This window comes from Strix uralensis, chromosome 3, assembly GCF_047716275.1.
Source record: "Strix uralensis isolate ZFMK-TIS-50842 chromosome 3, bStrUra1, whole genome shotgun sequence".
In the NCBI taxonomy this organism is placed as follows: domain Eukaryota; kingdom Metazoa; phylum Chordata; class Aves; order Strigiformes; family Strigidae; genus Strix; species Strix uralensis.
The window spans coordinates 50,401,132-50,523,027 of NC_133974.1; the positions used below are offsets into that span (position 1 = coordinate 50,401,132).

General features: G+C 43.2%; 1 protein-coding gene across 5 annotated transcripts; it reads left to right on the forward strand.

Annotated features, from left to right (window-relative positions):
- Positions 1 to 54,627: 54,627 nt before the first annotated feature.
- Positions 54,628 to 119,765, forward strand: PRDM1 (PR/SET domain 1). 5 transcript variants are annotated; one of them, XM_074862203.1, is made up of 7 exons: positions 54,628 to 54,819; positions 96,344 to 96,592; positions 103,320 to 103,439; positions 106,630 to 106,882; positions 114,667 to 115,775; positions 116,083 to 116,211; positions 116,626 to 119,765. In XM_074862203.1, the coding sequence occupies exons 2-7, from the start codon at positions 96,410 to 96,412 to the stop codon at positions 117,199 to 117,201; spliced, it is 2,370 nt and encodes a 789-aa protein (XP_074718304.1). In that variant the 5' UTR covers positions 54,628 to 54,819; positions 96,344 to 96,409; the 3' UTR covers positions 117,202 to 119,765. The 5 variants fall into 5 exon arrangements, with proteins under 5 accessions (XP_074718304.1, XP_074718306.1, XP_074718303.1 ...); XM_074862205.1 differs by lacking the exon at positions 54,628 to 54,819 and adding an exon at positions 55,344 to 55,515; XM_074862202.1 differs by lacking the exon at positions 54,628 to 54,819 and adding an exon at positions 86,009 to 86,087.
- The last annotated feature ends 2,131 nt before the right edge of the window (positions 119,766 to 121,896 follow it).

Consider the following 121,896-nt stretch of genomic DNA (forward strand, 5'->3'; position numbering starts at 1 on the left):
CAGTTCTTACTCTGGCAAAACTGCCCCTGACTTTAACTGCAGTTCACTCAGTTGGATCAGACTGCTAATCAACTAAGCACTTTTCATTTCATGGCAATAAGAAAGTGTGCTGAAAATGCCATCATATCTCTAACCATCTTCAAAGCCTAGAATGTCTTCACACCATTTCATGGGTTTCCCCTTTCCAGTACTAAAAAAGGATGCTATAAAAGTCATGATTTAAATGATATATTGCAATTTTATGGACTTGGAAGCTAATTTTGCTTAGAAGCATTTTTATGGACTTTGGAAGCTGAGAGTGGGGGGAAGCAGAGCTCCTAAGATCAAAAACTTTCCTTCTGTAGAAAAAGGTTTCAGAGGGGAGCAGTTTCTGCTTCCTCTGGATAGGACTCAATTGCTTCTTGAGTCTCCAATATTGAAAGGTTTTTGCTGAAAAATACACGTAAATAGAGAATTCATTTTATGTGCCTTGCAAACAAAAGAGATTATTTTCAGTTTCTGTCATGGGGGTGGAGGGGAGGGGGGGATGTCTTTCCAGGGAAAAGCTGTAAGATGTTTTCCTTAATTAGTTTAATTACAAAATGTACTAAGACTATTAGATAAACATTAGGCTGTTTTCGGGTTCAAAACAGGCAGATGTTAGCAGGATTAAATCAAAATGCTTTATACGCCTTTGAAGATTTTTTTTTCTACTCAAAGACCTCAGCTCTTTTTTTTTTTTTCTTTTTAGGCTCTGTAACAGCTGATATTATTAGATATTTTTTTTCTTTTGATTAAAATTATGTCCATCTAACTCTTGCAAGTCAGCTTTCATTAGCAAAGCAAGCAGGATTTGGTCTATGGTATCACATTTCTGGAATCTGATGATTACTTTTGTATTCATCCATTCTCCCTGCTCTGATCAGATTCTAATTATAGCCAAATTACAGCTATTGTCTCAAAGGCTGAGTAACATATTTGTGGTATTTGGGGGGGGAACAGAAGATGGCTGATTTAAAAATAGGAATTATACAAAGTAATAAGAGTTGCTTATAATAATTTTTTTATGGAAGACAGCAATAGCGGGGAGGGGGAAGGCATCTTTATATCCAAGTAGGAGAGAGTGTACAGTTTGCTGAATTGAAGCTGTCTTTCTACAGCTTCCCCCAATATTAACACTCTATCAGCTGTTATGAGGCACTGAAGAACTAGGTAACTTCAGGGTAAGAAATACAAAACATGCTGCTTTGGGACCTAACAAAGAGTTCATGGAATGTAGCAGCAGATAAAGTATCACTGGATGAATAAATGTAGAACACACAGAGAAATATTCATAGTCATGAGCAAATCTGCTATAAACTTAAAATTATGTCACAGTTACATGCGTACTAAGAGAAGAAATAACACTATGTGAAGCAAATGTGTGAAGAACTGAACTCCATGCTCATGTATACTCATGAGCAATAACAACGCTTCTCTGAAACCATCAAAATTATTTCCAAACTGAATATAGGCCAATGGCATTTCAGGCACAAACGTCCTTAACTATAATCATTTTATCATCTGAAAGTGACAACCTGACATAACTGCTTTTAAAGGTATGAATGTCATCAACCATAAATTAAAACATAACTCAAAGTAAAAAGGGCAATAAAGTATTTTGGTCAGAAAGGCAGTTTCCAGAGCTAACATATTTATATAGCATTTTTACTTCGTCACTTTTAAAATCTATTGCTAAAGACTACCTCTCAGATTGCTTATTACCTGCCTGCAAATTACTCCAAGATACATGCAAAGCCAAATGAAAGACTTCTCAAACATTCTTGCATATCAATAGAAGTTGTTTTACAAGAACAAGGCTAAATGCAGTATACTTTATTGCATTACCCTGCTGGTTACCTCAGTAAGATGAAAATGTAAAAAGCTTTTTTACATTTGGTTTTCAAAAGGAACTTTAGGTACTTGGCAGTCTTTCACCTCCACAACTGGTCTAAAAACGTGAGTTCATTATTTTCCCTGAGACTATCTTCACCAGCATCCACCGAGTAGACAATAACAACAAAACCCACCAAGATAGCTGATGATGAACTGATAGGTTCACAAAAAAAATCCATGAAATGCAGCAAACCAGTATATGGATAATGCCACAAAGACAGCTATATGTCACAATGCGTTCAGTAAAATTGTGCATTGTGAATATGTGCTCCTGCATGTGCACGCACAGCCCAGTGGCCCACCTTTCACACACGGTAATCACTTTAAAAGCCTTTGATGCAAAAATACAGGCTAAAATCCCTGAAATGTTCTTCCTGGACAGAAACTGAGATGTGCAGTTCCTCCCCAGAAGGAACTGTATAAATATCATTAGGTGTTAGTGTAATGCAATGACCATCAGATTTCATTAAATGACTAAATCTATTAAATGATTAAATCCTTGGGCACACCAATTCACATCAAGTGTAAACATACGGTGAAACACTTTTAAATCAATTACCTGATGATAAAGTAATAATCTTCTTACTTAAATGAAAGCAATTAATGTATGTCAGGGCTATACATTTAAGAGGTTTCCAGTATCAGAACCATCCATTTGATAGTACCTAAATTCACACTTTCAGAAGTTAGATTAAATATCGCTAGCAGATGTCGAGTAGTACTAAAGCACAGGGAAAACTAAAGAGTGTTTAATATATTTTCTTTCAACTCATTTCATTCCACAGGATCTCACAACATTGTACTTTACACAACACTGAAACGCAGCCACTGATTTTCATTTGTCATTTGTTTCAACATTAGTAAGCGCAACACCGGGAGGGAAGCAGAAGTGCGGTGCTGCTCCACTCATACTTACAAGGGGTGGCATTGTGGATTCTTACTAGCACGGGCAACATAAAGAGCACATGAAAGAGAAAAAGAGATGTGACAGGGCCAGATGATGTGCCCTGTGACAGTGTTTCAGCTGCTCGAGGTAATTATGGCCCTGTGCTGGACTGGGCACATAATCTGCTTGTTCTGAGACCCCTAGACCACAAAAACTGAGACTTTGAAGTGGCCCAAACATACACCAGGCCAGCTGACAAAGAAGAAATACAGTCACTAGTTTAACCAAGAGAATTTACAAAAATTGCATATAGGACCTGTCACGTTTTCTTTGACTCTGACTTGCCAGCTGAGCCTGTCTCCTGTTGTTGGCAGGAACTGTGGCCCTTGGTCTTGCTCTTGGCAATGTCAACCTAAGGATAAATGAAGAATTGCAGCCACCTCCCTTTCCATGCTCCCTCTCAGTCTCCTTTACTCCTTTCAGCCTTTTAGTTCCCACTTCTACAGATGAACTTTTTTAAAAATTATTTTTGCAGTATCGTGGCATGGTGGCATTGACAGAGAGATGGGTGTTACCCCCTCAGATCCACACACACTTTCTCCCTCAACCTGTGATTCATTCACCTCAACATGGGCCTCACCAACACCAGAGGTACTAAGCACCACCATGGTGGCAGAACTAGGAGTCACCCTGTACACGTAACCACTAAGAGGGCACATCCTGAGCAGAAGAATGATAGTGAACAGCAAGCATGAGCTCAGGGGGTCTGGCCACAGGCCCTAGCTGAAGAGCAGTCTTCAGTGTGCATTATGGTGGATACTTCAAACAAGCTGGAAGGGTCTCATAGCGTTGCACTGTCGGTACCCTGAATGACGTGCAGTGTTAAGTGATACTCATGTGCAGTGTGACCATGCCCGTGTCACGCACAGTGAAACTGCATTACACATGGCTTGTGTGAGAAGTCTAGTCTTGATGAATATGCAATATACAGTCATTCTGCAGCAGACTGGCAGCGACAACCGTGGGCTTTGGTGGAGCACACTGATACCCATTCTGCTGAGAAATAGTAGCATGTTTTTGGAGCAGACATAGCAGTTCATCCAGCATGAGCTCAGTGTTCTCCAACATTGCAGGGCATTGTGTGGGTTGGATGCAGCAGAATGGCTACCTCTCCCTTCTCAGTGCCCCCCTCCAGCTTTCACCTTCATTCTGTAAAGGAGTAGTTGTTCTTCCCAGCATGTGGAGAAGGGAGAAATTCCAGCCTCCTGCCAGTCCAGGGCTCAGAAATTAAGGTGTCAGATGCAGAGTCACATAGTTGCTGATAGAGTGCAGACAGACATGGAGACATGTCATGAGTCTTGGGACTTTCTTTTCCGGTGGTTGACTGGCCTTTGTCACCAGACCTTTCCAAAAGTTTCACTAGTTGCACCCTTAATTCAGTCAGTTCATCTACTGTGTAGGGTCCTAGTGATTTTCTCCTGCCTGCCCTTTCCTTTGTGCCCTCCTCCCACACCTGTATTTTTGGGTCTTTTAGCTAGGGTTTCACTGTATCCTGCCATTCAATGTATCTAATACGTATGTCTATATGGCAAACATAAAATCACAGGGGGGAAAAACAGTCACACTCAGAAACACTTCCAGGATCACTAAGACCAGCTGTAACATCTTCGGACCTGCATGTCTTTGCTCTGCTCCCATTATAAGACCCACTTCCAGAAGTGATGCACAAGACCCTTAGATGTAGAGAGGTCCTTGGCCTACAGAGTCCCAGCCTTGACCGACTGCATCATGAATGATGACAAAATTCATTTCCCTCCATAACCTATTACATAGCTTGGCTGTGTTTGTTACCACATCCTGCATCCTAGGTTTCACTGGCAAGTTTAAAAGAGTCCCTATCCATACAAGATGATACAGAACCAGATTCTCAGAGATATCGTATGCAGTATAAATGCATCACACTGAAATATTTGACTCATAGTAACTTTTCACTCTCACTGCTCTTACATCCCCAAATTGATTTCTGGAACTTCAGCTATGGTTTACCTCCAGTGTACGTTCTACATACGATATCTTACTGTCAGGAAAAACTACGAGCTCTCTCCCGTTTCTGCTGAACTTCATCACAAATTCCCCTTAACCTTTAATGCATAGATTCAAGTTCATTCTCTAATGATTGAAGATCACTTTTAAAAACAGATCACTTCTAAGTATTAAAACCTGGGAAATAAGTTTAAAATACTCTCTTCTACTGTTTCCAAACCCTAATAATTGACCGAATTGCTTAATTTCAAAATATTTCAGAGTGGAAAAACATGTCCTGTCTGAGATTCTCCACACCAAAACTAAGCCACAAATACATTTTTACCGTGACCATTTACAACTGGAAAATGTGTGGTTTATAATGGAATGATTATACAGCTTTAGCTTGGGATGTCATAGGCCTTCTGGTAAGGTGAGTAAGGAGCCAGTTCTGATCCTTCACGCATACATTAGGCACAACTGCTGTAGTAAAGCAGCTCCCTGGCCCTTCACACACAGTGTTGCCAGTTCTGGGTTTTGTGGAATTCTTTTTTTAATAAAGTATATGGTCTAAGGCCCAGCTTGAAACAAAAAAGCTCGTTGCTTGCTGAGTTGCATGAACTTTGGAAATATGGCAATAAAATGGACACATATGTTCTATTATTATTATGCTTAAGGGCTACAAAAATAAATCATTCTCCAAGCTCACATGGACAAAATGAGCACTGCCTTCTGTGAACGTCTGTACTTAGATGTATCTGTTTACTTAGATGCATCTGTTCTTGATATCTCGTGGAAAAATCAAATATTGTATCTTATGAAAAACCATTGCTGAAGCATTGTTCAGAAAATCAATCCTAAACCAGAAGTCCATTAAAAAAAACCTGAATACCTGGGTCTCTCTGTTCGGAACTCTCTTTTATTGTTATTAATAGATCATTTATCTTCAATACGGTTGGAGATAAAAATTCCTTTTTAAAGTGATGAAATGAAGAGATTTGCAAGTGCTGAAACACCCTGATCTCCCCCTTTCTCTCATCACCTGATACAGGCTTAAGGTTTCACAGTTTGTAAAAGTCAATGGGAAGTTCTCCCCTTGCCAGCGGCCCAGTACCTGAACAGAGAGGCAGCCTGCCAAAGGGGCAGTCACCTTTCGCCTGGCAGGAGGAACTGCGAGGGCAGGGACACTGGAGCGCATTGTGTCTCCGTGCAAAGGCCTTCATATCGGCAGTGGTGAGATTTCTTCTCCGAGTCCAGCTTCCCCCCCAGCCTGACTGTAACCCGGAGGGGAACCTGCAAGGGGATGGCCAACTTCTGCCACAGGATGCAGTTACCGGGGGTGAGAGGACTTCACGTTTCCCGTAAAGGGCTTTCTCCTCTCTCACTAGCACGAGCACTTCGCAGGGAAACTCCAAGCAGCTGCTGGGCAATTTCCTTTCAACTCTGTCCCAGCATTGCTGTTTACAGTTTTATGAAGGCAGCTCTGACTGCCCCTTCTCCTCCTCTCCCTCCCACTTGTTCAAGTTTGTCGATACCTGATCCATGAACATTTGTTTCCTCCTTCCCTGGAGGAGTTTTGTGCTCCACTGACCTCAAGTTCAGCCCCGGCGAGGCTGGCAGGAGGGCTCAGCTGGCTCTCGTTTCCCCACTTGCTGCAGTCCCTTGTGTTGGACAAGCAAAAGCAGTGTAAATCAAGAGGGGGGAACCCTTCCCTTGCCAGCTCCTCACACCACTCCGGGCTCTGCTGCTGGGGAAAAGTTCACCCTCCCCAGTCCCAGCCCAAGGAGGTGAACCCCCCTCCATGGCTCTGTCCAGGGAGGCCACTGGTGCTGGGGGTGTACAGGCAGGTCCGGCCCCTTGCCCCCACTCCAGCTGCCCTTAGCTCTCCTCACTGGTCTGCATCGCTCCACGCTGCTCCTCACCGTGCACCACACTGTGCACCCCATCGCACACCTGCAGCCTTGCCGCACCCTCCCCAGGTGGGTCCCAACCTCGCGGCCACCAGGGTGAAGAACTGGGGGATGGCAGGGGGATGGATGGATGGAGGGAGGGATGAAGGGATGAAGGGATGGAGGAATGGCTGCATGTTTAACTCCCCTCGCAGCTTGATCTCCAGGTGGTTCCCCTCCCACCCTGTATCAATACCGTTCAGCATCAGACCTCTCTTGCCTCCCCCCACCCCCGCCCGCCTCTCCGCTTCTTCTCCCCCTTTTCAGCAGTGAGAAAGCCTTTTTCTTTAACCCGTTCGGGCTGTCCGCTGCGATCTCCCGAAGATGGATTGAGGAGGGGTTGGGAGGTCGGGGCTTTCTGTCTGTCACCAGCTGCGTGGCCCCCGCCTAGTGCGCGCCGCGGCGCGGCGCGGGGAGCCGCGGGGGTGCGCGGAGCTGCCGTCGGCCACTCACGGCGGGGACGGGATCCTCGGGTGGAAAGAAAGAGTGCGCGGACGGGCGGGCAGCCGTGCGGACCCCCGCGAAACCCCGAGCAGGAGGAGAGGAGGGACACCTCCCCCCCCGCGGATAAATCAGCCCGTTTCTCCCGCTAACTTCCGCGGCGCCCGGCGGAGGCTGCGCGCAGGCAGGGAGCGAGCGGCGGGCAGGGCTCGCTGCCCGCCCCGCGGCTCAGCGCTCGGCTCCGCAGCCCGGCGCGGAGAATGGCGCTAACTGCTCCCGCGCGGAGCCGTTTCGGCGCTCGCCCCACGGCACTCGGAAACCGCTGCCCCTCCGGTGGCTCCTTCTGCGCCACCGGCCACCCAAATGTTTATTAAATGCCGGCATTCGTTGCTTTCTAATTAGCGGCGCCCGAATCCGTCTGCTTTGTCTTGCTCTTCAAGACGTTGCTGCTACGCAGCAGATTAAACAAGGAAAAAAATACCTATATTTTAATTAAATTCCCTCGCCCCGCTCGCGGGGAAAAAAAAAAAAAAACAAACAAACCACACACTCTGGGAGATAATCTCTACTTTGTGCTCTCCTCTGCCCGCTTTGCCCAGGGTTATTCATTCCCGTTGCCGCGGTTATTTATTTGCGTGTATTTATGTTTCCCGATCGTTACATAGTAAAGCTGTTTACGCAAACTGCAGCAAGGAAACCGAGGCAAAAAGATTTTAGGAAGGATGTGAAAATGAATGTGGTTTGATAGTGCCAGGACTACGGCAGGGCTCGCATTTAAATAGCGCTCTTCGTCCTACCGGTTTGGGTGTACGGGAAAAAAAAAAAAAAAAAAAAAAAAAAAAAAAAGAGGGGGAAAAAAAAGGAAAAAAAACACACCCTCGGAATAATGTACTTTTTTTTTCTCGGTGCTGCCGAGGGGCGGGTGGTGGAAACCCACCCGGGTTTGCTCCGCGCCGGCCCGGTGAAAGCAGGGGCGGCCGCGGCGGAGAGGCAGCGCCGGCTCCCGCTCGCCGCTGCCCGGTGCGAGCGGCTCCGGGCCCCACCGGCGGCTCCCGCCGAGGCCGCTCAGGTGCGCGGGGCGGCGCGGAGCGGGGCGGCAGGTGATGCCGGGCCGGTCCCCCGCGGATTGTGGCCGCGGCGAGGAGTGCTTCAAGGAGAGCGGTGCGAAGGCAGAGATCATTAACGCGGCGCTAATTGACCCTCTCCTCCGCGCCCGGCCCCCGGCTCCGCCGCTGCGGGGCGGCAGCATGGGGGCATAGCTGGCAGGTGGGCGCGGGGCCTCGGGGAGCCCCCTCGGCGTCCCCCGCAGCCGCGGGGCTGGCGGCGCGGCGCGGCTGCCGTGGAGCCCTCGCCGGGAGCTGCAACGAGCGGAGCGGTGGCTGGCGCCGTTCTGCCACCGCGCAGCCCGACCCGGGGCTGTTTTTCTTTTCCCTCGCACCAGGTGGAATCACGCACGGCCCCCGCCGGCGCAGCCGTGTGCTCGGGTCGCCCCGCAGCGCCCACCGCAAACCGAGGGCTTCTCGGTGGTTCCTGCGGCGAGGGCTGAATCAGCCACCGGCGGGGCGAGTCCTGATGCTCAGGAAACGCACCCGGCCCGGTGTCGGGAAGGAGAGTGGGCATCTTTTTTTTTTCCCTTGTTCTTCCCGGAGGTTTATGTGAAAAAAAAAAAAAAAAAAAAAAAAAACCAAAACAAAAACCTTTAAAGCGGGTTTTAAAGACCACGATTTTATGATAAAACAAAGTCCCTCGGCAAAGGGTTTAGGTTCAGTCCGAGGAAGTTACCTCGTTCCTCCGCGCCGTGATGCCGGGGGCGGGAGGAGGTGACCGAGCCGAGCCAAGCCTAGCCGAGCCGAGCCAAGCCTAGCCGAGCCGAGCTTGGTCGAGTCAAGCCTGGCCGAGCCCGGCCGAGCCCTGCCCAGCCCTGCCCTGCCCTACCCTGCCGCTCCTTACTGGCTCCGCCGCGCTGGGAGCCACTCGCCGGGGCTACTTCAAATGTGTCCCTTCATACAGGGTTTATAAAAACCGATTCCCACCGGCAAGCAGCTCCTCGGAAGCTAAATGACCCGTTGTTATTACCGGCTGCCTGAGTTTACCACTCGCCCTGGGGGTAAAGCAACGGTAACCTTCTAACAATGATTTTACCCCGGAGGTGGAAATAAGATTCTGAGAGACTGCTGAGGTCTTCCTTGGATTGTCCTAAATGTAACATTTTGCACAGTCTCTAGTGGCTTCCTGGTCATTAAAACACCGCAGAATTATTGGGGGTGGGGGGTGTTCAAAGACAAGGGGCCCTGTGCTTGCATGGAGAGAGACAGACATTCCGAATTTTGGGAGTGGGGAACAGCCATCTTCCTTCCAGCAAGCCCTTACTTTCCTTCTAAATCACCCCCTTCAAACGCAGTTCACCTAATCCAGTGAGGACCTGAGCCTCTGTCTCACTAGTACAAAAAAGATTGGGTGGTTGGGGCTCTGGGATGGTTGGCAAGCTACTGATTTCCCAGCTATCGGGAAGACAGAATGCAATTCAGCAGATGCAAACAGACAGAGTCTGGCTGAGAGATTGTTTTCCTCCAGAAAGTAACCTTGCAAGATGCTGAGGTTATTGCCTTTGGAGTGGGGAAGGAGGTGTCTGATAATCAGCTCACTCTCTATCTCCCTTAGATTTATAGATCAGGGCCTCCCTGTCACTCCTGAAAATATAATCACTCTGGCAATAAACCCTGAGGGAAGAATGAGACAGCAAGTGTTTTTTCTCAGACCTAAGGCAGTGATCTTTGAGGTACGTACTTAAACGAGCCATGATGTTATAGCAAGCCCAGCGCTGGTCCGTGTGGTCTCCCTGTCTTGGTTAAGCTGCCCGAGGAGGTGCTGTAGCTGTTGGGGCGCAGGCAGGGCTGAGAGCGCTTCCCACACCCCTGTGGGGTGCAGGGGGACCCAGGGCACAGTGCCTTCCCCCGGGTCTGACACTGCTGCCACAGGGTGCAGTGCTGAGTTTGAAATACGTAGTTTGGTGAGGGGGAGATGTCTGTCTTACTCTGTTTCACCAGATGGGAAACTGCACCAGAGGGACTGCTTTTTTTTTCTGCCCTTTTTTTTTTTTTTTTTTTTTTGGACAGAAACATTTCCTGTCGTCTTTGCAAAAATGTATTTTATGACCATTTTGCCGTGCAGACTTCTCCCTCTCTGGACATTGCACAGGGTAATGCAACACCTTCAATCTGTGGAGCAGATACCTCTTGATTTCTTTATCTCAGAACATGCCTTTGTTTCTCTTCGACCTGTTCTTGCTCTTCAGTGAAAACTCACCTTTTTACAAGCTGTCAAACGTAACACTAACAGCTGAGCATTCCTTTGGAAAAAACCCATATTTACTTAAAAATCACTTAGTATTTATGGCTCCTTGATTTTTTATTAGCCTTTTAACAATGTCTCTCACTCTAACACTAATCCAGAGGGAAGAGGCTCTCTCCTGTGCCTGTAGCAAATATATCCAAACAGGGAAAAAGAGTTGTTTAATCGCTTCTAGTATTTCTGTTATTTAGGGCCATTTTGGAACAAGTAAAAGACCCCACTTCAGTATGCCCTCTGCTAAAAAAAATACTGTTTCCAAATTCCATAGTCCAGCTGGTGATAAGCAGGATTCAAACAAACATCACAAAAGGCTGCAGATGCAACAGCTTCTACAATCCCATTCTGCAGAGAAGGCACCATTTCCCAAGGGACCTCAGTTTAACGAGGAAGACCATAATCAGGAGATGAAAGTTTGGCCCTTTGACACAAAGATGGCCCAGGCTTCAAGCTCTCCTTCACTTTCTTTCCTAAACTCAGCTGAGTAACCCCAGCCCGCCCACAGTCTGGCAGACGAAAGGAGGATAAGTGCAACTAAGTGGTATCCATTTTAAATGGTGCAAGTGGTTACTTTGGCCAAATGCTTGACAGACTGAGAGGAATTTCAGAGGCCCAAGGCAGCCACGAGAATGGGTAACAACAGCTTGGCAAATGTTAAACAGCAGACACAAGATTTGAAAAACACATTCACTGATTTGCCTCTCAATTTGCTGTAGTGACTCAGGATGGAAATCTGGACATCACTGTGGATAACACAGTGAAAACCTCTGGTCAAAGGGCAGCAACAGTAAAGGAAGCTAATTAAATATTGGATAGCAAAGGAAAGGGGAGGCAGGCGTGGGAGAAAGATTTACATAAGCTTTGTCATCATGTAGATCAGCGGGAAGCCCCTGCCAGGAACACGATCTCAAAAAGAAATGAGCAGAAATAAAATGGCTCACGGGAAAGCACCACAAATTGTCAGTGATACAGACAACACTGATATTTGAAAAGACCATGGCTGCTTTGGGGAGTATGGGATAATCAAACGGTAAAATGAATAACTCAGATGTGTAAAATATAATGGGTGCAATATAAGGTAGATCAGGAACTTCTTGGCCACCCTTATGACGTGTATGAGTAATACATAAACAAGAGGAAATGGAAAAGAGATCTTAGGAATTTTCTGTTCAAGGCATAGTTAACTTGCGGAACGCACTGTCATCAGATGACATTAAATGCAAGGCCTTGATGGAATTCAAAGAAAAAATACATATGGATAAAGAGAGTTATGTTCCTAATGAAGATATTATTTTTCTATTATCACATTTAGAAGCAATGCAAATCTTCATCTCTAAGTGACAGAATGTGGGAAGAAACATGATTAATCTAGAAACGCTTTTTTTGGAAGTTTTTGCAGCTTCCTCTGAAGTAGCCACTAGCAGCCATAATTTGAGGTTGAATACTGGATACACCTTGGACTGAGCCAGTATGACCATTCCCATGGTTTTACATCTCTCCTGGAGCAGCTTTCTTTCCCGGACAGCTTTTAGCCCTGCTTGCTAGCAGCAAGTCAGGAACTGAATTCACAGAAGTACCGAATACAACACTGAAGCATTAGAGTAGAACAAATCAAATAATGTTCCTTCTTTTTCTCCACATTCTTACGACACCTATGTGAATTAGGATGTCTCATTGACTGTCAGAAAAATATTAAGTCTCCAGATTTGTGAAGATGGCACTTGGGAGCTTTTGAAAATATTACCCACTGCCTAAATAACAATGTGTAATGTATGAACTGTTTCCTCCTCGACTTATTCAAAACAAGAATCATGACCATTTGTCTGGTTCTTCACATGTGGCAGAGTCAATTTGACTTTCCCTTCCAATTCAAGTAATTGCTACAGGAAATCTTTATATTTGTGTTCTAATTTGGGGACTTAGATTTTATTTTAGTGGAACTAGAAAAGAGTACAAGCACGCAACATAACATTTCTTTAAAACTACAAAGAGAAAATTTCCACTCTTATTTTTGTTCCTTAACTTTTAATAAGAATAACTTTAATTTAACACATCTGGGCAGCTTGCAGACTATCAGATAGTGCCGGCATATCCAGTGTTCTAAGTACCCTGGACAAATACAGTGATTTAACAAATTAAAAAATAAAATAAAATCTCAAATTAAATAAACCCAAGAACAACCACTGACACTCATCTACTACCCTTACAGACCTGCAACATTATTTCTTTGCCCTTCCAAACACCCATCTATTCTAGGCAAGAGAAAAAGCGTAGGGGGGTTGTACCCTGAAAGAAAATACCTTCAGTAAAGTCAAGCTGTTTGAAACTTAGAAAGAAAATAAGCAGCAAATTTCCAGGACTCTAATATGGTAATTTGTCCTTCAGAACAGACTGAGCTTCAATACCAGTAACTGAAATTTCAGAGGGAAGGAAATTTCTTAACTAGACTCCTTGCCACTTCGGATCCAGAACCTTCCTTGTGGGATTGCTGAAGCAGGTACAAACCTGAAAGCAACAATACTTAGGATTGCTGAGACATGGACTGCTTTACAGAGAAATATTATTTACCTTGTACAGAAAAAGTAAGGCACAATGTCCTGACCAAGGTTATCGGAAGTCTGTCTAGTTCAGGAACAGAAAGCTCTTCTCCAATTCCCATAGGAAGACCACCTTTCCACGCTGTATTTAATCTAGAGCCAGCCCACCTCACACAGCACCACACTTTTGTCACATTTTGTCCATATCAGTTGTCTTTATGGCCGAAGGACAAAAAGGGGTGTAGACTGCCCCAAAGCACTTTTCCGTCAGCTCTTTTGTTCAGAACGGGATGCCATTTAGACTCATGCATACCATTATCATAAATAACCACAGAACTACTTAAATCACAGAGTTTGCAAGCATTTGGAAACAAAAATATGTGCCAGGTATACATTTTAATTTATCCTTCCTTCTCGTTTTTTGGTTATAACGTTGGTAAATTAGAATATTGTGAAAACTACATCAAGGGACAGCTTTGAGTTTGCTCACCCCTTCCTTCACTGCTCAGCACCCTGGTGTGTGTTCTCTGTGTACCTTGACATGCAAACGTAGGCTTGGTTGCCTCGGATTATTCTGCTATTGATCATTTAAATATTTTCCTGCTAGGTAGCACTCGTCACTGTAACTTTGAGGAGGGAAAGCCTTTTAGTCAGTTGATTTGAAAATGTGCTTCACTTGTTTGAGACCACTTTTTCTGATGTTAAAAGCCAACAAACAAACAAAGCCCTCCAATTTACTTAAAACATGATGGACACTTGATGGACACTTAACCTGATATTCCTTTAATTCTAGCCTTTTGTAAGTAAAACTGATGTTCTTTTAATTGCAAATATTTAAATTAAAATGCACTGTGATGAAAGTGTGATAAGAAATAAATAGATTCGTGCCTCTTTTTAAACTAAAAGAGAAAAAGTAAAGTTGCTTCCTCTCACTTTCTGTATTTTCCGCCCTTTCCTTTTGTTTTCTGAGCATCCGAAGGTAATAGAGCTTGATAAAAATGCAGCAGGGTGAGGGAGCAGGGGGAGGAGAGGGAAGATGATAACATTATTCCAGGCCCTTGCTCTGTTTTGTTAGGACAGATTTAATCTTTGGGCAGCATCAGAAGATAGGCCTGAATGACTACCTGATCATCTCTTCACTCTCTCTTCTTTTATCTGGATTACTCTGGACTCTTTTCAGGAATGATATCTCACTATTCTCATTTGGTAAATTAGGCTATTGTTTCCCTGTACTTCACTTATTGTAAAATGTTTTCTTTCTTAACTTCAGGCCATTGTTCCTGGGTAGTAGCATGCTGTCACTGGAGAGGAGATGCAAGGAGGGAACTATGTATTTGGGGACAGATTCTGCTCTATCTTGCCAGTTAGTGGTAGCTTGCTGTCTAGCACTCTTGATTTCATGGGGGTTTCTGGGAGAAAAAACATGGATGAAAGGGGTCAAATTCGGCCTTGAAGGGAAAATTAAGGAAAGATAATGAAAATTATGGAATACTCTCAAACGGCAATTTAATTTTCAAGTTAGCAAATACTTAGAATAACAGGCCATGCACTGGATGGTTTTTGAGAGAGCATTTGTTCACAGTCTGATTTATCAGTGTTTCTCTTTGCCTCATGATAAACATTAGACAAAGGAAGTAACACAAACACAAATATCACGGTCATTTTTGTTCCATTTAAAAGCAAATCTCAAGACTAATGATTGTAGTTCAGAAACAGAAACCTCAGGACAGAATACTAAAATGTGTGGTGCTGCGACTTCGTTTGTTGTCACTGGAATGTATATTCTGGGTGGTAATCTTTTATCTAACTGCACTTTGAAAATAAAAACCCCAAAACAAAACCCATTGTAATTATATTTTGCTTGTTCATGCTGAGTAAAACATGCCAGAGATTTGCGGAGAGCAGGCTGAGGTGTGGAGGAGCCAAGCGTGAGCATGCTCTTCAACAAAACCCAAGGGATTGCTGCTGTGCTTGTGACGAGGGCTTGAGTGGAGGTGGTTACAGGCCAGCTCATTAAAGACGATGAACGTGTGTTGTGCCATGTTTCATGACTGTTGAGAGAAGGCCAGAGTGAAAGAGCTTGCTTAAAAGCATTAACAAGGACATAATGCCAGTTGACTCACTTGGCACAACGTTGTCTCTACACAGAGCACGTGAAGCCATAATTAGTGAAGTAAGTGCTGCCATGTCTTCTGGGAACTGTTGGGAGCCACCAGCACCGTTACGTGGTTAATGACCACCTGCCCACAAGTGCCATGCAGGTGATGGGCAGAGGAGGCACAGGAGCCTCTCTGGAGAAGGCTACTGACCTTTTCTGGCTCCTTCCTCTCCGTTTTGGATGCTACCAACGTTAGACCAGAGGTGTTCATGGAAAATCTCATTCTTCATACAGGACCACGTCCACGAGAACGGCTTGCCTACAGTAAAAGAGGGGAGCAAGACAGAAGTCATAACTCCTTTTTCCTATTTAATTCTCTTTCAAAATGAAGCAGGGAGGCAACAGCATTTGACATACTTGTACTGAGTGCGCCTCCCACCCTGGAAGTGTTTATTCCGAGCTCAAAAAACCACAAGGTTGGGCCAGATCCATCCCTGGCATAAATGTGGGATGCTGGACTTGCTGTTGGTGGGGTATCAAGCAGTCCCTGCCCGTAGGTGTGGGTGCAGAGCTTTTTGGTGTGAAGCGGGGAGAGGCCCCACAAAGGCACCGCCGTGTCCTGTGCCAGACACTGGAGATGGCCTGAGGTGACCGGCCCTGTGCAGGGCATGGCGCCGGCTCTCCAGGGGGATTTTCACCAAACTCTTTTCGATAAACTGACGGAAGGGGTCAAGCAGGTTGTGGGGGGACGGGACGTACACGAGATCAGTCCCACCAAAAGCCAGGGACAGCGTCCCTGCCTGAGGCTCTGAAACGCCCCACTCCTACCAGTCCCCCACCGCACCCCTCTGCTGCTGCGTTACATGCCCCTCCCCAGCCCGCGCCTCCCACGGACCCCGTTATCTTGTTCTTACTCTCCTTTTTTTCTTACTTAAAACGCGAGAGGAGGGCTGGCGGCGCTGGGCGAGTACAGCCGCCGCTGCCACCGCCCCCCCAGCGGGCCCGGGGGCGTCCCCGCACCCCGCCGGGCCTGAGGGGAGGCCGCTGTCCCTGCGCGGCCCCGCGCCCCGAGGAGGGGGCGGGGGGGGGCTCAACTCTGCCCCTCAGCCCCCTCTGGAGCGGGGGAAGGAGCGGGGCAGCGGGTGGGCCCCTCACCGCGGGGCTCCTGCCAGGCGCCGCGGCCCCCCGGGAGCCCCTTGGAGGGACCAAAGCGAAAGTGAAGCGACTCCCGAAACCCTTTGGGGGTGGCGGCAGGAGCCATGTGACAGCCGGGAAGCAGCGAGGCCGCGGAGGGCGATTAACGGGAGGCGGCGGGGGGGGGGGGGGTGGTTTCTAACGGGTGCGGTGCCCCCTCCCCGCCCGCCGCGGCAGGAGCGCCGAGCCGCCCCGCGCCGCCTCTCCCTCCCCCCCTCCCCTCCCCTCCCCGCGGTCCCGCACCGCCGGCGTCTCCCTCCGCGGCCGCACTCGGCGCCCGTCCGTGGCGGCGGCGCGGGAGGCCGGGCCGGGCCGGGCAAGGCGGCGGGGCCGGGCAGGGCAGGGCAGGGCAGGGCAGGGCCGGGCAGCTCCCCCTTCCTCCCCTCCCCTCCGCCGCGTCCCCCTCAGGCAGGGCAGGAGCGCGCCCCGCAGCGCTGCCCCCGGGAGGAGGGACTCGCCTCCCCGGCATAGTCACGGCGGCTTATTAGGGTGGTCGTCTCCCTCTCTCTCTTTTTTTTTTTTTTTTCCCCTTTTAATTATTATTTTTAATTTTCCTCCTCCTCGCCGCCGCGGCTGTCACTGCTCTCACCGTTACTCTTACCACCGCTCTTCTCGGGGCGGCCCGGCCCCGCCGCCCCTTTGTGCCCGGCGCGATGAGGCGAGGGGTCGGCGGCCGGCGGGCGCGGCCGGCCCGCGGCGCCTGGGGGCAGTGGCAGGTAAGCGGGGCGGTAGGGGGGCGGGGGGCAGGCAGGGCGGCCGCTGCCGACACCGGGTGCGGGCAGGCGGGCGAGGTGCCGGTGCGGCGGCAGCCTTCCCCTGCGGCGGGGAGGGCGCGGAGCTGTGGGCAATGACACCCGATGCCGCCCCCCCCCCGCCCCGCCGCCGCCCGCCCCCGGAGCAGCCCGCTCCTCACCCGCGCCGCCGTGGCCGGCCGGGTTTGTTCCTTCCTTTGTTTTATTTAGGCTGTGTGTAAAAACTTGTTATCGCCGCCACCCGAAAGGACACCCCCTCCCTTCCCCCCCATCCCCAGTTGAGACCTCTGGGGTCTCTGCCCCTTCCCGGATTGCCTTTTGCTTTAACTCTCCCCGTCCCTTCCGATATTAAACCTGTCTCCTGCTGCGTATCTTCCCTCTCTCCAGCCTGCCCACGCTGCTGCTCTCCCCAGTCCCCCCCTCCAACCTCTGTGCTTATTTTATTTTTTTCTCCCACCCCCTCGTCCCTTTTGGTTTCTAAGGGAGTCCCCTCCAACCTGTCTGTAGGTATGTTTGTGTAACCAGACACTGAGAGTAGCTGTCTGCCGAGGAATTAACTCGGCAACCCCCAAAGCTTAGTTTGCATTCAATAGAGGTGTTTGTTTTTCAGGTTTAAACCTCCAGACGGGTTGAAGAAATCGCCCGAAAGGAACCACTTGGCAGATTTTGTTTCCTCCCTTGAAATCCCACTGGACGTGGAGCAGGTGGGGGATCGGGAGGGGAGAGATTTTTGGGGGGTGGGAAAGGGTGGTGGGATGGAGAGTGACCAGGGGCTGAGTGGAGTGGGAAGGAGGGGAAAAGGGCTTTAAAGTTGGGAGAGTGGAGACGCGCTTTCACCCTTTCTCTCCTCTGAGGGCAGAGAGGATAGCTCAAGGCTCTCGCTCTCGTTCGTTAAAAATAAATACTACAGAAGTTGGCAAATTTTGTAGTTTTAGAGAAGTGGATTCTCTCCAGGATTAACGTAAAAAATGTTGATGTTTGAGGAACTGCTCTTGCTCAACCCGTAAATAAAGTGGAGATGTTGACAGTTTGTCTAGCCTCTGGTAAACGAGAACAAAAAACATTTCATTTCTTGAAGGGCATCAATAATTGTGAGGGTGGGAGGGAGAGGAATGAGTTTAACTATTAACCTTTATCTGGGATCGTAAATGAATTGAAACTCGTGTTTCTGAAGCTTCTTTTATGCATTTGCTTTTCTGTTTTCCCCCCTCCGCTTTCCTTCCCTGGAGATGGTGAAAGGTAAATGAAAACGATGATGCTCGCATTAATTGGACAAGCAGGCGATTTTATGGCTCACCAGTAAAAAATAAATGCCACGGGAAAGTTGCTGTTTGTAGCGCAAGCGGTGGGAAAGTGGTCGGGGGGTGGGGTGGGGTGGGGGCAACGGCAAAGCAGCGGGGCTGGCTGTGGGTTATGCTGTTACTTTAGGGGGTTTTGGTTTTGTGTTTCCAGATCATTCACTTGAAGACGCCGGAGGACGATTTGTGGAAGGTAAGAGAGCCTTTTCCCCAACAATTATATCCTCTGGGACCACGTACTGTGCATACCTGAGTATTTGCCTGCCGCTCAGGCCCGCAGTGCCAGCACGCTCCTGCTGGGAAGTGATAAATAGGAGAATGCCGAGCTGTTGCTGGCCACGTTGTGGATATTGGGAAGTACAGCATTTTTTAACAAACAGATAAGCAGCTTTTATGTACCGAGATGCTTGTTAAGATGATGACTTCCTCCCTTACAAAAAAGGGATACCCTTTCTTTTCTGAATCAGGACATAGCTTAGGAAAATGAGAGATGAAGAGTACGATGAAAAGGTTTCTGTTCCGACTGTTTTCTACACGTGGAAGTAATATGCCTAACTTAACATATAGGTTGTTTCCAACAAAGATGTTAGTATTTATTTTGATATGAATTGGGGAATAAAAAATCTTTATATCTGCTTAATTGCAGTCTTCCCAAATGTGTTAATGTTATTTTGTGGCACAATTCTTGTCTGAAGTGAAATAAATTTACTGCTTCTGAAAATGAGCTGTGTCCAGCCACCAGAACTTTTCTCCTTCCTACAGGCTTAATGAAGTGAAAGCAGGAGATCTTGGGGAGGAGATACGGGATCATAAAATTTGGCAGAGCAAGCGATTGGGGGGGTGTCTTTGTTAGTTTGTCAGCATTGCAGTTACAAGCAAAATATGCTGTTCCAGTAAATGCAAATTCAAGTAGTTTCAAATGAAAATTGTAAAAATGCTTTCCCATTATTTTCTTAGGAAGAACGGTGTCTTTCAATTGATTGTCATTATTTTGTCATTCTCTTGTCTAGGATCAAAAATACAAAGACAGAGTAATACTGCTTATTCTCATGAGTTACTGTAGAAATCTGTACAGCACACTCAGTTCTGAGGGAGTTCCTCTTCCCCCCCCCTTTAAGTGAGTCTCTGCCAGCAACAAGTGTGTTGATATACCGATCTGAAGGACTTGGGCACGATGCCAACTCAAGCAATTTAAATGACATGGTTAATAGTGTCTCTGCTGTCCTTATCACACAGTAGTTGTCTTTAATAAACTCAGTGAACTTCCAAGTGATAATCGTGGATGACAAATTAACTCAAGTCCTAGCTTTCCTGTTCAGATGAACTGCATTTTGCTCTGGTTGATAATTATTAAATGCTAATTCCACATGAACTATAAGAATTTGCAAAATATACCTCTCTCCTCTAAATATGTGATTTCTTTCAGGCAAATAAGAGCCAATTAAATTATTGGAAAGAATTTCTAATGCTGAAGTGTTCACATGGAATCTACTGCTAGCAGTGTCATTTTCTCAAGTTTTTCTGTAGTAATAAATTTATGTGGGACATTGTATCCTTCAAATCAATGCTTATCAAACACTTTAAAAGAGGAAATAATTTTACATTAAGTAGGTAAGCCAGTATAATATGTCTAACAAATTAAAATACTCTGTAATTCCTGTAAAGCATTTTGGATGGAAGTGAAAATGATTATTCCATCAATTTCAATTTGAAATAGGTAACTTTTAAAAAGCAGCTAATATAATTTCAGAAGTATGCACACCGGCAAAGAGTTAGCTGCTTCACAGTGTGAGTTTTAAAGTTTTTTGAGTACCTCTAGTATTCATACTGACTTCTCCCGTTGTAGAATTAAAAGATTACGACATAATATGAAACTACAGAAAAAGAGGCAGAGTAGTACAGTTGACAGTTTAACTGCAAATTGCATGTATGATTGCTCAGATTACGATTTTTATTTTTTGAGAGATTTGATCCTAAAAATATCTTTGTTAGATCTCATCTTCCTGATTTCCAAAACTGCTAAATCTTGCCAAAAGCTGTAGAAATGCTCATGTTCTCAGCAGCTGTTAAGAGCTTGCTGAAGTGCTTAATAATAATCTGTTTTGTGTCTTGTGGCTGTGATTGAAATAATAGTGCTGTGTGCTTAACTGATAAGTTTGGAAATGCTCTTCTTAAGGGCCAAGATTGTATTTTTAAAAATTAATACATGAATGCAGATTGTCTGATGTCACAGGTTTGATTTCTTGTGGCTTTGTTTGCAAGATTAATTCCTTTGAGGCTAGTGAAAACTAACTAGATTCCACATATGTCTTAAAGGTAACAATAAATAACTAATAAAAATCGTCAATTACTTTCCTAAAAACTTTGAACAAATGACGAAGTCTGACAGATTTTATTTTTCTACTTTATGTGTCGCCAATCATATTACAACCACAATGAAAGTTATTTTAGTGTTAGCTTTTGCGAAAGTGAAAGACCCAAACTGAGATAGTACTGAAATCTTATCATGAAACTCCTATGGCCCAGCAAATGGGGCAAAGAAGGGAACATGCCTTAATATATGTATTCCCTATATAATAGATACGTTAATTTCGGTCATTCCTTGACAGTATGGATCTGCCCTATTCATTAAACTAAATATTTGTTGGTTCCAAGTAACATTTAGAGACGTACTCGATAATGTGAAGGCACGCTATTTCTAGAAACGTGTTTTGATAGTTGATAGGTCACTTCTCCTTTTTGGATGCTCTGAAACTATGATAGTGGCTTTCCAATACTCAGGACGTGAAGTTAAAAGTGATCTTTGTTGTTAAGCCTTCTAATTTATGATTTTTTTTTCCCTGCAGCCCTCCTCAAATCTGATAGCTCTTTCAGTTTCACAGTTGGCCTCATGTTCCACTTTTCTTTTTGTTTTGAAGGCTGGGCGGAAGGCTTGTCAGAGTTTGCAGTTGTACTGCTCCGTGCAGGGCTGGGTGTCTGTGCTTGAAACCATATGGGTGTTACTCTTCAAGAATTGTTGCCACCGTTCCCAATTCCTTTTATTAAAACCAATGCTAAGGATCTCTTCATTAGCAATGTATCACATTAGAAACCACACGCTAAGCATCATATACTTGCATGATGACAATTTGAAAGATAAGGCCCTGAAGACTTTTAGGGGCGTTGGTGAAAACTGGTCATGTTAAATGCACAGAAAAAGTGTTCAGGTTCAGAAAGGTTTACAGATACAGTGCGTCTGAACCACTTCTCTCTAAAATAATTTTATCTTTTATCCTTCTTTTTTTGCCATGTTTGTCACTTAAGACCTGAAATTGCTAGCATGTGTAATAAGCACAATCTTACTACTGTGAGGAATGCCACTGAAGTAATTGGAATAATTTTCGGTAAAGCGGTGCCCTGTGTTTGCAGAACGGACTAGCCCTTGTCTTTTAAGCTCTGCAGGGCAGGGAATTGTCTTCGAAGTATTTTCTGTAAAGTCCCTGGCATGTCTGTGTGTGCCAAAAAATGATAAATAATAACAAACAGTAGTTGACAATTTATGTAGACTTTTTTTTTTATTATTATTTTGGAATTTGCCTACAGGGTACTTTCTAGCAAAAAGAAAAATGCCAGAGTGGCTTCCAGCTGGGGCAAGATGTGCTCTGATGGTGAGAGAAGCTTTTAATCGAAATAGAGCACATATTTAATTGATAGTATCTTCTGTGAAGCTGTTGGGCCAAAACATGAACTGGTGTAAATCAGTGTATCTGCACTGAAGTCTGTAGAGTCACAGCTGACTTACACCAGATGATGTGAGTGTCCTTTTTGGCTTTAACAGTTTTCCTTTAATCTTCTTGCCACTTAAACTTTTACTATGATCTGCCCACATTCCAGAAGTGTGGAATGAAGATGGGATAAGGTTTCCTTACTTTCCTCCTCCTTTAAGCCTTTGGTGGCTTTTCTTTTGTGTGATGATGTATGCTTTATTAATTATGTATGCTCTAGTCTCCCCTTGAAGCCTGTGAAGGTAGCTGTCCTCTAAAATCACACCTGAAAAGGAGTGTCATTGTATTCAGAGACACTCTAGTCTTGTCTAGCTTGCTAGATGCAGGTGTATCGTAAATAGCTTCCTGATCATACTGTATTTGTGATTAAAGGTTCATAAATACTGTTGTTAGTAACCCTCTTATTAGCAATTTCTGTCACGTGAAGAAGTTTAGAAACATTACCCCCAACATCTATTCCCAGAATAATTTATTATGTTTGCCAAGAGTCTTAATGTTTTAGTTACTAAACTGCATCATCCATATGAAATAATTGAAAATGCTGAGTGTGTACATCTTGTGTGGTGGGAAGACTCAAATGATATTTGGGCAGGAAGGAGGAGAAATAGATGATTTTTTTTGTCATCTTCCAAGCCTCTAATAAACATTTTTGAAGACAGTGTTGCTAAACTAGTTCTTGTTAGACATGGGAAAACTGTGTTTGATTAGAGAGCCACTAACTTTAAAATGTTCAAGCTAAATCGTGTTCTTTCCTATTGAAGTATAATGCTATTTTTAGAATTTCAGCATAAATATTTTTAATAAAACTTGTTCTGTTAAGTAATGCAGAAAAGTAATCAAGTTTGTTAGATGATTGCCCAAAATTGATGTTTTTTAAGAAAGATGGGATACTTGTGTGTGTGTGTGTGTTCAGATTTGGAAGCAACAGAGAAATCATAAATCCTAACGCGTACAAACACCCACAGCAGCTATGAGGAGAATGTGATTAACTGTCTAATTCTACATTTTTGCTCAAAAGTCTTCTCACCCTATGCCTAGTTTTTCCTGAGCTTTATAAACTAATAATATCTTCAGTAAAAAAAAAAAAGTAATAAGATGAAAATATTGTGCCCAGATGCTGCACTGCAGAAGGTCACATAGAAATGTCTGTAGAGCCTGATAAAGAGTGGATTCTGCAAGTGGAAATGAGCATACTCCATTTCCTTTGAACTGACTGGAAAGTTACTTTCCTCTTTTCAGCTTGCCAGCTCTCCCAGAACTATAAAGGACCGTAGTAACTAAACCTTTCACCAACATTTTATTAAAGCAGGAAATATATGTAATTACAACATTTCAAGTGACTCAATAAAGATACATAGAAAACCAATAATATATGCAATAATTTTAGTTCTTACAGGTACTCAGATGTCAATTTCCTTTTCGTTTGTAGGTAGGAAAAACTTTGGATGGAAATGGGGCTGCAAAAGGGCAAGAGTTGATGCCAAAAAAGTAAAGCACATTTCAGAGCCTGTCTTGATTTTATTTTCTATCGGTGATACAGTCTTTGCAGAAACTGAAAATATCCTAACAAAACTCTAAACTTAGCTGTAAGAGTTAGCCATTTTCAAAAATGTGTGTCTCTTTAATATACTTCCGCTTGTTCAAGAAGACATGTTTTCAGTCCTTTTTTGTATCTATTTCATTGTCAGAAACACTTTGCACGTCTTAAATTAGTCCTAGTGGGACATCAGCTCCTGTTGAGTTATGACAGTTTATAGTGTCTGAGGATCTGATAGAATACTGACTTGAGAGCCTGGTCCTGCTAATGTAATATTCAGTGAAGGCAGATTTCATAGATAGCATGTTGTGGTAAGGAAAATTGAACTTCTAGATTTTTATCCAAGAATTTCCTAAAAATACAAATTCATAAGATGCTTTCATAGGAGAGGGAAGTCCTGTTATTTCACTGCTTCTAATAGTTTTCTTAAACTTCTGTATGGTATTTACAAACTCTAGCTAATGATGAAGAATCAAATGCCATAAACTTGCATTGTAGATTGTTATGTCTGATGGTGGTTTTAGGGTTGCAAATACTTCACTGGCATTCAATTTATAGCTAAGATAGAACCATTTCTCTGTTCAGTTCCTTAAGATTCTAACAACAGCTTATGAACTGGAGAATGATTTCGCTTAAATATTTTCAAGTTTTGGTTTGTTTTTTTACCTTTTAAATGAAATTACAGAAGCATACAAGAGGTGGATGTTGGGAAGTGATTTAGAGAAAGTAAAAAAAAATAATTTTTAAGTAAAGATTAATAAAGTTAGAAATTATTGCTTTTGTGTGAACTTTGTTCCTAAAGAGAAAAACACCCCCAAAATATTTTTTTTCTTGTAAAGTTTTATAAATATTGTAAAACAGTGGAAGAAATTGGATGTTGTGAATTGCTTTTGTCTGTAGTGAGAATTTTTTAAGGCTAGCTCTCAGAGGATTTTATATATTAACTACAGAACATTCCCAACCAGTCACAAAAACTCTGCATGACGCCTACTCATGTAAGGTTTTTGTTTTGAAATCAAACTTTTTTTTGCTTCTGCATTATAAGCAATTTGAGTAATATATGGGACACGCTGCACTGAATAGCAGAACACTAAAAGTGTGGCAGATCGGAAGTTTTATCCTTCCACCCTTGCTCTGCAGTCCTGTTTGTCCAAGTTAAGTGTCCAGTTATATGAATGTGATTGCAGCGGGAGGGGAAGACATGGACGGTGCAAACAGCAAGTTGTTCGCGTGGGAGTGTTTGCGAAATCAGAGCCTTGTACTGTAAGTTGGCCCTCATGATTTCAAAATGAAAGCATATTAACCTATAAGCTTAAAAATAGTTACCCTTAATTTAAATATGCATTGACAGAATCCTGAATTCCTCTAAGTGCTCTTCTGCTGTGACTTCATATGCTGTTACCTATTACAGAACTTACTGACGAAATTAAAAAAAAAATTCTGATCAAAGCGATTGTTAGAAATGACAGTATTTGATAAGATCATCTACTGAAAATAAAGGGGGAAATGAGATCTGACTGAGGTAAAACCAGGTAAATAGCTTTCAGCTCTGCTTTTGTTATTCAAGAAGAAAGAGAAACAATAGGTGCTGTTTAGAGTCAGGAGCTGCCCTTCTAACCTCTGCTGCTCTTAAAATGCCTGAAGGTTATTGCATGGTTCGTGGTGGCTTTTATGCTTGCAGTTCAACTTTTAATTTTCTAACAAAAGGAGATGCAGTACCAGCCTGCTGATAAACACCACGCAGAACAATCAGAGACACTTTTTTCCTCCTTTCCAGTTACTGAAGTATACTGGCATATTTTAACAGAAGGGCACTGCCTTCTGTGTTAAACTGCCAAAGCTGGAGACTGATTTTTAAAAAGTAGGAACATTATTTCTACGAGGACGGGATGTGTTTTTGCATTCAATAGCCCCAGTCCAAACAAATGATTTGTTGCATGCTGTTATGGGGAGTGATCTGAACGTCCACAGGGGCTGTATCTGTTTCAACAAGATTTCTAATTCTTGCTACACTGGCAAAATCGAGTCGAGTTAGCCTTAAACCCAGCCTTCTCGGCATCCAAACTCCATCTGCCTGGGCCAGGAGTGTTCCTGCTGAGCAGGAGAAGCACCCTTTCTCCACGAGTTAGAAGCGGTGCACAGTGTAAGTAGTACAGATGAACCTCGGCCAGCACTTTGGCCCTGTCTTTACATGTGCTGCTTGAATTTGCTGGCGTGATCGTTGCCGGTGTTTAGAATACTGTGCTTGCTGTGATGCTTTGTACTTGGATATGGACCGGTGTGATCAGAGAAGGGGTCAACTTCTGAAGGTATTGTTTTCCAGCACAGCTGAAAGTAATGGAATGTAACAGTTTTAGGAATGTACACCTGTGAGTATATAATAAGAGAGTATCTGTTTGTGTATTTTCACTGCTGACATTCAGATCAAAGGTCCCCTAGGTGTTGTTGTAGTAAGAAAAAGGGAAAGGGGCCACATGTCTTACCAACTCTGACCTGTCGTCTTGCTTGTTGTTTGCAAGTTTTCACTAGAAAATCAGTCATGAGCCTGCTTCGATGAGGTGGCTCAGGGGTTCACTTAACGCATATGGATATTCAGTTCAAAAGCGGCAGATTCAGGTCTCAGTGATTAAAAGAAGAAATACTATCAGCAACTGCTGCCTCTTAAATATCAAAACCAATGCCAAATCTTGCCTTGGATGGCGCTGGAATATTGTTATAAGCACTTTTAAAAAAACTTGAGTTTTGAGGGAGTGTTACTCCTGGTGACTGATGCCAGAAAGGCTGACAAGTAAGCTGAGAAACATTTTCAAGCCTTTACAAACGCATACCAGCTTAAGCATCTTCGACCCTTTACAACTACATGCCAGCTGAAGCAAAAAGCTGAGGAGGAGTCTCTCTTTTGCCTTCCAGCTTGCTTACAGCTAAAGGAAATGTATCCCAAATGGAGGAGGATCCCCCAGGCCCTGGAAGTTGTTTAATTAATCATCACTTTCAGCCTGCTCATTAAATGGCTTTTCTTTTCTCACATGGCATGGTCAAATGAAAAAGATGATTACACCTGGGAGAAACAATGACACCTGTTAAATCTTCCTCTATTGTTAAGCACAGTGAAAAAAAAATAATTTTAGATATGCAGAATAAGTAGAACTATGCTTGCTTTCTTTTTACATAGGTTATGTGGGATTTGTGCTGGTACATATTTGTGTCATAATAATGTATGCTATTATACCTGGCAGTAATTCTCATCTTAACTGAATTTGCTTAAATTAGAAATACTAGCTTTTTTTATTTATTAAGGTAGACAGACTTTTACTGTCAAATTTTTGCTTCCTTCTGTGACACATCCGACTTGATTCCTGTATAACAAAGGTGTTTTACATGAGAGTCAAAACTATCCTCACCAGAGAGTTCAGTGGTTTTCTGCTTCTGTGACATTTTGGTCATGATAGACATCTTGGCAGCTTATGATGTAATTTATCATGTTGCTTCAGTGCTGGGGCTTTGTCAGCAACAGGGAATTTCAGGAAGAATTTTCCATTGGCTCAACGAAGCCAGCAGCAGCTCTGTGAGAATTTTACATGGAAATCTGAGTGTAGACATGGCCTAAGGGAAACTACTCGTGTGTCTGATTTTGGGGCACGTTTGGTAAGAAGTAGTAAGCCAGGGGTGTTGGGTAACAGTGGTCATCAAGAGCTTAGCTTGCTGTCCGTGCTCAATGTGTGTAAGACCTCTTGCAATCTTTTCTCAACATGTTGTGGAAAGTTATTAGCACTTTGATAATACACATTTTTCTCTTTCCCTGTGGGCTCTGCAGCTCCAGTTTGCTCTGGATGAATTCCTGGGGCACATTGTTTGCTTACTGTGCTCAGGCCTGGGAAATCAGTATCTTCCTAGGCGATAAAGACTGTTGTTTGGACAGTTTGATTTAAGATACTCTTACCGAGATAGAGAGCCGGATCAAGTCCTCATTTTGCTTTATCCAGATTTATTCAACAGAAAATCACAGGCTGGGTATAATTTGCAAATGTTTGCTTTAGTTGCACAGTTTTCACAGTGTGTTCTCCCAGTTGAAGGGTGGGGAAAATATGCAGTAGGGGCTGTGACACCATTTCACATAACCCTCGGCCACATGGTTTTATTTTATTTTTGCTTTCTGTTGGAAGACACTAAAGGGGGTGTTAATTCGTGGCCTGCTAATTTTGCTTAGAAGGTCTCTTCAGCCATCAGCACAAAAAAGGGTTACCAGCCTTGCTGTTTTCTATGGCAGCTGTGGTGCAACAGCAGCACGTGCTGCTACCATCACGAGGCTGGACTATTGTAATCCCCTTGCAATAAAGCCTTCAGCCCAGCTTCTCCTTTGCTTGCCCGCTGCTTCTTCGGAAAGCAGCAGCATGGTTGCTTGTCAGCCGGTGGTACTGTATGCTTGCTGTGTCTGCCCTCTATTTTTTGGGGTTGTCAAGCTGTGGAATAGTGACTTGACTTTAAGGTGGTGCTGCTGTATGTATTTCAAAGCTGTGTGGTAGGACCTAGTTACCTTAAAGATCTCTTCCTGGAGCTTTGTTCTGAAGGATGTTTGCCTTCAGATGCTAACCTGTTTAATTTTCCCACCATTACACTGGCTGTGAGCAGGGCTGGTGAAATGTTTGCCTGATGGACCCTGCCCCAGCCCCTCAGGTTTAGCTCCAGTCCGTCTTCTGTCATTTGGCCAAAGTGGCATTGTTCAAAAGGTGCAGGTCCACAACAGCTTAAGCTCTCTCTTTCCTTCCAGTTCCTGCCTCTCTCTGGAGCTGGCTCACAGCGGATCCCATAGGAGCTGCCTTACCAGCCCTCAACCTGCAGACTAAGCCACAAAAAATCAAGTAGCTTTCTGAACTGGCTTTTCATGGGAGCAGACACACTCCACTGCCAGCAGGAGCAGGCTGCCTGGACAAGGGGGAATGGTAGCACAGCCCTAGCACCAGCACTGTTTAATTACCTTGAAAGCATTGTAAAAATGTGGCTCTTTCCTAGCACTGTGGTTATTACATGTATTTCTAAGCAGGAAAGCCTTTTCATTGTTTTATCACGTCTGTACATGAGAAAGCAAGACAAAAGCTAAGGACATTTTATGCATCTCTGTTAAAGGGCCTGGGGGGGTGGTGTTCGTTTTAAATATTATCAAAATCCTTGTGGTTGCCAGTGACTGAGAGTTGGTTTGTATTGTCATACTATTTTTCTTTATGTTTGGAGATAATATATTAGCATAACAATTTCCAAACTAGGAAACTATGCCACTTTAACTTAAACCCAAGGAACAACAGTGCAATCTGTCCAGCTCTATGCCTCTCTAATTCCTGCTTTCTGCAAAAGACTTGGCAATACCGTAGCAGGCATTTTTGGCTGAGGGATGGAGTCTATTTGCAGTATTTACGTAAATATTTTTTTCTGGAGGAAATGCCACTCACTGTGCTTCATACTTAAGGTGATCAGCCAGTGGGAGAAAATGGGTTTGTTGCTGTTTAGCTTGCTGAAGAAGATAAAACACTTTCTGCTTATGTTTTTGCCTTTTAAATACCAGAATTTTTTACCTTCCCTGTTTTTTTTTTCCTAAATCAAAGCTAAAGAACTAAAGTAGAACCTTTCTGAGTCTGGAATGGGGAATGATACATCTTTTATTACATTTATTTTCGTATTTTGGTCATCAGTTGAAGTGTTGAAAAAATCAAACCCCAAAACCTGCGTATATGACATGTATAACTTAAAAAAACCAACAAAAGTCTGATTAAAATACCTTGCCCTGCCAGTTGCTTCAGTTTTTGTCTCTTGATATATGTGATGTTAAAAGCCAGCAAAAATAGCTAGTGAGACGGAGAGTTCAAGGAGAGAAGGGGAAAAAAAACAAGAGAGAAAGGTGGATTTTGATACAAAAATAAACGCAGCAACAAACATAATGTCTTCTGTCCTCAGAATAATGTTAAAATGGTTTTGTTTAAGTTTCATCCTCAGAGGGGCTTTCTTGTGTTCCAGTGACTCATATGGTAAAGTGATTTTTATGTCTTTCTCACTTATATTTAAGTGGGATTTCTCTCAGATAAACAAAGTAACACACACTCAAAGACTCTTTCTGCCTCATTTAAACACCCCACCTTATCAAAACTCCATTTCCATGAGTGATGGATCTTGGCTCTGGATGGGAGAATGAAGTATTCAATTACCTTATTTTCATGTGCTAATGAAGCAGAATGTGGCTTTAGGGGGTTTCTTTTCAGCAAGGTAGCCTGTTTGGTTATGCACATGCCGCCTTCTTGTGTTTCCTTCCCCGTCTCTGTCTACACTCAAGCGCTGGGCTTAATGGGCAACAGTGGCTAATCTGTCTGCGGGACAAGCCTTGGCCTTCTTCAGCGCAGCGGGAACAGCCCTGGCCTGTAATTAGCGGAGCCATCAAACCAACTGTTTGGCTCGAAATTATTTCTTTTGGCACCTCTTGCAACGACTTGATACGCTGAAAATCCGTGAAGGTTTTGGTTTTTTTCTTCCCCCTCAATTTTCTTCGCATGGCGGAGTGCTGATGTGAGCTCCGCGAGCCCTGAAATCCGCAGCCTAAATGCCGTAAGTTTGTACTCTGGGAACTCTGGCTGCCCTCAGAATGGGGAATATACAGTTTAAATGTTTGCTGTCATTTGTTCAACTGAGCTTAAAAGTGCAGGTGCATTTGTGACCAAGAGTCAAATGGTAAAGGGAAGTATTTTTTGTAGCAACGTTATGCTGCTGCCGATGCAGGAGAGGAATGTATGCAGCTCAGGCACTCTGCAGTACTGGCACCCCCTCCTCTGGCATCGTCAGCTTTGCTCCTGGGAGAGGTACTGGTTTAGTGGGTGGAATCATTCATACTCTTGAAGCTAAGCTTTTACTTAGTGCTGAAACAGGAGGTAAGTGTTCAATGCTTTACATGATGGCTCCTTAGTTGCAATTGCACGTCCTTTTAGCACTGTATAATGAAAATTAACACATTGTGGGGGTTTTCCTAGCAACTGTATGCTAGGAATTACTGTGTCAGCTTCACCACAATGGATGATGGAGGGAAATAACCATCTGGGAGTTACTCACTGCCAGTTACAAAGTTGAGGAATTGGAAAAAGGCAAATTTCCCTTTTTTCCCTCCCCCAAAGAATGAAATGAAAAAGCTTTACAAAGTACATTGAAGCACATCCAAGTTTGGACTTTATTTTGTGGAGAGCGACTTAAATGGCTGTGGTAGGTGTAAGAATAGTCACCTTCAATTCTCCTGTAAAGCATCAGCACATGGAGCAATAGACTTTTAATATGTTACACTTTTTTCCCCTGAGACTCATGAAGAATGTTCCTAAGAATTATTCAGCAGCATAATTAATCTCTGCTTCCACTAACTGATGGTAACTAGTAAGTACAAGGAGGAAGTGTAATAGACACCGAGTAGTACCACGGGTTTTGTAAGGTGCACCATGCTACAGGGCGTTCTGGATGCTCCTGAAGGGAAAATAGGAGAAAAGAAACGTATGAAAACAAAACCTGAAACCCTTGGATATTCTTTTGATATAATCTTTCACAAAGGTCCTAAATTAAGTGTAGTGGTAAAGTCCTGTCATGAATTAAAATAGGTGAGTGATAGTAGTCCTCAGCTCTCAACCTGGAGGAGACTCCTACTTAAGTGGAGCTTTAAGAAACTGGTATTGGGAGTGGTGTGTGTTTAGGCAAAGAGAGATCCAAGAAGCAACCGTGATCACTGAGGTTACCTGGCCAATGGTTTGAAGTTATGTATGTTAAGGCTGCTGGGGGAAGCTAACTTGAGAAGTATTCAAGAAAATTAGGTAACTTAACACATATTGTGGCTGAAGTACATGGCAAACCAGTTTTGATCGTTGCAGTGACGTTACCAGTTGCCCTCCATGGAAATAAGGCTTATACTGTGTTCTGCTGCAGCCGCTGAATATGGCTTTCGTGCAAGTGCCCCAGCCTGCGTAGCTCCCAGGAAATTCACCTCATGTGAAGGAAATTCCCAGCATGCTTTCCCCCCCTCCAGCCTTCCTCCCCTTGGGGGGGAATTTCCGTGCGTTTCCCTTATCTCTTGGCTATCCTATCTCCAAAGTGAGCTGAGGGAAAATAAGGTGTAGTTGGAACTCTGCAGAGCACTGGCTGCCTTTGGCGACCAGAGCAGCATACTGTGATTTGAACTAAGTCGCAGTGGCTCTTTTATCCTTTAAATTTGGGGAAACAGTCCCGTGCTCTTTAGCTAGAGTTGGGTAAAAGAGGTTTCGTGACTAATAACTTTGTTTGCCAATATGTGCTGTTCTGGAAAGCAAGAAATTAACTTGGTTGGTTATGAATTCAATTTGTTGTTCTGGTTAAGAGTTGGAGAGTTTTCAGTTGAAACTTTCTTTAAGCTTCTAATTTCTTTAATCATTCTCAAAGCACAGCATCTCAGAGGGTCCCTTTCAAAATAAAACATATATTTTTTTAAAATACGCAGACTATTTGGGAACCCTTGATGAGACATACTTTCTTTCACATTGCTTAACATTATTCATTCGTCCCAAAACAAAAATTTTTTACTGTGCAGAAAAAAAACCCCTTCCTGTCTTAACTGGTTTTGAGACAATTCTCCTCCCCTCCACCCGCTTTTCTGTCTCCCTTTCTCGGATCTGAGTAGTAGCGTTTGGTATCTCAGTGTGGCTGGAAGTTAACTGAAGCAAACATTCCAGAGTTTCGAAAAAAATAAAGGGAAGCAATGTAGTAGAATGTCTCCTGACTTGAAAAAGTAAACTTGTTTATAGTGCTGTACTTGGCACTGGTCAGCTTGGCAAAAGCAGATACTGAATGTGCATTTGGAGCTGGTAGTAAATTAAAATTAATAATAAACTGCATATTTATTTTACAAAAATGTATTTATTCTCAGAATAAAAGAAGTTTTTTACTTCTTTAGTTACTTAGGCTTTTAAGCTTATTTCCCAGGTGTTTCTCAATTGAGAACATCTCACTGAAGTTACTCATTTTAACTCCTGTCTCACTTTCTGGTTCTCAAGCAGCAGTACCTTGCTTGCACCATTGATGTTGGAAGCATTGCAGAGATCTTTGTTTCCACAAGCATGTTTACTGAACTTTTTAGAAGTTTGTAAACTGTTGTGTTTTGGTAAACTCTCAGAAAACCTACATTTTTCAGCACTTTCCTTTTTAAAATGGTGATAATAGGAAAAAGAAAAAACATTTTATGGTGGTAGAGGTAGTATCATCTACATTATATTAAGAAATGTTGAGTTTGCTTTACAGTGAGATGTGTCTTGGGAACTGTGATACAGCTTTGTATATTTAAATATGTGTAATTCCTAGGCATTAATTTTGTGTGAGAAGGCACTGTCGAATCTCATCTCACTGTAGAGGGAACTGTGAAAGTTGTATGATCATACAGTGTAACTTTTGTATATAATAGGTATATACAGTATAACCACTGGATTTGGAGTTCTGAATTGCAGTATTCAGTGCCTTACCAGTTTTTAAGAGATTCATGTGTATTATTACTTCAGAGATGCACAGACTAGCAGTCCTCCTTCTGTCTGGTTATATTTAATGTAAAATTTGTCTCTACTAAGAAATGCAAAGCCAAGTCTCAGTAGCCAAGCAAAACCAGGAAGAATTGAGAGAAGAGTACAAAAATAGCAAAAGTAATCTCAAGAAGTCTGCCTCCCCCCTGAATTGACTATAAACCGAAGATTAGCATTTAGATCGTGCTGCTTCTTGCATATTAGTAATCTTAGGTAGATTGAATCTTATGCAGTGCCATTGAATTCTGTTGTGGCAGCATAGGCAGACATGCATCTTGAGGAAACTGAAAGCATTTTCAGTTAAAAACCCATACCACTGCATTAAATTCAACCTGCAAACCTTCATGCATAAGTAATCATAAAGTCACATTTAAGGCTGTTACGTGTTGGATTTCACTTCAGCTTCTGAGTAAGCTTAAGGACCTGAGTGAGTAAAGCCGCGACAGTAGCCTGTTCTTGAGGTGACCAGAGTATGGTAAATGTCAGAAATCCACATCTGAAGTGAGAGGTCGCATGCTCTTTACCAAGCACAGACAAAGAGAAAACGCTCTTTGATGTGGCTCTAGTGTAGTATCAGCTTTGTCTCTAACAAGACCTCTGTGCTTCAAACTTGATTTGTGTATAAAAGGCTGTACTGTTGGGTGGAAGGCCTGATACAGGCTTATCCTTCCTGTTGTCTCCACCCCCACCCGCCTTCTGCACCTCTCGGGTGATCTCTGTTTTGGCTGGCTTGAGTCTCAGCCAGCTAGTCATCATCCCAGTCCAGTCACCTAAAAACCCTGGATAATCCCATTCCAGTGCGTAAACCAGAGCAGCCATAACAGTGATAAACAATTGCATAGCAGCTGCTTTTTGCAGACATACACTCACTGGAGATGCCTGGGGAGGCAGGGGGACCTCAAATGCTGCTGCCCAGAGACCAGTGCCTCAGGTGGCAAACAATGTCTTGGTGTCTCCCTCTGGTTCCCAGCATATGTAGCAATTTCTGTACCTACAGCAATTCGTATTTCTGCTGAATGTATACCCCTTCTTAATGCTAGCATTGCCTGTCACCTCACTGCTACTCCTACCCCTTTCTGTGCCTGGGACAAGACCTACATAGTCAGTATTTAAGGCTGCCTCTTGCACAGTCCTCCTTTGCCCAGATATTTTGGCCCTGTAAAGGAGCTAGTTTTGGTATAAGTGATCTGACAGCATAAGACAGGACAAGTGCCCCTCTTTCAGTCATAATTATTTTCAAATTAGATTTCTATACATGGAGATGTGAATATGGTAAACCTTCCAATACTGTATTGTAGTCAGTGGATGTGATAGGAAAATGGTAAAGGATGAAGTAACTGGGAGCCTCTAGTGGGGCAGCTTCCCTGCCCGTCTGCTATATTCTTTGCACAATACCACTGCCTTTTAAGTAGCTTCATGTTTTAGAAAAAAGGGGTTAGGTATTCCACTAAGTAAAAAAATGTCCTTCCAGTCACATTACTGTAATTAAGCCGTTACATGGATCATTGATCCTCGTACTTCAGCCATGAAACAGTGTTGCCCTGTTTGAGAAGAAATCCTCAGCTCTTGCACAGGTACCGCTTGCGTTAGGGCAGCCAATCAGGGATGCGTGTGAGAGGGCCTTCAGAATTCTGGCTGTCCATAAAGATGGCAGAAAATGGGATTTATCAGTTAGTTAAGGACATGCTCAACTTGATTATTGAAAATTAAAGGGGTCCCACATATTATCACAGCAGAATAGCCACTATTGTGGCGCATGCGTTGGCGTGCTTTCTTGGTGCAGCGACTTGGGGTGCCGTGGGACGGAAGGGTGGCCCTGTGAGTCCTGCCTTCCCTGATTCCCGCAGCATCCTGAGACAGAGCACAGTGCAGTGGGGCGTCAGGCTTGTGCTGGAAAAACACTTCCTCTGGCCCCAAAGTCTGGGTGTCCGGTTAGGGTGCAGTGGTGTTTCAACTGCCAAGTTACTAGTGCACGGCCCAGGCAAACTGGTGGTAGTAGCTATTTATGCTGTCCCGCTCCTTATCTCTCCATCCCAGAAATGTACTGAGATTTCCAGCTCTGCTGATACAGTGCTGGCTGCAGTGGGGTATAAAAACTTAGCAACCAGCTATACAGTGTAACTGCTAGCATGGCTGTTGTTGAGGAAAATGCATATATTTGGACATCAGGAAGGAGCATGAGCACTGAGCTGCCTGTTACACTTTTTCTGTGGGGAGTACAAGAATGAGAAGTGATGGGTGAGGTGTGCCTAGACCCCTCTCCTTCCACACCACAGACGCACAGGGCAGAGCTAGCATGCCAGGTAGGGCACTCTGTTCCCGGGCTGGAATGTGGTCTCCTTTTATTAACCTTCTCTTATTTTCTAAAATGTACTGCAGAGTATTTACCAGGCCATAAAAAAATACACTATGAGGAGTTACCATATATAATTGAAGCTGCCGGAATGAAAACAGTCATCTTTGTGAAGCTGATGATAGTGTATTTAGAGAGGAGTGAGTTGCTTTGGGTTTTGGTGTTGTGGTGTTTTCACACTACCTTACAAAACTCAGCGCAGCATGCTTGAGCTTCTAGTGTAAATGAGTGAAAATTCAGCTCACCAAGAAATGTCTTCAAACAGGGGCTTGTAAATCAGAATTGTGAACTTGAGATACCTGTGGTGCCCAGACCCTCATCACTCTGCAATGCTGTGAGCAGAGTAGCACAGGCCTCCTCTTGTCATTTGCTCAGCGAAAGGAGAGAGAAGACACCAGTGGAAAAGGTGACCAGTGTGGTCCCCACGTTGGCACGTGGGCAGCAGGTGTGCTCCCAGGGACTTGCCTGTCTGCAGCTACCAAAACAGGACAGGCTGAGGGAATTCAGAAGGCAGTCTCTTGATTTGTGTCCCTGAGACTCCTCCTATCTCTGATCAGAGCTGCATTAAGGAAAACAGGGCTGTTTATCAGGCCTCAGGTGTCACTTGTCAGCCAAGCAGTTGTTTTTTCCCAAATATTCCTCAGAGAGCAACATGTAATGTATGGTGAAGGAGGCTGTATTGTTTTCATTTTTTTTTTTTTTTTTAACAAGGCAATTATTGTAAAGGACGTATTAATCAAAGGAGATTCATACCTCCTGGCAAATTAATCTATCCTGTAATCTTTTACTTCTGGTTATATGGTTTAATATCTTCGTATGGTAGAGCATTAGCTGTATCACATGTCCACCTCGCATATCAGTTTGGTCAGTTCTAGATCTGCTGTATAGGCACTTCAGATCACAGCTCACATGAGGGACTGCTCCTCCAGGTATCGTCCTGGGAACTGCTCCTCCATACATCAGAAATCTGATTTTTCTGTTACCTGGGTAAGGAACAAAAGAGAAGCTGGTAGAAGTTGCTCGTCACTGTTAGCCATGAAGCAGCCGTGACCTTGTTTGTTTTGAGCTAGTTTTTGGATGAAGAAACCATTGACATTTCTTTCCCCTCCTTTTAGATTGATGGGTGGAAGCAGTCCTTGGGATTTGGCTATTTTCAAAACAAAATATTTGACCTGAAAGGTAATATTTATAGCAGGCAGCTAATAGAAAACACGCTTGCCCTCTCTCTGTCTCTCTGTGTCTCTTGTGTATGTGTGTGTGTGCACTCCGGGTTCCCTCCTGGGCCTGACCTCTGCCGCACACACTGCGGCTTCATTGACTTCACCTTCTATTCCCTTCTCCTGATAAATGAATCACTGGAAGCAGTCGGACTGGGTATGCGAGGAAGCAGGGTGCAGGAAGTTCACGGCAGTCCCGTGCCATTCTGACCCTCTGCAAATATCCCCTCCTGCCGGAGTGATGGATGGCGTAGGGCTTCTGCGTCAGTCACTTGTGAACTCCGAAGGTCACCCGAGAGAGCGTATTCCCCCTTCAGGAAGAGACCCCAGAGAGATGTTGATTTAGTGACATCTAGCAAGGACTGACCCTGTCAGTCAGTGTGGTTATGTTGGAGTGGGGAATGGTGTTGGGTCACTGGATCTATAGCAGGAGGAAACAATAGCTGGACTCCGTAAAAGCCCTCTTTCAGGTCGCTGATTGGATCTGGCAGGTGGGAAGGGGCTATTTTGGATGAGGTATCTGGATGAAGGAGCAACTGCAGTCCCAGCTCTCTTGCAGCAGCAAGTGCTTTGCATTTAAGCGGGGACTGGGTGAGGCCTTCTCATTTGCTTGCAAACAGGCTCTCTCCCTTTTCTTTGAGGAAAAAGTATCTTATCAGTGGGACAGTAGGGTCTCTAGGGAGCTTAAAAATGCCCTCGTAATTAGAAATGTTGCCTGCAGTGTTTTAGGCTCCAGTTTCTTGTGAAGTTTGGGTTTGAACAAACCTAATTTTCTCATGTTTGGATCCCAGTGCATGTCAATAAATCCATTATTGTTCAGTGAGTATTTGCCATGATGGGGGGGGTAGCTCAGTGGGGTTCAGGGTAGGCACAGAACAGGCAGTGAGGTGCCTATGCCATTAAAATGAATGCAGAGGGGTGGAAGCAAACCAGATGCAAAAGCAGCATTTGAAGTGAGGTAGGAAGAACCTGGGCTGAAAAAAATACATTTCTGGTCTCCCTTCTCAGCCCCTACCTGAGATGCAGTGTCGGTGGGCCTACTATCGAGACATTTGGAATACTGTAGTCTGGCCACAGCTGTAGATTTACAATGTAGTTGAAAACACATCCTATTTCTTCCAGCCAAAACTGCAGATACACCAAACAGCAGTGTCTTCACAACAGTCCTAAAGCTGGAGACACAACAAGAAAATCTAGCATTCCCCAAACAAAAAAAAGTTTCAGTTTTCAGTTCAGCCATTACAGATTCGGAAATAGAGATCATATTCTAAGCAAGTTGGAATTTGAGTGAATTTAAGCTGAGTATTTATTAAAGCTCAATTTAGACTGGGCTGTGATGAGGCTGGATTGCAGAGCTACAGGCTGCGATCAACACTCAGCAGGAGGTTATTTAGATTAAATACCAACTGTCTTGGAATGGTGGGAAAAGTTTCAGACAGAAGTTTTATTTACTGTTTTTTTGGACAAAGTTGTGGGCTTGCAGTAATATTTCAGGAATTCTGCTGGACAGATAGTTTTACTTCTTGAAGAAGTGTTCTTTTTGCATTGCAGTGTTCTTGAATTCAACTACTCCCTTACATATCCTCTGATGAATATAGTTGATATCCAATTTGCTCCCCTCCTTTATCTCCTTACTGTGAGACTGTAATCATCCTCTTGCTTTCTTTCAGTCTGCATGTTTTTTTGCCAAGAGAAAAACAAGACAAGGGAGAACTTTTCTTTGGGGGGGGGAGGGGGAACTTCACAATTTTTTCATTTTTCTTGAGGTTTTTCTCCGTTCTCCCTCTTTCCTTTTCCATTTTTCATGTTGACCTTCCTTCTCACCTTTCCTTTTCCTGTGTCCTGTGTAAAGGGTGGGCTTGCTCCTCCCTTTTCATCTACTCTCCTATTTTTGAAAATAAGAATGATGACTGATTGTTTTTTCCCCTCATCGTTTATCTGCTTGTCCACACCTGTTTCTTTCACTCTGGTTTCCTTCAAGTTTTAGCACATATTTTCTCTTGTTTTGCCTTTTGCTTTTTGATTCTCCTCTGTCATTACGCCGGATCCCCTGGTCCCCCCTCTTCTCCTTTCCAAGCTGCCAGCCCTGGGCTTGCTTCCTCCTTCCCAGCCCTGACACAGGACTTTGCTGCTTGGCTGAGCAGCCCTCGCTGCTGTTGTGGTGCCATAGACGCGCTCATGCATTTCCGCTTCTCCCAGCACAGCGGCATTCGGTTTGAGCGTTCATGTGATTTGCATCATTTTATTTTGGGGTCAGCCCTTTCAACAACTAATGCATATAGGAAGCACCGTATGACTATGTTGCAGTGCTAGGCTTGAACGGCATAAAACAGGGTCCACTGACTTACTTTCAGAATGAGTGCACAGTGTATAAAAATCACAGAGGGGAAAAATGATACTCATGCAGTTAATGTCCTTGTAAACAGAATGAGTGATTCTGTAAACAAATGTGGCAAGCACCTCCCTAAAATTAAGAAAAATGCATGTTTCCTGTAATACTGCTTCATGTTTATACGGGGTCTCTTGTCTATTTCTGGCTCCATAAAGTGAGCAATACAAAATACGGGAAATTATAGTTAGACTACTAAAGATCTCCAGTCTTTCTCACTTAGGCAAGTAAGTGAGATTTCCTGTTTCTTGTTGTCATCTGGCTACCATGACAGAGGTACACTGTACAATTGCTAATTTTATCTAAAAGTTTTTCTTTTTTTTTTTTTTTTAAGGCATTCTCAATTGCTGCAAAGTTTTTCTGAAATTAGTTTTACTAATGGGTGTATTTCTTTTGCCTCAGTTACTTTTCTTTGTCTGCATTGGAGCTTGGAGGTTTCAGGTGAGACTGTGCCTACCAAAACACACAGCACTGTGAAATAAATCACCGCACAAAGGGTCGTGGCCATAATGGGCAAAAAGCAGCTGCTCTCCAAAAGCCACAGGCGTGCACTGTATGCCATCAGGGAACGGGTTGGAAGGTGGAGGTCTTGCAAGCACAAGCTAATCAGAAAGATTCAAATGCTAGAACAAAATGAACAGGCCCCATGGCCAGGGCTTAGCAGGTGGATAGGAGGGAGGTACAAAGACTGAAGTATTTTATCTGTAGAGGCACAGTCTGAAAAGCTGATGTGTGAAGCATAAGCTGAGGAAGCCCAGGTGATCTCAGTTGCCGAGCGAACCCTACACGTCCTTGTGTGAGCCATGCAGGACAGGCTTGGCAGCTGGCATCCACTCACCATGTTAGAAAGTGACACAGATTTTGTACAATATAGATACTTTTCATTAATAATTTCAACAAAATTCAACAATTAAAAAATTATAAAATTTATTAAAATAAAACTGAAAATACTGAAAGCCTTTGATCAGAATCTATTCAAGCTCAAACTGAAACTATCTTGTTTGATTTTCCAGTGTCTTAGTGAAACCAAATACTCATTAAATCACTGTAACAGTATTTAACATCCTCCTGTCTTTTAAGTCATCTAAACAAGTTTTTTGTTTCCAGCAAAATAATTTCACCAAAGTCACATGTATCATCTGAACTTTGCTAAGTAGGTTAATCAAACTGCAGTTTAATATCTGAACCACAAACACTGTGTCAATTGTGCAAAGCTCTCTGGTTACACTTTCAGGTCTTACATCCTAGTTATTCCTCTTCCATCTTGCCAGCATAGAAATGTTGTTAATACTTTAAAAGTTTATAGGTCTTAACTAGAAACCATAGGTGAACAATCTCAAGACACATAGCACATTTTTAAATAGTTTCTTCTGCAGACCCTTGTAGTGCTTAAACATGGCCTGTTCCTTACAGCACCTGTCTCATCTGAGCTTTTGGGGAGGGTCCCATATGTACGCAGTTTCATCTTCATATCCTGACAAGAAACTGGAAATACCCTTGCTATTTAGTTTTAAAAGATGTTAACAGACATTGGAAAATTAAGATTGTTAAAAAGGAAAAAAACATGAGCAAAAAAAGCTTCACAGGTCCTCAGCTCATTTAGCACTCTAGTATCTCAAGTCGTGGAAGAGCAAAGTAAATGGCAGTGAGCGTCTCATGAGTTGTTTTCTGCAGGGTAGAGAGAGACTGATCCTTGGCTGGTGTGTGTTGGCTTACACAGCTTCCTCTTTCCAAGGTGCTTCCTTGCACAAACTGTGACCAAAATGGCAAGCCATCTCAGACAGTGCTAGGTTATGGTGATCTAGGAATGATGCCTGGTGTTGGCCAAGCAGTAGCCACCACAGGAGTGTGTACTGTGGCGGTTCTGGTTTGTAAGCAGTTGGGTCCACATTTGCAGGAGGTCCTAATTAGTACTGTTTGAAAATGTTTAAACAAAATTTTGAAGTAGTTTGGGATTTTGTGCCAGGGTCTGTGAGTACCCCTCTGTGTGCTCCATCAAAATTCCCCATGAGGAAGGCCACTTTAGGAAGTGTGCTCCTCTACTGTTGTAACATCTCTACTTCCCAGAGAATTCAGCATAAATCTATAATTAATATGGTTATTAAAACAGACAAGCAGCCTCTCTAAAGTCAAGCACACAGCTCAGTTGCTAAAGTGACTGCACATCAACAATAAAAAAATAAATTCCTACACAATAAATGCTGTTTTCTCTTTTGCTGTTCTAAAGAGAAACATTCTTGTTCTTCATGTAAACAGGGCAGTTGTAGTTACCTTCTTATTTTGGATTTCATCAGTACGTCACACAGTTTATTTTCCAAAATCTAATAAAATGGATGGGAAAAATTCTTTGAAACTCATTAAAATGAACCCTAATATATATAATTTAAAATGTGGTTTCTCTGCTTCTACAAGCTGTTTGCATGCTATGCTATACTACTGGTTTAAGATCTCTTAGATGAGGGAAGAGTGATGAATAACAAAGCTACAGCTTTTCCCAGTGTAGGGGTGACTGCCTGAGCAGATTCCCACCAACACAAAGAGAGTTCCTGAGAAGGCATAAGGCTGCTATTTATTGTGGTAGCCTCTGAGCCTAAGTAATAGCTCTGCAAATTGAACATAGAGGTACCAAATTGCTGCCTCATACCAATTCCCAGGAGGATATTTCACATCTGGGCTGGAAACAAATCTCCAAAGTTTTCTTTTCCATGGGTTTCTGCAAATAATGTATTCAGGTTGTGTCTGTGTCCTCTGACAGATTTGGTCCTAGGTTCTGGTTCTGAATAAATGGCAAAGTTGCAATCAGGAAAGATACAGTTTTAACTTGGCTTTGTATTGAGATAATGGATTTTATTTTCAGTCATGAGATTTCAAGGCAGGATCATGAATTAACTCAAATTTTTAAGCTATCGACAATTTCACAGCACACACGAAAATCACACAAAGGTGATCTATAGTTTATCACTTGCAGCATTGTCAGGAAGGTTTTATGTGGGCCTGAACTTGTTTCATGTGCTCACAGTAGCTCTGAATAGCCTCCAACATTAAGTGTCATAGAAATAAGAAAATGTACATTTCTCTGTCACTGTTAATTTGATACTGAGCTGCGATAGATTTATGAGAGAAGCTATGTGTAGGAAGCATTATTTCTGTATGAGGTACTGCAGGAAATGTAGGAGAAATGCTGTGGGGTTAACACACTTTGGAAAAACGTATGAGTTAAAATGTATTGCACATATAAAACATTATTTTCTCTTTTTTTCCCCCACTAGATTAATATATTGTGTTTAGATGACAGGGGGAATATAAGTAAGGCTTATGTTTTGGAGACATTCAATAGGATTGTCCATGGCAGCAAAGCTAAGTATACTCGTTTGTCAGATAGGCAATTTAGAGAGAGGGTAGGATTCATAACAGAGTGTTTTGTTTGTTTGCTTGCTTGCTCATAAATGGTTTATTCTGGGCTGATCTTAGGTTGGTTGTGTGCAGAAGGCATCAAGCCATGTTCTGAGGCAAACCTGCTTTGTTACATTTGGAAAAAATGGTTTTGATTAAGCTTTTCCCTCAAATTATTAGCAGGCACAAATGGTGTTTGATTTAACTTGCTTTTTATTTACATAATGATCAATGATAGGGTAATGTCTGAATTAGCTTGGAATTCATACAACTGTTTTTATTTGACCTTATTTCTGTGTTTGGATGAGTTTCCTTTTCCTGCATGTAAATATCCATAAAAACATGTTGAATATTTCAGGTCTCACCTAGTTATTCACTTCGTTGTGGCTACTGATATCTTTATGAGTTTGATTCCACAAACACTTACGTACTAGTGTTCCATTTGATGGCCTTTTAAGACACACTGTACAAATAAAACCCCCTATTTCATCTAATTTTAATGTAATATTCTTCTCAGAGGATCACAGAAATAAGAGATAGATCAACATGTGCAAACTTTTCAGTTGTGTAAGTTCCCCAATTCCTGACTCTCATCCAATGCTTCTTTTTGATTATTTTTATTACTTACCAGTTGCCTGTTACTTAATAGATGGCCAGATACCACACGTTATTTAGGTAGAAGGCTTTCTTTGCCTCTGAAGGTTGAGCAGTTAGTCATGTTATTATTATCCACATAACATTGTTTTTCCTATGGAAAGACTGGTAGCTACGCTGTTTATAAGCTGGCTACTAAGAAGGCGTAAAACCCCATACAGTTCTGACTGTTCCTCTATACATGGAAAGTACAAAATAATTTAAGAACTGTGTTTCTCTTTTTTACTCAGGCAATGTTCCGAGTAAGGTTTCAGCAGAATTGCTTTTGTGATGCAGCAAAAAAAAAAAACCTGTCCAAGGACTCCACCGTTTGTGTTCTCTCTCTGTCTTTCTCTTTTTTACATCTTGCAAACAGACACCACCGTTACCCAGACTAACCTATTCTGAGTTTTGCTTTCCCCCCCCCCCCCCCCCCCGTATATGGATCAGGCTTCTATCTGGGTGGGGCGAAAAGTGAACTCTCCAAACATACAGTACAAATTAGGTCTTTTTAAAAACAAAGACTTCTCTTAAGAATAGCTGTATTTTATTTCTGACAAAAGAAGGGAAAACACAAGTGTGCACACTAAATCAAGAAGTCAAATGTGTGTAATTTGATGCCAAGTGTAAACATGTACGGACTTTACAAGGCTTGCCGACACTAGATACTCTGATTTTCTTTCATTTGAAAAAGTGCTTTTGAGTTTTCACAGTAGTGCTTGCAAGAGGCAGTCAAAATCGCTAAGTGAATAAGAGCAGGTCTATACAACAGCTCGTGTTGAATCGATACCTTCTTAATTTTTTATGGACACAGTATTTTCTGCTCAGAGTAGCTAATATAAATTTGGTAGATCTAGGTCCATATGCAGTGGGGCTTTTTGGCCTGGTTTTTGGCAGAAAGTTTCTTAACTGAATACTGTAAAAAGCTGCTAAAGAGGCAAAATACAGTTGGTTACATACTAACAAAACTTAGGGATATGGTGTAGTTGAGAAGGGTCAGTGTTAGGTTAATGGTTGGACTAGATGATCTTTAAGGTCTTTTCCAACCTAGATGATTCCCTGAAAACTGTTCAATTTTAAGGGAGGTTAAGCACCCAACCACCTCAGGATATTGGCCCTAAAGACCACCTGAATACTCTTCCAGTACTGAAGGGCCTGATGAATACATTTCTGTGTTCACTGGAGGAAAAACGGAATGCAGAAGTTAGTGATTCAATAAATAAAGCTGTTGTCTTCACTGCTATTCTATCAGGCTGCTGCTATAACAAATCATGGTATTACTCCATCTGTGCAGAAGTAGTGATGTAAAACTGTAAATTTTCAGGCTGCTTAACATCTGTACTGAACGGTTCAAGCTATGTTAATTATATATCTGTAAGCGCCCCGGTATTGCATGTTGGTTGGGTAGATCCCAGAGGTCTGCCAAGGAATTTTTCACATAATTTTAATGTTAACAGTATTTTTGTAGCTGGATATTTATTTTAAACATATCACAAGGGTTTCTAAGCACTAAAAAAATCGTGTTTGCAGTTAGTGAGTGGGACTTCTGTTCTTCAGCCTTATCTATAATTACACCCCATGATTGTGAGAAAGGGTTTTTCATTTTTGCTTGTTCATGCTTTAGAGCAGTTACCAGATTGCTTTGATACTGTCGTAGGAAGGCAAATGTAATGACTTTAGCCCTTTACGTTTATTCTGAAGACAGTGAGGCATGTGATGGTCCTTACTTCTAGTAAAGAGGGAGGTACTGATCAAAATGCAGTTATAAGAGTTTTTCTGTGCTGAGAGACAGTGGATGCTCTGAGCCTCTGATGTCCTGGCACGCAGGGAAGGTGAAAGATCAGGGAGATGTTACATCATTTTTCCTCCTTCCCTCCCTCCTCTTCCTCACATGGTGGCAGCTGAGGGCTGGTTCAGCCTACCATGCGAGCTACAGCAGTCATAAGACCAGTCCAGCCTAAGTCACTTGGCACTTCTGAAAAATTGGGCACCAGAAGACAACTGGAAGAGTGGATGACTTGCAGCCTCTGGAGAAGTACAGTGCTCAAGGAGCTGCCCTGGTAGTTCAGGATCACCATACTAAACCAGTGCCCCTAATGCTGGGTGTTCCCTACATAGACCTGTTGGCAGAAAGGACAGCAAGATGCTGGGTTCACCCTACCTGGGAGATGCCCTGTGACAGGCAAACTCCCACCTGCCCCACTCCGGACACATGAGGCAAATGTAGCACTAGCCAAGTGCCCAGCCCTAAAACTGTCTAGGGAGGGCAGTGCAACTAATTCCCTCCTCATAACCACCCCTGGCTACAACTACTTCAGTAGGTTGTGGTTGCTCCTCAGGAAAGGCTGACAGGAAGGGATGGAATGGTATCCCCTGCCTGTGCCACCAGACCTGAGGACACCTTCCGAAGAAGGATCTAGAAAAGCCTAGATGGACTCATATAGTGCTTCTCTTTCCCTCCCCCGCTCCCCCAAGCTTTTTGCGTGTAAAAAACCAGAGAACTGGCTCCTAAAAGTCACTTGGATGAATGTAAACTCTTGAAAGTGTCACGTAGCCCTTGGAATAATTCCAAATAAACCCCTGCTTATTTGGAAAGACTGTTCTTTGAAAGAAATGCACAAACATTGGTCTTGATCCAAAGCCATCAAATCAACAGGGAGACTCTCATTACAGAGGGCTTTGGATCTGGCCCATTGGTGGCCATGACCAGAATGATAGTCTGTTACAATAAATCATTTTTAGATTCCTTTTTTACAGATGCCTGCAAAGTTTTGATGAGAGGAGAGAGAAAAGAATAACCTTCAGCTGCCTTCCAGTGAAATCTCCTTCTCTTTTCCAAACTCTTTGAAACTGTAATTTATGGACTGTCTTATTATTCTACTTCGAATGCAGTACCTTTTCTTCTCTCTTTTCCTAAAGATTAGAGATACATGTAGCCATTTAGAATTAAGAGTGAATTAGCTGTGCCAAGGACTTCTGATGCTTTTCATTTTCTTTTTTTTTGTTTTATTTAACTGCTCAGTTTGTTGGATTATCGGAATCCATAGGTCATCCCAGGTATTTTAAATACCCATGATGCAAAAGAAGTGATAGAACAGCAGGGAATGAAAGAAAAATTCCAAGTTTGTCCTAATTAATGTGTTAATATATATTGAGTTCTTCGATGTGCTCTTGCAGAACAGAAGCTTGAAACTGCTTATTTGTTAGTACAATTTGCTTTGCATCCAGTTTTTTTATCATTTGGGTTTGGGTTTTTTTACTGAGAATGGCGGACACAGAGTGCACTTGCTTTGTCAGAAAACCACAGGCTTCGCTAGAAGAGAGTTGCTAAATGCAATGAAGAGCAAAGCATTGGTCTAGAGGTTGGAGAAATGAGTTTATTATGAGTTAGGGTATCAAGACATAATTTTTTACCTGCATAAAAATGAAGAAAAAAATTTAAATCAGTGCAGAGAATATGGGGTCTTTAGATTATCACTTGTAATATAATCAAACCCCAGCTTCCAAGAACTGCAAGTCAAGCTCAAGGGTCATGAAATTGGCTTAAAAATCTCACAGGTTATGAAAATAGGTGGGATTTTCTTGGTGTGATTTTTTTTTTGTTTGGTTGGTTTTGGGTTTTGGTGGTTTTTTGTTGGGTTTGGGGTTGGTTTTTTGGGGGGGGTTGGTTTTTTGGGGTTTTTTTGTGTTGGTTTTTTTGGTTTGGTTGGGTTTTTTTTGATTGGCTTTTTTTTTTTTTTTTTTTTTGAGTTCTTTAATTAGCCTTCTGGGTTTGGTGCTATTGCATTTCGATTTCAGGCTTTTCTTTGTCACCAATAAGGCTAGACACTTAATTTCCTTCTCTCATGATGGCTAATATTCCTACAAAATCACATGATTTTTTAATACAAGGCTTTTAAAAAAGCCTGTCTTGTAAGACTCACAGTAGAATTCTTAAGAGCACACAGTGCTGGTCTTGCATAAAGTACAAGCTGATGGTAGATAACCAGGGTCTCCAAACCAACTCTAATAAATACATTCTGTTCCTCACCTTATCTGATAGATACCATCGTAACATCCTTAAATGTTGTGCTCATAACTCTTAAGGAGCACCTGCTACCGTTAACTGTACAGAATAGTCTCTGCTGTGCCTACAGTGGCAGAGGTTCTCCATCTCCCAGGCCAGGTTGGCAACCCTCTTCTTCCTTTTGTACTGAGAAAGGAGAAAGCAGGGGGCAAGAGGGTGCAAAGTGGGCTCTGTCTGTCTCTCTAATTATCAGCTCTAATTAGTTGTCTTTTCCTGGAAGCCATATAGATGGTGGAGGGGTGCCAGTAATAATAGGTTTTCCTATTGACAAGTCTGGAAATTGAATAGAGACTGAATTTTTTTCAGATCATCCAGAAGAACAGGCAATAGTGCATCTGAGAAATTGATTCACTGTCAGAGAAGCAGCACAGGATGCTCTAGCGGGTTTCATTGACTGGCCTGCTAAGATTAAAAGTATGGTTGTGTGGTGTTTAAGTGTTTCAGAGAGATGAATCAAATTTCACTCTTCTGTCAGGCTCACAATGAAGCCAGTAATGTTCTGGAAACAGGACCAGATTTACAAATAAGCACTACAGGTTTATATCTTGTTCCAAATTTTGGGACTCATGTGGTAGCAGGATCTCACAAATGGACCCTGGTTGCTATTTCAAAGAAGGCAGAAGAGAAAAAGTGATCCATATTTCAGCCCTTAATTTTGATGAAAAGGGATGACTGTAAAAAGAGTTATAGCTGAGGTTGAGGCACCTGGGATAGGATGAGGTTGTCTTAGTGAGTCCCAAGTGAAGGAGGGTTGGCAGTCCTGAGGAAGAGACATAGAGGTGATCTGAACGGCTGGGCTCTGCTCTCCCTTGTCCATCAGTTTTGGGGATGGAACAGGACAATAACAGCGCTGTGCAAAGGGGACATAGTAATTCCTGATTTTGCTCATCAGTACATCTTATCAGCTTCTTTTTCTGAGTGCATGAGACTAAGTGAACAATGGCACTGAGATGGGGACTGCTGCATGGGAGGTAAAAGGCCTCTTAGTCCCCTTTGACCGAGAAAATCCATAGTTGGCCCCAGTTGTGCAAGTTACTGCCTCTTGTTTGAAGAAATGGTTGAACCAATGTGCGTTGGTTTGGTTGGGTTGGGTTGGGGGAGTGTTACACTTTTGAGAAGGTCTTTTTAGTGCTGAATGCCCAGAGTCTACATGCTGTCATATACAAAAGTTGATGTGGTTTCTTTAATACTCTGCATTCCTGCAAATAGAGGATTATTTACTTTCCAGCTTTTGAATAGAACAGTAGTATGTGTATATATATATGTGTAGATGTGTTCATTTACAGTAAATGTGGAAATAGGGGAGACCTGAGAAGAGTAAATGGAGAGTCAAAGTGAATCTCAGAGGAGATAAGTGGTGAAAACGGGTAAACAGAAAACTCCACTTCTGTGGGAAAACATGGAGGAACAAAACCACAAACAGGAGAGGAAACAGCCAAATCTAAACAAAGAATTGCAGCAGCAAGCTGCAGCAAATGTAATTTTAAAGAACGCAGTGTTCACAACAGACATGCGTCACTGCTGAAGATAAGTATGTGAGCACAACTTTCCTGCTTCCCATCCCCAGTACCTCCATGGAAAGCTCAGCCTCTCCCGTCCACCTTATTTGTTCAGTAGTGGACTTCATACAACTGATTCAGTTCTCATTAAACTGATTTACTGGGCTCACTGGCTCTGCTCAGCTTCAGTTTATTCCTACTTTGTTTAAAATTCGGGAAGTGCTGGGGGAGGGGACAGGACACTAATGGCCGTTCTCGTGCAAGTGGAGTGGTAGCTGATTTATTGCAAAGGTTATAAAGGAAAAGTATTAAGTGTGTTCCATTCTGCTTGGCAAAGCCATCCTGCACAATGTCCAACAAAACCCTGAGAGCGCTGGTTTGTACCAAAAAAAAAAAAAAAAAAAAAGAGGAGGAGGGATATGCGTGTGTGTGGAGGGGGGACGCTCCACCAAAGATGTGCTCTTCTTCTTTTGAGCATTAATTAAGACTGTAAATCACAGGCAACATGAAACAACTGTATTCGATGGAACGTGGACAGTTCTGGAGTTCTGCTGTGCTTGTGTGATCAGTTCGAATACCTACACTGAAATGCTAATGGGAGAGCAAACTTCAAAGAGAAATTTTGGCATGAAGAAGCGGTCTGCAGGACCATTACATGGATAAAGTTGTAAAATAGACTCCTCCGTGCAAACTGGGAAGGGAGATGGAATGAAAGTTTGAAAGGTTTATAGGAATTCAGGCTTCTTTTCCTTTCATGCACAAAGTCAGTCCCACATTAATTTGGTCTCATCTTGAAATAGGCTTGTGTATTTGTGTTTTGAATAAAAGGGGGGAGAGGAGGGTGACAGCAAAAAAAAAAATTTTTTTACTTGGATAATGAAGAGCTCAGTTAATAGTCTTTAAAATTAATTTTCCTTTTCTAATAAATAGTTGAGGGAGCTCTTTTGTCACATCATAAGTAATGGTGTGTCACATTCCCAGGTTTATAGAATTTAAAGCCTAAATTTGTTATGCTCAGGTAGTTTTACCTTCACTAGAACATCAGTTATAGAAATTCACCCACTAATTCCTTTTAGGAAGCCATCTAATCTTGATTTAAAGGCATTAAGTAATGCAGACCCCCCCATGTCAGGTTGTTCACTTTGTTACTGTTTATTTAAAATAAAACTTAACCTTTAAAATTCCACCTTATTTCTCCATTACTTAATCTGGTTTCAGTTTCTATACCGGGCTGCAGTGGAGTTGCTCTAATGTAGTTGAGAAGATGATTTTCATCCATTGTAGAATATGATCCATTTGTTCCTCATTTTACTTTGGTGTAAAGCTACTGAATGCCAGTAACATCTTGATGAAAAATGGTCTGTCCTTAATAGTTAATTCACAAGCAACTTATTTCCCAGCACAACATATTTACGTAATTATAAGTAGACTTCTGTCCAACTACTTGTCCGGGATTCCTCAAAGCGTTTTTGGTTTGCCAAGTGTGGTTTGAGATGTAATTCATAACATGGGGGATTCCAGAATGGCTGATGAGGTTAATTTTCCTTCTTTTAGAGTATGATATTGTAATAGAGATGTTCTCTTTAGATATGCAAGATGTAAAAAAAAAAAATAATTTGTAAAGAATAACTTAAAAAAAAATCTGGAGTTATTTATATTTAGTATATAGGAATCAGGAGCCCTGTTTGCAGCAATAGTCCCCATGCTTACCATAAAGCTGCTTCTTCCACTGACCTTACTAATTTTACTCCATCAGAGGATAACCATCTGATGTCACAATACTACTCTGAAGACTATTCACTAATATAGATACATTATTTCTAAATTTACATATGGTATAAATGTTTATGCAATAAGCAGGGAAAAGGAATTTGTTCTATTACAGGAATGCACATGCTAGAGGGTTTATGAAATGAGAATTCGAGTGCGTTAAACGAAAGGTTCGAGTGCCTTAAACGAAAGGTAGGGTTCAGAGTAACTGGACTTGTTGTAACTTGCAGAAAGAGGCAATTTATCTGTATGCTACTTACGTTGTCAAGGAAGGTGCTTGATGTAAAGCACAGTGCGTCCACTGCTTTGCCACTGTACTAGTACTTCAAAACAGTACCTCTCCTTTCCTTAATGACAGAAAAAACACATTAACTGACCTTCTGTTACATTTAAGAGAGCATCTTTTTTCTTAATTGGGAACCAGGATTGTGCTGGCTTAGCATGTGGTGCCTTTCAGAGGTACTCAGATGGTCTTGAGCAAGAATAAATGCATGCTGTTTGCTAAAAAGGACTGAACCGTAGCATAGTCGTGTGTTTGAAAAGGCTTACACTTGCATGTAAGGCTTAGCTTGCATGTCCAGATGTAAATAGTTTAAAGGGTGCACAGTCTTGAATTCTACCTATGCTGGAAAAAAAATAGTCTTGTCAAGAAGTCTGAGATAACAGTAGATACCTCGTTACTTCCCTGCTGTTCTTTCTCTACCAAAAAAGGAGACACAGCATAAATGAACACTGTATTAATAATTCTTTTTTAAAAAAGAGATTTCAGTGTCATTACAGAATTTCATACAAAAGGCACATTCTCAGTTTGCCTAATGTGTGCATTGCTACTAATTTCCATGGACCTAAACCAGTGTTACTTACACCCATCCAGAGTGTCTGCATTCAGGTAGTAAGGATATCATGTGCAGCCACCATGCAAAAGCATACTCCAGTTAGTTATTGAGTTGTGTTTCTGGCAGTGCTGTGGCTAGTTTAGATTGGCTGTGGCTAAATACGTGGTCACAGAAAAACATGCATAAAAATTTTTGACCTGAAATGATTGGCAGATGCAAAGGACCTGTCCCAGGCTCTTTAAAACAAGCATACTATGACCTTGGTTCCCTAGTTGCCCTGGTGTATATATTCCTGTCAATTCTTGGGTCTTCCAGGAAGAATACCTATCCATAGCCCAAGGATTTATGTCAGTTAATGGGAAGCAGGCAAACATTTCTGAATGAGAGGTGATAAAGGGAAGCAAGAACCAAGTGCTGGGTATTCCATTTCTTGTTGACTTCAGATCAAGATCCAGTGTGTTCCTGGGAAATGCACTCCACACAAATGAAGTGCATGGAATTACTAGCCAAGTGAAAAACACCAGCCAGTGCTCTGTAAATGAATGGGCTTTCTGCCCACGCTGGCTGAATCTGTGATAGCAGAACAGCTGAGCAAACGCCCTTCAACAGCATTTGTTACCAATGCGGTTGCTGTTCCACAGTGATCTTGTATCTGTCTATACACACAGGTAAGCAAGATTTAAGTCTCATCTTGTGGCAAGCATACTGACTTGGAAGAGAGAACATCCAAACTGCATTTCATGGTCTCCCTTTGTCTCCAGTGTGATTCTGGGAAGGGAGCTGGGGTGATGTATTTTTCACCCAGCTTCACAAGCCTGAATTTGAGTCCATTGTCTCAGAGCTCCCTTTGCTGTCCGTGGAGAAAACCAGCCAACACATTTATCAACACATTTATCAATTGCTTTCAGACATCTGCAGTGGAGAAGTTTACACTTAGTCAGATGAAACTGACACTTAGCACCAGACTTTTAAATTGTGTTAAGATGTCCGATGATACAGGTACACACTGGACATATCAAAAAGTGGTAGAGATCACTCTAGTCTGTTCTCAGTTCCCTGATGAGACAAAATACCTTTAGTCTCTGAGCCTCTGGGTTAATGGTGCTAGTCTACTGGGCATAGGAGCCCTGGGTGCTGGAAATCTGTACTCCTAACTGGTGGGGGGATGGTTGCTAGCAGTTTTGGCCTAACTCAACCAACAGTCTTTTGGACAATTCCTGGGCACAGTTCAGGTGTTAAAAGACAGACCAGGGGACATTGCTGGTAGCTGACTTGGCTGCAGCCCTGTCATAGAAGTTAAAAGATGCTGGTAGGGTGGGCATGGGCTCTTCTGGGTGAGTAGTCTGCAGTGCTGTAGAATAGTTGCAGCCATGGCTGTAGCCTGTGTGTCCCTGTTCTTTGTTTATTAAATCATGGCCATAGTGTTCCCTGCCTCAGAATTGTTTATGAGTGTCCATTAAAGCTTGTGGAAGAGCACCTAGCCAGGGTAGTAGTTTACAGCTGGAGCAGTTCCATTTTGCACACAGCTGTACAAATGCTTGTCTCTTTATCATTGGGGAAGACTGGAGTGGAGAAAAGTAAATGCATCTGCAGGTAGGAAGAGGGGGGTGGCGGCAACTGCTTTAAACCAGCATTGCTGCCTGAAACTTGTTCTTCAAATGACCCCCTGTCGACTTCACCTGCCAATCCGTGATCGTTTGCATAGTTCAGTATGTTGGCTTTAGGGAGCCCCAGAACAAAGGCTTTCCTTAAAAAACTAAGACCTTACTCAGATAAAACTCCCACTCATGCCCCAGGGAGTTTTGCATGACGAAGGATTACAGGATGGTGTCTCAGCTTTGCAGTGTGTACTGCTTGTAGCCACTTTTTAGTTTTGTGGATGAGTAAGACTGTGCCCATTTAGAGGGAAACTTGGTTTCCATTTGCTCCTGCTCAGTTTGCTGGAAACTTTTTTTACCATCCTCTTTGTAGGCTAGGGGTGAGGCTTTTGAGGAACCTACAGGTGAAGAGTAAGGACACCCACCAGAAAGAAGTGCCTTGGGTGAATGTGCAGAGGGAGAGGTCTTTGAAGATCTTAGTAGGCAAGTGTTGTTTCATAAGTTGCCCATACTCGCACCCACATGGGCCCTAAGGTTTCAGAGGTGAGGAGTTACTCAGCCCTGGCAGGACTGCTGTTAAGCCGGAGCTCAGCCTGTCAGTCTGTTCGGTGTTTGGGGATCCTGAGATGCTTCTTTCCCCTTCTTTCCTGGCGTGGCAGGTATGCTGCATCATGTCTTTAGTTTCTCTGATTCTGCGGTTAGTCATTGGTACTTTGTGTGAGCAAAGCAGGCAGATGTTACAATACCTTCCTCGTCAGCATGTTCTACAGTTTCTGTTTCCTTAGATGAAGCAGTAAAGCAGTCACTTCAGGGCCAGAGAATTGGGCCTCATTTCATCAGCTGGAAGGTGACTAGTTAAAATCTAACTAGCAGTCTCACACCCAGTGCCTGACAGGAACAGTCTTTGAAGACTATTAAGAAAATAAAAATTCCCTGCCCTGTCATATAATGGAAATGAGTATACTTCAACAGCCATCCGCTCTAATCTGTTAGCCAGCCCTTAGCAGCTTACCAAGCCTGTATTTAACCTATTTCCCTAATGGCAATTAAGAAATGTTTTCATTTCCCAGGGAGAGGATTGCGAATGAAATCCTCCTCTCCCCCCCCAATCCCCATCCTGTGGCTCTGCTCTCTCCCTCCGCTTCCCCACACTCCAGCTCCTTCTTCCTTAGCCCAAGGCATCCAAAGCATTCCCCCTGTGTTTGGGTAGCATGCAGTGAGGAAGAAATGATTAAGCAGCTGAATGTTTGAAATCCAGCTAAATGCACCGATTATTATCTGCTTAGGGCTTTCTTATCTGGAACTGTGTGGTGCTTAATGGCAGGCCCATTGTTTTCAGCTCAAAGGTATTAATGAAGGAATCAGGGCAGCAGGCTGATGTCATAGGTGGCTGAAAGGTGACTTGCTGCACTGATTTCCCTTACTCCACCCCTTCGCAAGTCCCTTCCAACTAGTTCAGGAGAAGGGTTAGTATTTTTAGAGTGGAGGAAAAAAAAAAAAAAGGCAGCCAGGTTGCATTTGCGTGTCTGGTAAAAGGATTGCAGAGTCTCCTAAATATCCTGCTTAAAAGATGTACCCTCTTAGCTTCTGCTCTACTTTCTCACTTCATAAAGACTCAGATCTGCTGGCGCTGGTCTCAGTGTGAAAGCGGCCGGCCGGCCCTCGTTCACACCTGCCCTAGGCACTGGCCAGCAGACTACACTTTGTGTTCTCACCTATATCCAACGGGAGGTTTCCACTTTGTATTTTCGATGCGAAGAGAGAGCTGTGAGTAAGTAGCTGCCACCAAGGGTTACTTCCTGAGGTGGGCACAGCCCCCAAGATGATGTACACCTTAAGGAAGTGCTTATGCAGTCAAGTATCAGCTGTACTTTTTGTCACTCTTCCGAGTTAAATTAATTTAAAATGTACATAGTTATTAGATGCAAAGTGGTCTATGTTGTGTGAAGAGAGACTCGTCTCTCTGGGGTGGGATACTGTGAGTGTATTCAGTCTTCTATTACAGGGCACAAGCAGGGAAAGAGATGAAGATTCAGAGTAGATTAGATTTCATTGACATTGTTTGTGTTTTAATCATATATTGTTATTTCTGTAACTCTTTTTGTCATTTAATCTGATATTCCCGTCTATTTTATCAGAGACTTGAAAAACATGCTGCTTTCTTTGACTTAAAGAATTGAGTATTAAAAATTAATAGTATTACTCTACACTGTAGAACTTGGCGTCATACTGCCTACAGAAATGGTAAACACAAATAAAATTTCATCGAGTGTTTTTGTTTTGTTTTGTTTTTTTTCCTTACGGACCCAGCTAAGAATTTGAAGAAAGATGTATTACCAGACACTGACTTGTGGAGCTTTTGTGATTTATGGAACAATAAAAGAAAAACAGCTTTTAGACAGTGGGTGTTACAAGGGAGCAGGTAAAGAGTTCTTGTGTGCATACATATCCAAGGTCTCAGACAAAGGTAAAAAATAATGCTTGCTTTCTTTTTTTCTTCCCCATTATAATGAGACAGTCTTTTTGTGTAATACGTAATTTAATCAGTTTTTGTCACTATGGTTAAAATTAACATCTTTGCTGGCATGTGATTAGTAAGTTAGGAGTTCTGTCTTACTTAAACAAAGGAAGAGTTTACTCCTTTTTCTTATTTTTGATTGTTTTTGTTTATTTTTCTCCAGTTTAGTTTTGGTCTGGTGAACACATAGTAGTAGTTTTCACTGTTCACTGGAGTATTTTGTGACTGTTGAAGGTGCTGTCTAAATAGTCCACTAGCAAAGGCTAGATCTCAGAAGAGAAAGCGGAGGCAGAAAAAGAGTGGCACTGAATACCAATGCAGGCATCAAAGCCAGCTGCTGTCTTGATGAATAAGATTTGCTTATTCATCGAGAATCAAACATGGAAATGTTCCCTTCAAATTTGTTTTTTTTTCCTGAGGAAAAAAAAAAAAAAAGACCTGTATACCACTAGATCGTGCTCCTTTTTTTTTTTTTTTTTTCTTGACTTACTTGCTCATGGTTGGTTTTTTGTCATTGGAAATGAAATCAGGTGGCGTTCTGAAGGAAAAACTGGACAACTTTTAAAAAATGTTAGCAGAGGTGCACCAGAACGGTTGAGTGAATTGACCGGCACTTCCAGTCCCCTCCTTTCCTGTCCCCCCTCCCCGTTTCTGTAGGTTCGGCAGTAAAAACCTATTGAAATGTGAGATTACCAAACTGAAGCAATCAGTCTGGAATGATTAAGGAAGATGACTATTCTTTTCTTCAGATGACCAAAAGTCGTTTTGTTCAGAGTTCCTTATCTTCGAGCTGCTATTTCACAACATTTTCTGTCAAAGTTTGTATTTCCTGTTAAAATCGAAGAGTGCTTACCTTGTATGTAAAAACCATTGCCAGTAGTTATAAGTGAGGTCTGTCTTTCCCCTAAAATGATGTTGAGATTTTTTAAAGGAAAAAGTGTTTGTTTATTTCTTCAGTAATTTAGCAGATTATGTGTCAAGCCCAGGGTGAAATTTTGTTTGCTGAACTTATCTTAAACCTCAGGAGGGGAGGAAGGTTCTGTTTAAAGGTCAAAGTGTTTCAGGATTTCAATTCAGTATATTTTTTACCTTTAAAGTTTTCCCCTACCCCACCCAGACCTTAGAAGCTTTTCAGATGTCTTACACACGTTTATTTTGTATTGAAATTTTTGAAACAACTCTAAATTAAATCCCAGAATAATTAAATATCCACCTACATATTATTAACATCCACCATGCACAAACATCGCTCTGGGAAGAAATTCAGTGTTTGAGGTTAGGGGAGAATGCTAGAGCTGACAAAATTCAGATGCTAATGATAATGAATTTATGTAGTGGCAAAGATAGGTGCACTGCCAGGTGCTTTACAGGCAGATAAGATCTGGTTTCTGCTTCAGTGAGTTTACTACAATCTGAGGCCCTGGTTTTGCAAATAGTTATGCATGTGAGTTATGCCACTGAGTGCAGTGACACTACTCACGCATGTGAAGTTACTCACCTGTAGTGAACGTATCTGTGTACAGTTTCAACTACATTAGCTTTTCGATTGATTTTGTGGTGAGTCAGTAATTGTTTGCTGTGATAATTGCAGTTACTTAATAAGCTCTGCAAGTCAGAAGTTAAAAGAAAACACAGGAGTCACCTTTCCTTAAGGGAACTGAAAACTCAGATTTTTCTGGGCAGTTTTTTAGGATGCAAACAATCCATGTTAGATCTGGCACTGTCATATCACACTGTCTTAAATTATGTCTATTTGATTACAAATCACACAGGTGAAAAAAATCACCCGGTAATTGGAAGGGAAAAGTGTTATTCCCCTTACTCATTTGTCGTGATGCTGATCTTAGGGCCACATTTAGAGTGTTTCCAGTGAAATTACTTTCAAGTCTGGGAAAATTTAATCAGCAGAGGCCTTGGTAGCTGTAAATTTGTGACAGCAGTCCCTAATTCATCTTGTAATTCTATGACAGGCTCTGAATTGCCCGTATTTGGCCAGGGATCACCTCAGTGGACAGTTAATGAAAGAGTAGAGGGAACTTGAAGGTCAGTCTCACTGAATTCTTTTTTCTTCCTGGATGTGTCTTTTTTATTGCAACCTATCTTTCTTTGTATAATTTATTAAACAAAGCCCTTTTTTGTCTCCAGCAAAGGCAAATCTGTCCTTCTTTGTTTGTCTGCCTTCTTTCCTTGAAGCATTTATAAAATAGCCCAGAAAGTCTCAAAATAGATGTTTCTGTTGAAATTACTAGACAGAATTACACTCTAGCCAATTTATTTTCTGGGTGTGATCATGAGAATAGAACTGCAACAGATGCTGCAACTAGGTATGTTTTTGAGAGTAGAATTTTTACATCAACATGTAAATCTAATCTCAGTACAATGAGAAGACTTTAGTTATTGGCTCAAGCTCAGAATAAATGAATTTGAACTTCAGAAAACCATGACTAATCAAAATAGTACCAGAAAACACATTTGGATCTGCTGGATTCAGACTAACCAGCAGATAAGATGGAATAGCTTTTGTTTATTGAAACACTATAGTAAATGGGTGCTGACTTGCAAAACACAGGATTTTCTTGTGACATATATAGCATCACAGATATGTTGAAAATAAAATAGAAAAAATAGAAGCAGAGGGGCATGGAATAAAAATTGTAACATCCTCTTTTTCTTTCCTCTTTCTTATTTAATAAAGTAAGTGCCTGTTAACAATATTTTCTCTTTTTCAGGATTTCTTCTTTCTTTGGAAGACAGCCTTACTTCTTGTTTTATCTCACTCACTCTCTCCCTCAGAGTACATTGTGTCTTAACCTTCTCTCTCTAGCTTATTGCTCCATCCTTTTTGCCTCCTTTTTCTATCCTTTTCCTATTACTTTTTCTTCTTCATTTTTACTTTCATTCCAAATGCAGTGTCTTCCCACCTCAGAGTTCCCTTCCCCTGTTCAGCCTATGTCAGAAAAAAATTTGTAGGGCTCACCATCATTTGACACTTCAAGACCAAGTGTTCTGAATGACCACTGGCTTCAGAGGAAAAGGAAGTGTTGGTAGGTGAAGTAGAGGTTTTTCAGCACCTGAGTTCTTAGCATCCTTTCAGTCAACAAGATCACTGATACTTCTTCTCAGGTTGAATTCAAAATCCTTTGCAAGCTTCGTTTACTATTAAATTAAACCTACAAAGTGGGGAGAAACAGGAGGTATGAAAAGTGGGTAGAGAAGTCCACTTTCTGCCTGATACACAAGGAAAAATTAAAAAAAGATTTAGAGGTGAGTTTATTTTTCGAAGTACATTTAATTTAAACTAGCCATAAGAATTACCTGCATTTTTATGGTTATCATCTAGTCAAGGATGCCCTTACTGTAAATGCAGTACAGTGAGCTTTTCTGTTTGTAAACTTAGGTTTTCATGTCACTTTTTAATAGGCTTCTGAGGCACACATCCATTTGACTAGCTCTGATACAGCAGTGGTCATTACTAGCTGCAGGACCTGCTACTTAGCGTGCACTGTCTGTGCCTGTCTCAGGTAGTGGGACATCTCTTGTGTACGGTGCGACTGTGACCATTTGTCATTTACCAGCACCAGGGGATTGCCAGCTTCGCCGCTTTTGCAGATCGCAAATGTGATATGGGAAGCAAGATGATGCCTTCTAATTTGATCATGCTGTTGCATCTGTGCACACAAGAGGAGGTTTTGCCCATATTGAACCCTTTCAAAATGATGCCAACATGTAGGAGTCTGGGCCGCGCTGAGGGAAAGTTAGTGCAGGCAGAAGAATGCAAGGACAAAGACAAGGCCAGCAAAATAAGGCTGGCAAAAACAAGATAGCAGATAAGTGAGAAACACCAGTGGTCAGCAAAAGCACACAAGTCTGAGCAAAACAGGGTATGAGACGGGAGTTTTTGGCAAGTTTTGGGCTTTACATGCTAATTGCAATTAACCAATGCAAATGCTTGTAGAGGCGCATGAACAGCGCGTGTAGATAACCTGTAGCCTATTAGAAGATAGATGAGTGCGTGTACGGAACTTAGTAGGATATAAATGTAACTAGGACTGGAAAAAAAAAAAAGATGGACGATCTGATCATCACATTGGTGTTGTGTCGTTCCTGTTCCCGCATGGAGAAATAAGGACCCCGGCTAATGGTAACCCCGACACCAACACAATCTCATCAAGTCCTGTGGAACAAAAATGGTCTTTGTTCTTGCACAAACCAATGTGGGGAACAAGATGGCCTCTCAGTGTTACCAACACCACATTTCTACACGTGCTGAGTTTCCAATATTTGTACAAGGAGCCACTCTGAGAGGGCTGATTGGAAGTAATCAGGATTGTTTTGCATCTTGATTTTGCATATTTCTGTTTAAATCTGAATAAGTGGTTGTATTTGAAATGCTGGAGTTGGCAGTAACTGCAGAGTAACAAAATTGCTTGAAGGAGGACATGAAAATCTTCTGTTTGTTTGTAGAAGGCTATTGTTAATTTAATATAATTGGGTGTCAGGCTTCAAAACCATCATACACTATGTGTTTATAAAGTACTTTTATTAATGGTGTAAAAAATCCAATAACAACCCAAGAAACTTCTCATTATGAGACGAGAAGAATATTAGTGCCTTTCCTGACAGGGTTTCTTTTCACAAGGGATTCCTCTATGGAACACTAATCAAGTCCATTCAGAAAGGCCTTAATTAATTTAATTAAAATCTGTCAGATCAAACTGATTAGCTTGACATCCAGCCTGGCGGGAGGAAGGAGGCTGGTACATGCGTTGTAACTGTTGAGGTGGGCTTGCCGTCTGCAATCAGAGACGTATGGCCGCTGCAGTGATCAAAGCCATCTTTCATTGTTGTTGGAATAAATGTTATGGCTCCCCCAGGCAAGTGATCCAGTTTCTTTTTGTTAGAAAATACTTTATACCTCCACAGCCCTGGCAGCTCAGGAGGGGACAGCAGGTACCTGGCTCTGCGTGTGATTGAAGGGGAGCACCAGGTAACCTTTCCTACCCTTCTGACAACGGGAATACAGATTAAATGTTTTTTATCCCTTCGCCATCCTCTCTCTTAGCTGTTGACCATGACCACTGCTGCACAGGCAGGAGAGAGACAAAGGCCATGTTGACAGGGGTGGCTGTGCATGTTGATGATGAGCCTGGTTATTACTGCCGCAGAACATTCCAAGGAATGGTGTGTCTGCATGGGTGTCTTCCTTCTGAGGACTGAACTGAGGTGGAAGCTGAGAAACTGCATCCTCTGCTATCTGTCTGTGCTCATTCAAAATATGAGTAACTACCTCAGCCACGTAGGCTTCTTAATCCTACAGCTGCTAATAATGATGTATGGTTTCTATGGCAAACATCAGGGCAGCCAATGCAATCTGTGTCTCTAGCCCTTTCCACTTCCCTTACCCCACACATGTACTTATGGAGTATCTCTCATCTTCAAAGGTTTTTTTATAAATACTTTTATCCATCGTTATAGTGGGGTGGATCCATCAAAAGGGTAATAGCTAGTAAATGCTCAGGTTTTAGGCCCCAATCCTGCAGGCGCTTAGGCATATGTTTTAGCTTTATGTACTGTAATTCAGGCTTCAGTGGAACCATTCACAGTGCATGAAGTTAAGCATATGTGTAAGTTAGGAATTGCAAAGATTAAATAGCATTCCTGTTTGCTAGAAATCAAAAGGTAGATGAAAAGAGTGACCCCAGCTACAGAGAAACAGCAGTTCCTGAAGGAAGAGCATCAGTAACAGCTGACATGAAAGACTTGCCAACAGAAGACCTTCCAGTGACATGTGTTTGGTCTTTATTTGTGAGAAGGGCCCTTCTCCTGGCAAAATGCTCATGGGCCAGTTTCTCCAAGGGTGGAAGTCATGTGGGGCATCCGGTTCTAGTTGCGTGGGCACACACATAGTGAAAGCATCTTTCTACAGTTTGGCAGTATGTATTCAACTTTAGTACTTGGGCTTGACAAAACTTTTTGCCAGTGAAGTGATAGGGATATATTGTTGGAAGAAATAGAACATAAATTTCGTCTGCAGATACCTTTCCTGACTTGTAGCTTCCCAGTATTTTCTGGCCATGCCAGTTGAATTGAATCTGATACCCTTGTAACAGGCAAGGTAGCTTTAGCTTCAACAGTGAGCCTGCAGTAAAAAGGGTATGTTTGGTCAGTTTAGGATCTTACCACTGGAGAAGCATGCTTTACGGAATGATTCAGCGTCGCAGGGGTAGGGCAGACAAATACATAAGAAAATAAGCCAATAGCCAATATGGTTTTTTTAAAATAAAGTAATATTTTTCTTTCTCTGCTATCTAAGCTTAAGCTTAGATGTGTAGACATATTTTCCCTACGTGCCAAGGGCTTCTTTGATCCTGGTCTTGTATTATCTCCATGCTGGCCCAAGGACCCACCCATGATGAGACCTTTTTGCAAGGGAATGTATTACAGTGTCTGCATGGTCTTTGTTGATGATGACTAAATTCTAGCAATTTCTTCCTAGTGGAGTACCAGAGTCTTATCTTTTTTTTTCTTCTTGCTTTTAGCATGAGGTCCATTCCCTGGTATCTTTCCAATTTCTCCATTATTTTTGTCTTAAGATAATACAAGACTGAATTCTATTCAGCTGTACTTGTTCAATTGAATTCTGCTCCAAATTTTAATTTATACTTAATGATCAGGTACCTAGCTTGAAGAACTTCAAGATTCCAGTCATGTACCTGAGAGTGTGTGGTTGGTTCAACACATTGCTATAATGCATGTTTGTGGATACAAATGGGCAACAAGAGAATTTTTAAAGAGATGTTTCTTAGTAGGATTTAATAAAATTTGTCTCTTCCCATAAAACAACTGTACTAACTGTATGTACTACTTGAATCAAAGTGATTTTTTTTTAATTTTTCTTCATCTTTTCCTTTCAGCTAGCCTAATATTTGTGAGGAAATAACACTGAATGTTATTGATCTATTTTTTTCTTTTCTTCCTGGCTCCTAGGTCACAGTTTAGGCCCTAGTTCAGCAAAGTACTTAAGAAGAGGCTTATCTTTAAGCACATGTTCAAGTCTCAGCAGAGTAAATGAGAATTAAGCAAATACTTAAGTACTTTACTGAATAGGGATAGAATTAAGCACGTAGTTGAATGTTGCTGAATCAGGGCCTTAAAATTAAAAATTAATCTTATTTGTGCTACAAAGATTGAAAAGCTAGGCACTAGATTTGGATCTTGAATTAATATAAACCAGGAACAGACTAGCACCAACTGTCACAAGAAGAAGGGTGTATAGGTGTAAAAATGGGGTAAAGCTGGGGTTGTTAAAATCATGGGTAGGACACAGGAGACTTGTACGTTCAGTTCCTACGTCTGATTTAGACTCAGTTACTGGATACTGACAATCCCTTGTGTTTCAGTCCTGGTGCTGGTGAGCCCTGGCATGCATAAAAAGCCCTATAATGTTAATAGCTGACACTCTAAAGTTGCAGGAGAAGAGGCTTAATCTTTCTAAGCCTCAATACATACTCTATTTGTCCTGTGAAGTGAAGGTAATGCCACTTCCCTTTTCTCACTTTTTGTCTCCCTTCTCTATCTGATTACAAACTCTTTGACGTGGTGAGGTTTCTTTCTATGCATTTACGTGATGCCTGGCACGGTGCTCTTGCTGGTGACTTCTAGATGGTTTTGTAATAAAAGTCCACAATAATAAATCTTGTGCCTTGGTCTTGACAAAATACGTGACAAAGTATTATTGCAGCTAAAGCTTCTGTCAAGATTTATGTTAATACAAAATAATGGCAGCACTAAGTAGTTTTCTGACCAGCGTGAGTAACTTGTGAGACTCTAGAAAAAATTATTTGAAGAAGCATGGTAACTTCCCACTATTTTTTAGGAAGACAGATGCAGTTTTCAGCCTTTAGAGTTGAGCAGCTTATGGATGAATGTAGGGGAACGTTTGCATGGACTGGTTTTAGGGACATTTGTTAAATCTGCAAACATCTAGTATGAGTTTTTAGTGCCTGTGAATTCCTTCTGAGCAGTTTTTGGTATCGATAATAAACATTTGAGATGTGTAAGTGAAGTGTTTGACAACCATCATTTCTCCAAACGTGGAGCCTGTGCCTAAGGCTGGCTCACTGTGCATCGTGATGTTCTGTGTTGAGGCAGTTGGTGTTACCCTTCAGCAGTGTTTAGAGTAGACTGACTGACCCAAGTGCTTCTCTTAAACTAAACTTCATTTAAGGATACCTTAACAAGTATGCATAATGAGTGTAATATGATCTGTATGGGTGCTAGCTAATGGTTAACCGGCTCTGTTGAACCTGTGCTCCTTAAACAAACGCTATCAATGTGAGATGAGTTATCTTATTTCTGCAGACAGACTGTAGTGTAGGTTGGAGACTAATGCTTTCTTCTTAGGAGTAGAAGACAGCAGGAGGGCTTTCACTGCCTGCTCAAACAGGGAAGGGAAGGAAGGCATCACGTTACTAGAGCTGCTATTTTCAAATAAAGACAGGAGGGATGAGGGTAGTGGGGTCTCTGAGTATGTCCTGAAGTTCGTAGGGTGGCTGACCTCAACTCAGCTGTTACTTTGATTTTTTAGCTGACTGTTGTCTGAACAGGTGCTTGATGCAGTTTAAAGCTTCTCAGGATAGTTGACGTAACTTTGCTTTCATGCTTTGAGAAAGGGGAGAGAAATAGGCACGATCATGCTTTACACAGAAGGTTACTGTGTGGAGATACTCTGTACGGTGAATGAAGGGGCAAGATAGTGCTGAAACTTTGAGCTTTCTGTACAAGGCAAAAACCAAATAGATCAGGTGAGTCAAAACTCTGTGGATCTTGCTTATATGCTGGGGGCTTTGAAAACTTTGTGGAAATTGCTTGTTATAAGGCATATGGGATAAGAATCTTGTTTCCTGAACTTTTAGCAAGGAAATAATTTACATTTTATATATGGGAGAGACCTCTCACCCAAGCACAGTTCTTGCAGTGATAGCATTTCATGGTCAGTTTGATTAATCATCTTGGCTTATAAATGGGTTTAGTATCTTTAATCTGAACACTTCTTAAACTGTTAGAAAAACTCTAGTTCTGGATGAGTTGTAATTGTCTCTCTCTCTTTTTTTTTTTTTTTTTTTTTTTTTTTAATGGCAAACAAATCCCCTCTATGCATTTAAAATAAGAAAAGTAGACTTTTGCTGAGCATAAGCAAATTATTCATCCCTACAGCTCAACATAGAAGGCTTCAAAAGCACACCTAGAGCAAAACCAATGTATTTTGTTTTTCCAGAGTTATGGGCAGCGTAAGTTGGTATTTCAGGGTTTTGACCATGGCTAGTAGGAGATATACTGAGTACTTCAGAAATTGTCTCTGTGATTATTTTTTCAGACTAACTTTTCCTCCCTTGATGAATTAAGTGAACTACCTCTACAAACAAATGAGATTGTTAGCTTTGAATAAAGTAATGGATTTATAACTGTATAGCATCTACTGCTCACAATAGCAGCCTTTGTTCAGGACAGAAGTTTAGAATTTGATGCATTTAAGGTATTTTTATTGACCAGATAATTCTTTGTTAAAACATTGTTGGGCATTCAACTCCTTCATTTAGGTTAGCCTTGCGTGGATGTAAGTACATTTAATTCAATGAAGTTCCCTGTGACTTAGAGCATTAAACATGTGACAAGAAACAAAATAATGAGAGAATTAAAAAATAACTCTTTTATTTTTGTGTTGTTTATTAACAGTATACTTCATTTGACTTTGGTTGCACAAAAGCTCTGTCAATTAAGTTAATAGTAAATGTCACTTTCTAGTTAACATGTCATGAAAGCCTCTAGAGTACATAGTGATTATTTTAAGAATCTTTCATTCACAAAATGAAATTCATAGCTGTAAATCTTTTCTTACTTAGTCTTTTAAAAGGACTATCAAAAAACAAAACCTTAATTTGTAGCCTGAAGTTACTTTGTTAAAATCTTGACAGACTTATTCGTGCATGAGTGTGGTTTGATATGATAACTGAATTGATTTATAATGGAGAAGGAAATAAAAGTGAAGATATTTTAAACACATCAAAGAAATATTGACGGGCCTGAAACATAGATGATTTTGGTTTGTGAATTCTCCAGTCACTTTTTTCTTAGGCAGAAAGATCTCATTTGGACCATCTCTGTGAATTATTCTAAATCAAAATTTTTGAAGTGAATCTTAAATAAGTAATCTGGAACAAGAGGCCGTTTTTGGACTCCATGTTTGTTAAACAAAAATGCATCAGCTGAGAAATCCCTCTTCTAAGCATAGCAAAGTTATAAATATTTATCTCCTTAATACCTTTTTGGATTAAAGTAATAAAGTCTAAAATGACTTTATGAATGCAAGTTTCAGGGTTTTTTTGTTTTGTTTCACTAACATACATTTTATGGAAACTTTATGAGTTCCAGTGCACCTTCCAAATATTGACAGTGCCGTACTGGATGGAAGGTTCAGACCAAATCTTGAACCTCCTCGTGTTGGTTCTACAGACTGTCTGGAGTCCAAAGGTTACGAACTGCTTGTAAACTATCTCCAGAATAAAAGCCTGTGTGCCAGGACATCAGTGCTGGTATTGTGTTCTCTATTCTTTTCCTAATTTGCAGTTTCTCCCCACCCTGCCCCCGTGGATTCTCAATGGCCTGAATTGCTTCAGTCTATTTAATTCAGTGAGGCTATGCTAATCGGTGTCAACTGAAAGCCTGTCCTGAGACCCCGAGACTTTTCAGAGATGTTAATTCGCTTAGTACTACAAAACTAAAAAAAAAAAAAAAAAAAGTGGTTCTAAATTGCCCACTCCTGAGGCACAGACATTAAAAACCCTGGATTCGGCAAGTGAGTACACAGCTTTTAATGGTACTGATTTAACAAAACTACTCTCTTTGACATTAAGCACCACGTATATTACTGATGTAATTTGTTAGCAGTAAAGGGTCTCTTTGCAGCATTTTTTCTCTGTTGGGTCTGGCAACATAAAGATTAAAATTTGCATTCAAAATACTGAAGTCAACAGAAGTCTCCCTGTGAATCCAAATTTAAGAGTTTGCTTTGCTTAACTCTGCAAGATGCACATGAGAAATCAAGACCATTTATGTCCTTAAACATAAGGCAGTAACACACTGCTCAACCTACAGGTTTCCCAGAGTGGACCCTTGTGGTAGGTACCTGGAGGAGAATCTTCAAGCTTGAGTTAGATGCTGAGGCTGTCCAGGAGGCTCACTGGAAGAAGACATTGCTCAGGAGAGGACTCCCAGGAGCCAGCAAGCTCAGCCAGAAGCATCCTGCATTCAGTTCAACAGTATGATTTGCGCATTTCTGCGAAGTGGAGGATGGGACATAGTCCAACCCCATCCTCCCCCAATAAATTGAATTGCCTGTCTGTGCTTTGGGTATCCTTTGAGGATCCAGGCTCAACCTCTCAGGCAGAAGTGCAATGTGGTAGATTTCCTCAGTGTTATAAAAAAATTTGGTTCTGAATGAACATTTCTGCCTAAAGCCCTTTACCAAATAAATACTTCTGCTAGAGAGCAGGGGGCAATCACTTACAACTTTCCACAGGCAAATACTGTATGTATTTTACTCCCAACTGTGATAAATTTACCTCTGTTTTAGTTCATTAAGAAAACTTTAGCAGGGAAATGCAATTTCTCCTCATTGTGTAAACGTAACAAATAGTACTTATCTCCTTTGACTGGTGGTTTTTCAGACATGAAATTACTGTTAAATGGATCTAATTAATATAAAAAATTTAAAAACCCACACATTTTTCCCCCTGCACCAGTGTGTGGTTTTTAGTTAATAACAGAGTATGTAGAATCAGCAGTTCATCAAAATGATCAAAGGTCCAATGAAGGAAACTTATCTGAGTCTTTAACTCTGAATTGATCCTCAGTGATACACTTTATTCACCAGAAATAACTTTTTTTTTTTTTTGTAACATAGCTTTTACCAAAAACTTCTTTTGTATCAAAATTTTTTAATGTTAGGGGTGGTATATGCCTCATGGGTATACTCTAAATTCCCTTTGTAGCCAGCAGTGATCTCAATGATAAATCATTTTACAAGGCTTCAAATGTTCTTAACTCTTTGTGAGATAATCCCAAATTTAGTGTGTTAAATATTTTCAAGAAATAGGTCTGCTGACTTTTAATCTGCAGGTCTGATTTGTACAGCATGCAGTTTCCAGGTATTTGGTATCTCTTGTGCTGCGTAACCTGTATCGTGTGCACAGCTATCTAATCTTGTGGCAGGTGAGAAGCTGTAATTTGCGGGGTGTCTTATCAAAATACAGAAAACTGATGCGGAAAGAATGGCAATTAAGCCATATTTGGCCCGTACAGTCTTAATTCTGTTTTATAAGATAGGCAGCAATCAATGAATAATCTTCAGAGCTGTGAAAACATTGTGGGTTGCGTGGTGCAGAGGCGAGCCCTGCAAAGTTGAGCCCTGTGAAGGCGAGCTGCACGGGGCACCAGCGCCCCTCACTCTGCAGGGGCTGAGCGTCCCCCCAGGCTCGCCAAGATCTGTTTGTCCAGTGATGCAAGAGTTTGCTAATTAAACAGTTCACAGCAGTGTTTGGGGCAGAACCTGTGGACATTTAACCAATTGAACAATTTATTGCTGTAATTGAAGGGGTTAGCTGGTGTTTATTAACTAGCCTTCCTGTCACGTTCGAATGGCTGGACTAACCCTTGGTCCCTGACTTGTTTTCAAGCGTCCCACCAGTGGTGTTGGCACTGCGGTTGTCACTCTTCAGGCTGCTGCTTCAAGGCCAGAACTTTACTTATCCCCCTTCTGCAAATTCAGCAACATTACTGAGCACTTTTTTCCTTGCAGGAGCAAGTGTTTTATTACAAATTAAGTACCGTCCCTTTAGAGCAAAAAGGAGATTTTATCTTAGACAAAAAATAAATTGGGATGATTAGGAAATTTCAGCAAACCGCTTATGGCTTGAAAATGGGTGTTAGGCTTTGTAATCTCAGCGTAGCATTAGTTTATTTTCCTTTTACGATCATGGTCACCTCTGCTGTCTCCATCGTCATTAAAGTGGTTTCGGGGCTAGGATAAAGGTGTCACTGCAGTGGCCTGCAGCAGGGCTTCCAGTCAGACCACTGAGGCACACACAGTTTGGGACACAAATCTATTCAGGGGAACAATGAGTCCTGACGGTGATAACAGGCTGCTCATCCTCCTTACCCATGAAAGCTTCTATAACTAAAACTAATTGCCCGTTCTTAAAGTTCAGTTAGCAGGGATATTAATGTAGGCCTGACAGGTGAGAAAATGTGTTTCTTTGAGTCCATTCAAAAAACACTGTATCTGATCAACTATAGGAGGAGCCTGAAGCAATTGTGTCTATAAACTTGCAAGGCTTTAGTTTGTTGGATCTAAACAGCCCGCTTTTATTAATTGCACTTGAGTCAGACAACATTAATTCAACAGAAATGGATGGGAGGAAGTTCACTTAATACTAACATAATACTTGGTATCACTTCCATCATTGGGAAAGGAAATGCTTGCTTCCACCTTCATTTGGGCACGGGAAGAAAAGGGAAGACTTCTTTAAAAAAATATTTTTTAATTAGAAGTCTGAATTATTTTGCATTAAGGATCAGTCAGTGTTCCCCTCCCAGTTCACTTCTAGTGGTTTGATAATCTTAATTTGTAATGTTCGCTACTTTTCTCAGTTAGTTGTTCATCCCACGAGGCACAGCACATCCTATGTGACTTTAAAAAGTGGTCCCACCAAGGGTGGCGTTATCATTAGCTGTGCAGGTATTAAATAGGATTAACGTAAAAATCTGTGATGGTGTTTCAGGACTTGTTTAAGGAACTTAGGGCCAGATACATCACTACTAGTTCAGCTTCTTTACAGTTGGTGTAAACAAGCACAGCTCAGTGGAGCTGCACTGATTTATATGTGTCCAAACATCCTGAATTCAACCAGCAGACTTATTGTGGGATGCTGAAAGGATTCCAGCTGAATCTGCAGGAGCTACTTGTGCTAGTGGGCTTCAGGCTTGGAGCTAGACAGGGAAATCTGTATTTCCCATTTTAATTGAAAGGGGTGTTCACAATATAAGACTAAAAGACAAAGCCTACCCCAAAGACATGCATCTGTTTCACATAAAATAAATGCATTATAAGAGTGAGAAATTGCTTGAAGATGGTCTTGGTACTGGAAATAGTGTATGTTCATGGGCATGCACATGCATGTATAATGCTCAGTCAGCTAGAATTTTCTCTGAAGGTGGAAAATTCTGTTTATTATGTATGAGCGGCTCTAAAAAATATATGCATAATGCTTTACTAGTTCATCCTTCTGGAAGTATCCAAATGTCTAGATCATTGTGATATTTTTTAGAAAGAAGATTTACTAGAAAAGATATCTAGATGAGGTCTCCCTGGTCAGTCAGGCCAGTTTACCCCTCTGGGAAAGGCAATCTCATAAAAAATTTAGTTTTACTAATGAACAAGGCCTGTCTTACCAAGACCAGGATTTTTTGCCCCACTGCTGTGACGGAAAAGCCCCTCTCAGACTAAAGAACTTCTAGCCTGAACTTGCTCAGGTCAATTTTGTTCTGTGAAAATCTTCAGCTGGAAAAGCTCAAAAATAACTCCTTGCTGTTTACCTCATGACATATTTATGGAGCACAACCATAGCCTTTCCCAGCCTTGGCAAAGCCAGAAAGCAAGAAAGATGATGCTTGCGTTGCATAATGGAACAAGGTTCAGTGGCCTTCAAGAGTATAAGCAGTGATTGAGGTAGCCTTAGAAACAGCATAAGTATGTCCCTGGACTTGAATTTGTGTGCCTTTCTGAGCGGTGAGGCTTATTAACTTAGCTGCTAATGTATCTGCATCACTCTCTTGATGCAGCAGTGCCACTCGAAACACTACATACTTCCACAGTCAGCAGGCTCAGAGCTTGCTCTGCAGGCTTTGCAAGCAGAGCATGCTGCATGGCATAGACGTGCACTTTTGCATCTTTCTAAGAAAGGCTCTGCATTTTCTAACCTATTGCCATCTAAATTGATCTTGATTCAACACAGATGACCAGCTTAGGAAATGACACCCTCCTTCTGGAGCAATAGCACAGTTTGTCATTTCTTTGGAACCCATTGCCCTTCCATCAAGACATCTGGATTTTCTAGGTGATGTATAGATTTAGTATTCAATTCCTGATTTAGGAGGGCAAGGCAGTCTTTTTCTTGATTACCGTAGATAGTGCAAAGCATACAAGAGGAAGGAGGGTCTTGTGATTGAGATGAAGGGCTATGATTCAGGATGTGTGGGTTCAGCTCCTGTCCCTGCTGTCTGCTTTCAGTGAAACCTTGGGGAAGTCAATGAATCTCTTCCTCTTACGCAAAATCTCTGACTCTTCCTGTCTTTTCTATTGACCTGAGAGATTCTTGTCACTGGCTGCGTGTTTGTATGCCTTCCCCACCATTGTTGTCCACTAATGCAAGCTGGACAGCCTGCCTTCTCATGTTTGGGGAGGAGGGTTCAGGTATGACAGTTCTGGAGTCCATTCTTAGAACAGAGGACGTGACCCCACACCCAAAGCTCCTACCAGGACTCCTGTTCGCTTTTCCATCTCCTGCCCAATTCTCTCCCCACCAACACCTTTTCTTCCACATCCCTCCTGAACCACCCAGAAGTGGAGGGGAAGAGAAGGGCTGGCTAGCTTTCCCCCTCCCCACTGTGAAGCCAAAATATGTTATCAGTCTCCTCTTAATCAGACGTGGGAACAAGATTACTCAAATTGATGTCAGCTGAGTACAAGTTCTGCAGTTTTGCAAGTTGCTGACTAGAATTACTGAAATTACCCAGAGCTAAATGATTTGTTATAGCTGGAAGTTGGAGAGCCTTTGGTGTTTACACCATTGTTCGTGGTGGAAGGGATAAGTCCTGCTGCTTCACCTCATCAATGAAGAAGTTTGTTCATACTTGCTTAACCTCGAATGGTTTCAACAGTTACTTTCTTCATACCTCAGTTATATTTTCATTCCCATTCAGGGTTTTCATTAGCAAGTTACTTTGCAGCTACCCAGAGTGACATTTAATAATTGCATTGAGACATTTCTCTTAGAAATCTAAACTGTAATAATGAAGTAAAATCTGCTTTTGCTCAAGAGATACCTGAGCAGAAAAAAACAGTGATTAAAATAATGGCTAAATAAGCACTGATGTGGTATTTATTGATAGAAAGCTGCAGCTCTTTGCTGTGCGACTGGTAAGAAACAAGAGAATGAATAATAGCTACCAGTGTCCCAAGTTTGAAAAGTCAGAGGAAATGGCAGCAAGAAAAAGCAAATGAAGATTGATTAAACCACAGGAGGGTGAAGGGAGACGTCCTCCATGCTGGACCAGGCTGGGCGGCTGACTCCTGGGTCACCTCAGCTGTTGCTTTTCGGAGTGGTGCTTTGAAAGGGCCCTGTTTGGGAGAAGTGCTTCCTGACCGCCACTGCTGCGCACCACTTGCAGATGCTGCCTGTGGGTCAGTGGGAGGTCACCGCCAGTTAACTCAACACCTCCAGCGAGGAGAAAGCTCTTGGGGATAAACTGCCTTACTGTCACTGTCTAACCCGCACCTAGAGAATTCGCAGATGCTTAAAGTGCCCCTTTGCTTTGTCCCAAAGTACATTTTCTTGGCATCATTAGCACTGCCAACTAATACCTCTCCCCTCCCCAGTACAGCGGGTTCAGCATCAGTTTCTCCAGCCTGGTGGTTGGGTTGCCAGGGCCCACCAGTGCCTCGCCAGCACCTCAGCAAAGCTGCCAGGGAGGGACCAAGCGAGACCTTGGGGCCTGCAGAGGCAGCAGTGTCCTGCGCACGCGTGGGTGCCCCCAGAACACACGTGGGTGCCCCCAGGGCTTGCCCTGTGTGTTGGGGCATGCCTCATGGTCCTACAGGACCCAAAACAAAGCCAGCTCCCCAATCCAGTGACACTGGCAGCTCCGTGGCTCAGCGCCAAAGGGAAGAGACAGCTCTTAAACCCCTGCCCGTACTCTGTGTGTTGTCAGTGATGACATCAAGGGCAACATCAGCAGGGGAAAGACTGAATGTGAAGGTGGACAGTGTTTGCTTGTAAAATGTAAAGTCTGAGTATGTTCAGCAAACTGCATCAAGTTCTTTAGCTCTCCAGAAGCAGAGCAGTTGCATTTAAATCACTGTGTTCTGAAAAAGATCAAAGATGTAAAGAAATGGCACAAGTAGTGCAGGAGCCCATTTCTTATATATACATAGAGGTATATGAGAAGTCGGTGTATTTCACATTGCTCCCACATTTTTGCTTCTGACAGCAGTTAGAGTGCCCTGTCCATAGGTGAGTCTGGGTGCAGGCGCTCCCCAGTTGTTACTTCCCTGGGTGTGAGAACTGGTGGGGCTTTCTCAAGTATCCGCATGGATTCTGGGCAAAAGTCTGGAAAAGGTAAAATGCTGAGGCAAGGGGATTGAACTCTGCAAAACCTCTGCAGGGTGCAGACTGCTCTGTTTTTGTCCATAAAAGAATTTAGTAGGCATATATTTTATGTGTGTGGGTACATCAGTAGATGCATAAAAATACATATGTCTGTTTTCAATAAAAGTATTCCATGATCTAAACGTCTTAAAAATCTTAGGCTTCACATTTTCTTGAACAGGCTTGTTCAGGGAAACAAAAGAGGGTGCTTGACAAGATTATGGTGTTGCTTCTATACATTTCCTTTATTCTTGTGGCTAAAAGGAAATTACAATGTGTTGTTAAGTCAAAGTGTGGTCTGTGGAGCTGAACCAAAAAACCTTTAAATGGACTAAAATTCCCCTTCTGATAAAAGGGAAAACTACACAGCAGAGAGACAGGATATCTTTAATTTAAATAGTGGGTTTAGGTATATTAATTTGAGTTCAAAGCATCTTTCAAAGGGTATGATGCCCACATTTTTAATTTTACCTAATACTGAGCATCTGGTGTGGACTGGTTTGTGGTACTGAGAGCAAAAGGAAATACATTACTCATAGATGAAAGGAGTGAGGGGGAATCACTGTCCTGGCTAAAAATAGCCTTTTTTCCACCAGTTAATATCAGCTGGAGGTTTGATTAAATAGTAATTGTCTAGAAAAAGACAATAATTGAGTGTGACTGTTTCCTTTCAGGGGCCAGGCCCAGGTGGTGAAAGTTAAGTATTGTCCTTCAGATAAGGTCCTGAAAGCAGTTTTCCTGGATGTCCACTGAGCCCTTCTGCAAAATGTCCTTTCTGGGTGCTGAGCTGCAGACAGACAAAATCCAGGCCTTTTCGCAGGGCAGCAGCAGCTCTCAGGGATGTAGCGCTGGAGGATTTTATGGCTGCATTGCAGATACGAGCTGGCTCACCTCTTTGGCTGGAACTCTAACCCAGAGGCGCAGAGATCACAGGAGACAAATGTCTTGAATTAAGAAATGGGGTTGACATCTATAAAAGTCAGAGCACATCTAGTAGGCAACATGTGTAATAAGACTATAACGTTATATCTAATAGGGAGATTGGAAAGCTGTCTAAAAAAAAACCCGCAGCTTCCGTTCAGATCAGCACATTCAAAAACAAAACACCCCAGATTAATATTTTTTGTTTTTTCCCCCCTTAATTTATTGATATGAGTCCATATGGTCTTTTCCTAAAAATCAGTCTATCTTTTTCAGTACAAGGTTTAGTGATGATACCAGTAACAACTTTGCCTAGCTTTGTTGGAGTCCATAGTGAAGAAACACCTATTCCTGTGAGGTTAACAATATTTTCTCTACATTTCTGTAAGGTTATTCTCTCTGAATGACCCTTTTATGCTTTGTAACAGTAACACTTATCACTTGTCTGGGACTTTGAGTATTATGAATATCTAAGCATTATATAATTAACCTTTGCAAGTGTCCAGTGAGCCAGAGCCATGAGATAGAGCCAGGCAGGAAATGCTTTTTCTGCCTTGTGAAAGTTTTCAAATTGCTACTTATTCTGAGTGGAATGGACTCAAAACTTTGGGGAGTTTTTTGTGGAGGAAAAGTGGAGGAGGAGAGAGCGTGAGAGACCAACTGGTTTGCTGCAAAATAGCCAAACGTTACAGAGTGCTCCCTTGGGAAGGGGAAAGCTATCGTTTCAGCCCTTTGTCCTGCTTGGTGAAGGTTTGGGACTTAAGGCTTACGCCTCCACATGCTGAATTAGGACCATAATGGCAGGGCCAGAGTCAGTGCAGCTCTGCTGGGTGGCCTGGGGACAAGCACTCGGAGAGGCAGTCACTGTAGCCTGCTAGCGAGAGCAGCTCCCAAAAGCTTTGCTGGCTGTAGCTTGGACCATCTTTTCTCTTGCGCTCCAGGTAAGCTGAGCTCTTATCCAGCCAGAAATACCACTCACTTGAAAAGTAGCATGCATATTGTACCAGGAAGCCTGGGTTTTGGCCATTCAACATTTTCCAGGGGAAGCTGATCCCTTGGGTATAGGTAAGGGTAGTTGCTTCAAAGCCACAGCAGAAATTGATACTGCATGAAGTTTGAATGTCTTGATTCTGTGGTTTAAACCACTAGACCACACTCTTTCTGAAATAGGTAGGAATATTTGCATTTTTATATAAGGAAACTGAGGCATGGAGAGGGTACAAGGCATGCCAGAAGCCACGTAAGAAGCCCGTGACAGAGCTAAGAACAGAACCCAGGTTTCCTGATACCAGCACCTGTGATTCAGCTACAGCACACTATGAGGGCAGGACAGGAAGGAACAAAGAATTGAATTTCTTCTGAAAGTGAAGACTCTTCTTGCTTCAGTTAGTGTCTTCCATTATATCCAAGGCAATGACAGAGTCAGATTCATTGCTGCATCCCTATAATCTGATTTTTCTTTAACAGTTGGGTTTAACAATGAATATCGGGAAACTGCTGGCCTTCTGCTAACCACAGATTGGTGGGCTAAAATGAGAGACTGCCCATTGAGAATATAATCCTGGTCTGCAGGGGGAATTGAGATTTCTTCACCTCTGGGAGGCAGCCTGTAGTTTAAAGTAACTAGAGCCTGAAACTTGTCGTTTAGGTACAGCACAGTGTGCTAAAAATTAACATGAACTTTAAAAAGGGGGAGAGCAGTCTTGAGCTGAGGAGAAGGGTGACGAGTTTGCTTATGGCAACTCTAAATATGTAGAAAATAGATATGAGAGTTTAAAAGGGCATCTTAACCATGAGTTCAGGAAAGCAGGTATTTTCCTGTCTTCCTTAATTTCAAATATAGTGAAAAAAACAATATAATTCTATCCACATTTATCAATGTGTTTTAATAGAAAAAAATGGGGTCAATAAATTCTCTGAAAAGAGGCTAAAATGAAGGAAGATTGAGTGTTCATCGCTTCCATATTTTGAGCCTGCGACTTCCAAAATCAAAGGCCTAGTAATCCTAATGGATTGACTTCCAAAATTCCTTGGATTTGTTTTGCTGGACTTGTCTCTCTCCAGGGCTTAGCTGGATCCCTGCAGATAGATTTTCAGGTTTATATGCTGTAATTCCACTTAGTCCAGCTGTAAACTTGCGGTGGCTGAATTAATACATTATAAGGGGAAAAAAAAGGAAAAAAAAAAATTATATACCTACAAAACCCCTAGCTTGTATATCAAATCCTGAGGGGGGAAAACTGGGCATTTCAATTAGTTGGTTGTGTGGCCTGATTGAAGAACAGCCCCGTGGCTAACAAAGCTTTGTCTGTAGTATCAGCTTGCTCCTCATCCACCAGGACAAATAGAGTGGTTGGTCATTAACGGGCTAGCCATCGGGTAGGGGTTTTGTTCTTAAATGGGGGCTTTGTCTTATCCCTGCTGTTTAAGCTCTCTCCAAGCACTCCTCACCTGTCATATCTGTCATACATTTAATTCATCACGCTTTCTGGTCAAAAGCTACACTGATAGTATCAAAAGAAGAGGAGGGGGCTTCTTATAACTTTAGCGATCAAAGGAGATTACCAAGCAAATAAGATTTTAATGAAGACGGCAGGTTTGGAAAAGAGAATTTACTGCATTGCGAACCGCTAGCACATAAAGGTTCGTTTTATCTGTATAGTATTTGAGTGTGGAATCCCAAACTATAACAGAAAGAAGGATGGATACATGTGTCGGTTTGTGGTTTTAATTAAAAACACAGAGGAAGATGTAGGGGGAAAAAAGAGCTCTTTTATTTTACTTATAGAGGTCCTATTTTTAATCTGTAAATATGGTAAGTGTAGCAGTCTGTGTTAAAACACAAGTTTTTTGCAATGATGGCAAATACATCAAGCAATTTGCCACTGAACTAGTATTGTCAGGGCAATGCTCTCTGTTATTTGATGTAAGTTTCAAAATACCGATCACAATACTGAGATATGCTTGGCCTCGCTGTAACCACTCAAGAGTCAAAGCAGGCAGGCAGTTGCCAGTTACAGGCATGGACACCCTCGTATTCCTGTGATCGTACATGACGGAGGCCAGAGATAACCGAAGTGCACCTTTTGTGTCGGTGGGCATTTAACAGGAAGGCAGCCCTGTGCCGGGGACTGGGGAACACTGAATGCCGTCGCTGACGGGTTAGCATGGAAAAGCACATGCTGCCCCATGGTGCTTTGTCACGGAATGTGAGCCTGCAGCACCCGCACCTTAATTCACAATTATTTTCTGTTAAACCTGCAGTCTTTCCACAGAGGAATTATCCCATTTGGGACTGACAGTCCAGAACACTTACTCCATTTTCTGATAAAGTGGAAACAACTGGTGGGGAATTACCTGTTGCAGTTCCTACTGCTGCTGGCATGCAGTAGTCAAGTGCTGCTGGGCCAGTCGTTTGGAGATTCACTTAGCAGCCAAGATGCTCTACTGGAAACATAAAGCAGTGCTTCACCCACTGGCCAGCATCTGTGCAGTGTATAGAGCCAAACCTGCCCTGTTAGCAGCAGAACTAGACAGCTTTATTTTTGCAGTTTTTCCTTGTGATGTAAAGAAAGCCTCTGCGATTGCTGTGGAGCCTTTGATAAAAGAAGGGTGGTTTTATTATTAGCACGGATGTTAACATCTTTACTTAAAAGACAGGGGGGAAGTGGCTGCCTAGCTTTCTTTAAATTGAACTTAAAACGTGGTGTCCAGGAAGGAGATCACAAAAACATGTCTGAGCTTGTCAGCCTTTATAGGTTTGGGTGGAAAACTACGGTTCTCACTTTCCGCTGAGTAATACTGAGAGCTCATTATTTGTGTGGTTTTCAACCTGGCTATGAATTATGAATGATTTATTTAAGAAGTGATAAACTATGGGCCTGCCCTTCAGATATGAGGAGGTCCCTACAGCTGACGTGTTTTATGTTCAGCGAGGAGATGGTCCTCAGCACCCTGCTGATGTTGGAGTTAATGTCTTGCATTTTCAGTTGGGGGCCAGTATCTGTCCCTTCAGTTGCTTTTCTGTAGCCCCCAGGGTCTCCTGATACACAAGGCACAGTGAACTAGTTTTACTGAAGAAGAGATGAAAAATCACATGCTGTCATCTGGTGACATGAGTTTAGCTGAACCAAAGTCAGACCCAGATTTATTTGCAAGTGAAGACGGAACCAGTTCAGAAACTCTGCTTGAACCTTGCTTTGACTAAGCATGTCAACAGATAGCTTCTAAACTGATTTGCTTGAATCAATAACGATAAAACCCGTGTGTGAATAGGCCCTGTATTTATCTGATACTGTGATGAGACAGTACGGCAGAGGCAGCTGCAGCAGGGCTCTCCCAGCACTCACACCAGTTCAGGGGATGGGTGTTAGTGGCACTGGGAGTTGTTCTGCAAAACTGCCCTGTAAACAGGGGTGGCATGTGTGCCAGACGCAAACATTTGCATTTACTGTTGGTTTAAGGACCTCCATGCTTTTATTCAGCTGGAATTTTTTTTTCTTTTTTTTTTTTTTCCCCCCTCTGTAAGTTAAGGGGAGCAAAGGCTAGCTTACAATATCATCTTTGCCTTCACAAATTAGAAACTCTGGGAAGATGCATGGGTTTCTTGAGGTATGGACCAACCATCTTAACTAATGTGTTTTGCTTATAGATCTTAAGAGGTATTTGCAGGACCAAAGTAGTTATGTGAAGAAGTGTTTTTTCAAACAACATAAGTCCACATGACAGCATATAAAAGTCAAATGACAGAGCAATTCATGGGTTATTGTTACAAAACTAACCTTTCAAATGAGCTCCTAAAATACTCTGTGGTTGCAGTTTCGCTTAAGGAATTTACTTCTAAGCCACTTTCACCAAGTTTAAATCTGTCTACAGAAAACTTCAAAAACTTTTTAGGAAAAGAGAGGAAGAAAAATAGCATGCTTTTTTCTGCGTTAAAGTGAATGCTTTTGGAACATATCACCCCATACCTGACTGAAATTTAAAAAAAAAAAATTTACCTTCAGAAACTGGGCATCAGTTTTCTTCGACAGAACAAAAGCCATGGTGCCAACACTTAGAAATACAACACATCAACTGCTCTTATAGCTCATACTTTATTCTCTGCTTCAAAGCTTGGGGCGGGGGGGCGGGAGAAAAACAGAGAGTGAGAGAGCGAAAGAGTCAAGCTCTTCAGAGCCTCTAATGACGCGTGCCAAACACGTGGAAGGTAAATCCCCTAATTCAGTCTATTCTTTCAGCATTCCCTGGCGGGTGGCCAAGCTAAATATTTCTGCCGGATAAAAAATGCGCCCTCGTATGCCGCACTTTCTTAACAGGATGGCTCTCTGGCTTTAGCGGAGGGGGCTTCTCTGGGGGAAAGCCAACATGTGTGTTCTCTTATCTATTTATTTATTTTATTAAAAAGGGGCTTTATGGGCTGTGATTGGATTAACTTAGTGAACCCTAGAGGAAGAGGAAAAACAAATTGGGAAGCTGGTTTAGCACCCCCACCTTTTTGTCATCTTCTTTTGGGATTTCCTGGCTGGCTGCCACCTTGAGCCTGTTGAATGTTCTTTAGATCAATCAATTAAAAAGGCTTTAATATTTCGGTGATTGGAACGCAACATATGGGCTGCTGGTGCGGATGTCATGTGGTGCGTGGAGTTAATTGAAATGATTAATAGAGGTGTTAGTTTCTTCAAGACTAATTGAAGAAAGAATATAATTGGAAGCATGGACTAACCATTGTTGATTTTTTTTAACATATTGTGTTTCTTAAACACTTTTACATGTTTATAAGCATGCAGATGGATTTTGTTTAGATTTTTTTGACAGGGTGATTTGCAAAATCACATTTACTGTACATCCAAAAGTCAAATCTAGTTTTTATGTAAATTAATCTGAAAAAATATTTCCATGTGTCTTGTCTGTTTCAGTAACCAGCACATACACTGAATTTCTGGTACTTGTTTGTCTTTAGATCCTCGCTAGACTTAAACCAATTTACCCAGACTTGCTGTTATTTGTGGGGTTACAGCATCCATCCTCAGGAACTGATCATGAGCCTCTGAAGGTCTGTTAAGAGCACTCTTCTCTCTGCACAGTGCGTTGTGATAATTTATGCTCTTCTGGCATCCTAGCACGCTGCAAACATGCCAGGTATTTCAAGGAAATAGCATCTCAATCGTACTGCACCACACCTTGTCAGCTTGACCATATTTCAGAGGGATCCATTTATCTATGCATAGGACTGGCAAAAGCTTGGCTTTGACAGTCAAAAAGTAATGTGAAATGAGAGAAATTCAGAGGATTTAGCTGAGACCAGATCCACCTTCTTTAAGAATAATACATACTTTTTTCAGCAGTAGTAGTGGTCTGTGAATTTTTACCAAAATTGTTGAGCTATTGTGAAATACAAAACGAAAGCAATGAACTGGCTGCAGAGGACATCTGGCAGCAAGGAGAGGGTACAAAGGATGTGTCTCTGAAAGTCATCCCGCTGCACAAGGTAGCTCTCAGGTTAGAAATGGGGAAACTAAGAAAACATGACAATCTCTTGTCTAGAGTCGACAAGCACGGGCTGGCTGCCTGAGCACTGCGAGGAAGAGCAGTGTCGCCTCCTGCTCGCTGCTGGGCTGTGGTTACCAGTGCCGTAGCAAACTTTCAGTTGGGGATTTCTTAAGGCTGAAGATCATGGCTTAAATAACTTGTGAATCTGCTAGAGGGCAAGCGGTTATCTTTGGGAGAAGAGAATCAGGCAAGATGGTAATGGAGTGTTGATCCAGAAGGTAAGTCAGTTCTGATTTAGGACAGATAAGCTACATTTTGAAGCACAGTATTTTCATGCCAGCCTTCTTTTTGCCTGCTTTTGGTAATAGAGGAGAAGCTTATGCATAATTTTATGTTCTGGAAGAGAACTGTCTTTCTAGAAAGAACATACAGATTTTCTCTATTGTTTTCTTTTGCACATGTGGTGCAGCTTATGTATTTGTGCATCTTTGCAGTAGTCAGAAAGTTTATTCTGCAGCCCAGAATAAACCGAACAGAGAAGTGATAGATAAGTTTAGAGGAGGTTTGTTGTTGGCTTAGAAGAAAAGAGTATAGGATGGTTTTAATATTTTAGAGTCTTCCCACACAGATTTCCAGTGATGCTTTGAAGGCAACTGTGTGTCTGCAAAGGCTTTGAGCCTCCCCGGAAGATGTGGCCTGTCTTGTGTACAGATCTGAGCGAAGCATTTGTAGAAAGGAAGTGGCTGTCCTGTACTGGGGGCTGAGAGGAAGGGAAGACATTAGGTCTGATTGCAAGCTTCCCTTACTCCCTGTTGCCTGATTTGTGTGCATGTAGTGCTAATAATTTTAGATGAGGGGTATGCTAGGACAGACTGGTGCAAATTAATCTTTCAAAATGATTTTATTATTATTATTTGGTGATGAGATTAGTCACTTAAGGATCTGGTTTTATTACAGCAAACTACTGCAATTAGATAGTCACTTGTTTATTTTTTAAATCTTAACAGTGATGAAAAATAGTAGCATCAGCATTGTTGTTGTCTCTGTTGCCCTTTAGGATTTAGTATATGAAAAGGAGCACTTTATGTAAACCTGTTGGAACAGGAACATCCTCTCTGTCTTTATCAAACCTTGCTATGCTGTATAGTTAATACAATTCTAGTGCATTGGCCTGAGCCACTGAAAGAGGAATATCAGGCCCAGGAAATAGGGTTGAAATCTATGCACATGTTTTGTATGTGATTTATGTGTGATGGTAATAGTCTCATCTACAAAGGAGAATGTTCAATAACTTCACCCTAAAATTAATCTCAGGAAACTGATCTCAAGTATAAGCGGAGCTGGTAGCGTGACCTGTTGCTAAGACAGACCATTTGCATTAGGAAATCCCACTTTTAAGTGCTGATAAATCTACCAAATACTAAATGTGTGACTCGTTTCTCACATTTTACTTTCCTCAGGCTGTATTTTTCCCAAAAATCTATTCTGCCATTTCCAAGGACTTGGTCACATCAAAAATTGTGTTGCTAACATTAAGAGTGCGATGACTTTCCTTTTGAAAAGTAATCTCCACCATGACAGCCCCCATTTTTTGGAGCAGAAGTTTGAATGATAGGTTCAGTGGCCGGAGGAAGGACAGCATATGTGACAGGGGAGGGTGGTGGCCATTGTTGTCAGGGATGCTCGAATACTGTCCCTCTGCCGGGAGGACCTCCCAGGAGTTCCTGGATCTGCACATGTGCTTCACTTACATCGAGTGTCTGTCAGAGCAAGACCAGGACACATACCAGTCCTGTCCCCCACCTCCTTCCCCGATTCCCACGCCCAGGAGAATCACTTTTGAGCTAGAAGCCAACCTAGACCACTGGCAGAGCAGCCCCCCTCAGGAGCTGTAGGAGGGCATCATGGCTCACTTCAGTGAGTGAACACTGTTGGGTCAAGAACTGAGGGCCTGAACTGAGAGCAACAGAGTGCATGTTCAGTGCATGCTTGCTGAAAACTGTCCTGAGGCCAGAGAGTCATCAAAAGGAGCTGTTTTGAAAATCCTATGGACAAGAGTGGAACCTGATTATGAAGGACGAGAGACTGTGCCTGGAGATCAGCAGTGTCAGGGAGGAGGGAAACCGAGAGTAAGGTTGGTACAAGACTGAGGGATTTATCTTTATGGGTTACTGTAGATGAAGACAAGCAAGCTTGGTGTTAAAAGCGGGTGGGATGTAAGCCAGCTCTGATCCAAAAGCTGCCTGACTGCATTAGCACGGTGCTAAGCCCAAGCTAATATATCCGGCTTCTCACCAGGGCTTATTAGCTCGGGCTCAGTGCCATACTAACATAGTCACAGGACTTCCAGTTGGCTTGACACCATGTCTGCTCAACGTGTGAACTGAGCTCACCGCTACGTGCCTGCAGAGGAGCACCAGGAGATGCCTGGAGACTTGACTACATCATGCTGCTGTTCAGGCTGTGGAGGCCAGGCCTGCTAGTCTGCAGGAAGGGGCACATGGAGGTAGAGAGTGTTTGCTTAGATCAAGAGGGGAAAGAAGTGCAGTGCAGGTGAGGAACCAGGAGGGACTGAGACTGGCTTCATGGAGCCTGGGTATGGGAGTGACTGGAAAGGGAAACTAATAGAGGGGTCAGGAGGAACAAGGTGTGGACTTGCTGGGCAAGGAAACTGATCAGAAGTCTGAGACAAGGTCTGGAAGATGGGCTGAGAGGGGAGGGGAGGGGAGGGGAGGGGAGGGGAGGGGAGGGGACAACAAACTCCACACCAAACCTAGCATGAAACCAAGATGCCTGAAAGCACATTCCTCTGCTTCCAGCACATCACCTGGGAAAACCCACCAGTAGAAGTGTCCTGTCCCTTCCAGTGCTTGTGCTGAGCTTGCCCAAAAACAGCTGTATGGTTGCTCTGAGACAGGTCTACTAACTTCCCTGCAGAGGTCTGCCTGTGGCAGATGAGAATGTCCCAGCCCCACTGAGGATCTGTGTGGTCATCAGTGTGATGCCAGGTCATGGGATCTCTCCTTTTTCTATTTGTAGTTTCAAAAATCAGCACAAAAACTGTTTAAGAACATTACTAAAATTGCAAACTCAAGTTCTGCAGAGTTTAGGTTGTTTGCCTAATCCCAATTTGATCTTCTTATGCGTTATGATACGGTCTTTAATTACTTATTTAATTACAGTTTTTTCTACTGCTTGCTTGCCTCATTCAGGCATCAGACAAGCTTGCTAGGAGAGATGAATTGGGGTGGTATAATAAAATGTTATCTTTAAGACACCTCTTCCCGCCATCTCATTCGCTGCAGTGTAAGGAAGTAAAACGGCCATGGTAGGAGGAAGTGTTGCTTTTCTCGGGACAGGTGAGCTCTGCTCTGAGGAACCAGGTATTATTTCTGCCCGTGTTTCTGAAGAAGATTCATGCCAGTTTACCTCAGCAAAGCCTTTTGCGTGTGGTCATTAATTTTGATATCTTCCTGGGTGCCTGATGTGAAGCCCTGCAAAATACAGAGCCATCACAGATGCCAGGAAGAAAAAGCTTTGAACATAGAGAGTAATATGCCATGCTGAGTAAATTGGCTGCTCTGCATCCCAAAATTAATGTACACTTTTGATGTTAATGTCACTGTGTCTCCATACCCCTTCTGCAGAGTGAGAATAACAATAATACCTTCATCAGCATATGGGGGAGGTATTGTGAAAATAAGATTAGTCATTATTTGATATTGGTGAGCAATTCAAGTGTTGCTATTGTGATGAGCAAAGTGGAAAAATACAAGACAAAATTGGTTTGTCTTCCATTTGAATGGTCTGTGATAAAAGTAAGGCACTGGGCCTTTTAGGGAGAAAGAAGATAATGTGGAAGAATGACTTTTTTGTCAGCACTCTTCTTTCTAAACACTGAATGAGGAAGAGATCTGGTGTAAAAAAAGATGGTGCATCATATGCCAGGAGTGCAGAGCTGAGTTTTTGTATGCAATTCTACACCTGGCATCTCTCACCATTTGAAAGAGTGCCTGATTTTTGCACCATAATAGTCTCCGCTTTCTGTCATTTTGGAGCATTTGTTTCACTGCAAAGTATGTGGCTTTTTATGTGAGGCTGTTTTCTTGCAAATCTGATGGTTTGCTGTAGGTTTTTACAGAACTTTGACTCAGCTTCAGGGAAGGAGGAATGAAGAAGCAGAAGAGTGAACTTCTGGAAGCTGAAACCCTCCTTTCCCTGTGTTTGAGCAATCTGTGCTCTTATGAAACCTTTTGAAATCTCATTTACTAATGTCTTTCTGACCCCCAAAATTATTCTTGTGCAAATGTTGACACCCAGCAGAGATGAAATCATTGACTTAGGAAAACATATCTAGCTTGTCAGAAACTGCAGGATTCCAACAATACACCAGCTTTTCTTTTTTTCTTTCCTTTTTTTTTTATTGTTTGTGGTTAGTTGGCAGATGGTATTGTGAGTCAGGTTATACATATTTGAGAGAGCAGAATGTTTTTTCAGTTCATATGAACTCAAATCTGTGTCACATACCGAACTGGTTTTATTTTCTGGTCTTCTGCTCATGAATTTTCTATGTGCTTGTGATTTTGATATGTTTGGTAATTTTATGTTGACAGTTTTAATTACACACTCACAGAGTGTATAAGCAGAACAAGAACTAGATGTTTTCCAGTTGAATCCAGGCTGTGTGTAAATTTTCTGTGTGGGTTGGACCCATAGTTCACTGAAATCAAAGGACATCAGAGTTTCTCCACTGACCACCTGAAATCAGTTAGTCCTCAGTTGTTGGTTTTTTGATGATTCTGACACTAAATTTCTTTGATTTGATTGCTGAAGTGATCTGAAAGTGGATGAAGAAACCATCAGAAAAATTTTGAGACTTTGGTCCCCTGTGTCATGCCGTTAGACACTGGGCAGGGCAAAAGGAACAATTACAATCTATTCATGGACATCTGTAAAGCCAGAAGATGCATTTAAACTTGATTTTACATCTTAGATTTTTAGGGTCACAGAGTAATTCTAAAAAGAAAAATATGTTTCTATGGAGTTTGCTGTGCATAGAAGGAGGGAGCTGCCCTCTAATAAGCTAGTGAAAAAACAAAATAGTCTCATTGGTCCAAAAGCGACGCTTTTGGGTTCTGCTGTTCAGACACGAGTTTTGGGGTTTGTGTTTTAAATTAAAGGCGTGGCTGGATGTTCATTATCCCTATGATAAAAGCAGTAAAAATACGTGCAAAATTACTCTTGTGCAATGTTGTAATTTACCTTTATTTTAAACTGGCTTACACATCTTAATACATTATGACAATCAGAATTATCAGGCCACCAGGCGGAGAGGAGTTTGTTTTGTTAATTGCTCTTGTTAAGCCTAATTACAGAACGGGGTGGAGTGGATGCGAGGGGAGGGAGGAATCTGCTAGCAAGAGGAAATCCTAAAATCCTCGGAGCGGTTCCAGGCAGTGCGTGTTGGGGAGCGAGAGCGCGGGTGTGGTGTGCGTGTGCGGGGTGTTCGAGCATGCGTGCGTGTGTGTAAGGGTGTGAGAGTGAATGACAGACTTTCCATATGGACTAAAATCCTGAGATGCACGAGCAGGAGGTGGGGAACCTGTGCTGTGTGGACACATGAAGGTACAGCTGAACAAAGAACTGTGCTGTATTTTGCTTTATGAATTAACTCCTTTATCTTTGGGGGGGAGGCATGATGCAGATTACTTACTTTGCTGTTAATTTTTGAGTTTTATGTTAGATTGAGTGTTAGAATGGTTTAATGATGTGATGTGCCATCCTTTGATATTATGGGTTGCCAGCACAAGGTGCATGCATGTAGCTGTAAGTTGGCACCCTAAATCCCTTTGAACCGTTTTCCTTCCTCCTGGTGATTGCAGCAGAGACGTGCTGCCCACAAACTGTGTTACTTGTTTAGACTTTCCAATGGAAAGCATACATCAAAAGAGCCCTTCTGCCCTGCATTATTCTGGTTTGTTTGTGTGCCCCACATTATGCTGCTGGCCACTTACTGTGCCTGACCTGCATTGTCAGCCCCCTCCGTTGCCTCGGAAGCCTCCGGGACAGAAGTTTCTGATAAGGCAGTTTTGAGCCAGCCAGACGCAAAGTAAATGATCATATAACAAATCTGTGCTCTTCTCTGGGGTATGTTACCTGACTTGTTTGCTGCCAAGGTGGTTTTATTGTTTTGGCTACTGGGTGGAGGGAGGAGGGTAGAACAGCAGAGGAGTCACGCTTTTGTTTTGCTTAATTATAATGTATGCTTTTAATAAAACCTTTTAGCACCATGAATTAAATGGCATTGCAGCCCTGCACAAGAAGAAAAATGCTACTGCTGTTGTAGCTGACAGCTGAGTTAGATGGCCAGTGTGGGTCTGAGGCTCAGAAGCCTTTTCTTTGCTGGCTGGAGATAGTGCTGGGTAAATGTGTTTACTTTTTCCTTAGTATTTATACTAGTTAATGTGTCGCACTAGATAAATCTACTTCCTGAGTCCATCTTTCAGCTTGCTCTCATCCCGCCCAATTGACAAATGGTTTGAGTTTGACACCGTTTTATCAGTTGAGCCCCTGCTGGGTGCTGCATGCCTGCTTGTTCCTACTTTATCGTTAAAAGTGAATTATCTGCAATATTTTGTTACCATCTAGCAGTTGGCAGGCTTTCCTATAAGAACTGATTTAGATTTCAGCAAGGGGAGGCTGTTGTCTTTCTCTGCAAAGCCCCGTTGTTGCTCTCCAGGAAAACAAAAGATCCCAGAGCTTTCTGTACCGCAATCTGCTGCTGTCCCACTTTCAAGGAGGTGTTTTGTTTGTTGCGGCAGCTTCCTATCTTAAAATGATAAATTGGACATGTGCAGTGTCTTAAACCTCTGTCTCCAAGGCTTTGTGTTCACTTAGGATAAAATACATTATTTTGTGGTAGGCTCTGGTGTGATTTAAACTTGGTTTAAAGATTACAAAGCAAAAGGGAAAGCATCAACATCTTCAGCGCAGTGGTAGTTTGATGAGGAATAGCTGTCAGGAGGAGAACTCTACTGACTTACCTCAAGTGGGTTGTAAATGCATTAGGAATTCATTAATATTAATAGTAGAATAGACATTTCCTACATTCGTCTGACATCTTCCACACTCTTTTTTTCCCCCCTTTCCTTTCCTTTTTTTTTTTTTTTTTTTTCTTAAGAGCAACTTGGAGTGCAGTTTTAACGCTTATTCAAGTTAATACAAGGATGATAAGCTAAAGTTAAACAGAAGGAGACCCCTGAGTGTGTGAGGTCGGTCTCAAGGAGTCCTGGAATTTGGTGCTGTGCTTTAGAGAAAGATTGTGGTAAACTCTTGGGTGAGGCTTCCAGGGCAGTTTGCAAAAGGGGTCCGCTAGGTACGATTGTAACCAAAAGAAATTGTTCTATGAGGGTGACAGGAAGGTCACTATCAAAATGGCATGTAAGGGTTAATATCTGTGTAGATTTCTAAGGTGGACACAGTAGTGGCTTGTTCACAAGTTCAGGGGTGAAAAAAGAAAATCCAAACCATTCTTCAGTCTCCAAATGTTTTGTGAGGTTGGCTAAACAGTTCAGTTTGAAAAATAAATAGATCTAAGGTAATTTGTTCTTGGTTTCCATTTTTTAAGTCCTGTGAGGCACATTTTCATGCTTTTGGTCTGTCACCAGCAGGCTTCCAAGCTTTCTTCAAAAAAAGGAAAAAATGAAATTTGAGAAAAACACCAAATATCTGTGAGATGTAAAATAAAACCGAGAATATTGTTAGCACATGTAATTGTGACAATCGTTTTTCAGCATCCTGCACAGCACATCACATCACAATTTCACCCACTGAGCCCTTTAACTAGGAGAACTTATGTTAGTAAAGTGAAGCAGGGACTTGCTTTTTATAGAAAAACCTGCTAAGAGTCCCAGTCTGTAAAACGCCAAAAGAAGAAAGATAAGCCCCCCCAAAGCGCCTAGTCTGGCGAGACTAGTGATGCAGCAGCTACAAACACAGAAGCGCACACGCGTTTGGCAGCCCTTATTGATAGGGCAATTTGAATTGTCAGTGTGCGTCTGCTCTACTTGTTGAGCCTAATGAAAAGTACAGTTTAATCACTGGTGTGCCAAATTGACCATGATTAGCTGTTATTGCAGATTAGTGCATTGTCTGGGGCTCCAGAATTATTGATCCGGGTGCTGTGCTCTGGTGTTTTCTGTGCCCTCTATCGTAACCTCTTCTTAATGCTTAGGGGAGGGAAGCAAGAAAGGAGAGTGGGAGGGAAGAAGTCCAGATGGGAAGAAAACAGGTCCTGAAAAGACCACATAGGAACTAGGTCAGGTACTCTGGAGATTAAAGAAGCATGCTTCATCCCTGGACGCAGGAGGCAGGGACAAGTAGCATACAATTACGAGGAATTAGAACGGCAACAAGTAGTGCAGATTTATCAGCTTTAATTGTCTATTGTCAGGACAGAGCCCTTCTTGTAGATCAGGCGCTGCCAATGCTTTAATACCTCTAATGGACTCTCTATTGTGGGATTATCTCCCCTAAGGACAATGTCTTTCTTAAAACTACTTGTTTTGGGAGAGGGAAGGGGGGGAACAGAAGAAAAAAAAAGAAGTCGCTTCAGTCCTCGTCTTTTTTTTCTCTCTGGTTTGTCACATTCTGCAGGAAGTAGCTGAGAGCCCAGTGTTGCTCTTCTGTCAGCAGCCCTATTCCTTCAGGGGAACTAATAGATACCTATTGAACATTAACCCCCTTTGCTCCACCTTCCCCAACGAGCTCCTCCAGGAACAATAGCTGGTTGATAAAGAGCAGATAAGCAAGGACACCCGGCTTAAGAATCCCTCTGCTATCTTTGTTTTAAAAGCTTTCCTGGGTTTTGCAAAGTAAACATTACAACATTTAAAGAAGGATAAGGTGTCAACTATTTAATGAGAAGTTGTGTTTAATAGCAGAGGAATTCTTCCCTCCCCCAGCCAACACACAGGTATGAAAAGACTGTTATTTCACCACCCTGGGGTAGGAAAGGTGAAGAAATGACAACTGTACTCTTAGAGGCTTAAAAAGTGGTCCTTCAGCCCACTCCTGTCAGATTCCCTAGTCAACATTAAACATACAGTCACTATTTCGAATACTTTAGTCCTAGATGCACGGTAGTCGCATTGCTGGATCTGTGATAATCTGTGGGTAAATATTTTCGTTTCCACCATATGTGCTTTGTCATGGTGTGTAGCTGTTGTTTTGGTTAATCTGTTTTGAAATGCACTCCGTGGCCAGTCCTTTGTCTGAGAAAAGTGGCTTGGTTCCACCCATGGATCTCCCCCTCCTTCTGCTGTGTTCATCAGCTCCACGAGATTGGGCAGCCTGGAGAGTATCTGAAATGAAAACTGAATTGTGCAGGAACAGAGTCCGAAGTTTCACCATGCTTCATATCACTATGTCTTACCAGGCAGGTTGAGGAAAGAATACCCCAAAAAGTGTCATGACTGCCAAGTTGGGAAGAGACATGGAAGTTGAATGAATGCAATTAGTTCTGAGGTGGCTTTGTTATTTCAGATTGTTGTGAGCTTGTTGCGGGGATGATGTCTTCGAACTATTCACAGGAGTGAGCCTTCTAATAAATGTATAGCATCCCATCCCTCATCTGTAACAGCCTGGAAATCAGCCCATTTTAAAGAAAAATTTCCCAGAGCACACCCTTTTTTCAGGTTTCTGTCATCAGTAAGTTTGAAAAGTGGTTGGAATGGGTTGGTTTGTTTTAATTCATTTTTCCTGAGTCTCAGTTGCTATGGACAGAATATTCAAAAGCCCATGTTTGGGGTGTGGAAGGTTGATTTTTGTGCTCAGGTTTTCTTGTCCAATATAAACTTGGGTTGGTAGAAACATGCAAAGACAATATAAGAGTTGTTGTATGGGCTCCTGGCTGTCATCCCTACCTTTCCCAAGACCGCTGTCACTCAGAAGTGTGATGAGAAGGCTGATGATAACCAAGAGGGGAACATCTGTGGTCTTTGCTGTGAGGCATTTCCCTTCTCATAAGGAACAAGGAGGTGGCTCTTCATGTTTAGTCCAGACTGAAGTCTGCTGCCTTTTCCCACAATGAAAAGAAGTGCAGTGACAAAGCCTCTGCTGCTGCTTTCTCAACACCTTCACCCCAGCTTGCTTCCTGGGAAACAAAGAGTGAGTGGCTTCAGACTGTTTTGTCATTGCTGTTCAGCTGCATTCGCAGCAAAGAGAAGCCCACCTTCTCACGGTGACTTCTCGCTCTTCTGATAGCAGGCCCAGACAGCCTCGGCTCCTTCTTCTCAAACTCGAGCTCAGCAAGAGGAAATGGCTGAAGCTTAGTTCTCGCTTCTGTGTGCTGCAAGAATATTTTTTCCATTGGAGGAGGGTTGTTTTGGCTTATTCATAAGTCATCTGAGCAGTATTTTAATAAGGCCTAGCTGGAAACAAAAAGGGATATGGTGTTTTAGTTTGAATCCTTTTTTATCTTTTTAAGGAAAATTTCTTGAGAGGATGAAACAACAGAAGTCAAGAGATGTTAAGGCTTGCACTGAGTAGTAGCCGAGAGTGCAGCCAAGAGATCTGCTCTTGGTATTGCACAGCCGAGACAAAAATAAACGTAAAGGCATTTGGAAGTGCTACAAGGCAATGACCAGGGTGCTCTGTAATTAAAGGCAGTCCCTGAAAGCTGCACGTGTTAATTCAAAAGCCTCCTGGCTACAACATACACCACCCCAAAAGCCCTTGCAAAAACCTTCATGTAGATTCAAGTGCAATTTTAATTTCTCTCCTTATAGGCAATACCATGCTAAAGTTGTCTAGGGCATACAAAGCCTCTGAGATGGTATCTGAAGCCTATAGGCTGTGTTTTGCAAAGGTCAGGCCAGTCTGTGAGAAGAAGGCTGTAACTTTTCCTGTTGCACAGTCACTAGAGCGTGCTGGGTCTCTCTCTCTCCCTTGAATCTGACAGCAACCACGTTTTCAGAAACGTGGCCCCAAAACACGAGTGTATCTCAGCAGAACTTGAAAGCAAGTTCTTCTTTGAGTTTGATTTCTCAGTTGGCTTTTAAAAGATGTGCAGTCGTGCAACTACATCATGTACCTTCTCCGAGTAATGACCACAACTGGTCCCCAAATGTTTACCAGCACAAGGATGCCTACATGCAGGAAGTGGGAAATGGGGGTGGGTCTGGTAGTTACTCTTGATGTGGTCAATCTGCCACTGACCTTGTTTGAGTAAGGGGAAGGGGAGGATGTGAAAATGAGACTCTGCTTTAATCTCTTGTGTGCATTTTATCTCCCCTCCAACTTTCTAAAGAAGTTTCAACTATTAGAGCCAGCTCCCTTCCCTCCTTCTTCCCCTTACAATTACAGGAGGCGCAGGGAGAACAGCAGCAGCAGCAGCTGAGGCTGAGTTGCGCAGGCTTGTTGTTGAGCTGAAGTGGTGATAGCATCAAAGGAAATGGATGGGGATTTCTGAGATCAGAGCTGTTAGGGCCATTCATGATTTGTTGCCAGGCTGAAAGCTGCTGCAGAGAGAGCTGCCTGAGAAATGCTGATTAATACAGTAATTGAGGTTTTCTATGAGCGAGAAGGAAAAAATGAAAATATGACTAAAAATGTTCTTTTTGAAATGAACAACATTTTGAAATTGCACATTCCAGACAATAGCAGCTACTGGTATGAAAGATTTCTATAAAAGAGCAGAAAACTTCTGGTTGAACAGGGCGTCTTTTTATGTTTCTCTATTAAGGAGGAAGGTCAGAAGGTCAGTCTATATATTTCTTTAATGGCAGAGTTTCCTTTGTGATTATTCTTACTTTAGGACACATTCTTAACAATTTATTTCTGTCTCTTCTTTCTTGATAAACTTAAGTTTTATTTCAGATCAGGCACTGTTAGGTTAGACCTGCACACCAGCAAAATCCTTTCTCCTGTGCTACAGTAGTTCTGGGCTCAGCTTCGCTGAGACACCTGGAGCTAATTTCAGGATAGCCTTGGAGTGTGCCACGGAGTTATTTGAAGTCCGTAGGCTTCACAGGCTGTACTCGCCTCCCCAGGCTCCCGGGAGAGAGCTGCACTGACCTGGGATATTGGCATCCTCCTGTTGTCCTGACGAATATTTCACTTCATCTGATCTGATCTAATCTCTGCTTCCTCTTCTTCTCCAGCCCAAAAGCGTTCTCAGTTCCTTGAAAGGCAGATTTGCTTTTCTCCTGCTCTCCTTCACATTAAGAAGATCAGCCCCTGAAGGAAACACATCAACCCTTCCCCCCTCCCCCCCCCCCCCCCCTTTTTTTTTTTCAAGCTAACAGGGAAGTGAAAAGCTCTGAAACAGCTGCCTCTCAGAGTGAGACTATTTTTCGGTAAAATAATCACCTTCAGTATGACTACATTGTTTTTCTGTTCTATGCGGTGTGACTCAGCATCAGTTAATTAACCCAATCAAGTAGGCCGGATTTCTCTCCTTTAATGAATGGTTCTTCCTACTTCAGAGCCTTCCTAGACCTCGTTTTGGATGTGCCTCGCTTTTACCGGGTATATCCAATTACATTTATATCCTTCAGCCCAGTGCTCAGGCCACCTCTCTTGTGGAATTATGCTGTGGTGGAAGTTAAGCCAGGACACTCACTTGCAAGCAGTTGCCCTACTTACGTCTGCTGCCATGAGCCCTCCTGTGTTAGCGCATACGGAAGGTCTTTACACAGATATACTATTCTTGACATCGCAGACCGAAAATGGCAAGTAATCCTTTCCACACATCTTTTTATCAAGAGGGAGGAGGAGCAGGTTAAGGGAAAGGGGTGTGTGTACACCCATCAGAGAGACAGACAGGCATCCAATTGCATAAAACCTTTTTTTCCCCTCTTTCTCCCTTTTTCCTGTGAAGAAATACGTAACACCCAGATCACCCCAAAATATAAGTGCGCATGTGTTTAGAAGAAGAATGTGAAACTAGCTGCCACGTAAAGTGCCGGGAAAGCAATGAGAAATATGCTTGCAGACGTGTGAGAAAAAGGAAAAGTAGTAGGGTTGCCTCACAGCGAAGCAGCTAGTGTTCGCACTGGGCTGTAGATGGCTATAAATGGAATTGTGCATCACCGTTCCTCTGAGCCCGAGGACGCCTCGCTGAAGAGACAGGACCACTGAAGGAAGTAAGGCATCTGGTTGTTTTGTAATGAGAAGCAGGAATGCTCTTAATAATAAACAAACAGGACATTGTATGCCATCATCACAGGATGTCCTTCCTTCAGCCAGCACGCTGGCTTGGATCGGAGGAAAAAAAATTGGGTGCATGGTCCGCTGATTGCTATACCAAGCCTCCTTCCATCACCAGCGTGCTCCCAGACGGCTGATTACGTACCGCGCTGCGCAAGATCAGTGCTTGTTTTCTTACCACGCTGTGAAAGAGGCATCGAGTTTGGAAATGCTGCCTGCCTTGCCCTGCTTTTGTGAGCTTCCCTGCTGTTACTTGGGGAGAGGGGGAAGATTTTATTTAAAGGAAGAAACAGAAATGCTTTTCCTAATTCCTTCTACAAGAGTTGATTAGAAAGAGACTCTGGAAAGGGATAAAGTCAAAACTCTGAAACTCCCAAATTGGTCAAGTACAAGTAAAGTACTGTATTTGTTAAGGTTTGGGAGTAAGCACTTTAAATCGGGCTTTAATGGATGTTCTGGAACCCGGGGGTCGTTTTGTTATGATGTTCCATCTAGTCAAATTGAGGGAGGACGAAAGCGGGTACGTGTCGACCTGTGGAGCTTAAAATAGCACGAAAAATAGATTCCTAGTAAAAACTGCCTCATGCACGCTTCCCACAAAGCGCGGAGGTGCCTGCCCACCACAGCCAGGCCGCGGGGCAGCGGCCGCCGCTCTCCCTCTTTTCGCAGAGGCCGTCCCGGCCGTCCCACCTTAGTCGAAAGGGGAGGCAGCAAAAAAAAAATTATTACTAATAATTTTTTTTTTTTTTTTAAACCGCGGTGTGTTGCGGGGGGCGTGGGCAGGGCTCAGGGCAGGAGGGTCGGCAGGTGGAGCCCCACCTCCGGCGCTGTGGGGCGAGGGAGCCGGGGAGGGGCCGGGCCGGTGGCGGGCGGGGGGAGCGAGGCAGGCAGGCTGGCGGGCGGGCGGGCGCGCGCGGGGCCGGGCGCGCGGCGTTGTGGCAGGCGGCCCCCCAGCGTTCCTCGGCGGCAAGAGCAGGGCGCGCGGCAGCACCTGTCTGACAGGGGGGAGGAGCGGCGGCGGCGGCGGGGAGCGGCGGCGGGAGGTGTGAGTCAGTCTCCCGGGGACCCGGCCGCTGGAAGGAAGGAGAAATGTTTACTCTGTAGAGATGAGCCAGGTTTGCCGTCGACGGTGGGCTTCGGTGTGGAAACGCGCGCGGACTGTGCCCCGGTAAGGAGCGCGGTGCCTCCCTCACCCTTACTTCATCTCCCCCCTCCTCCGCCTCCCCGGCTTCTTCTTCTCGCCCTCCCCGGTCGCGCCGGCGTGCGGAGGACGGAGCGCAAGTTTCCTCGCCGCCTCTCCCGGGTCGGGAGCGCTCCTCGGATCAGCCTTAACCCTTTCGCTCCGCCGCGCAGCCGTCAGCCCCCCCGCCCCGAGTTTCGCTGTTTGCCTCCTCTCCCCCTCTCCTCATGCCGAGGGCCGGGAACTCCCTCGACGGCAGCGCCGGGACGGGGCGCGGGGCTGGCCCCGAGGCGGCCGCGGGGGAGCTGCGCGCCTCCACCCCCCGCCTCGGCGCCTCCCGACAGTTGCCGCCGGCCCGGCCCGGCCCGGCCCGGCCCGGCCGTGCCTCCCCGGCGGGGGTCCCTGTTAACCCCGAGTCCGACAGCCTTTCATCTCTTTCTCGGAAGATCATGCTGTTTCAGTCGTCGCGTCTCGGTGTTCCCGGAGGAAGGGTGTGAATTTCGCAGTAGCTGCGTATCTGAAAAGGAAAAACGAAGGGATTTTACGCCGGGATTGAACGTCATTCCCAGCTACCGGCGTAGGCACAGATTTCGGTCCCTAGCGAACCTCACGGGAAGAGCCCGACCTAGTACCTGTTTGGGCATAGGTTTGATAACAGCGCTTCTGTCCTGGATAGACAGAGGGGCGAAGGACTTGGTGGAATTGTCCTGCAAGGCTCCTGCCCAGTGCTTTGAGATAGGAATTCTCGGAGGTACCATCAAAAGGGATAGAAAAACTTTCTTTAAATATTATTTTATTTATTTTCCCCCACTCTTTTTTTTTTTTGGCCCCCGATAACGTGTTGCAGTGCTTTGTGCAGGGCTGCTGCAGTGATGCTGGCAGGATGTCGGCTGTCTCAGCCTTCCATGCCAAAGGATAAGGGGACGTCAGGAGGAGGCGGGGGGCCAGGTTGTTTTGAAAGTTGTTTGTGTGTTGAAAGCCGGTGGGAAAGTTCAGGCTTCCCCATTTGGAAGAGGCAAGGCTGGGTTCCGCTCTTCCAACATGCGCTTTCCATTTTTAGCTTCATTCAGACGCAGACAGCAGCTCCTTTCCTCTTCCTCTCCTTGTTTGTGACACTTTTCTGAGGCAGCTTTTCCACAGGCAACTAAGTGGTCTCACGGCCATGACCCCACGTTTTCTTCGGCATGGAATATTTTTTTTCTCTCGGAGGCATTAAGGAAAGGGTCTGAAAAAGGTAAAGCGGTTGTCAGCCTAGGGATTTTTTCCTCTTTGTTTTTGTTCCCTCCTTATTATTACTGAGGCTGGCGTTTTAAGGCTCTGCTTCAGTCAGAGCAGCTTCGTTTACACTGCTTTTTGGCTATTACTCAACTGTACCAACTATCCTGCATATGCTTTTAAAGTGTCACAGACTACTGTATTAGTCACGCTGTCTCAACGGAAACCACAACACTGAAGGACAATGAGGATTAAAGGCTGTTTTCTTATTTTCCAGGCTGCTACACAGTGTAGCTCGGACGCTGTGAGTTTCAAGAATCTGGTGAAAGGGAGAGAGTGGACAATGAAAATGGACATGGAGGATGCTGACATGACTCTGTGGACGGAAGCCGATTTTGAAGAGAAGTGCACGTACATTGTAAATGATCACCCGTTGGATCCAAGTGCCGACGGAGGCACCCTAACTCAGGCAGAGGCTTCCTTGCCAAGGAACTTGACTTTCAAATACGCATCTAACTGCAAAGAGGTAAGCGGCAATGCTCTGGGGAAGGTTGGAGTCAGACAAGCCAAATCACAGCGCTTTGGAAAGTGTGTGCTCATCCTGGCTTCCATTCTTTAACACACACACACCCCCACACACACCCCCTACCACCACCACCACCACCAATAAATGCTGCCCGCTGGCTTTTAAGATGGGACCCTAATAACTCTTTTAAGAAACTGTGAGATGGTCATCTGTCATGTAATATTTTCACTGGAAATCACAGCCAGCCTATCCCTGAAACCGGTTTTGTACCAATTCGCAAACAGTTAAATTTTCACACAATTTGAACAACATCTGAATAAGCATATTTAAACTGTGGGGTAGTTCTCTGTGCCAATTTCTAGACTGCTGTTTGCCAGGACCATTCATTGCCTCTGGCTCAGAGATTAAAGTGCCTCGGTTGTCCAATAAATAACTTAAAAAAAAAAAAAAGTAGAGGAGGGAAAAAAAAACAAATTCCTGGAAATGTGTTTAATTATTTCTTTTTGTTTTCCCTTTGGTTATGAAATTGCTTTATTCTTTTCGTGAGCTTGCTGTATTCCTGACTTCCTAAATTCTTAAAAACTCCGGCATGTCGGTTAAGGAAGTGATGGTAGAACTGCAGCAAGCTTGACAGAAGGGTGGCCGTACCTTAAATTAACTTTTGTTTATCTGGGACAGTATCTTCACTGGTAGCTAGCCGTGCGAGTCTGTCCTATCCTTGTCCCTGGAGTGGGTACATTCTTTGTTGTTGTTTCAGAAGGGCTGGAAAGAAATGAGCCCGGATGAGCAATTTGGTTTTGTGTTTACTCCTTCATATAGAGTAGCTATTATAGCTAGGTGTGATGTTCGGCAGGGTAATAACCCAAGGGACAACCCTTCATTTCTCCTTGTGCTGAGACTTGCGGTATAGCAGCTATTACCTGTGCTTCTACTTTGGCTAAACACACTGACCACAGAGCTGAAAAGAAGAGGTACACTCATCCGTGCCTATCAAATATTTCCTTCCAAAGTAGGTACTTGTTTAGTCCTGCGTACAGAAGTAGGTCCGGACCCCCAGCTGGAGGGTATTGGCACTGTGGAATGTAGCTTGGCAGCGACTAGTAGGTTTGGTAAGAAGTTAAAGCTAAATTCTCCTTAAAATCACTCTTCCCATCTGCCCTGCCCTGCCCTGCCCTGCAGAACTTTGGCAGAGAAAGGACGCGCTCCAGAAAAAAGGTGCAAAACCTTGTTTTGCATTACTGCATCGTTAGATAGGTCGTGCTTTGGTGGAGCGGCAGGGGGGGAGATAAAGCTGCCACTCCGCTGCGTGATACGGGATGATTTCTTGGTTGAAGGATGAGCCTGCAGCACGACAGCTCAGGCAGATCCTCGGCAGCCGACTGGTGACTGATTGGCTGCCCAGGCTGCTTGCTCTCTCTGCCTCCGTTTAGTCCTGCTGCCGCAGCAGGAGACGTCCGAGGAGCTTTCAAAATTCCCAGCGCTGTGTTTGGAAACACCAAGGTGTAATATCCATACACTATAGCTCAGATCAGTGAATCGGGGTAGGAGGATTGCTGCCATCTCGGTATACAAGGTGGGGGGAGAGAGAAGTCGTTGAAAGATCCCTGGTTCTTCCTTGTAAAATGTGACCCGTGCAGCTCTTTGCTAGTGGGAGTCTGAATATAGGACATCCTCCTTTTGTTCTCCAGAGTTCCCCCCAGTCTTTTATTTGCGCTGAATAGCACCTACTGTAAGGAGCAGTAGGAACTTTCGAACCCTGACTATTTCTAAGGTAGCTCTGACAGAAAGGGCCGATCTGATGCTTTTTTCCCCCACCTTCTGTGAAAGCTACAGTCCTATAAATGTGTGGACAGGTCACTTGTTTGCTGCTTGTCTGCAGGGCGAAAGAGTTGTAAATGGCATAATTCCGCTTGCATTCTAGCAACTTCTGACATGAAACATATTTTTCTCTCTGCCTTCGAAGTTTGATTTTGTTCAGCGGGATCAGGACTGGGTGCGTGTTGCTCTCGCACATCAGTGTCTGTGGGGTCAGCAAGGGAGCCTGATTCTGGTTTTGACCTCATGGAAAACCACTGGAGTCCTGACAGCTCGATAGGGTGGGATTTTTTCCCTTGTGAAAGGATGAGGTAAGACTTCGGGGGATGCATGCATGCATGCTTGCCAGTGGGTTTCAGAAGTGAGCTGTCTTCATTGTTAACTTGGGGGAGAGCTGTGGCTTCATCAGACTGAGAGTTTTAAATGCTGAGTCAGTTTATTGACAAAAACATATATAATACATCGCTTGTGAAATGCTAATACTGTCATGATTAGATCATGAAATCCTAGTGCTGTCATGATTAGTATTCTATCTCCACTTGGAGTAGGAAAAGTACTGCCTGCCTGCTTAGGAGGGAGGAAGTACAACTGCTGTTGTTTGGGGAGGGTTGCTTTTTGTGTTTCTTTTCCGTGCCTGCTTTGTGAAGCAAGTAGCTCCTCTTTAAAGGTTTATTGAATTTGCAAGGGAGTCTATGACACATCATACTCTTGTTTATTCTTGGATCTTGATCGGGGATTTTTCTGAAGGACACATTTTTCATTATGAGTTCACAGTATGTGTCAGCATTTTAAAAAATGAATTACTACTGCTCGTAACATTTTAGGCCGCTAGATTTACATGAAGTCATTATTTATTTCTGTGCGTGAATTATTTACCCTTTCCACCAGTTTTAGCAATTGACAAAAAATGATGAAACGCAGTGCCAAAATCACGCTCTAGAAGGCCATATGTGAATGTTCTTTTCATGAACATGTTTAAAAACGTTTTTTTCAATAATTTTTCCCTTTGGTCTTAGTTCTTAAAGCCCAAACAGCCCTACGCGATATAAAGTGCCAGTTATTCTGCTGTCTTGAATATTACTGGTCCATGAGCCTGACAGAGAGAAACTTACCTCAGCAAACCCATTCCTTGTTGCATTTCTCTGATAAGGCCATTTTTTAGAGACAGACCCCGAATCAGTGATTTGGATGAAAGCTGTGATTTTGAGCTGTTAGAAAGTGTGCCTTGCTGACCTCAGACACTTGCTCTCCCCTGTTGCTTTTATTCTGTTTCTTATGATCACTGAGGAAGTGGTCTGAGAGCGTTTTATTTCGTGGCATCTCTTTTAGATAACTGATCACTGAGCGAAGGGGTAAAATTTGTGCGGGCTTATGTAACTGTGGAACTGGTAGTTAAAAAAATAAATAAACCAGTGTTATTCCGGGACACACGATGGCCTTCCCTATTTGCATTTGGAGAATGCTGTTATTTCACTGAAGCCAATAGGAGGTTTTTTTCGGCGTTTTGGGGTTTTTTAAAGCAGTTCCACGGTCCCACTGCAAAACATCCTCCCCTTGCAGAATTAAGAGGGATGGTCGTATACTTCCAGCGCCCTCTCCCCAGACAAAGGTCTAGGAGTGTTGGTGTTCCAAAGCGCCTTTTGGTACCAAGTTTGGAACCGGAGCCCATCGGTCTCTCGTCAGGGGGCCGCGGCCGGGGCGGGATGTGCTCCGCCACCCACCGGCTGCTGACCGGGCCTGCCGGCCTCCAGCCCTGCCCCGCCCGCCGCCCGGCCCCCGCCGCCGTATTAGGACCCTGGTCAGTTCCAGGCCCGCCGCCGCCGTCCCGGGCTGCTCCCGGCCCCGGGCTGCTCCCGCCGGGCTCCCCCCGCCAGCCCGGCCGGGCTCTCGGCAGCGCCGCGCCTCCAGGCTGCAGCCGGGCTCCGCTCCGCTCCGTTCCGCTCGGCGCGTCCCGGCCCGCTCCGGCCCAGGGCAGAGCGAGCGGGTGAGCCCGGCCCGGCCTCGGCAGGAGCCACGGCTGCCCACCGCGCCGGGAGCCGGCCTTGCGGCTTCAGGCTAACGTTTGAGTGCCTCTCCGTGCGGGAAATGCTGGTTCGCTGAAAGGAAAAGCGTGCTAGCGGCCCGCTTGCAAGTGTGGAAACTTGGAGCTTTGAAGGGAGAGGGGGTAAGTGTCTTAAGAGAAAAAATGGTTCTGCAACGAGCGCGGTGCTCCCTTACGGCACGGTTCAGACCCAGAAGGCTGCACAAGGGCAGTAGGTTTTTATTTGCGGGGAGCCAGCTCGGGTCATGCTCCTCTGCTTCCCTGCCAGGAGGCTGTTTCGGAAGGTCCCGTCGCCGCGAGGCAGCAGTGTGCTGAAGGACACCTGGTGGACATAACTCTGAAATGCCTCTGCCACAGCGTTTCGGCAGCCCGGAGACGGCTTCCCCTCTGCTCTGGACGGGGAGCTCCTTCGCTGTTTTGCCTACAAGCCCTCGGCAGCTCTGTACTTCGTGGCCTCTTGTTAAGCCGCCCCCCTTAAGCAGCGGCAGGGCAGGAGCCCCTTTTGGCTGCGGCCAGGGGGCTGCCGGCAGCCTGGAGCCAGTCTGTCCTGGCACTGCCGGCACCCCTCTCCTGGAGGGTACCCCTCCTGAACCACAGCAGCTGAGCTTGTGGGGGCACAACGGAGGCGAAAGCCACCCTCGGTTAAAAGTCATCTGGACAGCTTTAGTCCGGTTTAGCAAAACTTCAGTGTTGGCACACACGGGTGTACAGAACATCCTCCACCAAAATAACCTTCTGATTGGTATGGGGTGAGAAATCGTCTTTGTGTTCAGCTGTGCCGGGGGAGAAGCAAAGACTGCATGTAAGGTGGATATCAAAAAGTATCTGCTGTGTCAGAGACACCAGTTCAGTGAATGTTTCAAGTTGACTAGTTCGAGGAGTGATTTCTAGAGATTCTGAGAATTTCATTAAAGTCTTTTTAATTAAGACCAAGATATTTTAAAACCATGAAAAAACTCCAGTTACCATGCAGTAAAACTAGTAGGGTGTGCTGTAGCTTGGTTGTGAACTTTTCTTGAGAGGGCAGATGGATGTAAATGAAGATATATGGGGAAGATGAGAAGAACATCTGCCTTTTTCAGCTCTCTATGAGAAATGTACAAGCAAGACAAAAATAAAACTGAGCCACTGAGCTTGTTTCAGCTTGTGGTAGGTGTAGGAAAATTTCTGGAAGTCCCTTTTCTCTCTCTTCAGTCCAGATGCACAGATCAATGGAGCATTTAACTACCTCTACTGTTGACATTTAATTTTTTTTGTAGTGTGCTGAAACACATGTTGAAACGCAGACAAGCACAAACAGCCACCACGTACACCCAGAAATCTGTTTCCGGGTGGATTATCTCCTCGATTCCATGGCTGTTATTTGTCACCTTTATTTTGACATTTAATGTCAAATTATGCTAGGCATTAGTTTGTTTACTGGGAGTTTTAATCTTGACCAATACACAGGCAAGTATTTGTCTGTCTCTCTCCCTCTCTCACACCAAGGATGATACAACAAAAGAAAATGTAGCATGAGAAAATCACAAGGCTTAACTAACTTGTGAAGTGCTGTCTACAGTCCAGGGTTTTTGCCTCCTTTACTGTGAAGGACTGTTAACAAAGAAAAAGAAATGCTCCCTTCAGTGAGCTATCTGCAGGGTCTAATGAGTGCTAATCTGCTTTGGTAAGAACATTTATTTGTGGAGTACAGACAGCAATAATCCCAACTCTCAGTGTTTGTCAACCACTTCTGCTGTTCCTGTCTTGTTCTGAAGTCCTGATGAACAAAAAGACAAGAGACAAGATGTGTGAAGGGGATACTATTAATACATTTTGCCGTGAAAGTCTGGTTATAATACCAAATTAATGGGCTTTCTACCTTCCTTTTTTTTTCCGCTTTCTGAGCAGCAGGATCAACCTTGCAAAGGCTTGGGGTTGTTGGTTTACAAAATTGTTGGTTTTCTAACATTGTTTGGACACATTAAATTTAAGCAGATTGGTGAGGAACAGAGAGAGACAAAACCAGTAACTCAGCAGTGTTTTGCAAAGGGTTACTCCAAGGCACGTTCTTCTGAATAATGATGAATTGCTTCCTGATTTGTGGTCAGTGACTTTTTTTGGTATAATTACTGTCAAGAAGGAAGCTGAACAACTAGAATACATTTCTTAGACCTAGCATAGTGGAGCATTTTCATCAAAATCTTTACGCCTTTCTGACCAAACCCACTTGACATATGTTACCGGAACTGCTGACTCCTTTTTATAAGAGGGTGATCTGCGAGTACATGTCCCAAAGCCATTTCGTATTCTGTTTTGTATGCCACTGTATGCTGGTGAGAGAATTGTAGATTGTCTTTTTTTTTTTTTTGTTCTCCTTTTAGCTATCAGGATGGGTATAGAGTGAAGAAGCGGGGGGAGGTGGGGGGAAGGTTTCATTTTGATCTGGAGGAGTAGTCATTCCAGTTCCTAACTTATTAGAAAAGTGAGCTCTGTAGCAGTGAAGTGATTGATAGCTATTGAATATTCTTGTCTGCTGGAACTAGACTTCTGGGGGTTGCCTTTGGTGGGAGAAATAACTTCTGAAGATATTTGACAGTCTCTGTACGTTTCGCTTACTGTTTCTTCTTGTAAATGTATTTCCACAAAATGCGTTTTTCAGACAGTGTTCATCTTTGGCTTCCGTATGCTCGGTAAGATGCTAGTACCTAACAAAGCTGGTCATATCGTATCCAGCACGGTTGCCAATTTATTTCTGTTTTGCTGACCTGTCACTAAAAACCTCTTGCATCGGTTGCTTTACCTTGTTAAGTTTCGGGGGACAGGGGAGAGGAAGGAAGACTTTTCGATCTCTACTGGCAATGGACTGATCCTGTGCTGCTCTTCTTGTAGGTCACTGGAGTTATAAGCAAAGAGTACATCCCAAAAGGAACGCGCTTTGGACCCCTGGTAGGAGAGATCTATACCAGCGATACGGTTCCCAAGAATGCAAACAGAAAATACTTTTGGCGGGTAAGCAGGAAAAAACAGCACCATGTTGTTGCAGTAAGCAGATCACTAAATGAGTACAGCTGAAGAAGCTGGGTCACTTCCTGCTTCAGACCTGTGTGAATGCAGGGGGCAACTTCTCTACACTGCCAGGCACGAACAGAGCAAACCAAGCAGTGGAGTGAACTAAGCCGAGTAAAAGCCTGACTGTCTTGGGTCTAGGGACTGTGTGGGTGGAGAGAGCGGGGGAGATGCACAGCCCTTCCTGACTCTGTCTTCCAAAATGGATCAGTGCTTGATGGTGTAAAGAAATAGTTCTGCTGCTTGCTGTAGGGGCAGGTTATTTTGCATTTCTTCACAGCGGAAAGTCATTCTTGTTTATGCAAATATCATGTATCCTTGATTTTCCCAGCTACGAAGAAGTTGTGAAAGTGCTGCATCATTTTTTACTCTGGGATTGCGACAAATTTTGTGACATTTTTTTCCTGGGTTTTGAATAGAGCTGCTATAACACAGTGGTGGTGGTCTTCAGAGTATATCATTCAAGTCATAAGCTTTTCAAGTCTGCTTCAGAAAGTGTTAAAAGAGCAGCCCACAGATCTTAGTGAAGGGAAAAATCCATTAATACCAGACAAACACTAGAGGTGATGCCTCATTTCTACTCCATAGTATAAGCTGGAAGGGAGCACCAGCCAGTTTGTTTTGGCTTGGGGAGTCTGTGCTGGGGAATATGCTTCCAGTTTATCAGTTGACATAATCCTCAGTTTCCTTTACAGACCCATCATTAATTGTTAGAGAACATTCCTTCAGCCCCATCTCCTTCCATGGATTTGTTTTGCTGCCTTCTAGTCGTTTAGGTTGTGTCTAAATCGGTGGATTTGGGAGTATATCCAAGCCTCAGTGCCCAGGTGCCTGCCTGCCTTAGCAATATTCCGACCTCATATCCAGGTGAAACCCAGGGCAAGCACCAACGTTCCCCACACCCCTTTCTTCCTACCTAATTGCATCACTTTGGTTTTCTCAGATCATCTTTGTGCAATGTAACACAGCATTGCACAGGCAGTTATCTGCATAAGCATTTTTACAAAGCAGGCAACTGTTTTCACATTCACAAGGCTATAAAATGTTTCCTTCAGCTGAATTTTTTGGGAGCTTGTGTCCAGCGTAGGAAGAGACTGGCACGTTGGCCCTAGCCCTGCCAGTTGTTAGTAAGATGGCAGACATTGGGAGGAGGGGCTGCTAACCGTCTTGCAGGACTTTGTTCATATATTGCAGCAAGAAAGATGACATCATTCCCATGATGTGATTTTAAGCCTTAATGTGGAGGGATCCCCAGAAATAATATCCTAGCAGCCATCTAAGCATCGTTAAATTCCCTGTTATAATCTCTTGATTCGTTCAAGACAGGCTGCTGCACTGAAAATGAATTCCTTCCTAGGGGTCTGACACAGGCTTGCATATGCAAAGGAAATTGTGGGAGATAACTTCCCACATGTTATTAAAGGCATCCTGGGCTTGCTGGCAGGAGTGGGAACATCTGCTGTGTGCGCGGGGGGACGCTGCCTGCGCCTTGCCCGCGCGAGGGGAGCGGGGCTGCCCGGGGCCAGCGTCATTTCTGGGAACCGCGCCATGACTCAGCACATCTGGTCTCGCCTTCCCCAGAATAGGTGGGAGCCCGGTGGGGTGCCTTTGCCCCGGAGCCGGAGCATCCATGGCCCTGCCGTGGGAGAGGTGGAGGGCCGGTTTGGGAAGCGGTGGCAGGCGTCAAGCGCCGGAGCCCTGCGTTCCTGGAAGTTTGCGAGCTGGAGTGAGCAGAGAAACCCGAAGGCTCCTCTTGATGCAGCACAACTCGCCAGGCTCCCTTCCATTTTCTCATAACAAACACACCGCAAAATCTCTCGCAAGCCGCTTTGATGAGGCCACATGTATTTCCCCCTTCTCAGTTTACAGGAAGTTACTCTTAAAGAAAGTGATTCTGGTGTTTACGGCCCGCGTTAAAGGGCCAGACTGCCTCGCCCCTCTCTGCCCGCGGCTCTCGAAGGGAGAAGGTCCCGGAGAGGTCCTGGCTGGCCGGCAGGCGCTCGCAGGGTGCACTGCCCGGCCAGGTAGGTGCAAAAGACAGTGGTGTGAACACAAAGGCAGGAACATGCTGTGGAGTGTTTTCTCCCCGAGATAAGCTCTGTCTCCCCTTCGGAAAGGCATTTCCTGCTCAGCGAGGTGCGTTGCTGGTGCAAGCTGCTCCCACTTCAAGGTCTGGCTTTTGCCCGGTCATCTGTTTTGTGAAACCCAGGAACCCCTTTTCATCCAGCATGGAGCTAGTTCCACCTGAGAGTAAGGGGTGTGTTTTTAACAAACGTGTCTCCTGGATTTTTCTTGGTATGGTGGTGGTTTTTTTTGTTTTTTTTTAATAATTCTCTTATTCTTACCACTTTAAGAAACAATAGCTTCTGTCAGTGATTGGGACTTCTTTACCCCCAAGCTGCTGGGCAGCTTTTAGATTCATGTTTTCTTTCCCTTCTGTGGACAAGCCAGAACGTGTCCCTCAATAGGAAAAGTGACTTCTCATCAACTGGCCCCTCTCCAGGTCTTAAGTTATGGCAGGTGAAGTTCATCTTTGCCTCACCCAGCCTTTCTACAAAAGGGTTACAGTCTAACTATGAGCAAGTGTTGCTTTAGGACTCTGGGGGGGGTGGAGGATGTTTGCATAGTTTAAACCTTTGGGTGGAGGTGGTAGGAAACTGCGAGTACAGAGGCCATAGAAAAAAGGCGAGAAAGACTCTGACGTAGCACAGCCAGTCAGTCTTATACAGGGGTGACTCAAAGCATTAATGCAAGCATGCACTCAGACCTGCAGTCATTAGCATCACCCACTTGTTGATCATAGCACCAGGAAAAGGACTCTAAGGTAGACTTCACTCAGGGAGAGTACTCTGCATTTCAGATTTTGGGTCTGATTTGTTCATACTAGCAGAGACACAGGCTAAGCAGAAATGGAAAAGGTGACTGTGCACTTACCTTTCAATAAGCATCTCTTTTCTTAATGCAGAGGATATCATAGTTGGAAAGGGGGGAATGCAGCTTGAATTCTTATTTGAGTAATATCTGCTTGTTAAAAAAAAAAAAGGCAGCTTATCATTTTTCCCCTCTGGACTCTGTGTGCACGTGTTGCATATTGTGCATATATATATTCGTAAGTGCTTCCTCTCTATTCCAGATCTATTCAAGTGGTGAGCTTCACCACTTCATTGACGGATTTAACGAGGACAAGAGCAACTGGATGCGTTATGTAAACCCCGGCTACTCTGTTCAGGAACAGAACTTGGCTGCTTGTCAGAATGGAATGAACATCTACTTCTACACCATAAAGCCCATCCCTGCCAACCAAGAGCTGCTTGTGTGGTATTGCCGAGACTTTGCAGAGAGGCTGCACTATCCCTCCTCCAGAGAGCTGACAGTGATGAACCTCAGTAAGTGGATTACAGTATAAATGAGGAATGCTAGTAATGTCTCTTCTGCCTATATGATCTAATAATAAGTTGTATAATTACACAGCTGCATCGTTTGTTGTGTCACAGTAGGTAGCTCGGAGTGGAAAAGGGGAATTAAAAAACTCAACACAACAGAACGAGTTCCCTGTGCCTGTTCAAATTTAAACAGATTATAAAAAATTTGAACAGTTACTGGTTTACAATCTGAGTTTTATCTGATGAAATTCTGGACAGACAACCTGAATATATCCTCTGCCTTCAGAACCAAAGATGTTGGTTTACTCTCGGACTTTACAAGTCCAGTTCCCATAGTGCGTTGAGCAAAAGTCTGCTTTCATATCGCATACTAAAGGCTGTCCAGTCATGCTCCCAAAGGGCTGCCCTCGCTGTACAAGGAAGTGGCCATGTGCCATGACTCTGTCTAGGTGTCTGACAAAATACGTGTTTGTTGCCTAATGCTCTTTGAGACTTGCATCTACGCTTACTTATCGTATGGGAGCAAACCTCCTGTGGTCTTCTCATCTGGTTACTTGTTTTTTCAGCTCAGTGTATTTTGTCCCTGTTTCTTGGCTGTATAGCACAGCTTTCGTTTTCTGTTCAAAAATAATAGCACTGGTAACAGGAGGAAGAGGTATTTCCAGGAGTTCATCTCTGTGTTCCTCTGTGGTTTCTGACCATTTCCAGCCTCAGCACTTTTTACTCATAGCTTAATCACTGCCTAGCACCTCACCCAGAGCCCCTTGGAGGGAGGGAGAGATTCTTGCTGACTTCTCAGTTCAACTCTTAGGCTGCCTCCCCTCCTGCTAGCTGCTCTGAGATAGAGCAGAGCATTCTTTTGTCCTTCTGCCAGAGTCTACACTGAGATTTGAGGGAAAAATGGCAGGCAGGTTTTTTTACAAAAAGGACTATTTGCTGTTATTTGGTAACAAATAATGGGTTATAAAATGCCAGTGTTACTTTGGGGGTCATTGAGCTAAAATGTATCCCCACATCATGAAAATGATGTCACAAATTGAGATTAATCAAAAGTACATCTATCCTCTGTGGATGTCGTCCTTTCACCATTTTTTGGTCTGTCACTAAAAATTATAGAAGAAAATTTGCTTTATTCTAATGGCAGAGGGGAGAGGGAGGGAATGTCCTATGCTGCTATATTCTCTATTCAAAAAAAAAAATCTCACTGACTCTGTCATCTGTGCACATACGTCATTTCACCACTCGCTGTGCAGTTTCATCTTCTGATACAATGAAATGTTGGCTTTTCAGTGGGACCTGCAGGTGGGATGAGATAACAGCATTAAGGGTTCCTGTGGATGAGGAGTTTGCAAAAATCCAGCCAGACACATTTGGCCACGAGCTACGAGGATACACAAATGCAGCCTCGCTTTCCTGCATCTGCTGGCATCTTAGGTTGCCTTGCAGAAGTAGCGAGGAATGTATTTGTCAAGTGTCAACTAATTACCTGGTTAGTCTTACTCAGGTCAAAAATAGGGTCTGGACATGTGCAGAATAATCCATTTTAGTAAAAGTAGGCTCAATATCTGGATTTAAAGAAATGGGATCTTGAGCAACAATTGTGTAGTTCAGCCTTAACATTCAAAAAAGCAATCTTCCCAGACACTGAGATCGAAATATCCTTTCTTCTTTTTAAAGATAATTCTGTGTAAACCATTTAGAAATTTTATGTTAGCCCCCTCCACCTAAAGAAAATAGCAGTTCAGAAAAATGAGAAAAAGTGCTCAATTTTTTTGTCTTTTCTACTCATCTTTGTGACAAACACATTCAGGCATAAAGTCTGCAGTTGGGCCAGAAACCCTACAGGTACTGTAAGGACTGAGGCTTTTTAAAGTTTCAGTGCCCTTTCTTGAAAAGTACAGGAAAAAAAATCCAGAGGTCTCCCAAAGATGCTTATTTGCTGAAGGCCCTGTAGCAACAGTGCAAGCAGGGATGGTTTTTCCAGCATTAGTACTGGAACCAGATGAGTTTAAAGTGAAACTGTTCAGTTTCCTCCTTCTTCCTAGGCCACTTCTAGTTAAATCTAAGATTAGCAAGTGTCCTGTTGCCTCTCCAGCCTCTCTCTATCGCAAACCTGGCCAAGGTGCCCTCACACTGTGTTCATCTATGAATAAAGTGCAGAAGGCTTCTCCCCAGATCGCTTGGATCCTTCACCTGCTGCAGATGCGGGGCTTAGCCCCATCAAAACATCTTAACACAGTCTTGCTTGGGGGGACCCACCACCAGTCACCTCCTCCACCTGCTAGGAAGTCAGGAAAGCCCTCTCCAGCCAAACAGATTGCTAATAATTCTCTGTTTAAAGTGGCACAGCTTCCCTCAGAGGAGCAGGTGAGCTTCACTGCCTCTCCCAGCTCCTGGCTGCAGGTTTTGGCACCCTCTGAGGAATAGGGAGGGGAAGTCGGAGCCCAGGTCCCACCACAGGCTGAAGTCAGGACTCCCTCCTGCTGGGACACATGCCGGCACAAGCATGGGGCAGCAGCACTGCCAGCCCATGGTCGTGGTGAGTTGCGCCCAGCTCCCTCCCTCCACCACGTCTTGGCTGTGCAGAGCATGCCGGTGCCCGCAGGAGGCTTTGGAAGAGCTGTGCCTTGGCTGGTTGCCCAGCCCGGCACAGGAGAGGCCACCTGGGACACACACCTACGGAGAGCTTTCAGTCTTGCCAACTTAAAATGTAGGCAGCTGCTTTAGGTGCCTCAGGGGTTTTGGGATCACGGTCTTGGAGTTCAACACCTCAGTTCCTCTTTAAGCACCCGGGCGGGATGGGCCTCCAGGGAAAAATGTATCAGGGAATTTCTCTGGCTTTATTTCCTGTAATTAGTGGCCTCAAAAATGAGAGAACTACCACTTTAGAGCATAAATATATTTACACATCCACATATAACATCTACTTGCCTCTGTAACAGCAAACTTTCAAATTAAAGGTAACTTCTCCAGCGTTAGTTCGTTTGCGCTGTAGAAGGAAAGCATCCAGATTCAAGGCAGCAATTAGGCATGTGCTTAGTTATGGGTTTAACCCTGTCCTGTGTGTTTTCTTGAACTGGGGCCTTTGACCCAGTCCTTCAGACGCTGAAGCACACACCTACCTTCACAGCCGTGATTAGCTCCGAGTGGAGCTACGTAACTTCAAGTGGATGTTGAAGTGCCTGCAAGGAGTTGCACAACAGTGGTAGAGGCAAGACTCCTGCATTATCCCAGAGGTGCAAATACAGTCTCGTTTCGAACGATCCCCTTCTTCCTGTCTGTTTTAAGGCCACTGATGTTGTTTTCTATGAAGATTTGAGATACATCACCTTCAGATGGTGCCATTGTCCAGTAAATGGTTTTAAGTGCAGTGGCACAAGGTTTTGATATTCTGCTGGCCAAAAATCAATTTTCGGTAGTTTCTTCAATATGCTTAACCTCATTCAACTGGGCCGTCAGATTGTCCTTTAGTCTGTGATACTTTATTTTTGGACTAGTGAACAGACTGAGGAAATCTGCTTTGGTGGTCCCACATAGTTTAGCATTTCATTCGTACCTCATTGTAGGGGGATTATTTGAGGACAGAGGGTGTAGAAGGTAACAGTTTAAAAAAAAATAAAACCCCCCCCAAACAATTACATTGACTCAGGACATGACTATTTGATAATAATGTTCATGTATTGCAATCATATGATGCAACTTCCTGCTGCTCATGTTGTGTTTGTGTCCTCAGTCAAGTATGGGCAGGTGACATCTTTTTGGTCAAGCTTAAGAAAAAAAGTTTGAGTTGAGGGAACACAATTTGCATCTTTACAAAACACTTGGCAATCTTTTTGTTTCATTAATAGGTTTAACAAGATATTATTTTAAATCTTTAGGATTTTATGAAGATAAACTTTTTAATACTTGTTTCTTAAATGTGATTTTTTTTTTTTTCTTTTCTTCTTCCTGCTGGCCCTGACACGCTGGCCGTTAGCTAAGTCCTGCCGTTCGCTTTCCCTTTTGTTTATGGGCAGTTTCACTTTCTGGTTTTGAAGCTTCTCTGTTTGGGTTGAGAGGAAACATCTGCACTTGCTTAAAAAAAAATGCCTCCTGGAATCTTCAAAAGAGCTCAGGAAAATGATTTTGAAATGATATGAAAGGTTGTCTTCACAAAACCAGAATTTGGGGGCTAAAGTTGACTTAATATTGAGGATTATTTGAAGGCTCTCTTAAAGACCTTCTCTGAGCAAAATGTTTTCAAAGGCATGTCTTGGACTTTGAAAGACAAGACCCTGCCTTGGACACATTTAGAAAACAGATGATCAAATTATATACTTCTAAATGTTGGTCTCCGTTCTCATTTTGAGTGGAAACACTCTTTGTTTTGCCTGCTTCACAACTTCGAGGTTCTCTTTCTACTAGCAAAAGAGGTGCTTAATTTAGATCGAAAATGTGAATCGGCATAATTAAGCTCCACCACTCTCAAAGTGTTCAGTACCATCTCACTCCTGAAATTACTATTGAAATTACTGTCTACCTACAACCGTTTTTCAAATTTTTAGAAAAAAACAGGTCATTGTTTTTATGAAGTCTTTCTCAGGCTACAGCTTGGGAGCAAAAGAAATGAGAGCAAAGCCTAGAGCTATGCAGCAGTCTGTAGCTGGAACACCCACATTGGAGTGACTTCAGGCAGCCCCTCCGCTCAAGTTTTATTAATGCTTAAAAGTATCAGAAGTTCTGTCTCTTTTCCTCTTGTGCACACTCACTAAGCTCAGATCTGAGCAAATAATCTGTTGACCTTGGTTAGAAGTGGATCAGGCTCCTAAAGAGGCACGTCTGGGTTATTTTCTTTCTTTTTCCCCCTCTCCCCTCCGATCAGTAACTTACAAATGCAGCTGCACTGTTCTTGTTTTGTCATGAACCTCTTTTCTGTGTGTGTCTCTGACCACAGAAACTAGACAGATCTTGGAAGAGTATGTGGCTATATTTAGTGTATGTATGTATATGGGGGTGGGAGGGAGAAGTGCATTTCAAGAGTGAGAGGGAGACGTTGTGATCGGTAAGAACCTAAGTCTAAAATCACAAGTTTTAAAAAAATCTATTTATAAGAAATACCTCCCTCTAACTTTGAACTATGACTCCTTTAAGAGTAACAAGAATGGCTGTAAACCTTTCAATCAGTTTCAGTCCTGGTTTAAATCCACGTTCAGTATAAAACATAAGAACCTCTCCTTGGCCCCTGACATTACCTTCTCTTATTTTACACAGTGCTGACACACTTGTTTATGTTTTTATCTCTGTGGTGTTCCCAAGTGTCCCTTGTGCTCAGATAATAGGGGAGAAAACCAAGAGGGCATTTATGGACGAAAGGTAGCTTGCAAACTAAAGAGCGCTGTCACAGACTTGAAAAATTATCTTTAAATATTGCAACTTCCGTCTACAAATGGAAATTAGTAGGAGGAAAGGCTTTACCAGGAAAACTTTGAAGGGAAGGAAAGAGCAATTGTCTTCACTCTGTCAAGTAGGGACATGGGCCTGTTGCACAAAGAAAGTTATGTTCTCACTGTGAGCTTCCTTTCTGTCACTCACGGGCTTGCTCTGGCACGTAAGGCTCATATGTCCCCACCCTGATTTTTAACCTTGTGACAGTAGGAGCCATTCCTCCAGCTGAAGCAGCCCCGGTTTCTCTATCACTTTTCCAGCAGTGCCAGCACTTCTCCTTCCTCTTCCCCTCCCCCTGGATTTTTTTCTTTAAAAGAGAAAAGTGTCAATTTGAACTTCCTGCTCGACAGACCCCACTGAGAAACTGATATGGGCCTGATAAGGTGGTATTTATTTATTTTTCCTGCTGCAAGGCTTCACAAGTCCTGCTTCTCCCCCACCACCCCCCACCCCCCCGCCCAGCTTTCAGTACATCCCAGTCTCGATACTTCCCAGTGCTGATAGCGTCACTGGGAATATTTGCTCTGAGACGCTGGCGTGGTGACAGGCAGCTGATAAGAAGACGTACATAATATTATTCACTTCTTGAACCTAGTAGGAATTCTATGTTATACTCAAAAATCGGGATGGGCGTTTAGAAAATGAGTTACCAGTCCACAAGTACAAAATGACCAAATAAAGTAGATGATTTTTAATGCTAGACAATGTGACACGCTATTAGTTTATTTTTGAAAGAGCTCTGCATTAAACTTTTAACATCAAGAGAAGTATCTGCGCACTTCTGTGTGTACGTGCTTGCTCTACAACACACCCTATGTTTTATCGTAAGTATTTTAATTGAACATAACTGTGTTCCATTACATTTCATTGCAACTTGAAAATACACAAACTGCCCACGTATCTCAGACTAAATTTGCTTGCTACCAGTCTAATGCTGTTTGAAAAAGGATGCTGCTGTAAAAGTGGGTTGCTATGAGTAGGAGCATGCTTTGAAAGCAGCTGTTTTCTTGGATACGTTTAATAAATGGCTGTTCTTTGCCTTATAGGGTAATGTTGCCAAATGATAGATTCTGTCAGGGTAGTGAATAGTGAAGCAAAGAATCCACATTGGAAGCGGCGTGGTCATTGCTTGTTCCCATCTTCCTCACTGGGTTCAGCTGGTCCTCCAAAAATCAGAAATAACTGTTTCTCACCTCAGTCACAAAAGTAGAAACTTGGTTAAAGGGCTGCAATACTTTCAAGTCACACACCTACTGGCATTGACTTGTACCTCCTGATGGAAAACCTTGCACAGAGCTAACCACAAATATGAAACCTTCTTGTAGTTTTTCCCCTATAATAAAATTATCTTAGAATTCATAATTTCAAGATTATATAACTATCAACTTTGGGAGATGAGATAAAAGCAGACATCTTTTTCTATTGAAGACATCTTTCAGTGTACTGTTTATATTATATTATGTCCAGATAACAAGGTAGAGTCTTTGAATACAAATAAACAGTGTATGCACTGGACTGAACCGAATGGATGCTGGCTTCTATGTCCTTGCTGTCCTTGTAAATACATATTTCTTTTCTTTTCCTTTTTTTTTTTTTTTTTTTTTTTAAAAGTACATTTCAACTTAAGCTGGAGCCAACCAGTCTTGCTTTCTTTTGCTTTGCTTCAGCATTTTTTTTATAAAGTACAGCTGTAAGCAGGGGAGTTTTGCACAGACTGAATGCCACAGAAATCTGCAGTAAATAGTCTGCTTTGTTGTAGATGTTCCTAAGCAGTATATTTAATGAGTAATGATCTGTTTACTGATGGAGAATACCTTCTCTTTGAAGAAGGCTTTCATCCTAGCCAGCCATGGTTTTTTTGGTACTGTAAGTAATTGAACTGGCTGGTGAAGTGACTGCTGTGGTTTGGCAAAAGCCGATTTGTCATGCCTTGTTATTTTACTGAGGAACATTTCTGGGAGCTTGCGTTCTGCAAAGTTCTTCTATTAAACCTGTATTGTGAACAAATGCTTGTTACTGCATTTATTAGAAATACTGCTTAAATAGACATTCAACAGCAAAGCTAGTCAAATTTAAGGGGAAAGAAAGGTGAAATCAGTTTGCAAAGTGGAGACTAGCACTCTGCAACTGAATCATCATCCAGATCTTAAATTAAATCTTAAATTAACAGTGCTTTTTATTAACACTTAACACCAGAAAGCATTTCTTCACACAGAAATTAGTTTTTTGGCAAGTTAAGTGGTTGCTCGTCTCCAAGAGGGGCCTTTCCTTCCCATTAAACTTGTAGGAGTTCAACTGTGTTTTGAAAAGAGATAATGACGGTGGCATATCTAAATAATCATTACCTTGCCTTTGTATTTCAGCACAAACCCACGTTAATCCAAAGCAGCACAGTGCTGATAAAGATGAGCTCTATCAGAAAAGCATCCCAAAGAAGGAGCACAGTGTGAAAGAAATCCTGAAAATGGAATCCAGTCATCCAAAAGGAAAAGACTTCTTCCAGACCAACATTTCACCAGTTACTCCAGAGAAAGACTTGGATGATTTGCGTAAGAACTATAGCCCGGAGAGGTGTTTCTTCCCTCGAGTTGTCTACCCGATCCGACCTCACATTCCAGAAGACTATCTGAAAGCTTCCTTAGCATACGGGATGGACAGACCCAGCTACATTACTCACTCACCCATCCAGACGTCTACTACGCCGAGTCCTTCTGGGAGGAGCAGCCCAGACCAAAGTTTAAAAAGTTCAAGCCCTCACAGCAGTCCAGGGGTCACGGTTTCACCTCTGGCACCTCCTTCTCAAGAGCACAGAGAGCCGTACTCTTACTTGAATGGATCGTATGGCTCAGAAGGATTGGGGTCTTATCCTGGATATGCACCCCCTGGCCACATCCCACCTGCCTTTCTACCGTCCTATAACCCTCACTACCCCAAATTCCTGTTACCTCCATTCAATATGAGCTGTAATAACCTGAGCGCTTTGAACAATATCAATGGCATCAACAATTTCAATCTCTTCCCAAGGATGTATCCTCTTTATGGCAACCTGCTCAGCGGAGGTAGCCTTTCCCACCACATGTTGAACCCCACCACGCTCCCCAGTTCATTGCCCAGTGAAGGAGGCCGTCGATTGCTGCAGCCTGATCATCCAAGAGACTTCCTGATACCAGCACCTAACAGTGCCTTCTCTATCACGGGCGCTGCTGCCAGCATGAAGGACAAGCCATGCAGCCCTACCAGCGGGTCACCCACAGCTGGTACAGCAGCCAGTTCAGAACACATAATGCAACCTAAACCTACCTCAGTGGTGTTGGCTGCCACCGGTGGTGAAGAAGCCATGAATCTCATTAAAAGTAAGAGGAATGTGACCGGTTACAAAACCCTCCCATACCCACTGAAGAAGCAGAATGGGAAGATCAAGTACGAATGCAATGTCTGCTCTAAGACCTTTGGCCAGCTCTCCAATCTGAAGGTAGGCAGCGGAGAATAGGGCATGAGACTTCTTGGAAGGCTCTGGTTTCTCCCTATAGGCTATCTAGGAAAAGTAGGGACAGGCCTCCCTTGCTTGTTAGGCTATTTATCAGTCTGGGCTTAACATGGCACCCCCCAGCGAGAAAGCATGGTTGTAAAGACAGTGTTTAATACTGACACCACCTAATTAACTAGATAACATTGTATTTTGGCAATGGGAATCCTCTGCTAACTTTAGGAAACATCTGAAAGTACTTTTGTTACAGTACTGGAAACTGCAAATTGTTAATTGCTTTGTTTCTCCCTAGGTGCACCTCCGAGTACACAGCGGAGAGAGACCATTTAAATGCCAGACTTGCAATAAAGGCTTCACGCAGCTGGCTCACCTCCAGAAGCACTATCTGGTACACACGGGAGAAAAACCCCACGAGTGTCAGGTATGTAACACACCACAGAGACAACTCCCCTTGGAGGCCGAAGGGACAGCAGGGCTCGTGCACACCCCGTACAGCGTGTGGGGGGAGCTGCGTCACAAACCCGTGGCTGCTCAGGGCTGGAGTCTGTATCTCAGCTGTTTCCAGCCCTGGTGCAGCAGCACCTGTGAGACAGCAGTGTTCCCTTTAGCCTGCTAGAGCAACATCTACCTGATACAGTTTTGCCATCGGCCGTACTCAAAATGCTGTTCATCGATACTTAAATAAAAAAGGTGGGGATTTTTGTCCCTTTGTGAGAAAGTGTGAAGATATAGAAAGCTGCTGCTTCATCCTGCCGTCTCCTCCTAGGTGTCTGCGATTTAAACCATAAAATCCCCTCCCACTCATTCACTGTTTCTCTGCCACCCCCCACATTAGGTTTGTCACAAGCGGTTCAGCAGCACCAGCAATCTCAAAACCCACCTGCGGCTCCACTCTGGAGAGAAGCCTTACCAGTGCAAGCTCTGCCCGGCCAAATTCACCCAGTTTGTGCACCTGAAGCTGCACAAGCGTCTCCACACCCGCGAACGTCCCCATAAATGCATCCACTGCCACAAGAGCTACATTCACCTCTGCAGCCTCCAGGTCCACCTGAAGGGCAACTGCCCCGTCGCCCCTGCCTCCGGCCTCTCCATGGAGGACCTGAATCGAATCAACGAGGAGATCGAGAAGTTCGACATCAGTGACAATGCTGACAAGTTGGAAGAAGTGGAGGACAATATCGACTTAACATCGATTGTGGAGAAGGATATACTGACCATGCTCAGGAGGGAAATGGAAGGAGCTAATCTGAAGGTATCTCTACAGAGGAACCTGGGAAATGGACTTATCTCCTCAGGATGCAACCTTTACGAGTCGTCAGATATGTCAATTATGAAGTTGCCTCACGGTCACCCACTACCTCTGTTACCTGTAAAGGTCAAGCAAGAAACAGTTGAACCAATGGACCCTTAAGACTTTTTGGCAAAGTGATTTTTTTTTTTTTTATTTATGACTTGGCAAGTCAGGGTGCCTGTAGCAGTTGCTTGTACATAGTTCCAATGCTGCAAAGCAATCTTGGCTTACAGTAGTTTCCCTACGCTCTCCAGCTGAAAGAAGGAACTCCAAAGTTACTGTTTTCTCAGGGCATAAAAAGGGGCAAAGGACTGTGCATTGCCTCGCCAGTTACTAAAAGACAATCATCTATCCATAATTATTTTTTCAATGATAGTACTTCATAATTTATTATGCAATTAATCATTCTAAAAGCAATAATTAGGAAAATGTTTACAATGACTGGAAAATTCATTGTAATTTTTACTTTAAATGTTTTTATTTTTTGTTTTATGGCCATTCTTTGTAGATATTTTTTTCTGCACATCTGTTTTAAGAACCTAAGATTGGGGTTTCAGTAAATGTTTTATGTACCAATGTCTTTTAAACAAATGTGGTTTTTCATATTGCCAAAGTTGGACATTTGACATACAGAATCCTAGATCCGTTGGTTTGAAAAAAATGCTGTGTACTTTTATTGCAAATCACCCCACTGGGAATTGAAAAAAAAACCCAAACAAACCAACCCAGAGTAGCAGCAAGCAGGGAAGAAACTGCTACTCCTGCCTCTCTGAGGATAGGAGAGAGATTCTTCTACCTGCAGCTCTACCCAGAACAGATGTGGCACAGCACACACCTACCTGCCGTGGACAATACCACAGGTTTTTAGAAAACAGCTCTAGCCCCACACATTGTCATATAACTTTATGACCAAAGGAATGCATCAGCTTAAAGTGGCTCTTCCAAAATAAAATATCACTTACATTCTTTTATTTCCAAAAGCATTTAAAAGCAAACACACAAATATTCTTAATATTCTGCCTACAAGGAGGTTTTTGGCAGACTTCTTTCTTTTTGGGGTTTTTTTTTTTTTTTTTGGCCAGAGCCTTCCAGGGATATAAAAAAGATGGTCAGATTCTCTGAGAAAGAAGGGGTTCGGTTTTACTTGTATTTTCCTCTCCCACTTTGCCTGGGTAGAAGTGGGGAACAAAGTCCTTTCCTGGCACATACATTTTTTTTCTTCCTTCCTGTACGACTCAGATTTTTCTCAGTATTTGTGTTTGTACATTTTGTGGTTAATTTAATTAAAGAAGAAAAGGGCATTGCAAAGTTGTTGAACAACAATTACCTCAGTGCTTGTGTCCAGTGGTGCAGACAATGCTGTTTTATCTAAATGCTTTGCTACTTTAGAGAAGAAACCAAAATGTGCACAGGGAAAGATAGAATGCACGTCCTTTTATCTTTTTGTATTGCTAAGCCCAAAGATGATACGGTGATGTTTGAGGTGTAGCAAAGAATACATGTATATTTATAGATATATTTATACCACTATACTATATATGTATATGTATATATATTTATACCACTTAAGTTGTGAGCCAAACCATGTAATAAAACCTATTTTTCATCTAAGTGTGAAAATCAAATGTTATCCAGTTTTGCATATTACCAGTGACCTCAAAACCAGAAGGTTGTACTAAGGCATTTATGGCTTGCGAGTACGCACGCGCAGCTCCACAGCTGAAGCCTGAACTTGCAAACACCGTATGTGAATAACGTCACCCACACGTGGTGACTCGGCGAATTCAGTGGGAATGACCCTGTTTGCAGGATGGGGGTCACCGGTCCCCTGTTCTCCCGGCAGTCTGTACTGGGCAGAAGGAGGCGGGTGGTCAGTGAGCAAACAGCCAGAAAATGTAACTGAAAGAACTTGAAAAGAAGCCAAATACGACCCGTGCGTGGTGTGTTCACAAAAGACCGTGAAGGGCAGGATGGAAAGTAGTTGGGATGAGCCCCTCGTCTCGTTTTACCCTGCCATTAACAAGTTGCATGGTCAACTCGCATAAATACAAATAGCATTATTACACACCTCCCCTCCACGTATATTTTTCTGTCCGGTTATGTTCTTAACAAATTTTAAAATAGCCCACTTCAGCAATCCAGGATTTGGTGATCTTTTTTTCAGCAAACTTCACTTCAATGCCTTCTGTTAAAAACCAAACGATCCTGAAATACAAGTCTCTCAACACAGCTTTTGAAGGACTACAGTTCATTACATTTCCACTCCTGCAAATTGTGAGGCTGACATCTTTTAAATGTAGCAATAGTTCATAATATAGTACTTACTTGTAGGATAAACCAAAGTATCACTACTCTGTCACTGGACACACACTTTTCCTATTATTTGCCTGTAGTGCTTTCTTGTATTTGATACAAATTTTACAAGAATTTATATGCATCAGCTTTAAGAATTGTTACTTCTCTTTACTGTTCCCCCCTTCCCTTAGAAGTTTTACATGTGAATGTAGCAACAATCAACAGTGTTTTGGGGTTTTTTTGTCTCTCTTAAGAAAGACTCTGACCAAAGTTAACAGGCTTTTTACTTTGCTAGAACAACAAACTATCATATGTTTACGTATTGGTTTACATCATTATTTATGTGCAAATTGTCAAATGTAAATTAAATATAAGTGTTCATTGCTTTACGGATGCTTCCCTTGTCTTCAATCTCTCTGCACCGACTGCATGTGCAGCCTGGTTGCGGGGCGCCTTCCCCTCCCAGCCTCAAAGGGGGATGATGTCCCCAGCAATGCTGACTTCTGCCTTTGCGGGCTCTGATTTTCCACGACTGAAAGTTGCAAACAGCAATGCCAGAGCCGAACACCCTGGCTTTGTTATTTACAGTGCTCTCATCAGTTTTAGACAATACCTTTAAAAAAACCCACTAATTTTTTTTAAAAACCCAAGAATTTTCACTGTTTCAATGGAAATACTTGAATGCTATCTGCCTCGCCGATATGTGACCAGGGTTCTCATTTACATTTTTCCAAATGATTATCATTTCTGGCCTGAAACCCTAACCACTGGGACCACAATGACACACTCAAAATGTCAGCGTGAGACCACTTAGTCCTATATCAACGTGGTGGGAACTGCATTCAAAACAAATGTGGATCTGTTTTCACTGCTCACAAAGGAGATGTGAATGCGAACTAAATCCAGGAGGTCAAGTGTCCGTTCCTCCACCACCTCAGCCAAAAAGTAACAGCAGGCCAGGATGCCCCAGAAAGCTAATTCAACATTTGCTACTTCCATCATTTACTGTGAGATCTAAACCAGAGAGGCCATGTGCTGCCCTTCCCTACCTGAACGTTAAAGAAATAATGTTCCTGCTCATATTGAGACACTCAGCACCGTATGATGTTTTAAAAGTATTTCACTGTCCTCTTAAAAAATTCATTTAAACATCTGTCTCAAGAATTTGAAATACTGCCAACACCAAACTGTGGAGTTAAGAAAACCAGAGCACTGTTGTCATAAACGTGCCAAATGCAGCATGTTATATTCCTATATTCGATAGAGCTATTGCTGTAATAATTTTTTTAAAAAAACCATAGGATAACCATTACCGCCATAAATCATACTTCATTACTTGGCAAAGCATTATGTTGTGCTGGAGAGTTATGTCCTGGGGACACTTGTAAGCTTTAGAAGATGTTTAATAAAACACATTACATAAAAAGACAATGCACGTTATAGATCACAGCCTTGCGAGGCCGAGCCCAGCAGCTGCTGCGTTGATTTCTGGCAGCCCCCAAGCCGGCTGGAAGCCACTGAAGGCGTGCATTGTGACCAGAACTACGGCGGGTTTCAGCCATGGCAACACCACCACCACCAGGTCGGCTAACTGCAACAGCGTTAGCAAGGTGCAGGGGGGAAAACCCTGCCATTTTGGGGGTGTCAGAACGCAGCCCTGCAAGGCCATGCGCCCCCAGCACAGAGCCATGGGCTGCCTGTGGGCAGGCGGGCTCAATGCCCACCTTGCTGCCATCGGCATGAAAATGCTGGGGGGCTAAGCATGAGCCCAGGAAGGCGACGTGCACTTTCCTTACATGGCTTTGCCAGCTGAGCTGCTTTGCCACAGGATGGAGCAAATTACAGCTGAGATGATACACTCAAACACAGATTTAAGGAGGATCCTGCCCTTCTGACTGGTTTATAAAGCTCGGTGTCTCTCAGCTGGGTGCTGGGGGAGACACCGCTAATTCCCAGCGCAGGCAATTACAATCTTGAGGTTAAAAACTAAAAACATGACTCACTGAGGGGGTATGAGCCGGTGCACGGCTGCATCCCGACACGTGCTGGGACCGCGCTCCACACGGGATGCAGCTCAAAACCTTCGCTGTCGTTCAGAGGCGTTACGTTAGAGTGAGGGAAATAGTTGTGGCTGTAATTAAAGGCAGCCAGGAAACACTTGGCTAATTACTGCGTGAGCTGGGGCTGAGTGGATGCGGTGCGGCCTAGGAATGTGCCCGTCACGGGGCAGGTATCTGCAAAACACAAGCCATCATGGTGGCCTAAGAAAAACTCATGATGGTGTTGAGGCAACTGCCCTGGCCCTGAGACAGAGGTCTCCCTCTTCTGCGTGGGGTCAGGGTAGGCTGGCAGGGAAAAGGTAGCTGCCTGGGCTGGGATGTGGTGGGCACAGATGGAAATTTTGGCGACTTCAGCACTAACCAGTCCTGCCTGAACGGTGGGAAAACATGACCTTTTGTCAAAGATGCGACACTTCCCAAAAACACAGGTGTTTAATTTTTCATCAGATGCTGAAAAAGG

Bases quoted from the DNA above. Each gene is read 5' to 3' on its own strand.
- PRDM1 (XM_074862201.1), top strand. From the start codon at position 96,311: ATGAGGATTAAAGGCTGTTTTCTTATTTTCCAGGCTGCTACACAGTGT. The intron at 103,440-106,629 runs GTAAGCAGGAAA...TCTCTATTCCAG, and splicing joins ACAGAAAATACTTTTGGCGG to ATCTATTCAAGTGGTGAGCT. The intron at 106,883-114,666 runs GTAAGTGGATTA...TTTGTATTTCAG, and splicing joins GCTGACAGTGATGAACCTCA to CACAAACCCACGTTAATCCA.